At 38.3% G+C, this 110709-nt stretch overlaps 4 protein-coding genes across 14 annotated transcripts; 2 read left to right on the top strand and 2 right to left on the bottom strand.

Annotated features, from left to right (window-relative positions):
• Positions 1 to 512: 512 nt before the first annotated feature.
• On the bottom strand, positions 513 to 43016 carry LOC117135339 (protein madd-4). 7 transcript variants are annotated; one of them, XM_033295543.1, is made up of 19 exons: positions 42615 to 43015; positions 39415 to 39502; positions 33134 to 33244; positions 32737 to 33062; positions 32062 to 32236; positions 31215 to 31359; positions 18039 to 18168; positions 17560 to 17662; positions 17329 to 17424; positions 16176 to 16373; positions 15833 to 16113; positions 11178 to 12346; positions 10999 to 11110; positions 9199 to 9328; positions 8274 to 8396; positions 3583 to 3954; positions 2648 to 3004; positions 2437 to 2587; positions 1535 to 1782 (listed from the first exon to the last, which is right to left on the bottom strand). In XM_033295543.1, exons 2-19 carry the CDS (start codon positions 39478 to 39480, stop codon positions 1637 to 1639), a joined length of 4191 nt encoding a protein of 1396 aa, XP_033151434.1. In that variant the 5' UTR covers positions 39481 to 39502; positions 42615 to 43015; the 3' UTR covers positions 1535 to 1636. The 7 variants fall into 7 exon arrangements, with proteins under 7 accessions (XP_033151442.1, XP_033151434.1, XP_033151437.1 ...); XM_033295546.1 differs by having other exon boundaries at positions 3583 to 3936; XM_033295549.1 differs by lacking the exon at positions 8274 to 8396 and having other exon boundaries at positions 42615 to 43014.
• A 2374-nt stretch (positions 43017 to 45390) lies between these two features.
• Positions 45391 to 49379, top strand: LOC117144752 (elongation factor 2). Its single transcript, XM_033310112.1, has 5 exons — positions 45391 to 45494; positions 46007 to 46221; positions 46276 to 46803; positions 47296 to 47992; positions 48071 to 49379. The coding sequence occupies exons 1-5, from the start codon at positions 45492 to 45494 to the stop codon at positions 49160 to 49162; spliced, it is 2535 nt and encodes an 844-aa protein (XP_033166003.1). The 5' UTR covers positions 45391 to 45491; the 3' UTR covers positions 49163 to 49379.
• A 465-nt stretch (positions 49380 to 49844) lies between these two features.
• LOC117144723 lies at positions 49845 to 66440 on the top strand. Of its 5 annotated transcripts, none has more exons than XM_033310076.1 (11): positions 49845 to 49935; positions 51325 to 51732; positions 52129 to 52308; positions 53047 to 53209; positions 53298 to 53903; positions 54517 to 55057; positions 55159 to 56104; positions 56161 to 56291; positions 64243 to 64557; positions 64616 to 64702; positions 65230 to 66440. In XM_033310076.1, exons 2-11 carry the CDS (start codon positions 51533 to 51535, stop codon positions 65373 to 65375), a joined length of 3315 nt encoding a protein of 1104 aa, XP_033165967.1. In that variant the 5' UTR covers positions 49845 to 49935; positions 51325 to 51532; the 3' UTR covers positions 65376 to 66440. The 5 variants fall into 5 exon arrangements, with proteins under 5 accessions (XP_033165967.1, XP_033165959.1, XP_033165975.1 ...); XM_033310068.1 differs by lacking the exon at positions 49845 to 49935 and adding an exon at positions 49997 to 50299; XM_033310084.1 differs by lacking the exon at positions 49845 to 49935 and adding an exon at positions 49997 to 50330.
• Positions 66441 to 67362: 922 nt separating this feature from the next.
• LOC117144761 (cullin-2) lies at positions 67363 to 71838 on the bottom strand. Its single transcript, XM_033310123.1, has 9 exons — positions 71729 to 71838; positions 71320 to 71497; positions 70497 to 70721; positions 69361 to 70438; positions 69088 to 69205; positions 68917 to 69023; positions 68115 to 68483; positions 67945 to 68058; positions 67363 to 67886 (listed from the first exon to the last, which is right to left on the bottom strand). Exons 2-9 carry the CDS (start codon positions 71436 to 71438, stop codon positions 67755 to 67757), a joined length of 2262 nt encoding a protein of 753 aa, XP_033166014.1. The 5' UTR covers positions 71439 to 71497; positions 71729 to 71838; the 3' UTR covers positions 67363 to 67754.
• Positions 71839 to 110709: the final 38871 nt, after the last annotated feature.

The following is a 110709-nucleotide window of genomic DNA, read 5'->3' as shown; positions in this document are numbered from 1 at the left end:
GATCAGAATCAATATCCGAGTCGATCTAGCCATGTCCGTCTGTCCGTATGAATGTCGATATCTCAGGAACTTTTAAAGCTAGAAGGTTGAGATTCTAGAGACAAAGATTCAGCGCAAGTTTGTTGACCCATGTTGCCACGCCCACTCCTACGCCGCAAAACCGCCCCAAGCTGCCACGCCAACATTTTTAAAAAATTGATGGATATTTTTTCATAATTTTATTAATCTTGTAAATTTGTATCGATTTGACAAAAAAAATCCCCTGCCCCACTCTAACGGCCTATAACCTCGCAAAACTGCCACGCCCAAAATTTTTAAAATTCTTAAAATTTTTTCTCATTTTATTAAACAATATCTTATCGATATCTCAGAAAAATTATGAAACGGGTGTCTGATATTCGGGGAACCTGAATATAGCATTCTCTCTTATTTTTGTTATAAAACGCCACAAAAATATAATATTTAGGGAATTGTTTATCTGGCAAGTCAACCAAGTACAAAAATACATTTAATTTATTGGTATTTATTAAATATTTATTCCAACTTTTTCCAATTTTTGTACAATCCATCGCAAATTTGTTAAATCCTTGCTGAGCTATGCGATTTTTTGAGCTGCGATAGCGTTTAGTTTTGCTTGGGTCTCTAGGCGTATGATATTTGTTACTGTACTGTTTCATTTACTCGTGGGCTTATTAATAATAACTTTCCCTTAACAGCTTATATATTTAGTTACGCTTTAACAATTGCGATATATTCGGCTATAGTTAGCTATAGTATGTTGCAGTATTATTTAGAGTTTATCTAGTGTTTATAAGTTGTAAATATAAAAACAATATTTCCATATAAAACTAATTACAATTAGGCGTATATATAAGTAATCCAAATAGTATCCAAATAGTTCGACGTTCATTTAATTACCTGACTTGCCTTTAAATAAAGTGTTGATTTAGAAAGAAATCCGATTTATTTACAAAATTCTTAGTGGTTATCGAAACTAATTTCAGTGCTATGAACCGACAATGGATGCCATTTGTCCTTCTCTATATTTACACATTTATATTCGGTTTCAATTGCACCAGGTAATAGTGCGGACTTCTCTTTTATTACGTGTCTCTAGTGATTTCTGCTGTTTACTTTAAATTTGCTGCTAGTCGAACATTTTGTGTACTTATTAATCTTTTTCCCAAACTCTTGGATTCATTTTTAGCTAGCTAATAATAGCTCAGTTACTTATTTTTGTTCCGCATATTTTTCGCGATTCAATTGCTTATGATTGCTTGACATACATACACTTACGAATTGGGAGGTTTAAATTGAACTTGTCACATGCTGCTAAAACTTGCAGTGCATAATGTGTAATCAATGACCCTTTAAAAACAGGTCACAGCAGATCTTATTCAAGCTTAAGCTTATTTCAGATTCATGTGTTAAGTCGGGTTTTTTGCATTGAATGTTTTATAAACAATACGTTCGTGCATAAGAACATTCACACTATATTAAGCTATATTCATGTAAGTGCGGACGTGGCATACACATGGATAAGTTATATACGCTATAGACGCTAATTACGGTGCCTAGGGTAATTGCTTGCTGAGTTCTTAAAATACCCTTGCTATATTGGTAAGTAGCAGCAGAGTTAGAGAATAAGAGGTTGATTATGGTGCTGCTGGCAGGACCCGCAGCATTTCTGCTTGTAGCGATGAAGTCGACACAAGCCCATGGCGCTGGCATTACGGCAATAGCGTGAGGAATCCCGACATAACTGAGAGGACGAGGACGACACTGCGGATGAGAAAAGGAAGCGTCAGCTGATTTTCAAAACATTGTGAAAAGTATGAACAGAAAAGCGGCGTATCAGGTCACATCATAGTGGTGTAAAGTAGCCATTGTACATTGTCAGTACATTCGTTTTTCATTCACACGGATTTACATGTGATGCCATTATTATTGTATTATTATTGTATTGTATTGTTTATTAGATTGGTTCTTTAGATGCACAACAATTTGTAAGTTTAGTACGTCGGGCAAGTATAACAAAAACCAGAGAGAAAGCTATAGTCGAGTTCCCCAACTATCAGATACCCGTTTCTCAGCTCTGGGGAGAGCATATCGATAGATATTCGCAAGACAAATTATAAAATTGAAACCAAAAATACACTACATTTATACAATGGGTCAGACAAATAGTAAGACGAAAAGAAAAAAACATTTTTCCAAAGTGTGGATGTGGCGGTTTGTGGGTATTAGCAAAGACAATAGAATAATTATTCTAGTGTTCAAAAATATATATATGTTTATACTTTATAGGGTCGGAAACGCTTTCTTTTACCTGTTACATATGTACATTCCAACGAATCTAGTATGCTCTTTTACTTTAAAACCTTAATTCTACTAGTAATTCTACCATTTTTACCGTTATGGTATTTCGATACTCACACTGCGCCTGGCATGCCGGACTTTTGCACACCTTCATAACCGGCGGGCGTGCCTGGTGCTTGCACACATTTCCTGCTGGGCGGCGACTTCCGTACCAGACGCACTGCAGGATGCGGTACTTGATGCCCTGACGGCCGCACGGAGCATTGCACTGGTGGGAGTAAAGGGGGCATTAATATTTAACACGGCTAATAGGTGATCCAGGACCCACCTCGGACCAAGGCTCCACGCGCCACACTCCCTTGCACCGCTCATTGTAGCATTCCTGCCGCATCGCAGGTTTCTCGTACTCGTCGCAGACGCTTCCCTCCGTACCGTTGGGGTAGCGGCACGTCACTTCGCGGCGCTGCATGGCAGTATTCGTTCCGTGGCAGTGGGATCGCTGGCAGGGAGTCCAGTCGCCCTTGCTCCACTGCGGGCATGCCTCGTTGCCGCAGCTCTGAAAAAAATCGGGCAGCTCCAGGCCGTGCGCGGAGCATTCTGAATTACCCACGACAATGTTCTCCGTGTCGCTAGTACTGTCGTAGCTCGTGGCTTTTGCAGCTCTCTGGCAGCTCACCGTGCGCCGCTTGGGGAGTAAAGGAAGAATGACTTTTATATCTTTATTGTTTCCTCCCGACAATGAAATAAAAAGCATGGGGTCTTGTGACTTATGCTGTAAATAATTTTGTCCTTCTCTACCCTGGCGACGCCCCTGACGCCCACACTTTTGAAAAATGTTTTGATATTTTTATAATTTTATTAGTCTTGTAAATTTATATCGATTGTCACGCATCTTTTCACCTACAAAACGCGCAAAACGGTCTCGCCCACACTTCTAAGAAATTTTATTTATTTTTTTTTTTTTATTTCCCATTTTCTATTGATACCCCAGAAAAATGAAATTTCGCGCTCGCATACAAATATATATACTTAACGGATATCTGATAGTCGGGGAACTCGACTATAGCATTCTCTCTAATTATTTTTCGATTATTCTTTTAAGAGCTATATTATTTATTGGTCTGATTCGGCCATCTCCGACCTATATTCCCACCTGTAAAAGCGAGAAACTTTAGGGAAAGTTTCATGCATAGCTATGTTGCTGGCTGAGTAGTAGCAAGGGTACTAAACAGTCCTGACAACCACTGGGTCCAATTCACTTACCTGCAAACCACTGCCGGCCGCACCACACACTTGCGAACACTGGGACCATTCGCCCAACATCCATCTGTAGACGAAACCGCCGCTCGGAAGGCTTGGCACCGCCGTAGTCGAAGCTGAAACTCCCGTTTCCCATCGAGCGTGTGGCATGTGTGGCGGAAAGTCCTCCGCTTCCGCACCGAACTTAGACTGCGCATTGTACTCTGGGTCCGAGGGCGAATGCGATACTTCTGGTGGAAGCTGATTTGCCGGAACACGCTCCGACTCGTCCTGATCAAAGTCTTTGCCGTTTAAATCAATGCCGAACTTTAGCGCCTCTCCTTGAAGCAAGTGCTGACCACGAGAGTCTTTGAAGCGCTGCAGCGGCCATAGCAACTGTGGGCGAAATATCATTAGTTTTGCCATTGGAAAACGTATTGTGGTCCTCTGGCCCAAGCGAATCGTGTTTCATTTGGTCCATATGCCAGGCTAAACTTCAGTGCTCGACAGCCACCGCGTTTCCGTTTCCGGTTTACTGAATCTACTGCAGCGCTATGCATACACGAGCTACGTAAATGCTTTAATGGTTTTGGGGTTCGGGGCGGATGGGTATGGTGTTTCATCCATGCTCACTTGAATTACCATCATCAATTGCTTCACGTTCACTGATTTGCAAAGTCCGATTAGTCACTGAGCTTGCGAACAAAGTCGGCCTATCTTATACTCCCTCTCCGATTACCCCCTTCTGTAATTACTTTGCCGCCATGCCAACTCAGCTAGACCTGATGTCTGTGACTCCTCTAAAATTTTCTCGATAAGAGTTTGCCCACTTGACAAATTTTGTTAATTATCGAACTGAAAAACCATTGAACTATTGAACGGTATCGTAAATTCCATTTAATACCTCATCATTTTGTGGCTCTCCACATTTTACACCCAAAAATTCTCCTTTGCAGTTCCCCGTGAAACATTTGTCAAACAACATGTCATGTCTCTGGCCGTTTGCACTTTCAGCTGCCCGGACTCGGTGTCGCAGCAGAGGTGGGTGGGAATTAAAGAGTTTTGCCGGACTGCAACCGAAAAAAGCACCTTACATTACTTCTGTCGCTGCTGCATTGATGTCTGCATATACAGCGCTTAAACTTGCTGCACCACTTCACCATTTGCTGCCCCAAAGAAGTAGGCCCTCACCGAAGTCCCAGTTGCCGTTTATTGTTGTTACAGCAATCGGAATTGTTGGTGTTATTCCTGCTGCTGGTGTTTGGATCTTGCCAATACTACAGCCTGTGGGATTACCATACAAATTTTTGGCATTACAAGGGGCTTGCTAAGCAATACAAGTCCCCCCGCTGCCATTCGTTTCGCCTGATCACTGTAATTAGCACACAGTTCCTGCCTTGGTATTCCACAATGAAGTAGTCAGAATGTATTGCCAAATTTGTTGCCTGAATAAATGAAAGTTCTCTCGGACCGGAATGTCGCATCAGGATCGCGAGTTGGGTATGTAATCGGTGCAACAAGTATGAGCTCTGAATTTGGATATTTATATATATATTAATAATATATAGTAATATACTAAAAATGTACTGCATTGCCTATTCGGTCACAGGAATAGGCAATAGGACTTATTAGTCCACTGTGAAAAGCTAGCATTGGACTGCGCACATTGTCAAATTTAAATTCTTACGCCTGGTATGCGAGGGATGTCACCATACACGAAATAAGTCATCTAACGGGGTCTGGTAATAGAAAGGGCCAGCATGCAGTTACTTAGTTAATTAGGAAGTCGTTGAGCATTCCTAGCCGCACCAACAGTCCCGGCTTAATAATGAATAGAACGAAAATCCAATATCTTGCTCAGGCAATAAATTGTAAAAGCTAATCAGAGAAATGAGCAAGTGCCACGTTTCACGTTTCCATGGAAACCAATGCAGGCTTTATTGGTCACAGAATGAGCTCTGCATAGAATTTGCATTCATAGTTGTTGTAACAGGGGGACGACGGATGCCATGGATAACAATTCGAATAACAGAATCGAAAATATCTTATCTGTCCGATTTTTTCATATTATTTTGTTTTTTTTATACTAATTTCTTTGCGCTCTATTCGATAAAAGACCTCAACAAACCACAATCAAGTTTACTTAATAGGCACGCTATATAAGTGCACCAACCAGGTGCGCTTCGTCACTACGTGGACTGTCGTTCACAATTATTTTTTTCGCTAGACCATGTAAAAGTGCAAATAACCAAGAATTACACTTTTCATATTTAAGAGGTCGGAGCAAAATTTTACATGCCTAGACCACTGAAGATATAAGCTCATAAATATTACAATTAACTAGTCCGCAAAACACCCGCAAATTGATTTATTGTCACCCATTAGCTGGCATATGTGAAGCAATGAGTGCAAATTTTTTGTGGTGTACGGTTGGTGGTTCGCCGCGAAAACTCTCATAAATATACTGGCAAATTGGTTTTAATGGCGCCATCAGTTTGTAAATAATAGACTTAGTGTATTCCGTTTGTCACACCTAGAACAATGGCACACTAATTACAAGGTAATGTGACTCTTTTAGGTGATCCCTTGATTTTTTCCGGCTTATTATTTATTATGCCAATTTCTATCGGTTTACCAATGCTGTCATTGCACATATATTTTTTGTTTTATTTTTGTTCATTTGCACTTGCAGTCTCTGAGTACTGGGTGTCTGAGAGTCGGGGAACTCGAATATAGCTTTCTCTCTTGATTTTCATTAGGGTTGTCACCATTTTGACTTTTTAAGCGATCATAATTCGGTATGTGGCAATATTTTGTCGTGATTTTTAAGTCACCTATTACAATTGCACAATTACCAAGGCGCTACTAAACATAATGTGAGAATATATGAAAAATAATATTGTAATTGGCATTCAGACCCATAAAGCGTTGTTGGTTGTGATGCTGTGTTGAAAAAGGTTACGAAAAATGTTGCAGAATGATGGGGCTTTACCAACATAAGAGCGTTTGGGCCAACTTCCCCTCCACCAAGCTCAGAAACATTTACGGGCAGTTGCCGATTACACTAACGTACGTTGCCAGCATATGAAACTATAGCAAGCCAACGATCAGCTCGGGTATAAATATAAGTTTTTTTTTTAAATTGTTTTTGTAAATTATATATATATATCTATATCAATATATTTATGTTGAATTATGCATTTATATCGTGCACGGATGAAAAACAGAAACAGACTATCCGATAAAAAATATTAATTATTCTTAAGACTAAAGCTGGGTATGATGTTTTTCATGATTTGGCTTAATATTTGATAAATAATATATATTCTGATCGAACTTTAAACAGAATTACAATTTTTAAAGGTTGTGTGTTGCTTGTTTATAAATTACAAATACAAAGAATTAAAAATTGCATTTCCTATAAAACATATGTTTTGACATAAATCGATAAGGATCTTCTTTATACACAAATTCTACAATCATTAATTACTGAAATTGAGTAGTGGAATTAATTATATATAATAACGAAAGGGGGATATAAACAAGAGTTTATGACAGAGAACACTATATATGCAAAATGCAATAAACAATAAACATGACAAGCGCGCAAAAAGTTCTCTCTTTTCAGATAAAAGGAGAAAATTATTATAAAAAATGAGTAATTAAAATTATTTGGTACCAATTAAATTCCTCAAGGCTGAGAAAATTTTAAGTTTCAGATAAACTGTTTACGCGCGGGGAGTTTAGTAAAAAGCTGTTTTTCGAGTGGAATCGGGCATTGTAGTGGTAATTGTATAAAGTTTACCTACGTTTTTTGTCATGTTTACGGTATATTCGAAAATGGTTCCCGTAGTGTTATTTTTAGATGTTGGATGTGTTGTAAAATATTTTCACAGGGCCCCGAATAAACCGAAATATATTTATGTTACGATTTGTAAAATACAAAGACAAAGTTGGTAAGTTATTTTTGAGAGTAGAAAACATAATAACACCATTAAAAATCATAGAACAAATCGTAAAAATTATTTGAAAGCATGCCAAGCATCTTTTATATAATATATATCACTTGTGGGTTAATAATTTTATTTGGTCGAATTGGGGATTTACTCTCTTGTAACCCCGTAAAATTTGAATTTGTTTTGTTTCGTTAGAAGCATTCACTGTTTTTTCATTGCTGAACGTTAGATTTTATACAAATAAATTCATTTTTATTAAACAGTCGTAGCGACTGTCGAATCAAAAATTCAAAAAAATTCGATAGCGGTTTTGTTTTTATTTAACTATATTTACGTATATACTATATAAAAGAATTAAAAAATTATATTTCGTACGTAAGACTATTTTAATTATTTAGCACCTAACATCCGATAATTTCTTTAAAGACAATGAATATATACCTATTTGTTCAATAAAGCTTTATTTAAATAATGTACAACTTAGTGCATTGAAGGGTGTATTTAAAATTTGATGTGCTATAATTTTTTTGCAGTGAGCTTACACAGGATGTATTCCATTTTATTTACAGATACCAAAATGTGTGTGCACTGTTTGCAGAATTAATTCAATTAAAGCAAACAAACCAAATGTACCGAAAGCATCGAAAGATCGAAATGACCCTAAATATAAACAGTTGCCATCGAAATGTGAGATTGAGGTCAAACAAAAACGAAATAGGGCTCACAGAGTGCTGCCGGATGCAAAGGGATGCGTCTCACCTGGAGATTGCTAAGCAGAGCCTGGAAATATGGCATAGCCAGCAGAGTCCTGGTGCGACTACCGCCGCTACTGGCGCTCGCCGGCTGTGGTATTCTGTCTTCGGATTGCACTAATTGTGAAAGCTGCAGAGGCACGGCCTCACAGGTAGATATATATGTATTGGACGGGGATTGGGTTGGGTTAAGAAAGAAATATGGCGAGAATAGTTATTAAGTGCGGCGTTATTTATTAGCAATATGGTTTTAATATGCGGATATGGATATGAGCGTAATATATTATGGGAGATTGTGCTGGGCGAGATGAAGTCAGGTTTTTTAAAGGGAACGGGAGAATACTGTGGAGCTGTTAAGACGGTTCAACCTGAAAGCGAATGCAGTAATTTCGAAAACAAATGTATTACAGATATATTTACATAAACGTCTGCATAAATAACTTTAATATTTGTACAACAATATACGAGTATGAAGGAAGTAGTACAGCAGACAAACAGAGATTTGACGAGGTGGAGTTGACAAAAGCCGAATAATAAAGCCCTCCTAATCAAGGACACAGCAAGAAAGTTTTGCCAATCAATACCTTAGATTTTGTTGTAGTCTAGCCATACATAGGTTTAGTTTACGCTTTCTCTGTCTCGGCTTAGCTGTGCATTGTGCATACGTTAACTCTATATAGTCGCATAAGATACAGAGGCAGCCACATAAAAGTCTGACAGTTGGCAAAGATAATTCTTTCGTTAATATGAGGAAAACTATCAAATTACAAGATGTGGACACGAGACAAAAGAAGCCGTCTTAAGTCCATACACAACGAAATTGTGCAAACATTAAGGGGCAGCGTTCCAACGTGTTTCCGAAACATATTTAAAAAGTATGCGCCGCAATGACTTTGATCGAGTGGGATAATCATAACGTTTCCAATACTCACATCGTCCTCCATAATGCTGCTATCCGCATGTTGAACTCCATTCGACTTGGGTCTGCGGCTCCGTTCCCTCCCGTTCTGCAATCGCTCCGACTGCTGCTGCCTGCGACGCGAACCATGCTGTTGCGTCGAGCTGGAAAAATGTGGAGGAAAGCGACTTTAGATTTACGCTATTAGCTACAGCTCGGTCTTTGACGTAAAAGATGTCAAATGTGGATTTCCGTGCCCAACCCACAAAGCCAAGTTGGTATGTGCGAGATCGCAATATTTAAAATAGTTCTGAACTACAGCTCTCGAGGATAGAAGGTTTATTAAAAGCAATACAGCTTGACAGGTAAAACAAGGAATAATTTGAACTGCATAAGCCAACATATTAAATAGATTGATATTAATTTAAAAGGGTAGTAGTTTCTTTATAGAAAACAAACAAAACCGGATTAAAAAGTAAATGACTGCCTCGACAATAAGATTGATTGCCTTACTACTTACATTCATTAATGGTATGTAAAATAACTATAACCAATATGTTTAAACTCTCCAAGGCGTAAGGCTTTTAAATGCATTTAGGCTTGAACTTAGACCCGCAAGCAAATTGGCAAATGGAGGAAAGATTTACTTTTACCTGTTTCAAATGTTTTGCCAAATTTACACACATTTGACGCATATAAAACAGTGAGAAATACGTCAAGGCCAATTATCCACACTTATTTAAATTTACAAACAACATTTTTAAAAGGTTATTAAAATGTCTTTGTATAAAGTCCAGTCAACGACACTTGGATGATGCATTCATTTAGCAACGTGAACCTAGACGACAAGCCAACTTTTCTTGTGGCCCTGACCTAACCATTTAAGTAACCATATTTTCTCAAAAATCTGTTTGTATGTAACCACTTTTTTACAGATTTTGTATAACATACTACATAAAGTTTTTTGGAAAAGTATGTATAATAAGTAGAATCAAGCGTTTCCGCCGACCCTAAATAGTGATACTTTTGACTAAGTAAAAAACAAAATGATATAAATGATAAAATATCAAAAAAGCCTTGATGTAACGAAAAATGAATTTTTACTGTCTACAAATAAATACTTGATACGGGAAATCCACCCAAAAGTCTTTTTTCCCTAGCTATATCCTTTACTCGTAGAATTATTTACTATATTTATAAGTATGTTACGTTCCCGACCATATTAAGTATATTTATTCTTAATCAGGAATACTGCCACTCCCAATGTTTTGAAAATGTTTTTCATATTTTTATTATTCTTGTAAATTTCACGTCCACAAACAGACCAAAACTGCCACGCCCACACTTTTGAAAAGTGTTTGGATTTTTCTCCGTTATATTGTTTGAATTTCTATCGGTATAACAAAAACAATTTGGCCAGGCCCCTCCTTAAACATACAAAACGCCAAAAAATTTCGCGTTCACATTTCCACTAGCTGAACCCTTTATAAAAATGTGTTCTTTTTAACGAGGCCACTTTGAATGACAAATTTTTTAATGTGCATAATGTGTGACATATCAATGATCAGGAAATATGCCCGTATGCAATCCTTTCATTTATTACGCTATCTACCAATCACAGCATGTTCTCGTTGAGTTTCCCGACCATTAGATATCCATTACTTAGCTAGTGGAAGTACGAACGAGAAATATTCTGACATATCGATAAATTTGGTAAAACCAACCAACCAATCTGGAATCTGCATGCCCAGTCTAGCTTTCATAGCTCCTGTGATAGATAGGCTGAGGGACATGACATAATTATCAATAAAGCTTTGACAGATCGCTTGCTTACCCGTTAACGTGGCTATTAGTTCCGACCGAAGCGGAAGTCCCAGTTCCATCAGCGGACTTCATATCTGCAGAGGTGAGAGCCTCTGTTCCACTTTTCTCACGCACCAATCGTTCTGAATAAGCGATATAAACGCGTTACTAAAGACTGAGGAGTATATTCAAACAGATAAGATAACTAACCAGTTTCCTGTTGTTCCAGCTCCTCAATCTGTTGTCCTGGCTTGGCCTTAACTTCGATGCTTATTTCTGCGGAGCTGAGACCGGCGTGGCAGGAGTACACCCCTGCATCGCGGAACGTAATATCAAGTATACGCAGGGCACCCTTCTTCGAGACTTTGTACTTTCGCGAACGCTGCAGCGGCTTGTGATCCTTGCTCCACTTGATCTTGGTGCGGTTGTACCGCTTCACGGGACACTTGATCTTTACCTGGGTGCCGAAGAAAACAACTCCAGCACCACCCACTTTAAGAGTGATCTTCGTCTTCTTGGGGTCGTGCTGGATGTGTGTTGAGTTGTTGATCTGGATGACTGGTTTGGGATCTTCCGGCGGGCAGGGCTTAACATTGCAGGGCTTTTTGTCTGCCGGCTTAGCACTCGGGCACATTGATTCGGGTCGTTCGATCTTGTGCTCTTGTGCCATTATCTGCTTGCACTCCACCTTGCGATCCTTAAACCCATAGCCACAAGTATGAGAGCACTTGCTCCACTCACCGACTTCCCAACGTACGGGGCAATCGAGAACGTTGCAGTACTGCCGATCTGCTGGTGGTGGCTGTGGGCACATACTGTTCGGCACTACCATTGTGTTGTCCCCTCCGCGCGTAACCTCGTGTATGCACTGCACCTCGCGGGTCTTGATGCCAATTCCACAGCTCTTGGAGCAGGGTGTGTAGTCTGAGTAATTCCATCTGGGTGGACAGGGACGGTCGTTGCAGGTACGAACTCTGGCCTCCGGCTTGGTTTCCGGGGAACAAAGGAAGGGCGACACCACCCTACCATTATCTTCTCTAACGCAGTTGATGATCAGTTCCTCGACACCGCCGAGACAGGAGGCACTGCATGAGGTGTATCCCTGTTCCCGCCAGACGTACGTCTTACCCGGTTCCGACACACCCACTTTAATGGAATCACGGGGGAACTGGTCGTCGAAGCCGTGGGAGGGTAGCATGCACGGATCCTCCACACACCGCTCTACTTCGTCATGTGGCCTTTTTCCCTCGCACAACGAATCATTAACAGTGGCCACCGTTCTAGAGTATTCAAGGAAAATCTTGCAGTTGTAGGTGCGCCGGCGGATTCCTTCCCCACATGTAACGCTACATGGGGACCACTCATTGTCCTTGATGTAGCTGTGTTATAAAAACCAAAAAATATTTAATTAATTTCACATTATACCATCGAAAAAGAATGCCGCTGAGAAGAATGATAAACCCGTTAATTATCAAATAAATAAAATATATACAGTCCTCAAGTATAGATGCACATTCACAAACATTTAAATCGTATACAGATTGGAATCTTAAATGGACCTTCCAATGGTACATTTTTAAACAAGGGAGTGCGCTATTGTCGACTATTAAAAAAACTGTCTAGTGGACGTTAGAGTGGGCTTGGCAAAATGTTTTTTTGGCAAGTCGATATAAATTTACAAGTCCAATAAAAACAAGAGAGAAGGCTACGTCAAGTTCCCCAAATATCAGATACCCGTTACTCAGGTTGTTGGAATGCGAACGAGAAATTTGTATCATTTTTGTGACACATCGATAGATATTGAATAATAAAATGAGAAATAATTTACAAGTTGTTCAAAGGTTTGGGTATGCCAGTTTTGGGCGGCTTGAAGGCGTTAGGCGTGGCTTTAGTGTTTTTGGTATACCGATAGAAATTGGCAAGACAAGCAATATATCGGTTTGTTGGCGTTAGAGTAGGCGTGACAACATTTAGAAACAAGAGAGAAGTCGAGTTCCCCAACTATCAGATAAAAGTTACTCAGCTGGTGTCAATGCGAACGCGAAATTTCATAATTTTTCTGGGATATCGATAGATACTGGGGAATAAAATTAGAAAAAAAGAGAGAATGCTATATTCGAGTTCCCCGACTATCAGATACCCGTTACTCAGCTAGTCTGAATGCTAAAGCGAAATTTCTTAATTTTTATGAGATATCGAAAATGGGAAATTGGATATCATCGGGAAAATGAGAAAAAAAATTAAAAATTGTTCACAAATGTGGCCGTGGCAGTTTTGGTTTGGCAAATCGATAAAAATTTACACGACTAATAAAATTATGAAAAAATATCGAAAACTTTTCAATAGTGTGGGCGTGGCAGTTTTGGCCGACCTTAGACCGTTAGAGTGGGCGTGGCAAAAAGTTTTTTGGCAAATCGATAAAAATTTACAATACTCACAAAAATGTGAAAAAGTTTTAATTTTGTGGCCGTTTTTTGTGCGCGTTAGAGATTGGCGTGGCAAAGTTTTTTTTTGCAAAACCGATAGAAATTTACAAGAGTAATAAAAGTGTGAAAAAACATCAACACATTTTTTAAAAGTGTGAGCGTGGCAGTTTTATGCGGTTTGTGGGCGTTAAAGTGGGTATGGCAACATGGGTCAACAAACTTGCGCTGCGTCTTTGTCTCTAGTATCTCAACCTTCTGGATTTTATAGTTCCTGAAATCTCGACGTTCATACGGACAGACGAACAATGCTAGAATGCTAGATCGACTCGGCTATTGATCCTGATCAAGAAGATATATACGGTCGGAAGCGCTTCCTTCAGCCTGTTACATACTATTCAACGAATCTAGTATATCCTTTTACTCTACGAGTAACGGGTAAAACAAGCTTGCGCTGCGTCTATGCCTCTGGAATCTCCATATCTAATCTCAAATCTCTAGCTTTAATAGTTCCCGTGATCGAGTTTGACTCAGCGGTTGATCTTGATTAGAAATATTTATTTATGGTCGGAAAAGCTTCCCTAACCGTTACACAATACGGTCATTAATCGCCTTGCCATCCTTTTTTTCGGAACTAATACAATACTCTTATTGTGTGACAATGAATGCCATGTTGATCACTGCAATTCATTTGAGTCAGACACACACAAATGTATATATTGTTTAAAAGGACTACGCGTGCTTTTAAAAAATAAGCTACGCACTTCAATTGCTTGCACTGCTAGTGTATAGTAGCATTCATTGTAGTTAGCGGACATTGTCCAAGGAAATGGGACCAAGGGCTAACAAATCCGATGGACAGAATCCATTCTACACATTATTGATCTGTAGAAACAGATTGTAGATGGCGATGCGTCGCCAACAAAAAATAATACTAAGAATGGCCATCGTCGGTACAGGGCATACTAGATTCGGTGAAACAAGTTTTTTACGCGTCCAATCTATCGGCCAAATAAAATGTTGAAACTTCTTGTACACAATCCCGCTAGTTAGGCAAAGACACTAGAATATAATTCTAGTGTCTTTGGTATAGGGTATCTGATAGCCGAGAAACGCGACTGTAGCGTTCTCGCTTGTTCTACAAAAGAGTGTGTACAAAAAACGTTACTCAATTCCTAGCGCCTGTTACATTTATGACATTTTTGTTATTATAGACCGTGCTACTTAAAATCAAAATTGATTTTTTTATTAGATTTACTTAGATATCTTTATTCCTTACTTTTTCTTAGTGCTGATTTAATAATCGTCGTGGCGCGTAGGGTAGGATATTGTTTGGTTGTATTTTTACTTTTTCTTTGTTTGGCAACTGGCGCGCTGCCATCTCTAAGCTGTTTACGGCCTTTTTTTGCAAAACCGGCATTGGAGGCCAAGGTTTTGGTGGCGGCACAATGTCGCGCCTTTTTGGCGGCGCTAGACTCGAACAGTTTAAGCTAAGCGGTTACAGCAGCACGAAATTATGGAAAAGAAATTTTGTAAAACTATACATGTACAAGGAATTTTCGATGTTCTTTGGTAAACCATTCTTTTTCTTTTTTAAGATATTAAAATCTACATAAATACGAGCAATAGTAATAATAATCAAGGCAAGATTCAACACTTGAAATCGCCCACGCAATTTTCATGGACCTAGTTTTTTTTACTTTGGCACGTCATCATGTGGTATAACAGGGATCTATAATATGAGTTGTAATTTATTACTTCGCCTAAGTAATCTGCACTCAGCAAATATCGAATAAAAGCACTTGACTTTGGCCATTTAATACAAATGATTTCCTTTGTTTTGCCATATAATTATATTTATACTATGTATACAATATGTACTTTCCTTATGTACAATCTACTCCAGTTCTAAGTCAGAACTCTTTAAACTTAATTTAAGGTGTCGATAATGCTCAGGAACTTATGACACATATCCTGATGTTTGGGCCAAATGCTCTATGACGAGTAGTAGCGAAGTGGGCGGTGGTGGTTGAATAATACGCGTGGACACACATTACAGTTGGAATATGTCAAGTACTGCCTTCAGGATAATGTCCAATTCAAAACCCCAAGTAGGTAAAGTATCTCATATCCCAAAGGACACATGTAGGCACACCAAGGCGTGCCATCAGTTAAGGATGTACAATAATTATAATTATTGTAATAATTATATTGTACGACAAGCTCTACTGATTTGAAGAGATGGTACTAAAGATCACAGTTTTTTTAGTTGTGTATTAGAAAAATTTAACTTCGGCAAGTTTATTTCCAATTTCTATCGCTATGCCAACAAAAATGGGAAAAATCTTACTAGCACTCTTGGCACTCAAAAAAATCGGCTAAAATTACAAAAATTTGTAAAGAAACTTCCAACCATAAAATAATAAATTACCCCACACTCACGTGGGATCTAGTGATGGTCCCTCTGACTCGTCCCCTCCCCGATTGAAATTATTGTTTGAATTTCCGTTCGTTAGATGCATGGTGCGCGGCTCATCTGGGGCTTCCTGATTCAGTCGACTCTGTGTGCGATGAGCGTAACGCAAAGGTTGATCAGCAAAGGACAAGCCTTCGCCATCATCCGTATCCTGTCCCGATTCCAGGTCGTCCACATCATCGCCCTCATCATCCTCGTCCTCGTTGTCTTCATCTGCATCCGAGCTGTCCAACTGTCGCTCTGATCGCTAGGATGGAGTTTGAGCATCCGATTGAAAAGAAGACGCGCTAAGCTTTCTGACGGACTTACTTCGTTAAGCGACCGGCTGCTGCCCAAGATGATGGTGCCACCAACTTTGTTCACCGATCCGTCGCAATGAATTCCGGTGGAGCACTGCTGCATGCTACCCGGCTTTGTAAGTGGATCACACTTGGCGCTCAGGCTGCCGTCTGTCGATTTGCACTCGACGCCTCGCATTTGTATACCCTGTCCGCAGGAAACCGAGCACTGTAATTTAAAAGAGGGGGTGTAGCTTCCGTGAGCATTATAAATTATTTCAAAACGCATAATTTCGCCATCACAATGGATGAGCCGCAACATGACAAAATTCGATTTCTCTTAGCAAATGTTTCCAGTGACGTGACTAACAAACCAAATGGCAATTCCAACTAAAGTCCTCGAAACCCTCTCCATTCCCCTTCTTCACACACAGTCATTTAACCACATCGCAGTGCCACGTGCCTATTACAAGCGTACAAATGCGAATTCCCATATTGTCTGCGTTGCGTCGTGCCACGGGGCGTATGCATCCGCAGCGATGCATCCGAAGCTTCATTGAAAAGAGAAATCTAATAGTATCATGCCCTTGAACAAAGCGTTAAATAACATTCCGACAAAATCTTGAAACAAATCAATTAAGCAACGTAAAAACTTAACATAAAATGCATGGTGATAGGAAAGGGAAGCACGTGAGGTGAGAATGGGAACTAAGGAACAAACTAAAGCAGACACCCGGTGGCAACGAAACTGCAGCAGTTTCATACTCAGATCTCACAGATCTGAGATCTCACGTTTATATGGACATACGGACAGACGGACATGGCCAGCTCGACGGCTATTGATCCTTATCAAGAATATATATACTTTATATTGTTGGAAACGCTTCCTTCCTGTTACATACTTTTCAACGAATCTAGTATACCCTTTTACTCTACGAGTAAAGGGTGTAATTGGACTATCTGCTAGCTCAGCTTGCAAAAAACGCCTTGCAATCATAGACATACATATTTCCGGTGCATAAAATGAGAGATCTCTGTACGCCAATTCTGACATAGTCAAAGTTCAAAGTATAAACCTCCGGCCCTGCGCCTAGGTTTGGCTCCTACAGTTTCTTGTGCAGCGCTCAAGGTGTTTGGTTATTAGACAACTTTGTGGGAAGTAGACTGAGCTCCAAATTACTTACACCGGTCCAGTCTTCGACCTCCCAGTGCGGGCACTCTTCGATAATGCAGGTCTCTTGTGTTAGTGGCTTTGGTGTGCGGCACATGATATCGGCCACCTGTTGGAGAAGACAGAGTCTCGAGTAAAATAACACGGCAATAAGGTGTTGACGCTCCCTCATTGCCGTATGCAAAATCATCGGTGACTTTGTCAACATCACATGACCTTTATGGAAGCTATTCCTGAGACTCACCCTCGTCTTGATGGCGTTCGACTCCTCGGCACAGACAACCATCCGCTCACGGTAGCCGTGACCACAAAGGCGGCTGCAAGTGCTCCAATCGTCTGCTATCCACCTGAGAATTTAAAGAGGTTAAGTACAATTGGCGAAATAGCTGCACAGAAAATAAATGAATAGTGGCCAAAAACAGTCAACACGATAGGGTGGGGTAAATAAATGGTTTGGACAGACGGACATGGCTTGATCGACTCGGATATTGATCCTAATCAAGAATAAATAATCTTTATTCGGTCGGAAACGCTTCCACCTGGCTGTTACATACTTTTCAACGAACTTACTCTATGAGTAACGGGTATAAAAGGTATCGTATGACATATATAAATTCAAATCTGATATTAAAATCAGACAATTCTGCCCAAGGAACTCAGTGTTGTTTTAAACATTTTTAATATGGTCCTTGTGCATAGATTTATAACTACTATACTACTTACCGGGGAGGACAACTGTGTTTATTACATTGTTCCACAGACGCCTCCGGACGATTAGTAAGGCTGCAGAGCGTATCATCGACATCGGCGTTGGTTAGACGATTCCTGCATATTGGACGGGACATTTTGTAGCCTGTGGCATAGAATGAAAAAAAAAAACCGTGGAGACCGAAAAGACGAGAAGAGAAAAGAGAAAATTTGTTAGTAAATGGCAAAATTGAAACTCACATTATTTCTTTCGAAAAATGTGTTTGTCGCATTACGAATATATTTTGACCACTGTACGTGTCCGTCACATTATTAACATGGTTAGACCACTGCGCATGCAAGACGCAGCTGCGCAATGAGTTTGGTATATTGTGAGGACATTCTTAGAATTTGACTACAACGTAGAATATGACTGGCGCCAAAGTACCGTTACGAGTGAGGCGACAGCGTTGTCGCGCTGTCGCCAAGTGTAGTCCAGCTAGCGTGTGTAAAGGATAGATCGATGCGTAGAAAATACGATCAGTTGCATACAGACGATCGCGCACGCCGGTTGGAATTCGCTTCACTCGAAAAGTTTATTTGCCAATATGGAAGATCAGGCGCAAGAAAATGCCAACGCTGCGACATGTTCATATTTTTTCATATTTTTATTAGTCTTGCAAATTTCTATCGATTTGCCAAAATACTTTTTGTCACGCCTACTCTATATATGTGTGTATATATCTAAAAGACTGGCGTAATTTATCACTCCTAAATGATGAAAACTCACAGTTGGCAATAAGATTAAAGATATTCAAGCTTACAAACTCTCTAGTTAGAAGCGGGAACAGTGAAATACTTCGGAAAGAATGAAATAAAGTAGTATAGACATTTGAAAACCTGTCACGTATAAAATAAAAAAAAAAGAATAAAAAAATTATTGCAGTTGTCCAGCAGCAAAACTACCAAACGAAAATGGATAATTGAGGACAATTAAATTCATTAAATGTGCAGGAGGGGGTACACGGCGCCAAACATGAGTAAAAGCATTTCGATGTTCTTAGGAACTCCTCCCTTTTAGCCTGAGTTGGACGACCTGTGACCCTTTATTAAAGGGTGGACCAAGCGCTGGAAATCCCCTAAGGACTCCATATGCTCAACACTGCACTGCAGTTAACATTTAAGTGATATCTACAAACCAAAATAAAGTAACTACACATCGTAATTACAGCAGGTCGGAGTCATCATTGACTAGGTCTCTGGAGTTAACCACCCGGAGCGACACTAGAAATAAAACAATAGAGAAAGCTAGGACTATTTCCCAGACTTTCAGAACCCGTTACTCAGCTTGTCGGAATGCGAACGAGAAATTTTATCATTTTAGTGGCACATCGATAGATATTGAATAATAAAATGAGAAATTACAAATTACATTTACAAATTTACAAATTACAATTACAATTTACAAATTGTTTAAAGGTGCCGGTATGCCAGTTTTGGGGGGTTTGAAGGCGTTAGGCGTGGATTTTGTGTTTTTAGTATACCGATAAATTAAATAATTTGGCAAGACAAACACTATAAGATAAATCTAAACATTTTTCAAAAGTGTGGTCGTGGGAATTTTGGACAGATTGAGGGCGTTAGAGTGGCAAAAAGTTTTTTGGCAAATCGATAGAAATTTACAAGACTAATAAAATTATAAAAAATATAAAAAAAAATGTTGAAAATGTGGCAGTTTTGGGACAAAAACATTTTTGCCAATCGATAGAAATTTACAAGATTAATAAAAATATGAAAAAATATCAAAACATTTTTCCAAAGTGTGGACGTGGCAGTTTTGGGCGGTTTGTGACCGTTAGACTTGGCGTGGCAACACGGGTCAACAAGTTGGCGCTGTCTCTATGTCGAATATGTGTGCTTAATCTTAACCTTCTAGCTTTTATAGTTCCTGAGATCTCGACGTTCGTTCATACGGACGGATAGACAAACGGACGGAGCCGGGTCTTGCCATATAAACAATTTCCTAGTAATTTCTAGTGCCAACTCGAGAGCCACGTATAATTTTCCGTGTGAAAAACATGGTGATCTCAAATATAATCCACAAACAGACATTGTTTGACCTTGGTATTTGTTGATAGTCATTGCAAATGCCAATCTAACTGTTGCACAGCCGGAGTGGTTTCAAATTATGAAGCAAGATAATTGAAGATCCAACCTTTAATTGTAAATTATGCGGTGGCATGCCTGGCAAATCCAGTGAGTTCAAAAACTCTGTGGGAAAATTGAGTGCTTCGCTGTAGTGTTGTGTCGTTCGTGAACGAACGAACTAAATTGAACTATTCACCAAACTGAACGAACGAACTAGGTCTGCCTTTATAGTTCAATATAGTTCGATAGTTCAATTTAGTTCACTTAGTTCAATATAGTTCACTTAGTTCACGTCGTTCATTTTGATCTCTTACCCTGATCGTTCGTTCGTTGTTCACTTAGTTCGATAGGTCGGTCTGAGTTCACTTAGTTCGATAGGTCGGTCTGAGTTCACTTAGTTCGATAGGTTGGTCTTAGTTCATTTAGTTCGAAAGTTCGCTTATCGAATAAGCTGATTAATTTTCGCATACATTTAAAACTACGGTTTACAAGTTTGTGCGTATCTATGGCTTCAAAACGAAAGCATAGCAAAGTTTGGAATTTCTTTGATTCAGTGGATGAGAAGAGTGCTAAATGCAAATACTGCAAAACTGTGCTTAGTGTGGCTGGTGGATCGCAAGGAAACTTATCGCGTCACCTTAAAAATAAGCACCCAGCAGCTTTGGAGGAAACAAAGCGCCAAACCAATGAAAGCCGACAGGAAGCAAATGTAAACATAATATTTTGATTTATTCATTTAAGTAGGCTTACTAAATTCTTGATTTCTTTTAACATAGACTCCTCAGATAATTGGACCCCAACAGCAAGTAATAACTTCGTTCATTCAACGACCACCGGCTGCCGGGAAAGCTGAGAAAATTGATAGGCAACTAGTTCGTATGATTGCAAAAGGTCATCATGCATTGCGAATTGTAGAAGAGCCTGATTTCAAGCAGCTCATAGATGATGTGTCTAATTGCCCCGGATACAAGATGCCCACTCGAAAAACGCTGTCCAACGTGCTTCTTCCAAAGCTTAGGGACGAAATTGTTGGTAGCGTCAAAGAAAAAATGGAGCTGGCATCTGCAGTTTGTTTGACAACGGATTGTTGGACCTCTCTTGCAAATGAAAGTTATATTGCTGTTACAGCTCATTTTATTGAGAGTGAGGCAACTGTTATGAGCTCACATATGATTGCATGCGAGGCATTCGTTGAGCAGCACAGTGGTCAAAATCTGTGCGCATTTTTACAAAAAATAGCAGAAAGATGGAGTATAGAGAACAAAATATCTGCTGTGGTTTCCGATAATGCTGCAAATATTGTCAATGCCATTAAAACAGGAAATTGGCCACATATACCATGTTTTGCACATAGCTTGAACCTAATTGTGCAAAAAGGACTCCGCGAAATCAGCGTTGTACAAAACAAAGTCAAATTCATTGTGGAGTTTTTCAATCGTAGCACTTTCGGCCTTAAGAAGCTGAAGTCAACTCAAACCCAATTGAACTTGCCCGATCTCAAATTGATTCAAGATGTGTCAACTCGTTGGAATTCAACTTTTAAAATGCTAGAAAGGCTTGTTGTGTTGAAAGATGCTCTTATATTAACACTTTCTACTCTGCGTTCTGAATTAAACTTATCTCAGAATGAGTGGGCGATAGTAGAAGAGTTACTGCCTATATTAAAACCATTCATGGAGGTAACAGAAGAAATATCAGCAGAAAAGAATGTAACCCTTTCAAAGGTTATAGTTCTTGCGATTTTGCTACAGAACTGTTTGAATAACAAAACGCCTAAGGATAAATGTGTTGCTGCACTTGTTGCAGTTCTAAAAGCTGAGATGAATCGACGATTTTGCAAGCTGGAAAGTAACGAACTCTACGCAAAGAGTAACATTTTAGATCCTCGATTTAAAGGTCGTTGGTTCAAGTCAAAAGAAGAATACGAAAAAGCTGTTTGTAATCTTAAAAGGAAAGTAACTCCAATTCGTCTCAACAGCGAAAATTATGAATTCGAATCACCTGCGTTTGAAACTAATTCAGCCAATCAGAGTTCGGTTTGGTGTGATTTTGACAGTGAGTTCAAGAACACGACAAAGGCTGCAAACACTACCGGTTCTGCCGAGAAAGAGATGGAAAAATACCTCGAAGAGGAATTTATACCGAGGACTGCTGACCCTTTGGTTTGGTGGGAACAAAGAAAGAAATTGTATCCGCATCTATATTCTTACAGCCTTAAGCGACTATGCCTTATGGCTACATCAGTTCCTTGCGAACGCCTATTTTCAAGTGCTGGGGAAATCATCCGAAAAAGACGGATGCTACTAAAACCTAATAAAGTGGAAAATCTAATGTTCCTTCATAGCAACATGTAGATGGATCACAGGTATAAACATAATTTTATCATATGTTATTGAAAATGTTCCCTAATAAACTTCTCTATTCTCTTTTCAGAAATCAAATAAATGCATTAAAATTACTATATTATCTGTTTGTAAACTCTTTATTATTTCTTATTATTATTATGTATAAGTGTTTTTGACATAAATTGAATAAATAATATTAATTTTCAATGACAGCATTGTATGAAATAAATTCATAACATTTTTTTTTTTTGAAGCACCTTTAAGCAAGTTTAAAAAATGAACGATTGAACTAAATGAACGACCTAGTTCATTGATTTTAAACGAACGAACGAACTTATTCCTCAAATTGAACTAGGATTACCCAACACTACTTCGCTGTCGTCGCAAACTGTATCAACAGATTTATATGATACCAAGTTCCCTTTCAACAACATTTGTATTTTCAGATTTAAATTGTCAACGTCTACATTTTTTGCCGCTAAAATCGCCCTTTCTGCAAGTAACTCATGATTTATGTACTGTGTATGTACATCGGGAAATATTTGTTAAATGAGAGTATCTTGCGAATCAGCGATTGTCTAGAAATTAGTCGGTAACTTTTCGTACCCAGTTTCATCTATAGGAACTTTTACATCACCGATATCAAAGAGTTCTTTTGAAAATGTGTCAGCGGATGAACCTTGAAGCATTTGAACGCGCATATTTATTCTTAGCTGTAATTTTTCAACATTACGCCACAATGGAGATGATTTTAAGCAAGCGTTGATCTCATCATTGTACGTTGAACGTGGAATGACTGAAAGTTTGTCTGAAGCTTGTCTGAAATCACCTAAAAGGACCAACAAAGTTCCGCAAAATAGTTTATCACCGTTTTAAATATCTTTCAATGTCCTGTTCAACGCCTCAAGTGAACACCATTAGCTTAAATACTGAATTAGCTGTTCTACCTCCATCCAATAAAGTTGCTGCAATGCCCGATGTGATAAGTGATAAGTTGCCAATGACAATACAAAGATCCTCAATTGCAATCAATGCTTCATTGTACATTTAGTCGCTGAATCTTATGGTTACATCGTGGCACCGTATACGATGTTTATGCAATGTATCATCAGTCATTGAATCTTTGTGATTTTTCCATAATATCTGTACTCGGCGTGGGCAACATGTAGTCAACACTATAGCGATTAGTAGACGAATTTGTATTGCTGTACAGTTCAAAGCAGTTTCAGCAAGCATGCATTCCCACTGGTTGTCGTATTTTAGCAAGCCCTGCATGGCAAGACATGCATCTTTATACGTTGGATATTGTTGCTCATTCACTTTACGTATATATGTGGGAAATGAACCAGATCAGGGAACTAAAATGAACGATGAAACAGAGAGCAAGAGAGTAACGCGCATTGGCAACGAAAAAACCAAAAGAGGGACTTCGAGTAGAATGGTGAACGAGAGCAGTCGCAAGTTTTTCAATCGCGCTATATACTTATGCAACTAGAGCTAAACAATTGTCATCAAACAATTAAATAATAATAAGCAAGAACTATTGTCATTAAACAATATAAAGTGTACTATAAACAATTGTCATTAAACAATAAAGTAACACAGTATAAAGTAAACTTACTACAATTTTGGGGGCTCAACCGGGCCCAAGTTGTGTATGCATAAGTGCGAATTTAATGAGTGCGAGCGAGACAGAACGTGACGCCGCATCGATTAAAAGAAAAACGACAACGACGCAAAAAAGAGTCGCGGTGAGGCTGAAGCAATTAGAAGTCAATCGACGACGACGAGCAAAAGGTGTTTGTGACGCAGTGTTCATTGGAAGACTTTAGAAGACGGAGGCCGAAAGGTGTTGGAGATTCCGTATCTAGTGCTCGAAGAAAAACGGCGGCAGCCAAAAGGTGTTGGAGACGCTGTGTTTATTCAAAAGCACAACGGCGGTGACCAAAAGTTGAAGGTCACGCCGTAGAAATTGCAAGCAGATAATTTAAGAAGAACGGCAAAACGACGGTTACGGTGTAGCAGAAGAAGAAGAACGGTGAAGCAATCAGAAAAACGACAGTCGCTTCAGTGGCAGAAGAATAACGGCGCAACGAAATACGCCGTTGCGTATTTCTTGCGCTGCGCGTTGATGGCCTACGAAATAAGCTGTCTGAGTTAAATTTGCAGACAAGTGGTACTAAAACCATGCTGCTGCAGCAGGTCCTTGCTCACTACAGATTAAACAATGAAGAACAAAACATTTCGGACGATGAGTCAGTAGCAACTGCACCAATGATTACAAATGAAAATAATAGGTCATGGTTTACTCTAAAAGACGTCGAAGGTAGTATTTCTGAATTCTCAGGTACTATAGGTAGTGTTGATGTAGATCAGTGGATAAATGAGGTAGAAGAATGTGGAAGTACAGTTCAGTGGAACCAATTACCAATGTTTGTCTAAGCGAAGCAGCTTTTACGAGGTGCTGCTAGATCGTTTGTCAAAAAGAAAAAGCTTTAAGTCTTCGACTGCTCTTGTTCACCATTAATTTTCTGCTCCTCACAATACAACTTAAATGTCTGTGCAGTGAACGCAGTTCCCCTATCAGAGATAATCCGTAAAGGATTTCCAAAATTAGTAGCCTGACTCTCTAGACAACTTACAACTTCCTCTGCTGCTGTGCTACGGGTGGGATACAGCCATACAAATTTAGAAAAACCGTCAACTACAGCTAAAATGTGGTTGTAGCGCTTGCTCGTCATCTCCATTGGGCCAACATGGTCAATGTGATACGTCATCAACGGTCTATCTCCCTTTTCAATCGGGGTCAAGAAACCTTCTTTCTTCCCAGCTTTCGAATTAAATACAATACACTCCACACAACTGTCCACAAAACGAACAACCTTTTCTTTAAGTTTTGGTATGAAGTAAGATTTCTCAACTAAATCTTACGTTTTCTTCGCAGGAAAATGTCTTTGCTTATGAGCAATTGTGATTATTTAATTTTCCATCTGCGACGGTACAACAATAAGCCCGCGGTTGGGATCTTTAAAAAGTATTTGGTATTCTATATAAAAATCTTCATACCCTTTATTTTCTACAAGGCTTCTCACTACTTTCGTCCATTCATCGAGTAATTGTGCTTGTTTCAAGCGATGTACAACAGTATCGCTCAGCATAATACATGATACTCTACTCAACGCATCAACATGTCTCATTCTCGTCCCTGAGCGATGTTCTATTTGATAATCAAAGTCTTGAAGGTATAATGCCCACCTAGCTACCCTCAAAGGAACGTCCTTCTTCTTTATCGTCATAGTGAACGCGTTGCAGTCAGTCACAATCTTAAATTTCAAACCTAACACATACACACGCCACTTCAATAATGCACCGATAACTGCAAGAACCTCAAGCTCATAAGAATGATACTTTTCTTCGCATTGGTTAGTCTTACGACTCATGCATTGAACCGAATGAAACAAACAATCTCCTGGGTCTTTTTGTAATAATACACCACCGAAACCATATTTTGAAGAGTCTGTATGGATTTCCGTTCCTAATTTAGGATTGTACAATTTCAATACGGGATTCGAAGTTAGTGCTACTTTCAACTGTTCAAACGTTACCTTCTGCAGCACATCAAATGTAAACTTAGTATTTTGCCTTAACAGGTCCGACAAAGGCTTAGCAGTCACTGCAAAGTCTTTGACAAATCTACGAAAATACGACGTCAATCCTAAGAATCTTTGAACACCTTTTTTATCATTTGGCAACGGAAACTGCAGGTGAGTTTGTAATACCAAAGGGCACATACAGAAATTCGTACTGTCCCTTTTGTGTTACAAAGGAGGTATATTTTTGGGATTCCAACTCAACGGGCACATGAAAGAACCCGTTAGTTAAATCCAAAGTCGTATACACCAAAGCACTCTGAGCTTTTCGATAACAATGTCAACCTGCGGCATTAGAAAGTGATCACGAATTATCTTTTCATTTAATTTCCGATAGTCACAACACAATCGTTTTTTCCCATTCTTTTTCGAAACAAGCACCACTGGTGATGCGTGTTCCGACACACTCGGCTTTATAATCTTGTCTCGCAACCATTCCTGAACTTGATCATCCACAATCTTTTGTTCACACTCTGCCAAACGTCTTGGTTGTTGGAATACTGGAAAATCATCGGTTAACAGTATTTTAATCTTCACTGGTGTCGAACAATAATCTTATAATCTCCAATTAGACTTAAAGCTTTTTCTTTTTGACAAACGATCTAGCAGCACCTCGTAAAAGCTGCTTCGCATAGACAAACATTTGTAATTGGTTCCACTGAACTGTACTTCCACATTCTTCTACCTCATTTATCCACTGATCTACATCAACACTACCTATAGTACCTGAGAATTCAGAAATACTACCTTCGACGTCTTTTAGAGTAAACCATGACCTATTATTTTCATTTGTAATCATTGGTGCAGTTGCTACTGACTCATCGTCCGAAATGTTTTGTTCTTCATTGTTTAATCTGTAGTGAGCAAGGACCTGCTGCAGCAGCATGGTTTTAGTACCACTTGTCTGCAAATTTAACTCAGACAGCTTATTTCGTAGGTCATCAACGCGCAGCGCAAGAATTTCAATCCGATCCATTCTAAATAATATAAAATTTATCAGTACAAAATCCTCAATACGAAATAAAATCAACTGTATATTCTTTGCGTAAAGCTGCAAAACAACTACAAAACATACCCTCTCTTTAAAGTTTTCAACACTACTTAGCCAACTCTGTTTAATCTATGTTAACAGCAAAAGATACACAACTCGTTCCTACTGCCTCGCCTCTCTCTTCGCTGTTGCCGCTCGATCGCCTTCGTATATGTGGCGGCGTATTTCGTTCCGCCATTATTCTTCTTCTGCCACTGAAGCGACTTTCGTTTTTCTGATTGTTTCACCGTTCTTCTTCTTCTGCTACACCGTAACCAAAGACACTAGAATAACAAGATGCGTAACGGCCATACATTCGTTTGGCACTATGCAGCCACTTTTTTGGTGAAGGCCAAATTTGCTCTCTTTCCGCTCGCTTATGCTGAGAGCTTAAGAAATCTAAAAATAAAATTTGCTTGCTTGTGTGAGTAAAAACAAGAGACGAGAACGCGTATATGTGTGCGTGTTGGGCTAGAAGACGATTTTCGGGCCGAAATCAATTCTGATCGAAGAAACGAATTTACATATTTGAAGTTTTGGCCAATTTCGTAGCAATATGATGAAATAAAATAAAAATTCACGCCCTGACTATTATAATTTCAAAGTTTTTTAAATTCGTTTCGTAAGATCGCCGCTCGAATTAGCTACCCTTTACATATTTATATTTATGTTGATAATTAATTATGTGTAATATATATACACTTACACACTACTTAATGCTCCACAATAAATTTTTTTATACACATTTGTTTTTTATTACAATTTTACAAATATTAAAAAAAAGATCAGTGGGTGCCTTTAGTTTTCCGAAATATTAAAAATTTAAGTAATAAAAATTAATAAAATAAATGTAAAGTGTAAAGTTATGACCTTTTGTCGTGCCAACCCAATACGCACGACTTACACTCTAAGTGGGTGCTCTCTGGACAGAATAACACGAGTTGATGATCTTGGTGTTCTTCTGGACCCAAAACTAAAATTATCTGACCATATTTCGTCTATTGTCAATAAGGCCAGGGGTGTGCTTGGTTTTATAAAAAGGTGGTCTAAGGAATTTGATGACCCTTACTTGACTAAAACCTTATCTATTTCGTTAGTCCGTCAGATTCTCGAGTACGGATCACCTGTTTGGAGTCCACAATACGCAGTCCACTCGGACCGCATTGAATCGGTCCAAAAAAACTTCTTACTTTTTGCCTTGCGGCGCCTAAATTGGGATGCAAACCATATATTACCTCCTTATTCCAGTAGACTACTTTTAATTAATTTACCATCCCTAGCTAACCGTAGAACTATGCTTGGAACAGTTTTTATTTGTAAGCTTATTGTTGAGAGTCCCGACTTGATTAGTCGGCTTAACTTCTCGGTTCCAAGTAGATTCACTAGAAACTATATACCCCTTATCTTAAATCATTGTAGATCTAATTATGAGTTGCATGACCCTTACAGAGTTTTATGTTCTGACTATAATAGACTTTATCCTATTATCTGTAATCTTGACTCTCTGCCGCTATTAAAGCAATCAATTTTATCTTTTCTATTACATAATAATTATGTATGATCCTACTAACACTAATATTTAACATAGTTATTCCACATTATATTCATTTCCTCGTTCCTATTCTATTTTTTATATCGCGTCTATATCTTCTCGCGAATCGGTCGGTTGGACGGGAGGTGTGGCCGTGGGACCCGTGCAAAAAAAAAAAAAAAAAAAAAAAAAAAAAAAAAAAAAAATTAAAACTGTTTATTGCAAAAGTCATATCTGGAGGCACGAAGTGCGGACACAAGCACTCAACAATCACTGCCTTATTAATTTTTCTCACGTCGCAAGCTGAATACCCTAATGACAAGTATTCTAATATAAAGTCATTTTCGATTTTGTGATGTACATAGATTCGTCTATTACTATTTCTAAGCTTTATTTAAATAATAATAACGTTAAGGCAATGCAAAACAAGAATTTTTCGCATGTTGCCAATTGATAAAAAATAATATAGATTTAAAGTCAACGAACTTCTAAGGTGAAGGACATATTTTGTCAAATTTACAATGCATGAGCAGACGTGTGCACACATACAGTTGTCTGCTATCACTGTATGCGTAGAAAAGAGCTGTTTGCTGTAGCGCTCTCCGCTCTTTCTCTGTCGAACAAAAACTCGAGAGAGCCTGGAGCCACCTCTAGAGCCACGGTCAAAAAATCGCGTGCCAAAAATTTGTATGGCGTTATGCATCTTGTTATTCTAGTGTCTTTGCCGTAACCGTCGTTTTGCCGTTCTTCTTCAATTGTCTGCTTGAGATTTCTACGGCGTGGCCTTCAACTTTTGGTCACCGCCGTTGTGCTTTTGAATAAACACAGCGTCTCCAACACCTTTTGGCTGCCGCCGTTTTTCTTCGAGCACTAGATACGGAATCTCCAACACCTTTCGGCCTCCGTCTTCTAAAGTCTTCCAATGAACACTGCGTCACAAACACCTTTTGCTCGTCGTCGTCGATTGACTTCTAATTGCTTCAGCCTCACCGCGACTCTTTTTTGCGTCGTTGTCGTTTTTCTTTTAATCGATGCGGCGTCACGTTCTGTCTCGCTCGCACTCATTAAATTCGCACTTATGCATACACAACTTGGGCCCGGTTGAGCCCCCAAAATTGTAGTAAGTTTACTTTATACTGTGTTACTTTATTGTTTAATGACAATTGTTTATAGTACACTTTATATTGTTTAATGACAATAGTTCTTGCTTATTATTATTTAATTGTTTGATGACAATTGTTTAGCTCTAGTTGCATAAGTATATAGCGCGATTGAAAAACTTGCGACTGCTCTCGTTCACCATTCTACTCGAAGTCCCTCTTTTGGTTTTTTCGTTGCCAATGCGCGTTACTCTCTTGCTCTCTGTTTCATCGTTCATTTTAGTTCCCTGATCTGGTTCATTTTCCACATATATAATATTATATATTTATTTAAATATTATATAAATATCTTGTCCAACCTTCAACATGCTAACAGAGTGGGGAATTTCGGATAAAATCGTTGCTGCATGTTTTGATACAACTGCATCCAATTCCGTAAGATTTAACGGTTCGGCAGTTTTGTTAGATCAGTTATTGGAACGCAGTTTGCTTTATCTTCCATGCAGGCATCATATATGTGAATTATATTTACGAGCTGCTTTTGAATCAAGTTCTGGATCTTTAAGCGTTATTGTCCCTCTGTTTGGACGATTTCAAATAGCATGGTCCAAAATTGACCAAAAACTCTTTAAATTTTGTATACTAAATGATTATGTGGCCACACGTATAAACAAAGAGAAGAATCAGATCATTGATTTCTGTCGATGAAGGTGTGTCTGTTTTTATCGTGAAATTTTATGTACAATTGTGGTTTGAATCCCCGTTGGCCTTTGAAACTCCTAATAGAGACTTTCTATTTATTCGGGCTATGTACAACTACAGAGAAGTGGACGAGAGGATTTCAATGGCAGTGCTCAAAAAGACATGTAATCATTTATGGGATCTGACAGACGAAAATATCACATAGGCCCTATTCGATCATAACGTTACTGTCGCAGAAAAACGAGAAATGGCACAAATGATACAGATAAGGATGAACATTTCGTTAAGAGCATTAACTTAAAAGTACGCGATTTGTCAACATTTGTTTAAAAAAAATTATCTGATTTCATTACATCAAATAGTATTAAGTTTTTCGACCGGTTAAATGTATCGAAATCTTTTTTAGACTTAAATCCATAAAAGACACTAGAATAACAATAATATATAAATTATAATAATAACACTAGAATAAAATTAACCTAAAGCTTTAAACAAGTCTATTCACATAGACAAAAATTAAACTTAATTTAGCAAAGTTTAAAATTTAATGTTTAAGTTTTTTTTTTTGTTTTAAGTTTGTCGCAAAAGATAAATGAAATGGTATTTTAAAATTATAAATTTGTTTTCCAGAGCAACTTTTAAGATACATTTTTAAGATTAATTTCATCAGCGAGGAGGGTGGCCGAAACCTGAGCACTGAACTTACCGCTTCCACAGGTGACAGAGCACTGCGACATCGGTGCCATCTCCCAATTAAAAAGCGGTTGAGAGCAGGAATTTCCATCTCCGCCGCACACTCCACAACCGTCAATTTTTTTTGTAGATCCGATTTTTAAATCGCAGCCAACACGCTAAAAAGAGATGTCAAACAGCTGACGTTAGAGCGGGATAGGCAGAAACGGAAACGTTAGACCGACATGTCAAAAACGTGTAAGCCGCTAAGCGGCGTCAATGGCTTAACTCACCAACTCTGCGGCAGTCGTTACTAAAAATGGAAATCAATGCATAGCTTGGAATGAATATAGCCTTTTTCTGATCGCTTTCTCTTGATTTGGCATTTAAGTAAATATCTCTTTATGAACGTGCAAGTCTGAGCTCATTAAATTATAAATCAAAACAATATCGACTTCACCAACAGCTAGTCAACATTTTTCAACGTTCCACAGGGTGCAGTTTTGGCTGACACTCTACTCAGCGTCCTGGTCACGCTTTATTGGCATTTAAATAGTTGAAACAAGCAGTACCCTACCCACTCTTCTTTTTTTCTCTCCATATGATTTACATATGTATACGCCGGAGCATAATGATACAAAGGTGCTTGTGCTACCTGCATGCACGTACACAAATACGCAAAGGCCTTCCCAACGGTTAGGCCTTGCAAGAGTCAGTAGCATCTTCGATATTACGCCAATACACCATCTTTTAGGACCACCTACAACACCGTATACCTAATTTATCACATAGCGCTACGGCGATGGGCAGAATTTGAAGGGGAAGGAGGGTTTGGCAGCCCGACTTTTGTTTTCAATAAACTGTACCCAAATAGGTCTCACCTGACATTTTCCTTGGATACACATATCCAGGCTGCCGGAACGACAACGGGTCCCATCTTGCACCCTCGACGACAATTGCACAATGACGCTCTGCTCATCGTAGTGCTCCGCCGCCTCTGCATTGCCGTCTCCAGTCTCCCGCGAAATGTCTTCGACAAGATGTGCAGGATGTCCTCTACGAATGGAAAATATTTGCATTATGATTATTCACATATTGGATGGAATAATAATCCCTTGGAATATTCAATAAAGTTTATTTGCATTTTTGAAGTTTTGTACTCTCTATACTAGTTTCTGGCATGCCCCCCACCAATAGCAAAACAGTTGTGCTAAAATCATTCGTAATTATTTAAATACTTTTAAAATGCGATATATATTATTTGAAAAAAGGTTTGCTCAGTCAATAAAATAGTCAGTTAATATAGCAATGTAAAAAGGCGGTAGAACCGAATCAACTTTGTCGATTGGAAGAGACAATACCCTAGTTTTGTTAATTCTCCCATTCATTTTAATTGCAAACTTTAGGTTTATTCATTTGAATGCAAGCAAATAGTTTAAAGTTCGTTTATCCATAACTAACATGCCTGTTTGAATCATTGGAGACTTCAGCTTAATGGGCAAAGCGTTTGAACTGACTAAAGATTTTAGAACTCCATATAAGCAACGCACACCCACCTGCATGTAAGCGCGCAGGGCTCGACGTAATCATAATGCGGAGTCCACTTGTACAGGGTGCCATCGTATGGAACATCGTTGTAGGCGGAGCATTGGCTGGAGCGGAAGTCCTGCTGCTCCGGACACGGCTGCATGTTGCAAATGCGGTAGCGGGTGCTCTCCCCGCGACAAATGCCAGGACTGCCGCACCTACGCATTTGATGCATGATGCCTCCGTCGCAGGTGCGCGAACAGGTTGACCAATCTGACCAGGACGACCACTGGGCAGGTCCACCGCCCGCGCCACCTCCTCCTCCTGCACTTTGACCCTTCGATCGCTTTTGTTGCTGAAAATGAGCAGTTGCATTTGTGGTCTTACTATCCTGGTAGTGTTATCAGAAAAGGCAAAACTACTTACTTCCAGTTCATTTTCTAAATCGGCTGCTGTGTTCCATGTGTCGTCAAAAGCTTGACTTGCATTAAGCTTTTTTGCCCAGGCGGCCTGTATATCCAATAGGCATATGGTGGTCTGAAATTGAGAAAATGGGGGAAGTAGGAGATTAGTAATTAGCACACAGTAAAGGGTTTAATGCAACTTGAATTACTCTAGGTCTCGAACGGATGATGAACCACACCATCATTAAATATTAATTTTAGAAAATTGAACTATCCATATATTATCAAAGAAATGGTGAGTATCAGATAGTCGAGACGCTTATATTACACACCATGCCAGGTAGTTTCAAAACAAGATTAGACTGCCTTTTCTATTTCCAACAGCAGTCAGAGGTACTATATTACGGAGAGGAACGTGGGAGTAAAGCAAATTTTGCATAATACTTGGTCATGGTTAGCAAGGTCGGGGTTGAACAGGGACAATCCAACAGACGGTTATAATGTCAAAGATGACGGGGGCCTTGTTCGGGCGTAAGCCATTCCGTTGGTTTATTATATTGTATTTAAGTAAGAAAGTCGTTAGTACGTGTGTACATAGCGTCACGCCAGTTATTTATTCAAAGCGACAGAGACCGGCGGCGCAAAACGTCAATGATCTAAACCTTTCGTGTTCGAAGTTGCAAAGGCTGGCGCCACAAACATAAGGATGATTCAAGGTACGTCCGTACAGGGTTGTTTGGCTTATACAATGGCTAGGGGGGCGATGTCGAGCCGGTGTCGCTATAGCCACAGCAGTCACAGTGCCTCCAAAACGATGACTTGACAAGGGATAGATGGATGAACTGAGTTCTGGGATTTTGGGTTTCAAAATTGATGGTTCTGCTATGGCATTGTGCCCCTGCGATCTGTTTTTTGACTTTGAGCCCTGTCCAACCTGTCCGATTGTCTCGGCTTGTCTATCCATTTGACTGACGTTACTCTGCCATTCATTTGAGACTGCAACACTTAACGCATATGGCAAAGGTCAATTGTCATAGCCCACATCCCTTAAAAAATAAAAAACATTAAGCTTAGGTAAAAAGCGAAACTTACGCATTGCGTCTGTCTGTCTTTTTGAATGTATTTTTTTCTAATACCGTTTAACGACTTTAAGTGGGCAAGGACTAAGCCTTTGTTAACTGTTTCCGGCCTTATATGGAGACTGTCTCGACGAAAGAATTCATAAGGCTTCGATTTGACCTCGAACTTTAAGCTGGCCGTTGCAGACGTTTGGGTTGACTTGAAATGGAGTATAAGCGTTATGCTAAAAATCTACCCTTGCGGTAATGCGATTACCGGATTCTATAGTAAACTGACGCCCACACATGCCACACTATCACACTATCCGCTATTCAGCTAGTGGATAGTGCGAACGAGAAAATTCAACATTGTTCTGGAATATTGATTGAAATTGAGAAAAAATAAAAACAACAAGAATATTAAAAAGTATTCACAAATGTGGGCGTGACAGGTTTGGTCGGCTTGTGGACGTTAGAAAGTGCGTTGCACAAGGTTCTTGATATGCCTATAGAAATTTACAAGAAAAATAATAAAATGAACAAAAGAAAATTCTATAGTCGAGTTCCCCGACTATGGCTAATGGAAATGCGAACATGAAATTTTATAATTTTTCTAGGATATCAATATATATGGGGAATAAAAAAAGAAGAAGAAATTTAAAGATTGCTTAAAAGTGTGGGAGTGACCGTTTTGTTGGGAAAAGTTAAAAATGTGGGGGTTTGTGGGCGTTGGAGTGGACGTGGCAAAAAGTTTTTGACAAATCGATACAAATTTACAAGACTAGTAACTTTAGTCGAGTTCCCCGACTATCAGATACCCGTTACCAAGATGAAAGTGTGAACGAGAAATTTTATTTTTTACTTATTGGATTATCGGTAGAAATTGGGAACAAAATAAAAGTTTAAAAGTTTAATAGTGATAGGCTTGGGCAGTTTGTGGGCGTTAGAGTGGGCGGGGCAAAAAGTTTGTTGGCATACCGATACAAGACAAGACTAATACAAAAATCAAAAAATATCCAAAGATTTCCAAAAGTGAGGGCGTGGCAGTTCTGGGCGGCTTGTGGGCGTAAGAGTGACAACATGGGTCAACAAACTTGCCCTGCGTTTATTTCTTTGGAATCTGTATGCTTATTCTCAACTTTCTTGCTTTTATAGTTCCGTTTACCGGTTACATACTTTTTAATGAATCTGCTATACCCTTTTATTTTACGAATAACCGTTATAAAAACTAAATCATGTTAAAAACAGATGCAAAGTCAAAATAAAAATGGGGATAATTATCAATGAAGATAAACAAAAATGTGAATTTTGATATGTGCAAAAAACTTTGACAATAAATATCTTCGATGAATTTCTGGACAGTAAAACTGTTTTAAGGCTTTGTTTTGTAGGACAAACTATTATTTGGGTCCTTTGCATGTCAAAAAGTCATTTACAAGAAAACAGTATTAAATTGCAATTGAACTACACGCAGGTCAAACCGACTCATAAATCATTAAGTATGGGCATGTTAAAGAGCTTACTAAAAATCACCCTATATAGGGTGAAGGTAAATTTAAAAAAAAAAAATCAGTGCGAAAATGAAACTTCGGAGCAGAACTTAAATACATATGTACACATACCGGGGCTTGTACGCTTCACGAATGGAAAGGTCATTCCTCATATAATGGGCTCATTCTTCATCTAACCAACTTTATGAAGTATTTTAATTTATTTTTTCCTTAGAGCGTGTATATTCTATTTATATTCCATATTATAAAATATATATATATATATCATTAAAACTCCTACATATGTATATGTATATAAATATGTATGTATGTATCCATGTTTGAGCCCGCCCAACCTAAAAGCTCTTACCACGCGACCACTCGCCAATACCATTAATCATCTGTGCAAATGGTACAGCTCAGACTTCAACTCTCCAACTTCTTCAAGTACTCTTAGGAAACACTTACCACAAAAACTTGTCAGCTACGCCTAGACCATTAACACAACGAGAAAAAACACGCAAACAACTGGCAAACAAATATCTCCCGGGAAAACATTCAGACAAATAGTGGAAAAGCAGAACGGACTAACGGCGCACGCAAAGGCTAAAGACCTGAAACCGAAGTCAAATTTTAATCATATAAACCACAAGAAAAAATAAGCCACAATGAAAATATTTATAAAGCATTTAGAAGAGCAAAAATAAAATTCCACTTCAAAAGACGGGATAACAACTGAAAAAGCCTGCACAAAGACCATAAAATAATAGGCGGCAGAAATGGGAGTTAAATTTGCACCCATTCCTCATTACAACAATAAGGCTTTTGAAGTCACATCCAACGAAGAAACTTATTCGCAGTTTCCCTTTCATACACAAACTTCGACAAACTGATTCAAAGATTCGGTCTCGACGGAATAAATCAGAACAATACCATCTGATTTGCCCTACGAGAAATGGGGAAACCAAATTACATGATCACTTTCTTTTAGATGAAATTTCGCGTTCACATTTCCATCAGCTGTGTAACGGGTATCTGATAGTCGGGGAACTTGACTATAGCATTTCATATAGCATATTTTGTTTTTTAAGTGGATTTTACTTTACGTTTCAATACACAGGAAATAAGAGACATGACGTAAATATCACAATAGGATGTGTAAAAATAATTGGGGGGGCTTCTGGCTCTACAATTGTACTTAATATTTATATCCGTTACTCGTAGATTAAAATCAAAGACACTAAAATAACAAGATGCGTAACGGCCATACATTGGTTTGACACTATGCAGCCACTTTTTTGGTGAAGGCCAAATTTGCTCTTTTTCCGCTCGCTTACGCTGAGAGAAGAAATCTAAAAATAGAATTTGCTTGCTTGTGTGAGTAAAAACAAGAGACGAGAACGCGTATATTTGTGCGTGTTGTGCTAGAAGACGATTTTCGGGCCGAAATCAATTCTGATCGAAGAAACGAATTTACATATTTGGAATTTTGGCAATATGATGAAAAAAATAAAATTAATAAATCACGCCCTGACTATTATAATTTTAAAGTTTTTTTTTTTGCCACGCCGACTGGCACACTCACACTTTTAAAAAATAATTTAATTTTTTGGTTGAATCTTTCCAATTTTTATCGATATGCTGAAATCATTCTGTCCACGCCCACTCTATCCCAAATCTAGGCCCAAATCTATCCCGCCCACACCTTACAGCATTAAATTAATTCTTACCCCAATTTCAACCGATATTCCTTAAAAAATGTTTTAAATTGTCGGTCCATTTTGGAATAGCTGAGTAAGGAGTCGACTATTTCGTTCACTCTTGTTACCTTAATTCCAATTACAATTCCAAAAAAATTCCAAAATCAGTGTAAATAATATTTCAGAGTAGGATTAATTAAACCTTAACTTGTTCGTAACCATGGCGATACTGTGCACTATTTATGTATGTATATTGGAAAATGTGTTTGTCGATGGCAACGAACACCACTGAACTTATTCGGAACTTGACTTATTCCGTGTCATAAAGAAATATAAGATTTAACGAAAACTATGAAAAAAAAAAAAACTCTGAAAATCATGAAACATTTCATACATGAATAATTGTTAGACAATGTGGAGTCCGATTTTTTCTTTCCAGCAGCGTGCACATGAAAGTGGTATTTGACTTTGTTGCCATCTAAAGGGCGCATAATGAAAGGTCTTAAAATGCAACCGCAAAACAAGCCTTAACGATTCAAATTTATTAAGAAGGCAATGCTGGTTCTAACTTTGTTATTCGACTCCATTAAAAAAAAAATCCAGGTGCCATCGATGAATATGTACCGTTTACAATATAAATGTTGCATTGTATGTAATGTCCCAATCAAGGGCGTCGCCAGGCCATCAGCCAGGGGGGGCATTTAGTAGAATTCATCTTCCAACACTGGAAAGCACCTATCAAGCTTACATATGTATTGGAAGCAGATCGCTAGAATTGGCAGATTGACTAACAGAATAAAAACAGTACATAGTGTAAATAAACAACGGGAAGTTACGTGATAGGCAGCAAATTATGAATTTAATTAAATATTCCAGGGGGGTGGAGGGGAGGGGGTGTGGTTAAGCTGACCTTTTCCACCCCCCCCCCCCCCCCCCCCCCCCCCCCTGCCCTACCTTGGCGACGCCCTTGGTCCCAATTCAATTGATTGCCTTTCCCTTGCCAAGACATTACCCATATTGATTAGTAATTCACATCTATATTTGGACGAAGGGAATGGCTTTGGCTTTTTGGTAAAAGCTTACTTAGCCTTCTTATGTATCACAACTCTAATGGAACTTCCAGAGCAGTAAGTTATAGCCCTTATAGCAGAAAAGTCATATATTCGCTACCCCTAGGTAAGCAGACCTATGCATTACAAGAGCGAATGCTATAGTCAAGTTTCCCGACCATCAAATACCCGTTACTCAGCTAGTGTGAATGCGAACGCAAAATTTCATAATTTTTCTGGGATATCGATAGATATTGGGGAATAAAATGCTAAAAAATTTAACAATTGTTCCAACCGGAACAATCCGGCGTGACCTGTTCGGCGGCTTTAGGGCGTTAGAGTGGGCGTGGTAAAAATTTTTTTTGCAAATCGAAAGAAATTTACAAGACTAATGAAAATGTGAAAAAATATCAACACATTTTTCAAAAGTGTGGGCGGGCAACATGGGACAACAAACTGGCGGTGCGTCTTTAGAATCTGTACGCTGAATCTCAACCTTCTAGCTTTTTATAAGTTCCTGAGATCTCTACGTTCATACGGACAGACGGACATGGCTAGATCGACTCGGCTTTTGATCCTGATCAAAAATATGGTCGGAAACGCTTCCTTCTGCCTGTTACATACTTTTCAACGATTCTAGTGTTACTTTTACACGAAGGAGAGAGAATAAAGCTTAACATGAAATATTTATAAATGATACATATACGTCACCGAATTGGTTGATGCTTTGACTTCACGAAATCGATTACAAAATGTGTCAGGACTAGCAAAAATCGAAGAAAAACGAAAGACTGCCGAGTTTAAGACATTTTGTGGCCGGTGCCAAAATTTTTATTTTGGAAATCTAATTGAAAATGGCAAGACAACATATTGATCCCGACCGAGAATGTATATATTCTTTATGGGGTCGAAAAGGCTCTTTTTCTGAGAAACAGATTTAAAAGTACATATTCTACTAAGTCTTCAGTCCTTACATTTTTAAATTAATTTTACAAATTGTTCTTACCAAAAACAAAGGTGCCCATATTTTTGAAGACGTCCAGTTCATGTTCATCGACATTTTTGTCTGCATGTTCTTAGAATCATGTTTTCTTCTGCAACAAAGTAAATAAGTACAATGATTTCAAAATATAGACATGTACAACACTAAATACAATATACCAATTTATTGGTGGTAAAATTTTTTAAATTTATTTTCGAAATTTAAAATTACGAAAAAGTTCGACAATTTTCAAAAATCAAAATTGCATCGTTTGCTCTCGCACCCTTTAAAATTTCGAAATAAGCTACAATTTAGAAATATAAGAAATTAAAGACAATCTCGGTCAACTCAGAGGTTTATTCTCTGCCTATCTCTTAAAAGTAAATATTATTATTTAAAAACGTTTGCCATTATTATTTGTTTTTATCGTTTGCCCGCCCTAAAAAAAATAATTTCGTATGCCCGTCACATATAAATATTTAATCCTGTTAAAAAAATTTTATCGCTTGCATACTCTTAAAATTAAATTAAAATTGACGCTTTGGTTACAAAGATATTAAAACTTTTGTAAGGAGGAAAAACTTTGCGTAGCAGACATATGCTTTTCTGCGCGCAACAGCTGATTTCTTTGTTGTGGCCCCATCTATATTTATTTCTGGTATGCAGAACTAAACATTTTTTAATTATGAATGCATTTAATATTATATTAATTGACCGACTTTCAGAAAATGGGGCCTGGTCAAAAAAAGTGGGTAAAGGCAGTTTTCGGTGGTTGGTGGGCAGAAGAATGGGAATGGCGGTGGCAACGACCTGAAACAAACTTGCGCTAACTCTAATCTCTACTTTTTAGCCTTTATAATTTCCGAAACTTTGACATTCATACGGATTTTCAAATATGACTAGATCGTCTCGACATTTGATAATGATTAGGAAGATCATGAAGCGGAAAAGATCATTAGCTGCCCCCCCTGGAGCTAAAAGGAATGTTCAAGAAATTTCATAATTTGCTGCTTATCACGTAACTTACACTATGTTCTGTTCTTATTCTCATTAGTCAATTCTAATTCTATTATTCTCATAGTCAATCTGCCTCCACTTTTATCGATCTGCTTCCCAAACATAAGTTGTTTGCTAGGTGCTTTCACTAAGAGTTTCCAGTGTTGGAAGATGAATTCTACTATCTGAAAAAAATTGAAAAGTTCCTTTTTCGATTTAAAACACATACATACAGAGGTGGTCAAAAGTATTTACACAACGAGCTTTTTTTTCAATTGTCAACTAATTGAAAAAAAAGCTCGTTGTGTAAATACTTTTGACCACCTCTGTAAATATGTCTAGCCTATTCTATAAGGAAGGAGGTAATAATGTTTTGCCTATCGACAGAAATCCGAGACAAGTCGCGCTTTTACACATTTACCGAGGGAAAAGCTAGCAGTAACTTTTCACTCACAGGCAAAACTTTTTGGTTTCGGCTAGCAGCTGAATAATAATTGCATGGGTTTCGCTATAAATTATTAGTTGCTATTACATGTTTTGTGATCTTTAAAGTTATTTCTTATTTAAAACAAAGGCACTCGAACATAATTTCAAAGGTCAATTTGTAAACAGTTGTTAAGTCCAAAAAAATTAGCCTGATAATCTTTGAATCGCCTTTAAAGTTTCATTAAGCCAGACTTCTATAATTCTAAAATCAAGCGATACAATTTTATTTGTATTTAAAACAAATCTAGATCGACTACCAAAGAATGAATCAATTCACAGTCGTCGATATCTGGAACATAACCGTATCCAGTCTTTTTAATCTCCTCGCTCCTTAAGTGACATATAGGTATACGTCACTGCACAGGCACTTTCCCATCGCGATGGACCAACACCCAAGACAGCAGATGTTGCAAGACCAGCATATTATGTCAAGCAACAAAAAATTAAGAATCATGATCGAAAAAAGCTTCAACAATTATATCTTAAGCAGCAAGATTGTTTTGCGATGGTAGAGCCGAAGATGGACCAGCGTACAAAATGTCTTCATTTGGGTTATAATACCTCCTGCCTTCTAAATGGAGCTGACATGCAGGTAATTGTCATCGTAAATGGTAAATTATATGTGTGGAAGCAAGAATTTACCAAAAAAATATAAACAAGGGAGAATGTCTGTCCGTATGAATGTCGAAATCTCAGGAACTATAAAAGCTAGAAGGTTTAAATTAATCATACAGACAAAGACGCAGCGCAAGTTTGTTTACCCATGTTGCCCACTCTACACCCACAAGCCGAACAAAACTGCCATGCCACACTTTTAAAAAATGTGTTGATATGTTTCACATTTCTATTACTTTTGTACATTTTTATCGATTTGCAAAACAACTTTTTGCCACGCCCACTCTAACGCATTCTAACGGGCAGGACTTGACGGCAGAATCATATGTCTGTACATACCCTGTCCAGACGTTCCCCACATTGCCTGAATTTTCATTCATAACTTGACTCTTCATGCCTCCCCGCCATACAACCGACAGTTTGTCTGGTCGGTTCTTGACACTGTCGTTGACTTTTTTCCAACTTTTGCCGCATTACCTTATTCACACTTGTTTTAACACCCCACGCTCAACAAAAATTATTTTTGAATGTTTCACAATTTACTTAAAAAGCACAACGACAATGTGTGAGTCGTCGGAACCTTTTTATGCATTTGCCGTTTATTAAAAAGCTGCCGACATATGTGCACACTTATGTACATTGCTTGGTCCCCGTGTGCCGAGTTCGGATTGGGCCTATTAAGCTTTTGTGCCTCATTGTGTGCTTTACAAAAATTCATTGGAATCGGTCATTTCGTATTCTTATTAAATCTTTATTGGGGTCATCAAATTAGATTTCAACCTAAACCTAAAATATGCACTCTGCGACGGTACACATGTAAAGTTTAATATACAATCAAATCCAACTTCCGACTTCTCACATGGGTCGAGTTCAATTACTGATGGTTGTTGGGATAATCACGTAAAATCTAGCAAAACGATTCTTGCTTCTGATAACACTTAATTTCAGTCTTTAGGTCCCAAAAGAAATATTGAATTTTTAAAAGCACTTCATTCGGCTGTTTGAAGAAGAGGAATTAACTGGGTCTACCGACCTATGCTTCACAAACCATGCAATTTATAAGAAAACTGAATTAAAACGGAAGTTTAGCAGGATTTTTGTAAGTAAAGTAAAGTTGTAAGACTTACGGCAATCAGAAATTAAATGGCTTGACTCGCTCATCTAATAAAAATCCAAGATCCATTTTTAAGTTTATCGGAAATATCCACTCTATACTCCACAATTATCACCTCTTCCAGCTGATTGTTATACACTCAAACTAAATTAAAATTTAGATTGCCGCACTTGCCACTCGTTGCACAAAAACTATCGTTTTAACTTTTCGACACTGAAGAGCACCAAAACGATAGAACATGCTTTTCCAAAATTATGAATTTGACGGCTTAAGAGTATTTTAGGCTTATTGCTCCTGTTTCTGCGTCGTAGTTTCTTATTATGATTTATATAATAGAGTCTTTGCCTGTCGTTTTCTATAGAGCTTTGTTTATATTAGTTTTGGTCTTATATTAAATGTTACATTTAATTGAGTACTGTATGTTCTAAGTAAAGAAAAAAAATAAATCATAATTTTTATCATCAAATTAATTCTTTGTTAATGAAATTATATTATTGAGCGTATATATCTATATTTTCTAAGTTTCTATTATTATGATTTTTCACTTTGTCAATAACACAACATAAAGTATAATTTAAATATTCCGGTTTAAATTGGTCGGTAAACGTTTAACTTTACATTTTTGAGACAAATGAAAGGTAAAGGTAAGGTCACGTAATGTAACTGAAACCTTTTGAATATTTGTTGCTTTCGCACTACAACACCGTCGCGCACAAAGCAATACATTAATTGTGCAACGTGAAAGTCCCAAATCACAAAATTGTCCTTTACCGTTAGCACAGCCCGCGAGCTCCGAAAATCACTTGAAAACTGTTCGCCCGTCATCATTTTCATTTGCCGGCCGTCTTCGCGCAGCAACAATGCTGCCGCAACATTAGAACGTGTTTGAGTCAAAACGTCAGCAACAATGCTGCAGTAACATTAGAACGAGCAAGCTTTTGAATTCGAGTGAGGTGAGTTCTAGGTAGTGAGGGGTAAGTGAGTTGAGTTCTAGGTGCTGAGGGGTATTGGTTGAGTGATTTTTTGAATGCGGAATGCAGAATTCCACGAAAAAAAAGAGAACAAGATAAAGCTCTTTTCTTCCGACAATGTTTCAGCTGTTCAATGCAGCATAAAAGCTATTTGACAGTTTTAAGCAGCTTCACGAACCATTTTGATATTTGATGAGTGGTACCGGTGGGCAATTGTGAACGTGATTTAATTTTTAAAAATTTATGGAAATTTACAAATCTAACACAAAAATCAATAAATATAAAATAAATAAAACATTTGTCAAAAGTGTGGCAACATGGTACATTTATGTGAACAAATATTAACTTATGTTAGGCGGAATGGTGTTTGGCTATGGTTTAATTAAAAAGTTTTATTTAAAATATACGAATTAGGCGTTCTGGTCCAGCATTGTCCCCGGGTTGAAAAGTTTCAACTGTTGTCCTCCTTGACCAAGTGCCTGGTTCGTCTTTCCACGCTCTTTAGGTGATTCCAGAGCAAAAAAATAAATATCTGATATAAGAGGGACCACAAATGGAGAATAAGGTAGAGTCAAAGACACTAGAATTCTAGTGTCTTTGGTAGAGTAGAGTAGAGTTTCCAAGGCTGCTTTTCTGTGATACGACCCTCAAACTCAGAGATGTCGTGGGGCCGTCTAATTCGCAAGTTTCAAGTGACGTCAGAGCAACAAGACGCTTTGAGATGAAAGCAGAGAGAAAGCTATAGTCGAGTTCCCCGACTATCAGATACTCGTTACTCATCTAGTGTGAATGCGAACGCGAAATTTCATCATTTTTCTGGGATATCGATAGATATTGGGGAATAAAATGAGAACAAATTTAAAAAATTTTCTAAAGTGTGGGCGTGACAGGTTCGTTGGCTTTAGGGCGTTAGAGCGGGCGTTGTAAAATTTCTTTTTGCTAATCGATATAAATTTACAATAGTTTATGAAAATTTAAATTTACAAAATATATGAAAAAATTTCTAAAAATGTTTCAAAAGTGTGGGCGTGTCAGTTTTGTGCGGTTTGTGGACGTTAGAGTGGGCGTGGCAACATGTGTCTTTGTCTCTAGAATCTGTATACATAATCTCAACTTTCTAGCTTTTATAGTTTCTGAGATCTCGACGTTCATACGGACATGGCTAGCTACTCGGTATTGATCCTGATCAAGAATATATATATTTTATATGATTGGAAACGCTTTCTTCTGCCTGTTAAATATTTTTCAACGAACAAACTATACTATAAAAGTACTCTATGAGTAATGAATACCAGAAACACTTAAATTACCCTTCTACCGCCTTCAAGCCGCCAATAACTGCCATGCTCACACTTTAGAACAATTTTTTAGACTTTCGGATCTCTTGTTTTCTTCGTTTTATTATTGTCTGCCCAATTTCTGTCGATATGTCTCACGCCCACTCTTACACCTACAAACCTTAATAAGTTTTCAAGCCCACGACTTAAACCCTGTTTTTAATTTCTACCGCAACGCCAACAAAATATTTAAATATTTTCCTAGAGAATCCCACTAGCTATGCCCTTATATATGTATATCTAGTTTATCTTTCAAGATTATGAAGGATAGTGGAAAACTGAATTTTATGTATATTAGAAACTCGTACTTTTTCTCAAAAATGTGCTTTGTCGAATCGAGGAAATTACGAAAAAGTCAATTTGTAAAATACAAGTTTAAAAACTATAAAGTAAACATGGAAAATTACTTTCTGATGAATCGTCACGTGAACTACTATCGATCAACTACTGGTTCCGACTATCAAAAATATCGAGAATTGTCCCAGCTCTAGGGTCGCTGCAGCACCTCGCTCTTTCCTGTCGAAACGCCGTTGAAAGGCGTAGTGTTTTTTTGGTCCGCGAGAAAATCTCCAAACATCCAAAATGGTAGGTGCCCAATGTCCGTAATAATAACCCCATATCTACAGTAAAGGCCTAGAGGCGACCTGCATTAATATCTTTAATGCCCAGTGCAAAAAGTGCAGACGTGTCGACCATTACTTGGTGAAATTATGTGTCCACATATTTTCACGTTTGCTTATTGTGTGTGTGTGTGTGCTTGGTGGTGAAATGCAAGACAAAGACTAGGAATGACGTATGCAATTTTCTTTTGAAATTTGGCTAGGATGTGATCCAGCTTGGTGCATGTTATGAAATACCTAAGAAAGCCGTACATTGCTATTATCTATCTATTATTGCTACTATTATAAATATTATCGATGCTGTAGCTCGCGAGGGAGTGATTTGTGGGTATTTGTTCTTATCTAACCTCAAAGACCTTTCCACGTCTGTAAAGCCTTAGTCTCGGTATGGACGCCATTTTCAAATCAGCACATGTGTATAGATCAAGTGGAAACTTGTTATAATATGTACATAACGATGCCTTATTTATTTTATAGGTCAACTTCACCGTCGACGAAATCCGTGGCCTTATGGACAAGAAGCGGAACATCCGCAATATGTCTGTGATTGCCCACGTAGACCACGGCAAGTCCACCCTGACCGATTCCCTTGTGTCAAAGGCTGGTATCATTGCCGGAGCCAAGGCTGGTGAGACTCGTTTCACCGACACCCGCAAGGATGAGCAGGAGCGCTGCATTACCATCAAGTCGACGTAAGACCAGTGACGTTCCAGCACCCTTGCCTTTTTTAATCCGCTTTATTGCAGTGCCATTTCCATGTACTTTGAGGTGGAGGAAAAGGATCTGGTGTTCATTACTCACCCCGATCAGCGCGAGAAGGAGTGCAAGGGTTTCCTGATCAACTTGATCGACTCGCCCGGTCACGTTGACTTCTCCTCGGAGGTGACTGCCGCCCTTCGTGTAACCGACGGTGCACTCGTTGTGGTAGACTGCGTTTCCGGAGTGTGTGTCCAGACCGAAACCGTGCTGCGTCAGGCCATCGCTGAGCGTATTAAGCCCATCCTATTCATGAACAAAATGGACCGCGCTCTGCTTGAGCTGCAACTAGATGCTGAGGAGCTGTACCAGACCTTCCAGCGCATCGTCGAGAACGTGAACGTTATTATTGCCACCTATAACGATGATGGAGGCCCGATGGGTGAGGTTCGCGTGGATCCCTCTAAGGGGTCAGTGGGCTTCGGTTCTGGGCTTCACGGATGGGCGTTCACCCTCAAGCAGTTCTCTGAGATGTACTCCGAGAAGTTTAAGATTGATGTTGTCAAGCTAATGAACCGGTGAGTTATATTTCAAAGTTTTTTTTTAAATGTATTCAAACTTCTACCACAAAACGTGTGGCGCTGAGCGGTCGGCTTCTTGAAAGACATCTCCGCAAGGAAAGTTCTTTAAGAGTCTCTCGTGCTGAGGGCGCCACAAGTGGACCATAAATAGAAGAAGATTAAACTTTTGGATGCTGTTTAAACGCTGACTTGGGACCGCTTTCCTAATGTTCTAACGAGTCATGTTAAGGCAGTTACCTTACACTAATTGTTTTTAATTTGTAAACAGAATCTTTTATTGTTCTCATCATTTCCTTATATATTTTAAATCAATTGTTGTTTGGCCTCATATTATACAACATCGATATATTTGGACGTCATTTTTGCTTAACTTCAAAATTTATAAATTAATTATGCAACAAAGCATAAGCATTTCTTTAAGTAGTTAATAATAGTACTTAATATGAAACATCCGAAGGTACAATTAATCGTTAAACTTCTTTTTCACAGATTGTGGGGTGAAAACTTCTTTAACGCCAAGACCAAGAAATGGCAGAAACAGAAGGAGGCTGACAACAAACGCTCGTTCTGCATGTACATCCTGGACCCCATCTACAAGGTGTTCGATGCGATCATGAATTACAAAAAGGAGGAAATAGGTACCTTGCTCGAGAAAATCGGTGTGACCCTGAAGCATGAAGACAAGGACAAAGATGGCAAAGCTCTGCTGAAGACTGTGATGCGCACCTGGCTGCCAGCCGGCGAGGCTTTACTTCAGATGATTGCTATTCATTTGCCGTCGCCAGTGGTTGCCCAGAAGTACCGCATGGAGATGCTGTACGAAGGTCCCCATGACGATGAGGCCGCTCTCGCCGTTAAGTCTTGCGATCCTGATGGTCCTCTAATGATGTACATTTCTAAAATGGTACCCACCTCTGACAAGGGTCGCTTCTATGCTTTCGGTCGTGTGTTCGCCGGTAAGGTGGCCACTGGGCAAAAGTGCCGCATCATGGGCCCCAACTATACCCCTGGCAAGAAGGAGGACTTATATGAGAAGGCAATTCAGCGCACAATTCTCATGATGGGTCGTTACGTCGAGGCCATCGAGGATGTTCCCTCTGGCAACATTTGTGGTCTGGTCGGTGTTGATCAGTTCTTGGTTAAGACCGGTACCATTACCACCTTCAAGGACGCCCACAACATGAAGGTTTGCAGCGTTTTTTCTTCTTCTTTTTTAGGTAGCATACAACTTTATTATTGATTTTTAAATTTTTTTCGTTTCTAGGTCATGAAGTTCTCCGTGTCCCCTGTGGTGCGAGTGGCTGTGGAGCCAAAGAACCCCGCCGACTTGCCTAAGCTAGTGGAGGGCTTGAAGCGTTTGGCTAAGTCCGATCCTATGGTGCAGTGTATCATCGAGGAGTCCGGCGAGCATATCATTGCCGGTGCCGGCGAGCTGCATTTGGAGATCTGCCTTAAGGATCTAGAGGAAGACCACGCTTGTATCCCATTGAAGAAGTCTGATCCAGTCGTCTCCTACCGTGAGACTGTGTCGGAGGAGTCCGACCAGATGTGTCTGTCCAAGTCGCCCAACAAGCACAACCGTCTGCTGATGAAAGCCCTACCTATGCCCGACGGTCTTCCCGAGGACATTGATAACGGCGATGTGAGTTCCAAGGATGAGTTCAAGGCTCGTGCCCGTTATCTGTCTGAGAAGTACGACTACGATGTGACTGAGGCCCGTAAGATCTGGTGCTTCGGCCCCGACGGAACCGGCCCGAACTTCATCCTCGACTGTACCAAGTCCGTGCAGTACCTTAACGAAATCAAGGACTCTGTTGTCGCTGGATTCCAATGGGCCTCAAAGGAGGGTATTTTAGCCGACGAAAACTTGCGCGGAGTACGTTTCAACATCTACGATGTGACGCTTCACGCTGATGCCATCCATCGTGGTGGTGGCCAGATCATTCCAACCACTCGTCGTTGTCTGTACGCCGCCGCAATAACCGCCAAGCCGCGCCTGATGGAGCCTGTCTACCTGTGCGAGATCCAGTGCCCCGAGGTTGCTGTAGGAGGAATATACGGTGTGCTCAACAGGCGACGTGGCCATGTTTTCGAGGAAAACCAGGTTGTGGGTACTCCCATGTTCGTTGTCAAGGCATACCTGCCCGTCAACGAATCATTCGGTTTCACCGCCGATCTGCGCTCTAATACCGGAGGACAGGCCTTCCCTCAGTGTGTTTTCGATCATTGGCAGGTGTTGCCTGGCGATCCGAGCGAGCCCTCAAGCAAGCCCTATGCCATCGTCCAGGATACTCGTAAGCGCAAGGGTCTTAAGGAAGGACTGCCCGATCTATCCCAGTACTTGGACAAGTTGTAAAGCACCACCACTCGATCCCCTACAACATACATGTGCTGGCTGGCTGAGCGGAAAAATATAGAAAAATATGGAGTGACCGAACATCTTTATGCGGCAAGGCACTTGAAACATCGCCTTCGGCCAGTGTTTTAAAAAAATAAAAACAACAACAATACAAATTTCGATGATTATTAATTGTATAACATTAAATCAAAAATAAATCAAGTAAATGATTAAATCTGGTTTACATAAACCAGAGGGCCGCTGTGTGACTGAAATGAGAATAGAATAGAGAATTCTGCTCGCTTGTGTCCTTTCCATACATTAAAGTGATTTGTCAGTGACCATACCATATACACTGGAATATGTGAATAAAAGACTCATATTTTAATTTTTATTAGTTAATAGGCCTCCATTTGTGAAAATAACGCCGTCAGCCGTTCCTACCGCACCGGTTTGGGTTGGAGTCCTTGCTAAGCAATATCCCCGTCGAAGTAAAATGATTATGAAATCGATATCCGATAGCCCAACACATTTGCAGAAAGTCAAGTTCTAGAAATTTAGTTTTTAAGTTTTTTTCTGCGCTGATCTATCTATTTATTTGCTATATTTTTGCTGATAGAAACACTTCTGTTGAAAGAAACACTTCTTAAAAAAAAGTCAACGATTTATGCTGCGCGTGTCGAAAGATATCGATACAACATTTTGGTACATTTCTGATATCCCTAGATTTGCGAACGTTTCTCTGTTATAAACAAAAGTTTGCTTTCGTGTTGTCGGAAAGTCAGAGATAAGTAGGTTCCCTGGTCTCTAGCATAGGCATTTTCATATGTGTTTGAGAAAAATCCCATTGCAAAATACGAATACTCTCAGACATAACCGTCCAAAGCCGATGGTATCGTTGCGTTGAGGGTCGCCGCGGCATCTACCATCTGTGGCCTCCCTGCCCCCCCTACGCTTTAAGTAATCTATTCTAGCAGCTTTTCGCTTCGAAAGACTCCTTGTGAGCCGACAGCAGAAGCTTACGAACAACCCCGGGCAGTCGAAAAAGTCGGTTCGGCTGTTAGTGCATGTGCCTCTGCATTCGAAAAAATCGATGCCAGACTGCAGAAACTTAATTGAAAACGAAAAGGAGTGAGAAGATGAAAGCCGACAGCAGTAAGTATTACTGCTAGACGGTGCGGCTTGTGTGCGTATATGAATGTATAGTTACTGTAAGCGTTAGACATTAACTGATAACACAGGAAATGAAATTTTCACATTATACACTATTGACGCAAATTTGTATACAAGCGCATACTGTGTACGTCGAGTATGACTTTTGAGTTGATGTTGCAAATGGTTTTCAATTGACCAAGGCGAACAAACGTGTTTTTACATGTACAGATGTATGTATGTATACATGTAGCCAAGCGTACAAGGTGTGTGTGTGTGGGTGGAGGTTGACGAGAATGCGTTGTGAGTGCGCCTGACTGGACCCACACTCAAACTTTTCGCCTAGACCCCAAAGTGTATAGAAAATATGAATGAAGATAAGGCAGAGTGCTAATAGTGAGCTTCTACACTCTTCTCTCCCGAGTTGATGTTATCCCGTTCTCCTCGCAGCACTTCATTCTCAAAATCATTCTTCGTGAAAAATCAATGCATAAAAACGTCTCGGTGAACAGTTTTTATTTGCCCGGAGTTGCGCGTGTGTTTACCTTTTTGTTGTAAATTCCATATACATTTGTAAATAAGATAAGAATTTTTGTGAAAGGACGAAAAATGTTTAAATGTGCGGCATACAATGACAATGTACTTACTTTTATATTTACACATTCATATGTACGTCCGGTGCTAAAATTGCAAAAAAATATATTGGAACAATTTTGATATAAAACTAGATTGGGCACAGGAAAATTCTATTTTTATGCATACATGCATTTTCAAGCAACCCACTGAGATATTTACATATGTAGAATGATTTATGGTATGGTACTTATGTTCTCAAAAACCTTCCTGTTAAAATTATACATTTTATGCTCATCGTGACTATACAAATTAACCTTGGCAGATTATGTGCAAAAATATATCTATAACCTTCTAACCCTTACATGGACATACATATTTAAATAACTAAACAAGTAATAGCGGCATTCGTAAAAAAAATCATTGTTTAATCAGACATTGTTTAATCCTTGCAGGCAAACCTAAAAATGAAGAATTTAAGGACATAGAATTAAAACAGCGAGAAGGTAGAGCAAAACCTCCAATCACTTTCACTCATTGCATAGATGAACATTAAAATTGCTTCGCTAACTGGGAAATTGTAGTCATCAAAATATCCGACATTAACAAAGAAGCCACTGCCGAGAGTAGGTCTACCGTCGATGGTTCAATGAGCATCTCATAATGGCAGCGGCACATGAATCGACTAAAGCACGCGATTCGACCAACGTCGAGACTGAGCGGACGTTTCATCTGGAGGCAGAGCAATCCTATGATACAATGGCAGAATCTCATCGCGCATTCCATTCCCTGGAATTGGAGACGGCAGCGGAGGTAGCCCTAGATTTAGATGCTGCTGTTGAAGCTAACCAAAAAGGACAAAAGTATGTGAAACAAATTTTATACGATCTTGCTGAGCAATTATGATTTTAAAACTTGATCAATGAAGAGAGCTAGTTTATGAAGAAATCCGAGTGGTATGCTGTAAACCAATGAAATGCAATTGATAAGGCTTAATGTTCTTGCTTTTAACCTGAGTAACCTAAAAGCTTACCGCCAGAGGCGCCACAACCCACTGAATTTACCCAAGTCCGTATGTCCGTGTCAGATTTTGTGAACTATTAGAGCTACACAGCTAGTACTAGCATGCATTTTCTTGTAATGGCTGAACAGCATTAGTTTTGAAACATTGTCTATACTCACCCAAAGGCCCACAAGTCAGTGTCAATTAAACAATAAAGCCGTTATAAGCGTAAAATTAAATAACTATTTCTATGCAGCGATAATCAACTGCAGTCGTTGGAACCCATTTCCTTGGATGACATACCTGAGCCAATAAAAGTCCTCGATGAGATTATTTCAGAATTTGAGGAGGCAGCAACGAAACCAGTGGCCTTGAACTGCAATAGTGGCGAGAATCAGTCTGAGGACGATGGCTACATGAGCCTAAGTCGCAAAAAGTAAGTAACAGAGTAGATCATTAGTGACAACATAAAAACACATTTAATTTTGTAGTGTCAAATTAGAAATGTCGGTTTTCTGGAATAGGTTTATATTTTAGTAAATATTATAACAACAATAAATACCATTCAATGCCACTTACCATATTTAAAATTTTCAAGTGGGTTCCGGAAAAATGTACCTTTTAAATCTTAGATCTGTGCTGAAGTAAAATAAAACGGACACGACTTCGCACAGCTCATAATCATCATAGTGATGATTATTAATTAAGTAATTTTATTATCGATAAAAGGGTATAATAGATTCGTTAAAAAGTACATATGCAAAAGGTAGAAAAAAATCGTTTCCAATATATGTATATATATAATATATGTATATATATAATATATGTATATATATAATATATGTATATATATAATTATACATATATACATATATATACATATATTCTTGATCAGGATCAATAGCCGATCGACTATAGCGTTATCTTTTGTTTTTTTTTTGTTTTATAACCTTGTCCGTCAGTCTGTCCGTCGCTGAGATCTCGGCATGTAGAAGAGAGCGAATTTTGAAATGCTTTGATCGTGTTAATAAAATCTGTTGTGTCTATTTTAATGATAAAAATCACTAGTTTGTGGCACCGTATATTTTTTTCCCAAAAATATTATTTTTTTGGTTATTTAAGTAATTTACCACTTATTGCTTTTTCTAAGAAATTCTTAACTTTGACATAACAGCATGTCCAAAAAGGATTCCGAAGATGTACCCCAAACACCCAGCACAGACACTGTGCCCGAGGGAAGTTTCAACGAAGTGGATGGGACGGCTGAGAATCTAACTAAATTATCTGAGGTTGTACACGAACAGGAAACTACATCGCCTCTCATTCAGACAACGCTGGTGAGTCTAAGAAAGCTCCCCTGCTTGCAACGCAGCGAATTGGATACCAATTAACTCACCGCTAAACCTTTTGCTACCATTACTCCAGCCAAAGGCTCGGGGATCTTGCTCGACTCCTGCCGTAAACTCAAACTACTCCAGTTTACCGTGCTGTGGTGCCAGAACTTCAAATTTGGGTGGAGCTTCTGCTGCCAATTCCTCAAGTCGATTGTCAGCCATTAGGCACCCAGGCAGCTGCAACGAGGGTCGCAACGCACTGGGCATCGACATTAGCGCTGTGCATAACGCTGTTCTCCGTGGTAATTTGGCGAAGCTGCCGGAACCATTCGTCAACGAACATCCAGTGACGATTTACCCAGGTCCCTCTTCCAAGGCAGCCATGGGGGAGGGAGCTCGCTGCAAGCGGCTACTCAGCTCTGTCGAAAAGCACAAAGAGGTGTGCCACATGTTGAATCCACTATCCAGCGGGTCAAACTCTTCGTCCGGGGAGGCTTCGCCTGCTGCGTCTCACTTCAATGTCGCGACATCAAAAGCTGCTGCCAGGGATGAGGAATATTCCGAAGATTCGCTGGAGGAGTCAACCATCTCTACTGAACTTACACCCGTTAAACAGAACGGAGTTGCCTGGGAGATTCACTTTAAAAGCAACAAGAAGAAATCCAGTGGCTTTAAAAATACGTCTGCTTCTAAAACGGTATAACAAATAATTTTTACCAAAGTTCATATCAGGACTTTTGTATGTTGCAAGTGCGATCGTTAATAGTATAAATAGCGTATCCCCTGTTAAAGCTATTCCGAACGTAAAAGTTTATGCTTTCAAAAGCGCGGTATAAAATGTTTGCAAAATGGACGTCTTCAGGAATTGCAGACTGCATTGCAGTCGATCTATCCACGCAAATCTGTCTGTTAGTCTGCCCATTGAACGGCGAATGTTTATAAAAAGCGTGCATATTTTATTGCGTCTAATTGGTAAATGCTTGCTTCAAGATAGTCTTTTGGTCACAAACCGTCCGAAACTGTCATGACTACACTTTTAAAAATTTATTTTATTGTACTTCATTAGTTCTCAATTAGATTTCCGTCGGCTTGCTAAAATCATTTACTTTGGCAAATAATGTAAGCCCTTCATGGTGGCGTTCGAGGCCAATCTAAGAAAAACATTCGCTTTTCTACTTGCAAATCTCCGCCGCTTTACCGGTGCAGCGGGTATCTGATATTCGAAGATCTCGACTATAACGTTCTGTCTTGATTTAAATACGAGTTCCTATCAGTTAACTAATTTACCATTTTAACATTTATATAAACAGAAAACCCACAATTTAGACGGCAGTTCCATTTACAACGAAAGAAGCATGCTGGGCAAAGGGACTTTTATTATCCGTCGCTCCACATCCAAAAATCCGCCTCGTGTCACAGATGTATTTTGTATGCCAAAGCCACCACGTTCCTCGTTGGCCGAGGGAGTCGAGACCAAAGTGGGAGCCGGGGCGATCAGTAATGAGTTCTACACAAGCGATAGCGAGCAAAGCGATGCCACTCCCATACCACTACCGCTGCCACCAGCTTCATCTGAGATAAACTTCGTGTACAAGGAGTCTGAGGCTAATGCGGAGCATACACGCCGGGGATTGGAGATGGTCGCCGCACACCGAGCGATCTTATCTCTTGATATCGAGTCACCAGAACAACTTCGCTATTGCAAGCCTGCGAAGAGCAAGACGGCGATGCTAACGGAAAAGCGCCTGAGTGCCGAGTCCATGCCGGACAACACATCCAGCAGCGAAGAGTTTGACGAGGCGCGTCTGAACGGAAGCGGCAGCTACGAGTTGTATGGGTACAACGGTAACGGTGAGTAAAAGAAAAATCATTATTTTGTTCTCTTCATTAATAATATCAAAATTAAATTCTATCGAAATTGCTCACTTTTACACACACTTTTTTCAATGTAGATCAGCGAGCTTCCAACGCAACCACTCCGCATACAGATTTGGCCCCAACTCTGGAGGAGGACGAAGAACTTTCAGATTTAAGCTATGGGTGTGCTCCACTGATGCAAATAGAGCATAACATCAGTGCTTTGTTGCGTGGAGACATTCCAATTATCGGGCAACCGGCTGAGAGCAAAGGAGGAGGACTTACTGGTGCCGCAACGACAGCTGCCGAGCTGCATGCAAAGCGGGTGCTGGAATTTCGACACGGCGTTCACAAGTCTGAAAGCGCCAAGGAGATGCTGCTGTCACAGATGCCCAGTTTGGGCCCACTGCCACCATCGCCGCCGAGTTCCAACCCGGATTTATTTGACTACGATGCCCCTCTTCCACCGTCACCAGTGGAGCCGCGAAAGCAGCTAGAGCTCCCGGTAGTGCCGAATACCCCTTCCGCGAATCGGGGCACTACCGTAGTGGAGGTGCATGCCACCGCCTCTGGTACGGCGGTGAACAGTAGCAACAGCAACACTCGCCGAAGTGGGGACAATATCGCCTCTGCGCGTCACTTTACCGACGAGCTGCCACCGCCCCCAGCGCTATCCCACCAATCGGCCAGCTTCTTAGAGGGCAACGGCGGACCTCCTATGGTCCCCCCACATCGAGTGACTGGAGGTCATTCGGCGAATACAATGAAATCCTGGAGTATCGACTCGCAATACCGTAAGAAATCGCCAAAACTATTTGGCCACTATAGCAGCGGTGGCAGTGGGATAACCACACCCACTGGTCTGGGACCGATTCCTCCACTGCCAGCTCCGCATTTCGACGGAATGGCAGGTGGATCTGGGTCCTACCATCGTCGTTATATTAACTACGGCACCAAGCGCAACCTAAAGCAGTCGCCGCGCGAAGAGCATCGCCTGCAAACCTCATGCAGTCTTCCTGAAACGCCCATTTTTGCCAGAGGGTGAGTAGTTACATACAAGTTAAATAAGACATAAAATAATAACAATGTACCGGCAGCTGTGACATACCTCGTACCCCATATCGACGCCAAAATGAGCCCCTGCCTGTGGTCAGCGGCTCCCGCACAGCGCCCAGATCGAGCACATCGAACAGCATCAGCATGGGCGCTTCAATTTTGGGTATTGGAGGCAAGTAATATGGTAGATTTTAGAAGTATGCTCATAAATGATCGATTAACTAACGCCCAAATTAAAGAATTCTTAAAAAGAGTAACAATTAGCGACATTATATAACTCACACATATTTTAAAAGGTTCATAAATAAATCGACCATTTATGAGCATACTCCTTATGTTATTTAAGGTTAAAAAATGTTTTGAAGTGTCAAGGAAAATCAATATATTTTTTTAATACAAAATTAAATTACATAAAAGGGCCAAAATATTGGTTTAGAAAAAAGGAAAAACAATTCTTCTTTTTCTGCGCCACCTTCAAGCTTTCTAGTGTATACATCCAATTAATATTACGATTTCCTTAACAATTATGCCAAATTACAAAAGTAGAACATCAGGCCACACAAAATTGTACTTTAGACACCAAATTTCCTGCCAATACCTATAAGCTTTTTCCTACAAATGTAAAACTACTCTTACCACTTTATGTAAAACGAAAAGCATACATTTAATCAGGAGTAAAACGTACCCTTATCTTGATCTATAATTCCCTCCCAATACCAATTTAAACCTAAACACCCAAAACGTCTTTTCTTCAACTACCCCTTTCCCACACTCAATAGTTGGTCCCTGTATTGGAGATTAACAAAAGCTGCCCTAGCTACACCTTAGTGTGGCAATGGTACTTAACCCCAAAGGCACATTTTCTCGGAATATTCTAGGAGTGGTAGTGGAAATACTTGGACCATTTAAAGCCAGTGAGAAAGGTAGGGTCTCGCACTTTAATACATCAAATCCGGAATTTCATCCCAAGATATTTTAAGCTGTGATGCAGCGCAAGAATCAGGTCATTGCGGGTTCATTAAATTGAATTTTCTATAATTGCTTTCTGGGTGAACACTTTACATATATGTAAATTTGGTCAAATGAAAGCAAAAGGTCTACTGAGCCAGTCGCAAGAAAAGCAGAACCAACAAAAACACTATTTTACTCTACTCAGGCACATCACGTCACTAGTTCACAACGTGAGCTGCTTTTAAAAAATCATATGAATGGCTGGGTTATTGCTGATTGGACAACACATAGAACCATATAGTTTCTTAAAGATGCAAATTCGTACTCCTACCAGGAAAAGACTTTTGGTAAAGTTTTAAGCACATAGCTTTAAAACTGGTAGACTGGTTATACTCGATACACGTGGAGTAAAGGCTAGTTGACTACAATCGTTGAAAAGTATGTAACAAGAAGAAGGAAGCGTTTCGGAACATATAAAGTATATGTATTCTTAATCGGAATTGATAGCCAAGTCGAACTGGGCATGTCCGTCTGTCTGTCCATATGAACGTCGAGATCTCAGGAACTAAAAAAGCTAAAAGACATAGAAGCAGCGCAAGTTTGTTGACCCATTTAGACACACCCAAAACTGCAACGACACTCTTTTGAAAGTTATTTATTTTTTTGGATTAATTGGATTGGGTTGGTTGTCTAGCCAAGATCTATCGATATGCCGAAAACATTTTTTCCACTCCCACTCTGACCCCTAAAAACCGCCCAAATCTATCCCGCACACACCTTTGAGCATTACTCTAAATTCTATTGCCCTCAATGGGCATGTCCATTTCAAAAATTGATGAATAGGATCCTCCTTTACATACGCCATTCTCAAACATAAATTCTGTAGAATAGAAAAGAGATTTCCTAACAGGAAAACTGTCAAAAAATACATCCCAGCCCCTACAACGCCACCGTAAGCTGATAAGAGCACAACATCCTACATCTGCTAACAACATTTTATTCGCAAATAAAAATATGTTCATTCAAAAAATGCAACTGGGCTTTAATCTAAAAATATTTTGTATCAGAAAGTTTTGCATGTTGATGCTGCTTTTGTCAATTGTTATAACCGTTGCTCGTAGACTAAATAGGGTATACTAGATTCGTTGAAAAGTATGTAATATGTAAATTAAAGCGATTCCGACCATATAAAGTATATGTCGCAGCGTTGGCATTTTCTTGCTCCTGATCTTCCATATTAGCAAATAAACCTTTCGAGTGAAGCGAATTCCAACCGGCGTGCGCGACTGTCTGTATGCAACTGATCGTATTTTCTACGCATCGATCTATCCTTTACACACGCTAGCTGGACTACACTTGGCGACAGCGCGACAACGCTGTCGCCTCACTCGTAACGGTACTTTGGCGCCAGTCATATTCTACGTTGTAGTCAAATTCTAAGAATGTCCTCACAATATACCAAACTCATTGCGCAGCTGCGTCTTGCAAGCACAGTGGTCAAACCATGCTAATAATATGACAGACACGTACAGTGGTCAAAATACATTCGTAATGCGACACGGCCTTCCTGACATAATACACGTCCTCGTGTGTTGTCTTAAATCTACCACATAAGTGATAACACTTCAGGATTTAAAGACTCCTTGGATATTTCAAAGAATTATTTCCATTCAATCCTTTTCTGATTCAAATTAGTTTCAACTTTAGTCTTATCATAACATGACTAAATTACTTAAATTTTCGTAACACAACTCAAATTTAACAAATCATACCACTCGTGTAATTCCTTTAACACATTTTTCTCTTAATCTTTCAAATCAAACATATTTTGTAGTTCCTTTTACAAATAATTAACTTATCTTTTGTGTAGTTCCCTTTACACATAATAAACCTATCTTTAGTGTAGTTCCTTTTACACATAATTAACTTATATTTTGTATAGTTCCTTTTACACAAACTGAACTTATATTTTGTGTAGTTCCTTTTACAGACACAACTCCTATTGTGCTGCCCCTGTCTTTACATAACTCATCTTTATCGTATTCTGCTTGAGCTTTCATGTTCTTTTTAGCCTCCTTTCTCAAATTTTCTATGTCTACCTCATCATCGTTATTTTCGTTTAGCGGCAACAAGCCAAAAGGTCGAGCTTCCTTACCAATCAATAATTCCAAAGGGCTAAACTTAGTCACACGATTAATCGTGCCATTCATTGCTAGCTGCACTTCAGCCAACGCATCCTGCCATGATCTCTGACTAGACTCGGCTTCTATTTTAGAAATAAGATGCAGCTCAGCCTGCACTCTTCCCGCTAGTGGCTTAGAAACTTCACATGTAATGCAATCTTCTACGAATCCACGCACTCATTTAGACATATTTTCGAATCGATAATAACAATAGACTTTGTCCAGCGTCTTTTTCCATCCAAGTTGCATAATAACGTAACTCATTATTCTTTAACTTTACAATTATATCTTGTAACTCAGTATCTCGCTGTTCTTCTGAAACCAACCAGTTATCAGATACCTCGGTCAAATTGATTCGTAACTCTGAAATCTTATTCATACCTTTCTGTTGTTCAAGCACTGGATTTCGAGAGAGAAAATCCACATGCGCCATTCGCTCGCGAAATCAAATACCTGTAAAAACGCCCACCATGCACCCTCGGTGTTAAATCTAATCAATTTTATGTAACAGGATCGCTCCATAACCAATAAAACTTGCGTCAGTATCGCCCTCTCGTTGCTTTCCTTATATTCCTCAACTTCACTTCATCAATATCCGAAACATTTTTATCAAATAACATATCGGCATCCCTTGCCTTGCTCAAGCTTTTTTTTTTTTTTTTTTTTTTTTTTTGCAATTTACATTTTATGACTTCATTTCTTTTGATCAAACAGTAATCGTATCTCTTGCCACACTTCTTTCTTTTTTTTCATTCTTTACCTTACCATTCTCTCTCTTTTGTCTCTATTATGTCACACTGTCAGGCTCTTGCTGCACTCCTTGCAACGATCTCACGCATCCTCATGCGTCATGGTCCCTCCGGACCCTCATAGCTGTAGCCTTGTGAATACTTAACTCAGAGTCTATGGTCTCTACGAGTGCCTCAGTCGGCGATCTCTCGCAGTGGTCTCTACGAGTGCCTCAGTCGGCGATCTCTCACATTGGTCTCTACGAGTGCCTCAGTCGGCGATCTCTCGCATTGGTCTGCGTCTACCTCAACAGGCATCGACCATAACTATTCGTGGGCCTACTATACGTTCTCTTGCTTGTCAAAGATCTCAACACATATCGGTCACCATCAAGCTTTTCCGCCATTACATATGGCCCCAAACCTTGGGTTTAGCTTTGTTTGATGCCACTCTTCACTCTTGAGCAAGACATGGTCGCCTACATTGAATCTTATTTCTTATATTAAATCTTTTTTATTTATGAAATTAAAATTACAAATCTTTACGTAGCTAGAACTTGCCACTCATAAGCACAGCACCACTAATTCATCCTTTCATAATGGAATCAAAAAAAGTATGGAACGGACTCACCGGTTGAACTTCTTACTATTCCTGATGGTGGAGCTACAGTACAGATGCCAACACGTTTCTCGGTTACTTGGTCGTTTCCTCGTGATCGTCCTTTTGGACAGGCGGATGCGAAGTGCCCAAGCTCGTTGCATTTGAAACATTTGACTGTTAATCGGTCTTTTGATCCTTGCGTTGAACTTCCGTTGTGACTTTGATTTTGTGACCTCTGCCGAGCACGACATTCAGCATATTTATGTCCAGTCTTTCCACAATAATTGCATTCCACTTGAGAGAGATACTTAGACTTTTTACGCTCCTGGTCTGTTGTAGATGCGTCGTCATCAAGGTTCCGTTTTTTAAAAGTGTGCGCTTGTAGTTGTTGTTGCATGTCATTTCGAGTTTTAATATTGTTTGTAAAAACCCAGCGCGACAATTTGTTATCAATTTGTGCCATGTGAGCCAGAGTAAGTGAAACCGCAATTTCCTCCAGATCAATAGATTTAAATTTGGACATAAGTAAGGTGACGATTCGGTTCCATGTTCGGTGTAACTTTCTCCAGATTTTGGTCGCCCGTTCAAAATTTTCATCATTGTGGCAGCAGACGTTTCGATGCCAATGAAGCGTTGAACGAAGAGTTCTTTAAATTGTGGCCATGTGATGCCAGCAAAGCATATTTGGGACAGCCATTGTGATGCACTTCCCTCTAGCGCCTTACTTAAAGTTATCATCAGGCTGCTACCTTCGGGCATTTTATCAGCAAAAATAAGATCCACTGTTGTACACCAAGCGGAGGCATCTGCACCAGGTCCCTCAGGATGAAACTTTGGGAGAGTTATATGTTTTCCCTTTTCATCAGTTGCCGATGCCTTTGGTGTCTGCATATTTTTGATGATCTCCAATAGGTTGTTGTTTTGCACTTGTAAAGCTGCCAGGTATGCATCGGTGATATTTGTAGGCAAAGCAGATCCCACTTCTGATGTCGCAGCGTTGGCATTTTCTTGCTCCTGATCTTCCATATTAGCAAATAAACCTTTCGAGTGAAGCGAATTCCAACCGGCGTGCGCGACTGTCTGTATGCAACTGATCGTATTTTCTACGCATCGATCTATCCTTTACACACGCTAGCTGGACTACACTTGGCGACAGCGCGACAACGCTGTCGCCTCACTCGTAACGGTACTTTGGCGCCAGTCATATTCTACGTTGTAGTCAAATTCTAAGAATGTCCTCACAATATACCAAACTCATTGCGCAGCTGCGTCTTGCAAGCACAGTGGTCAAACCATGCTAATAATATGACAGACACGTACAGTGGTCAAAATACATTCGTAATGCGACATATATATATTCTTGATCAGGATCAATAGCCTGAGATCTCAGGAATTATAACAGCTAGAAAGTTGATTTTAATCACGCAGATTCCAGAGACGTTAACACAGCGCAAGTTTTCTTGTTCATTATGCTACGCCCACTCTACAATCCATAACACTTCCAAAACTGCCAGAACCACACTTTTTGAAAGTGTTCCGATATATTTTAATGTTATTGATTGTCTTGCTAATTTCTATCGGTATTACAAAATTTTATTTTGTTTGCCACACTCCGTCTAACGCCAACAAACCGCCCAAAAAGTCAGGTCACCGCATGATATTTCCTCTACTCTACAAAACGCCTAAAGGTACCGCTCTCACCAAAAAAAAAACAACGGTTTCCGTTTTTTTTTTTTAATTTTAATAGTTATTGTTTAAATTGATATGCCAAACAATGCAACTTTACAAAATATTTAGATTTTTTGGATTTTACTATTTTCCTGCCGATATTTATATTTCTATGCTATTAAAATTTTAAATTTCTTCTTAGTCATTCTACAGTAAGATGCTTATAAGTTTTATAAGTTGGAGGCCTTGGATGGATGATTGTAACTCACATTACTAAAACTTTATATATATATTTATTCATTTGCTTTATATAAATTGTGGTAGATTTTAAAAGCATCAATTTTAAATGTAACACATATTATAGGTTTTCATTTACCGCATTGGCGTTAAAATGTGAAAAATTGATTTAACCAACTTTGACCTCAGTCAGCTTCAGACCCATTTCGCTTAAATTTAAATTTAATTTTATCATTTTACACAGTGCACTACGGGTAAAAAGCCGGAAATTTTGGTATTAATTACAATTTTAAAGATAGCGTCTTGATTTTTTTATATTTATAATTAGGATTTAAATAGAATTTTGGTTTTTGTTTATTTTTTGATCTGATCTTCATCTCCGCCCACAAAAATAATCCTTGAAAATAAAGTGAAAAATGTATTTATATACAAATGAAAGCGGTTTTAAAGGCAGATGGATGGGAGCGAAGGAGGTGTGGATATTAATATGTCTGTGGTTCAACCGGTGGATCCGGAGGTGTCTTCCTTGGGGGATTGGCGTGGGAGCGAAGTAAGGACACAAGATGCCAAAACCATTATTATGAGATGAAAGTCAATAATTTTTTATATTTTATTAAGTTTATTGCTTTTCTTCAACTTCCTCCTCTAAAAATATATTAAGGCAATTGAATTCGTCTTCCACTTCCACTTCTTCTTTTTCATTATTAGAATGATAACTTGATTTATAAAGTTCTGCATCCGGATTTTGAAGATTGTCGATTACTTCACAATTAACGAACAATTCGTTGTGTCTGAGCAAACGTCTAAAACTTCCTCTTGCATAACAAGTATGCGGCCAGCTGTTTAATTTAGCAAGTCTTGTTTCAGAAATTTTAAGTTTGGATGGCCTGTATTTCAATTTTGCTTCTGCTTCTTTTGAATAAGGAGGGAAAATATCGCACCCTTGCTGCTTATTGAGCGCTTTTTTATTATTATATTGCTGCTTTGTAAATCCATTTTCAATTAAGAAAGCTATAGCATTATCAGCTCTTATTTTAATAGGGTGACTTGTCTCAATTTTCTTTTTTATATCATGTATGTTTTCACTGCTTATGCTTTTTTTTTAATACAAAGGCCGTTTCTGCCTGCTTCGTTTTTTTTGCGGAAATTAAAGCAGCATGTACGAAAATGAATTCCCTTGTTCTGCAGCCAGCTTATTTGCTAATTTTCTTTTAGTCACAAAGTTATCTTCTATATTTTCCAAAATATAAGTGTTAACAGCGTCTGCATCGTGTTTGGGGCAAAAAACATTAATACTATTTGATTTCACATATATATATGTGAAATATATATATATATATTAAAAACATACAACTTTAACTTTGGTGCTTCGTTGTAAAGTAATATTCCACAGAACACTAGAACGTTTGTTAGTAAACAATGGAAAATACTTACAAGCAATACATTGGACAATTCAGCAAAAACTCACAATTATCGGAAAACGTATTTACGATTAATTTACATACTCTTACTTGTTTTTTCCATAATTAAAAATATGAAGACAATTTTTGCGCTGCAATATGTTAAACTTTTTCCGCCAATTTTCACAATTCAAAGCACCTCTGAATCAGCTGACTTTGAAAGCGCTCCAAAAATAAACGATAACTCGTAAAAATGTTCTAAAATTATTTTTATGCTATCTTATTACTTAGGAATCAAAAAATTAAAGCAATATCTATAACAACAGTGTTATTATATTTCATACCCTATCCATAGGTGGTAACTATGGTACAGCCCAAATTTGCCGTCAGCGCTCAATAAATCATGCCTTGGCCTCTAATGAAATGCTTCGCATGACCGGGGCCCCGGCTCGAGGATGGTATCCCAAGCAACGGGGAATGCGACCAGTCTCCACCGAGAACATAGATCGACTGGCTTCCATGCGGGTGTGGGACAATTCGACGGGCATGTCGGGCACCGGACAATCTCGTAAGCCATTAACACTGCCACCAAATCTTACACCTTCCTTCTTGAATAAATCACCCCGCGAGGCTCTACGGCGTGTTACTAGTTTGCTGATAACCAAAAAAAGTGAGTACGTCTGAAGTGAGCGGATTAAATAATAAAGTGATATTCTTGTATCTTTTAGAAAGCAGCAAAGATCGAAAACATAAGACATACTGCGATCAGCTTATGGATGATAGCAACAGCAAGCATGTCTATGAATTTGAATCGGGTAAGAGTTCAAAACACATTTCTGAAAAGTACACATGTCATTGAAGTGACGAAACGAAAGTGTTTTCAAATTAGAAGCAAATTGCATAAAATAATTTATAGATTTTTTTTGAAAACGTTACTTAAAAAGTAGATTATTCTAGATTATTAAAGGTTTTGTACAAGGTCCAAGGTCCAACCAATCCACATACGTTTTTTGTGTTTGTAGGAACGTCGAGATCCCATGGACTCAAGAGCTTGTTTATAACGTATATGCATTAAATTGTTTGCTTCAAAATATTGTCACGCTTACTTGGCGTCCCTAACACTAGATTATAATTAAATATTGTGTTTAAATTTAAATGAAATTTTTGCCTATAAGTGCTACAATAATTAGCGGATACTCGTAGGTAAGGTTCGTGTGCAATTTAAAAACTCCCTCTCCCTAGCAGGTTCTTGATAGTTAGACCACTGAGTTAAGTTTGAATTAAGCGGTAGCATTTACATATATTTGAAAAACTTCAAAAGACCTTAATGTTGATACCAAAGTCTTTTTTCTAGGATCCACCACGCGGAAGGATACCAATCGCAATGACAATGGAGCCTCGGGGGCGACCACGAATAACAAACCTAAAAAAAAGGGGCTTTTTAAATCTCTTTGGAAACGCTCCAAAACTGTCTCCTTAGATCAGTAAAATATCCCCTCTTGGAAGCTTAAACACTGCCCCTTGTTTTTTATACACATACATTTGTGTATAGTAGCATCGAAAATTATAATAACCCTGCACTTACATTAACTTTTATCGGGTCGAAAGCTGCCAGTTTATCTTTGCACTCACCCACTCACTCATCTGCTCATTCGATTAGAAAAACGCTTGTGTTCGTTCGCCTTGAAAACATACACAAAATATCGTAATTGCTCATACAGTATTAAGACAATTGAAAAATTCAAATGCACAAAAACCGTGAATCGTAAAGACTGACAATGAAAAAAGCGCTAAGAAAGATTAAATTAAATTTAAAATATGTGAAAGTAAATAAATGAACCTAACAAATACAAACAAGATTTCACTTCAAGAAGTTAAAGAAAATACAGTGTAAAGTGAATGTGCGGTCAACACTCAACTTTTAAAATACTATTAAAGCAATTACTGTAGTTATATGGCCAATGATCGAACAACCAAAATCTAACCGAATACACGCAGCATTGTGACGCAACAAGAAATTTAAAAGCACTGCATTAATTTAAACATATATACATACTCGTATATGTAAGAGCGATATATATATATATATATAGTTTGGACTACAACTAAACCGTTTAGGGTTTTTGGCAACAACACTATATTGCTTACATCAATTTAAAGTCGTGCAACGTATTTAAATGAGCTAGAGACGGGCAATGTGGACAATGAAATGAGATATGGTTTTTTATCTCATGTATACTAATCGAACATCTGATGCTCTGCCAGGCCCCAGAAAAATCAAGTTGAAATGATAAAAAAAATCTTGAAACTGATGATACGTATAGAATTTCAAAAAACTGAAACAGAATGAAGTTAAGCCCTCCACATTTTAACGAATGTTTGATAATAAAAACGATCGAAAGTAATCCGGAAAAACTTTAAACGTATAAAATGCTCAAGACGATTTTACCAGAGAAAGCTTTTCTCAAATTTTGAACATAAATGAAGTTGAGTAGTTGGAAAGGAAAATTGCAATATGTAAACGTTTACTAGTCATTAAATATAAAAAATGAACCACAAAACATGTATATGAAAGATTACATATTTTTTAATAACACAGTGGATGCCAAAAACATAAATATTGAAATTATTTTATCAGCGGGAGCTGTGTGGCACCCAAACAAGATAAAAGTATTATTAACGAATTGTTTTACAGTTACAGCCATTACATCCAAAATGCTTTTAAGCCGTTGAAGGCAGTTGTTTTCAGGGTATGGCCATGGGATTAAGAAGCGTCAAAAATATTTTAATGGGACATCTTTTTTTATCGCGAAACAAATTTACAATGATGTTCTACTGACTTTATCAAATGAAATGAATGTTATCAACGGCTTAGAAGCATTTTTTTTATTTATTTCGTTCAATGAACTAGTGTTATTTGATATAGGAAGTTAATTACATATACATATTTGTATAATTAATTCATTTAACATTATGATATATATTTTTTAGAAAAGTAGCACAGAGAAATAAAAATGACTAAAAACCAACATAATCCACGGCCCTTGTTTATTTAATATATACAAATATTGGATTTTTTGGCAAAAGCGAAATTTAAATGGTTACTGAACATACAAGTATGGTATATTAATAACTAAATTGATAAAATCAATATTCTAAGATTAGTAAAAGAATTGAAGGGAATCTAATATTTTAAACAAAGGCCCAATACAATTTGACAGCAAAAACAAAAAGATGGGAAGTCTTTAAAAACTCTCTTAAAACAAAAGAATGTAGGAATCCTAGCAATCTGGAAAGTTTTGCGAAATTTTTGCTTGTACACTTCCTTTGACATTTTGACTTGTAACTCAAAGCTTAAAATACGGATTCGTCAATAGAATGCACTCGAAAATCAAAATAGAATTGTGCAGTGGTATTATATGTTTACGGATCCGGAAGCGTTAACGCACAGGACACGAAATACTTTGAAAGACACTTTTTTTAGAAATTTTTTTTGGGATTTATTATACATTTTCCAGCACATTATTCTGGTTTGTGCGTGTGTTAATAAAACCAGATAAATATACAATACATAAAAGCAATATAATATATCTACAATTGAATAGGACACACGCATTAAATCAAAATGACGCAACTAACTATACTAAATTAAAAGTATCAATAACATCGTTCGATCTCCACACACCTTTCATACCAATATGCTAAGATCATAAAAATAACAAAACTCAAATTGTTTGACCTTTTGATTTCTTTTTCTAACATTGTTTTTAGACAAAATAAGCCGCTTGGTTAGCGTCTCTCTTGTGTGTATGGGAGGTTGTAGTCTGGGAAGGTTCTTGCTTAAGAATAAAAAATCTGTACCGCAGTTTATGCCATGTAGCTATATTCATCGCCCGAGTTCGCCGTTCGCTCAATATATTGTTTGTCAATTAATGACTCCACGCATTTCTTGATCATTGCTATGTTGGGTGTAAAGCTAACCTTCGATAAAGAGAGAACCTAGAGAAAACAATACATCATTTAATTTTAATTCACAGTCATATGTTTTAGGTATTACCTCTTGTATTAACGCATTGTGCTTTAAGACTTTACGCGCTTTCATAATTCTAACAATGGCGGCTTGTAGAAAGAGTTTTCGGTCCTCATCTACCGAGTTAATTGTGTGCTCAACCTACATAAATAACGTCGTTAGGTAACCAGGTACCAGATGAAATCTAAAAGACTTACCTCCTGTGGCGTTTCTTTTTGCAAAGCCGAACTTATTTTAAACTTTGTACGTTTATTTGTGTAATCCAAATTTAATTCTATTCGAGTCTCACCGGCGAGATTCTCTGAGCTGGCATTTAAAAGCTTTGACTCGATAATAGGCTGCATGTGCTTTTGAAACGTTTCGTCGTTTAGCTGTAAGGTGTTCTGGATCTCCCGACAACTCAGACTATCACAAGTCTCGAACAGCAGAATTATCGCCATCTGGTATGTTTGCATAGTCACGATGTAGGATTTTTTCAAATGGCTCAATTTTAATTCTCCATGACACATGTGATGTAGCCAAGTCAACTTCCGGCCACTAAATAATTTATGATAATAATCCTCGAACTGAAAAATCATAGCAAAGGTTCGGTACAGGATTAAGACGTATACATTTAATATTTCTGAAGTACCTTTAACAAAGTCACACGATTTGAGATGTATTTGGACAAATTCACTGGATTTAATATGTATTTAAATAAAGATACTTGAACTTGTTATATGTCACATATTTCAAGAGATACATTACGACGTAGTCGATTTTAAGGAGTTTTTTACATGAAGTTCTTTCTGTATTTATCTTGAAATATTGCTGCTTAAAATATTTTTGTTTTTTTTTCCTCTTTAAAAGTTTAACAAAATAAAGCAGTGAAGTTAGTAAAAACATCTTTTGCGACTTTTATATAAAAAAGTATGCAAAAATTTTTTTCAAACTTTGGTTTGTCAAAGGCAGCTTCTCTCTCGTTTTAAAATAAAATATATATATTTACGAAAAACGTACCATTTTAATAGATTTTTCAAATTCCTGTGGAACTGCAAATGGTATAACTTGAGTAGATCCCAAGGGCCAAGCGCCCGCCTGCAGTACCTTAATGGCAAGGTTGATGCCTGAATAGAAATACACATACATAAAAATAAAATACCTTTAATGAATATACATTTTTCATCTCACCTAAGTCCACATTGCTATCCTTAAGGTGAGTATTAAACTTGTTGTTCAGATCAGTAGATACCGAAATATCCGTAAACATGCGGTGAAGTTTATTGGTAAATTCATAACCGCACGCTTGCTGTAAGTATTAATTAAGGATTAAAGGCACAAACAAGATTTATTTAAGCTAAAGTAGTTTTGTAAAAGGGTCATAAAAAATTACAACAGCCTTAAAAATATATAATTCACATTTTTGCAGTTATGTACTACATTTTAGACTAGTAGACCACGCACCTTCAAACGATTGATCATTCCCTCCTCCGCATCCATGCTCTGACTTTGCTCGTGGATTAGGCGCTTGGCTAACAGTCGGCTATAAAACTTTTGATACACATCTTTGTCCTCGATATATTTAAAGATGGTTATGTTGTTAGTAAGCTTTTGATCGATCTCTGCTTCGCAGGTTTTAGACTTTTTCAGTAGCGTATCACAGTATTTCGCCACATACTCGGCACTACGGCAAGGCTGCCGCTCGGTGGGCCGGCGATTGATAACGCTGGCGCACGCCTTGTCTAATGCGCTCAGGAATAGAGAATCATTTTCGAAAACATCTGCGATCAGCTCTTGGTACTTGTGATGTACCTTTAACATATTCTCTACGAAAGCAATATGGATGTTTTCGCCCTTGAGCGCAGATACGGTCTGCAGACCTTCACTTTTGATGTGATCGAGGAAGGTGGTAATGAGCTCAGACTTGAGATTATCGGGTATGGGCTTTAGTACGACGTACATGTTGCGTAAGTCTTGGCGTCGCTCCTCTGAAACCATTTCGCGGCACTCCGAGTAGATGAACCCCAAACGATCGTTAATAAACTTCTCCTCGCACTCTTTACGGAGTTTTGGCAGGGAACTGACGTGTAAAAACTTTTGGGCTCTCCGGCTTTCATATTCCAGTATCCGGATAACATCCTGCATGTACTCAGACACTGAGCACCGATGAAGCAGTTTGTTAGCCTCGTCTGTGTAGTAGGCGCCACTGGCCTCCAGCATGGGGCCTTCGAAGAGTTCCTGGTAGAGCTTAAGCGAGCCTGTTTTCTTATAGTCCTGTACCTCCACGAAGCTGTGTATCACTCCGTTGATAATTTGCACGCGATGGTGATCCAAGGTGCCATTGCTGGCTCTGTCTGCGGCAATGCCCTCGAGTATGTGACGTACCAGTTCGCTGGACAAGTACTCAATCATATACAGCCGCCAAATGTCCAGACCTAGCTCGCCAATCTCCATCTGCTCCGCAGCATCGCTTGACAGATTACCGTAGAACGATTCCGTATCGGTAATCTTTTGTTTCTTTATGTGTTGCTGATTCAGGTAGCTAATAGAAATAAATTCCAACGATTATTGAGTTATTATAGATTTAGATGCATTCTTACATGTATAATTGGTGCAGATACTTGATACCCTGACTATATTCCATCCAGGTGGTGTAGTAACGCTGGAGAAGGTCTGGGCCACCATTGGAATGGCAGCATTCTCCCTCGATCAGCACCTTTTTGGCCAGCATCTCCTGGACGTGCTGCTCGAGAAAGTGCTTCGTTTCGCCATAGAGACGATCAGCCATCGGTTCCGGCTGCGCTACGCACAGTGTGTAAACGTCGCTATATGTTAAAGGAAGGTGATTGGACAGACAGATGTGTTAGTGCCCGTTATTTTAGAAATTCTATTTTGGCAACTCACGCTTCACACACATATACGAACAGTTGCGGTCAGAATAAAAGCAGCCTGCGTTACACCGTTTCGATTCTTAATTTTAAAAAGGTACGTCATCGATCTATTTAATATTTATGTGAACTTAGTTTAACCTTTAAGCGGTCAAAATATTTTAATTCAAGCTAGAAAACCGGCATTTATTATCAAAACTATGAGTGCATTAATCGAGGTTCTCTACACTACGACATTTACCAAATCAGTCGCCTCGCTAGCAGCTATATTTGTGAATATTGCTGTTGAATAAAATATATAGTTAAGCCGCTAGTACATTCAAATTTTACCAACTCAAATGCAAAATAATGTGATTGAAACAATTACATAGACTGCATTAATTTTAAAGTTTCTTTTCTTTCAAATAACCAAATACAATAGGTTTTTAGTGTTTCTTCTGAGTTGGGTAACTTTGTAGTCTTTAGTAACCTATCACAATATCTCTCTACAGGCTGTTAAATACTCCGACCGTTGCCGTGGTAGTCCAAGACTTACCTGAAGCTTGTGTTCCACACCGAGCGCTCCACTTTGGTGAGCGTTATCACCGACTCTGCGATGCAGCGCAGGCGCGGCCAAACATCGACAAACTCCACTATTTTGGGCTTGAGCGACATGTCAAATGGGTCTTAGTCCTAATCCTTGGTCCGTCTGGATATGGATTTGGAAATGTTTTCTGATGGGACAGAGTGCAGGCTAATTAGAACGCCGACTGATTCTGCCTTTGCGATTATAACAATGGACGACCGAGCGACCCTCATGCGTTGGCAGAGACCACTTCTGCTTTGCTTTTTGGCATAATTGCTTACTTTTGCGTGGGGGCCAATGGCCTTGTCCTCGAGCAATTGCACAGCAGGCCAGTTACCGCATGATGGATCGTGGAAGGGCCAGCTTGCTACCTACTCACCTTCTGCTTAACTACGCTATTTACTAAATAATTACGCCGAGAATTTAGTTATTTTTGCACTTTTTTTTGGTATCGTGAAATGGTTTGTCAGACGAAGACGATATCGATATAATGTATCGATATTTGAACTCGACAAAAAATTCGATGTCGACGAATGTCGTGTCTCCACTACCAAAACGTTTGCTTTTGTTTTGATCTTGAGTTACCGTCAACGCCGATCCACTGCACAAATTTTTGACCTTCTTGTCTAAAAACTAGCCAAATCCATTTTCTTAAAAAAATGTGAGTGCACAAACGTAAATTGATTTCATTTGTGGGCTGTAATAGTGTTAGCTCATTGGCAGGGATTTTTAATGGGCATATTTATTCTTCTTGATTGTCGTTTTTTCTCGATTGCTTATAAGTATTGCGTTCTTCGGCTCAAAACCGATTACAGATTCGATTGCCTCCCTTTCGACTATTAATAGTCCAGAAAAACGTGCAACGGTGCTTAAGCTACTGCACTCAAGTGCAATCCTTTTTGTTCAAAAGAATATACATTTCCAAAAGATTCCATAAGAGAACAGCATTTGGGTTAGTTATGCTTTAAAGGCAAGTGTTGATCAAGAAAAATTATCCATTTTGTACCTTTTTAGTGCCTATATGCAGCTTTCGAAAAGGCAAACAGAATTATGGATACAAAATAACTACACGTTTAATTACAAAGAAAATATATAATAGCTAAGAAAAACAAACAAAAAAACCATAAAGTAACAGAAATTTACAAAATTTATAGCTCAAAATGGCTATGATCGTGGAGCGCTGCATTCTTAGTTGTCTGTTGGCTGACAGTTGATTGGAACTTTTTTATCCAATTCAGTAGGAATTGATCCAAACCGCATATTCTTTTGACGAAGGCAAGATCAAATTGGAGCCACATCGTCATTGTGTTCGCTTTAACCAAAGACTTTAGAATATTATTCTAGTTATTCTAGTGTCTTTGCTTTAACATTGCTTACATTTTCAGTGTTGTGAGACGTCGGGGGTCGTCGACTTAAGTGTTTAGAGCTGTGGCAATTTCCTGGGGAAAATCTGAGCCATCAGCTCAGTAAGGTTAGGGTCGATGAGTTAACGGCGATTAAGGAACGGCGGAGGTTTTTTTTTTTGTCTTTATCGTTATATGGAGGTGAATTCCAAAAATTAAAAATGGTAAGAAAAGTAAGATCTAACTATGTTTGTACGACTTAATGTTATAGGGCCAAGAAAGTAATTCAACTATACAATTGAAAAATTGCATGATATTTGAAATATCACTACTCGCAGAGCGTGTTCCCGTGTTCACATTAAGTGACATTTCCTAAAGATCAGGAAAGTTAAAAAAAGTATCTACAGTTTTCGAGATAATAGCATAACAGTAGGTCAAGCTATTAACCAGCTCCATTCATAAATGAGACTTTGAAATTAATTGTATATTGTGGTCGCTCACAGAGCGTGTTCCGGAATAATGAATAAGCAATGATCTTGGAAAAACTAATCAAAAAATTATTCACAGTTTTTCCGAAAATCGCCTAACAGTGGAAGGAGTTTAATGGTATTTGAAAATTCATCTATAGTAAAAGTACCGCAGCAGATCTATTTCATGAACCTTATTAAAAATAAGATTTCTGCGATAACTTTACATATTAATTACTCCGCTGACAGATCGTGAGTGTTGTAATTTTATAAATTATTTACGCAAAAATTTGACTACAATTTAATCCACAGTTTTCGAGGAGATGTCACTTTTCTGTGACTACACGCGGTTTTCATCCATCGTTTTCGAAACTGTGCTAGACAACACCCAACCGAAGACACTAGAGTAACAAGATGCGTAACGCCATACGAATTTTTGGCACACGATTTTTTCGCCGTGGCTCTAGAGGTGGCTCCATGCTCTCTCGAACTTTTGTTCGAGAGCAAGAGAGCGCTACAGCGAACAGCTCTTTTCTACGCAAACAGTGATAGTAGACAACTGAATGCGTACACACGTAAGCTCATGCATTGTAAATTTGACAAGTTCACTATAGAAGTTCTTAGACTTTAAATCTATATTATATTATTATTATTATTATTGTTATTGTTGAGTCATGCAGCCGCCAAAACTGTGTAGTAGATTAAGCTCATATTCTTTAATATTATAAGCCAAATTAGGCAGTGGTAGCAGTTGCGATGCCCATAGTGCAAACCGCTGCTCTCGCACGCATTTATCTGTACGGCGCTCATTCCTTGTTTGTTGTTGTTAGCTACCTACGTTTAGCTTGGGCGCTGCATTTCGGCTGCCTGCCCCGCCAGTTGCCAATTCTCCGTGTTTCGGAAAAGACCAAACTTACGCCTTCAATTATCGCTATCGTAAAGGAATAACTATTCGCAAAATAAAAACTGTCGTTATAAAAGCAAACTTTCTTCGGTTTTTTATTATTCGCAACAGCTATTGAAAAAGCTCAATAGCTAAACATTTGGTGACCCCGACGTGATCGTGTTAATTTGCATGCATTAATTAATGCACTTATCCCGTTTATAAATAAATATAAATACCTTAAATCGCAATCGGTTGGACAAGTGAGTGGAGATTTCGGTGATAGTGGCTGTGTTTAAGCGAGCTAGCATTGCATATCATATATACATACATTTCTACATATATCGTTGCGTGCATTGACCCCGCTTGCATTTTCGGCATCTATTTTGTGCTCATCTTCCCGCTGAACCGAATCAAAGGCGATTTGTTGCTATGCCCGCTGAAGGTGAAAAAAACAGGGTGACCTTTTTAAAGCGCAAAGCCAATGCGCTGTTCAGCAGGTTGCAGAGGCTACAAACGTCGCTGTCTAATGAGACGCTAAGCGGATACGACGAACCCACTCTTACGGTGAGGCTGGAGCAGATTGATGAGCTGCCAAGTGCCCTCAATGTTCTGCATACAGAACTGGAGGAATTGGACTTCGACGAAATTGGCAGTGAAATGAGCGAGTCTTTCGATGAATTCATCGTTGAATTCAAGGCAAGTGTGCGCGCGGAAATAGCCAAACGCAATGTGCATTTCGCGCCGCACTCAACGCTTGCGGAAGGTGTTGTGCCCCACCAGTGTAGTGGTCCTCAAACGCAGCCGCGGCCGAGGCCGATGCCGTTGCCGCCTGTGCAGCTGCCAACGTTTGGCGGAGGCTACGCAAACTGGGCTGATTTTTACTCCGTGTTCACGAGTATAATCGACAGCCATCCGGACCTCTCCAACATTGAGAAATTTCAACATCTGCGGTCATGTTTGAGGGATTCAGCGCTGGAAACTATCCGATCATTGGAGATTTCAAACAGCAATTACGAAGCGGCTTTAGAGTTGCTTCAAAAAAGGTTTGATAATCGGCGTCTCGTTTTTCAGGCGCACATCACCGAGATTCTGGGTTTAAGGGTAGTACGGAATGGTTCAGTGGCATCGCTTCGGGAATTGTCGGACAAATTTAACGCTCACATTCGTGCGTTGAAGGGTTTGGGCACCACTGAGCAAATCGCTGGCTGCATCATAGTGCAAGTGCTGCTGCAAAAGCTGGATGCGGCGAGTCAAGCTAAGTGGGAGGAGCGCTTGGAGGATCCGGTCGTTGCCAACCTTATTCCGTCGTGGGAATCGATGGCTGCATTCCTGGAACAGCGATGTAGGACTTTGGAGGCCGTGGATTGCGCCATGGCAACCTATGCGCCAAGCGTTCAGGTGGGCAGAAATCGCTCGACGCTAGTTGCTACCACCCAAAATTCTCTTGGTTGCATGCTTTGCCATAGTGCAGAGCATGCCATATATTATTGCCCGCAATTTAGAGACTTAGCGCCAGTAGATCGTCTGCGCGAGGCAATGAGACTAGCACTATGCCTAAATTGCCTAAAGGCAGGTCATCAGCTACGGCAATGCAGCTCGAGCCGCTGCCGCACCTGTGGAATCAGGCATCATACGCTGCTCCATCTAGATGGTCGGCCTTCCTCGCAGCCACGGGTTCCGGTGTCTTCAAGCTCCCACACTGAGCCTTCTGCCCCGCTTTCGAATTCTTCTACTCTAATTGCCCAGGATCTCGGTAGTGACCTTGTGCTGCTAGCCACTGCAACCGTTCTAGTGCAGAATCGATCGGGACTGTTCGTTCCCTGCAGGGCCTTGTTAGATTCTGGCTCTCAACTGCACTTGGTCACCTCTCGGTTTGCAAATCAACTGCAACTTAAGAGGTCGAGGTCGTCCGGCTCCGTCGCTTGAATCGGGGATTCCAATTTCGCGACTGATGGATTCTCGGTAGGAATTGCGATTCGGTCTGTCACTTCGGACTTCTCAACGAGCATAACAGCAGTTATCGCTCCCAATATCACGGATCGCCAGCCAAGTTCTAATGTGGACATTGAGGACTGGAAGATTCCAGAAAACCTGCAGCTCGCCGACCCGGAATTTCATAAAGCTCAGCGTGTTGACATGTTAGCTAGCCTGTTTTATGAGCTGCTGTGCGTAGGTCAGATAAAGTTGTTGCCAGGCCTGCCCCTGCTTCAAAAAACTCGCCTGGGCTGGGTTGTGTCTGGAGGCTGCGCGCGCCCTTGCGGTAGCGCCTTAAAAGCTTCACGGGTTCCTTCTTCAGCCAGCAAGGAAAACATAGTTGTGGCAAATAGGGTTGCTGCCATTCAGGAGCTGACAGATGTCACGGCTTGGCGTTATGTTCCAACAGCGTTAAATCCGGCTGACATCTTATCCAGAGGATCCCTGCCGTCTGAGATTAGCGAATCGTCACTCTGGTCACATGGACCCGCCTATCTTACGGAGCCTGAAAGAGATTGGCCAACAGCTGTTTGTCCTTACAAACCGGTGCTTGAGCTTCGTCGAAGTGTGTTCATCGTAAAGTCGCCGTACGTGGATGTAATTGCTAGCTCCAAATTTGCAAATTCTTACCCCTCACTGCAACGAGTATTTGCATACATTTACAAATTTTGTAATGGAATTCGTCATCCTGGGCTCACCGTCGCACACATTCAAGAGGGTACTCATATGATGCTGCGGTTGGTGCAGCGCGCGCATTTATGGGAGGACCTGCAGTCCCTAAAAACGCTGGGAAGAGTTTCCTCGTCTAGTCCCATATCATCGCTCTCGCCGTTCCTGGATCAATTTGGACTTCTTAGAGTAGGCGGTCGCCTCCGGAATTCGTCATTGGACTTTGATGGCCGCCACCCGAAAATCCTTCCAAGGTCCCATCCGGTGACTCTAGCAATTATCTCGCATTACCATGAAAGCAATCTTCATGCCGGACCTCGAGCTCTCTGGGTGCATTTCGATCCCAATATTGGCCTATTGGGGGGAGGAAGACGGTTACCAAGGCCGCGAACAGGTGCATCAGATGTTTTCGGAGTAAGCCGCGGCTGATAGAGCACATAATGGCAGACCTTCCCAAGGAGCGCTTGGAAGGATCTCACGCTTTTGAGATGGCCTTTGGCGAGAGTCATGCAGTTGATTCCTGGCAGAGACGGCGTCGCTCGAGTTGCAGAATTGAGGACCGCGTCTGGAGTAATAGGGCGGGCAGTGGACAAGCTGTGTCTGCTTCCCCTTGAGGACTCTGTTGGAAGCCAAGCTTCCAATGGGGGGAGGATGTTGGGTCATGCAGCCGCCAAAACTGTGCAGTAGATTAAGCTCATATTCTTTAATATTATAAGCCAAATTAGGCAGTGGTAGCAGTTGCGATGCCCATAGTGCAAACCGCTGCTCTCGCACGCATTTATCTGTACGGCGCTCATTCCTTGTTTGTTGTTGTTAGCTACCTACGTTTAGCTTGGGCACTGCATTTCGGCTGCCTGCCCCGCCAGTTGCCAATTCTTCGTGTTTCGGAAAAGACCAAACTTACGCCTTCAATTATCGCTATCGTAAAGGAATAACTATTCGCAAAATAAAAACTGTCGTTATAAAAGCAAACTTTCTTCGGTTTTTTATTATTCGCAACAGCTATTGAAAAAGCTCAATAGCTAAACAGTTATTATTATTATTATTATTATTATTATTATTATTATTATTATTATTATTATTATTATTATTATTATTATTATTATTATTATTATTATTATTATTATTATTATTATTATTATTATTATATTATTATTATTATTATTATTATTATTATTATTATTATTATTATTATTATTATTTATTATTATTATTATTATTATTATTATTATTATTATTATTATTATTATTATTATTATTATTATTATTATTATTATTATTATTATTATTATTATTATTATTATTATTATTATTATTATTATTATTATTATTATTATTATTATTATTATTATTATTATTATTATTATTATTATTATTATTATTATTATTATTATTATTATTATTATTATTATTATTATTATTATTATTATTATTTATTATTATTATTATTATTATTATTATTATTATTATTATATTATTATTATTATTATTATTATTTTTATTATTATTATTATTATTATTATTATTATTATTATTATTATTATTAGTATTATTATTATTATTATTATATTATTATAGTGTCTTTGAGCCAACATAGATACATGTATACAAGATTCTGACGTTATCTACAAATATTAATTACTTCCCTCCAAAACCTGTTCCATTTTGCACGGAACCTTAAAACTTTTGTAATTCTATTATTTATTTATGCAAAAACTTGGGTTACAATTTTTTCCACAGTTTGTATCTTGGCTGTTGTCTAGCACAGTTTAGAACACGATGGTTGTAGAATAAATAACAAATTAATCTATTCCATTTGTCTAAATATGACATGATAAGTAGGCAAACTATAAATATGTTCTATTTATGGGCTGCAATAAACATATCACGGGACAGCATAAGTGGCAACTATTGCCGAAGTGTCAAGAGATATGACCACGCGGGAGATGATTAGCGCGGTCATAGGCTCAAACATAGATTTAAGAATAAAACTCTGCTGCATTTACCAACGCAGACTGCGGCGTCTTACAAGCGCTGCATTATATAATTAGATGATAAGAACCTATGTAAGAATGAATAAAAGGCGAAGCCCTCGCAGCAGCGAGTCAGTTAGATTCAAACACCCGAATTGAACTCATTAAGTGTACGCGCAAGTTTATAGTGTGAACATTTTGGTCCTTCGAGCCGGATTCTGTTGTTTTCCCCCACCAGTGTTAAGAAACACAGAAGAAAAAACCAGCGCTTCAAAGTAAAAAGAGCAAGGTTATTCAAGTGATTCTGTTGTTTCCCCCACCAATGGTAAGAAACACAGAATAAAAGACCAGGCCTTAAAGTACTAGGACTATCAGGTGAAACATTGTGTTCTTGCTTTTCCTTGTCTGATCAATCAGCTGTGAGTCGAGGCACAGCTAGGTCAACTGGGCGACCAATCAAAAAATCCTCCAACGGATCACGTCAAAATATACAAGCAGAAAGCACAAAAACAGTGATTGTTTTCCCAAGATGTTACCGGAAAAATCTGTGAAATTGATGCAAGAACAAGGAGAGCTGCAGAACAAAATACTGCAAGCCATCAAGGAAAAGGCATCTATATCAGCAATAGATGTATTGGTAGTCCGATTTACTACTAACAACAATGCGCTGGTAATATTGGGAGTTGGCGATCATCAATATTTTAATGATAAAATATTTATGAAAACTATGTATGCTATCAAGGCCTACAAGGAGTCACTATAAAGGTAGAGACACTTGAAAAAATAAAAATACCAAGCGGATCAAAATTATCTGATACCGCATCAGCTTGGAGCTCCAGTCCAGTTGATAATCTGGTTCAACTGGTGGGTAGAAGAGCGGACAGGGTGAGGCAACAGATGAGCCTAATCTACGAAACCCTAGATAGTTCAAGTGAGATTGAACTAGTCAAGCAGCTGGCAATGATGAAAACTCATTGGTCCAACGTGACGGACACACTGAAACTGCTTGAAAACAAGTATGACAGAACTGCCTTTGATCAAGATGAGGCAGACATTCTGCAATCTGAAGTTGCCGCACTAGAGATGGTACTTCAAATTAAGTTTGAACAGTTCAAAAGTTCCAACTACGACGTTCCAGAACTCCCAAAAGTGGACCTTCCAACGTTCAATGGAAATGCGAAGGAATGGCCAACATTTTACGAGCTGTTCTCTGAGCTAATAGACAGCAGGAAGGATCTCAGCAACACAAGGAAGCTGGGATATTTAAGAGCCTGCTTAAAAGGAGAAGCTCAAATGGTGGTTAGCCATTTGATAACGGGATCAGCGGCTAGCTATACAGCAGCGTGGGAGCTTATCTGCAAACGCTATGAGAATAGCAGAAAAATATTCTCCCAACACTTCAACAAATTAATGGAACTGGAGTGCTTGCTGCCATGATGACAAAAATTTAAGGAAGTTTTTGGATAATGCGACTGAGAGCATATTCGTCATAAAGGAAAAAGGAAAAATAGAAAGCTCTGCTGACGTAATTTTAGCAGAAATTCTACTGCGGCCAGTAGAAGGCTTCGCCAGAAGCCTTACAGCTGTATGAACAGCATGTAAAAAAGGCTAGAGCTATACAGTCCTTGCATGACGTACTGGAGTTTATTGAGCAACATACAACTCAATGAATAAATGTCATTACCAAAAATACCGCTCAGCTTGCTACAAGAAAAGTGCAAGTACGATCGTGTGTGTTGCTCTAAGGATGGCCACGATATGATAAAGTGTCTCAAATTCAGAGCACAATTAAGTGAAAAAAGAAAAGAATTCGTTCAAAAGAACAGCATGTGCTTTAAAAGCTTTGGAAAGCATAATGCTATCGACTGCAGAAAGGAAATTACATGCAATCGATGCTCCAAAGGACACAACAGCCTTCTTCATGAAGACACAAAACGCAGTATCAACAGCAATAGCCTCAAGCAAGGCCAAGACACACTATTGGCTACAGCTGTTGTTTTAGTGAAAAACAAAGCTGAAGGTTACAACGAGTTGAGGGCGCTTATTGACGGTGGATCCCAGAAGACGCTGACTTCAGAGGAAGCAGCACAAATATTAAGGATTCCTAGAATAAGGAGTACTATAGAGGTCGAAGGTATCTCCCAGATTACTCAATTATCCAAAAATAGCGTCCACCTGACGATCAAACCCAAAATTCCAAGCAGCTTCAAAACATCAACGGAAGCATTGGTTTTACCAAAGATACTAGAATAACAAGATGCGTAACGCCATACAAATTTTTGGCACGCGATTTTTTGGCCGTGGCTCTAAAGGTGGCTCCAGGCTCTCTCGAGTTTTTGTTCGAGAGAGAAAGAGCAGCAAACAGCTCTTTTCTACGCATACAGTAATAGCAGACAACTGTATGTGTGCACACGTATGCTCATGCATTGTAAATTTGACAAAATATGCCCTTCACCTTAGAAGTTCATTGACTTTAAATCTATATTATTTTTTATCAATTGGCACCATGCGAAAAATTCTTGTTTTGCATTGCCTTAACGTTATTATTATTTAAATAAAGCTTAGAAATAGTAATAGACGAATCTATGTACATCACAAAATAAATTTCGAAAATGACTTTATATTAGAATACTTGTCATTAGGGTATTCAGCTTGCGACGTGAGAAAAATAAATAAGGCAGTGATTGTTGAGTGCTTGTGTCCGCACTTCGTGCCTCCAGATATGACTTTTGCAATAAACAGTTTTCATATTTTTATTTATTTTATTAATTTTTATTACTTAAATTTTTAATATTTCGGAAAACTAATCTGATCTTTTTATTAATATTTGTAAAATACACATTAAAGTTTTTGAAATATTTTTAAAAATAATAAAAAACAAATGTGTATAAAAAAATTTTTTGTTGAGCATTAGTGCACAAATAAAAGTAGTGTATATATATTACACATAATTAATTATCAACATAAATATAAATATGTAAAAGGTAGCTAATTCAAGCGGCGATCTTAACAAACGAATTTAAAAAATTTCTAAATTATAATAGTCAGGGCGTGAATTTTTTATTTTATTTCATCATATTGCTACGAAATTGGCAAAAACTTCAAATATGAAAATTCGTTTCTTCGATCAGAATTGTTCAGATTGTGTTGTTTAATCGAGTGGACGTGTTCACAGAAGTCGCGGATAAAACAAAAACGTAATTGTGATCCATCACAAACATTTGCGCAGATCGTGTGCTTATCTCACAAACAAAATCTATTTTTAGTCACTGCATAACGGTGACGGCTTCGGTTCGCGAAACTTATCAGCAACTAGCAAGTTCTAAGCTGTGTTGTTTTTGCCCCTCGCCCTGCGCGCTGCGCAAGCGGGAGGTTGTTACAATTTACCTTACAAGTAAACCGGTAAATCTTATCGTGTTTATCAATTGCATTATACGGCATAAGTATAAAGACAATTGATATAATGGAGAATTCATTTGCTCAATCGCGACCTAGCAATGGGTGCGATAAATTTGAGAAAATGAGGAAAGTAGCAGGTGTTGAGCCAGGAGAAATACGCTCCCAACTCCGCGCCAGCTGTGCAGGTGTTTCCCCTAACCTGGAAGGTATGCCAACTCAATCTACGGTCTCCAGCTTAATGGTGACAATCAGCAGCAACACCAATGTAAGTGTTACCTGCACTATTTCTAACGTACAGGCCAACATGATCTGTACTCCTACATACACCGATTGCACATCCGTGACCACTAGCATTTGCCCAACTACGCCTTATGACAATGGACTGCCGACACCTCTGTCATCACTGCCCAATAAGCCATCTAAAGCGAAATGCCCCTTTCAAGCACATGATCGTACTGTCAACAGGAAACGAAAAGGCGTGTCTCAGCCCCCATTACCTATCCTCACCCCTTCTCCAAGCCGTAAAACTAAAAGGCAGGCCACTATGCCACTCAATGAGGAGGCCTCTACCTCCACTGCAGCAGCATTAAATAACAATCGCTTCGCGCTTTTGTCTGCTGAAGCGGAGAATATGGAGCAAGACGTGTCGGATGCTGATTCTGACATTGAAGACTCTGCTGCCCGAGATGGTGGTGGACAATCCGCTAAATATAGCAAACCCCCAGCCATATGCGTACCAAGTGTAAGTGATCCGGTCACCTTGGAACGGGCTCTTAATCTGAGTATTGGCTCCTCAAACTACTACATCCGCACCTCTAGATTTGGTGTATCCAGAATCTATACAGCCAACTCTGATGCTTTCCGCACCGCTGTAAAAGAACTAAATAAGTTAAATTGTCAATTCTGGCATCACCAACTTAAAGAAGAAAAACCCTACAGAGTAGTGCTTAAAGGAATCCATGCTAATGTTCCTAGTTCGCAGATAGAACAAGCATTTAGTGATCACGGCTATGAGGTCCTTAATATCTATTGCCCCAGAAAGTCTGACTGGAAGAACATTCAGGTAAACGAAGATGATAATGAAGCTACAAAAAACTTCAAAACTAGACAAAATTTGTTTTATATTAATCTTAAACAAGGCCCGAATGTTAAAGAGTCTCTTAAGATAACTCGACTTGGCAGATACAGAGTCACTGTTGAGCGCGCTACACGTAGAAAAGAACTGCTACAATGTCAAAGATGCCAAATTTTTGGACACTCTAAGAACTATTGCGCCCAGGATCCTATTTGTGGTAAATGTAGTGGTCCCCATATGACCGGGTCCGCTTTGTGCATAAGTGACGTATGTCTGTGTGTAAATTGTGGTGGTGATCATGTCTCGACAGACAAAAGCTGCCCTGTCAGAGCAGAGAAAGCCAAGAAGCTAAAACCAAGGTCCAGGCTACCGATGGCTAATAATATTGCCACACTCAAACCTCCACAACGTTCTTCAAGCGGTTACATACCAGCTGAGGCATTAAGAACCAACATCTCTTATGCTGATATTGCTCGACGCAACACGACTCAATCTAGGGCTCGTGCTACTGTGCAGGCTGAAGTTATACCAACGTCGGACAATAGCCTTAACAATAAATTTATGGCGTTAGACAACTCCATTCGGGCCATCAATACGAGAATGGACCAACTATTTAAGCTTATACAAGAAACTGTAGAGGCTAATAAAGCTTTCAGAGAACTGGTTCAGGTTCTAATTACACGTATTCCTAAATGACCCAACCAACCTTAAAAATCGGATTGTGGAACGCTCGCGGATTAACAAGGGGCTCTGAGGAGCTTCGGATATTCCTCAGCGATCACGATATAGACGTAATGCTTACCACGGAAACACACATGCGAGTTGGTCAGCGCATCTATCTCCCAGGGTATCTTATGTATCACGCCCACCACCCCAGTGGTAACAGTAGAGGTGGCTCTGCAGTCATCATAAAATCTAGACTTTGTCACAGCCCTCTGACACCTATCTCTACTAATGACAGGCAGATAGCGAGCGTGCACCTGCAAACATCGGTTGGGACCGTCACTGTAGCTGCTGTATATCTACCTCCAGCAGAAAGATGGATAGTAGATGACTTCAAATCCATGTTTGCTGCGTTAGGCAACAAATTTATTGCTGGTGGTGATTACAATGCCAAACATGCATGGTGGGGGAACCCAAGATCCTGTCCTAGAGGTAAAATGTTGCAAGAAGTCATTGCACATGGGCAATAACAAGTTCTGGCTACGGGCGAACCCACTTTCTACTCTTACAACCCTTTGTTAACACCATCAGCCCTTGATTTTTTTATAACCTGTGGGTATGGTATGGGCAGGCTAGATGTACAAACTCTCCAGGAACTCTCGTCGGACCATCTTCCTATTCTGGCTGTATTGCACGCTACGCCGTTAAAGAAACCACAACGCGTACGACTACTTGCCCATAATGCTGACATAAACATATTCAAAACCCATCTTGAACAGCTATGTGAGGTAAATATGCAAATTCTGGAGGCGGTGGACATTGATAATGCCACAAGCCTTTTCATGAGCAAACTAAGTGAGGCTGCTCAGCTTGCTGCACCGAGAAATCGGCATGAAGTAGAGGCCTCCAGACCACTTCCTCCCAGAATATTGGCACTGCTCAGGCTAAAACGAAGAGTTCGAAAAGAATATGCTAGAACAGGTGATCCCCGCATGCAACAGATCCACAGTAGACTGGCCAACTGCCTGCATAAGGCCCTTGCTCGAAGAAAGCAGGCCCAAATAGATACCTTCTTGGATAACTTGGGTACTGACGCGAGCACAAATTACTCACTGTGGCGTATCACGAAACGGTTCAAAGCTCAGCCCACCCCAAAATCAGCAATCAAAAATCCGTCTGGAGGCTGGTGTCGCACTAGCTTGGAAAAAACTGAAGTGTTCGCTAACAACCTTGAGCAACGTTTTACACCCTATAACTATGCACCGGAAAGTCTCTGTCGTCAGGTTGAAGAATATTTGGAATCGCCCTTTCAAATGAGCCTGCCTCCAAGTGCTGTCACACTGGAAGAAGTGAAGAATTTAATAGCCAAGCTGCCACTTAAGAAAGCTCCTGGAGAAGATCTTCTTGATAATAGAACCATTAGACTTCTCCCAGATCAAGCATTGCAGTTCCTTGCCTTAATATTCAACAGCGTTCTTGATGTTGGCTACTTTCCGAAAGCTTGGAAATCGGCGAGCATAATTATGATCCATAAGACTGGAAAAACACCGACAGACGTTGACTCGTACAGGCCCATCAGCTTACTCCCATCTCTGGGTAAAATTATGGAGAGGCTGATCCTAAACAGGCTGCTCACTTGCAAGGATGTTACCAAAGCGATTCCCAAATTTCAGTTTGGCTTCCGGTTGCAGCACGGTACTCCTGAGCAACTACATAGAGTAGTGAACTTTGCTCTGGAAGCTATGGAAAACAAGGAGTATGCAGTAGGTGCCTTTCTTGATATTCAACAGGCATTTGACAGAGTCTGGCACCCTGGGCTCCTGTACAAAGCGAAGAGGCTGTTCCCGCTGCAGCTATATTTGGTTGTTAAAAGTTTCCTGGAAGAACGCACATTCCACGTCTCTGTTGATGGGTACAAATCGTCAATCAAGCCAATTGCAGCTGGAGTTCCTCAAGGAAGCGTTCTTGGCCCAACCCTATACTCAGTTTTTGCTTCGGACATGCCTACTCACACACCAGTCACAGAGGTAGACGAAGAAGATGTGCTCATAGCCACCTACGCTGACGATACTGCTGTGCTCACGAAAAGTAAAAGTATCCTGGCTGCCACTTCTGGTCTACAGGAATACCTGGATGCATTCCAGCAATGGGCTGAGAACTGGAATGTGCGCATCAACGCTGAGAAGTGTGCCAATGTGACGTTCTCCAACCGAACAGGTAGCTGTCCGGGTGTCAGTCTGAATGGGAGACTGATCAGACACCATCAGGCTTATAAATACCTTGGTATTATCCTCGATAGGAAGCTCACCTTCAGCAGGCACATCACAAATATTCAGCAAGCGTTCAGGACCAAGGTTGCTCGGATGTCTTGGCTCATTGCACCACGCAACAAACTGTCGCTTGGCTGCAAGGTCAATACAAGTCCATATTGGCCCCCTGCCTGTTCTACGGCCTGCAGGTATACGGCATTGCTGCGAAGAGTCACCTTAATAAGATCCGGATCTTACAGGCGAAGACCTTAAGAAGAATTTCGGGGGCTCCTTGGTATATGAGAACAAGAGACATCGAACGCGACCTCAAGGTGCCCAAATTAGGAGACAAGCTCCAGAACATCGCCCAAAAATATATGGAAAGGCTTAATGTACACCCCAACAGCCTAGCAAGGAAGCTAGGAACTGCAGCTGTGGTCAATGCTGACCCTCGGACTAGAGTCAAAAGAAGACTCAAGCGACACCACCCTCATGACTTCCCTGACCTGGTTTTGACCTAGAAAGTCTTAGTTTTAAAATTCATTAGAATAATCAAATAAATAATAATTATTATGTTATATCAACTATTATAATTCTCCCTATCATTTTTAGGATTAAAAATCTGTTAGTCTTAAGTAACCAAGACATATTGTAAAATAAAATAATTTAAGCAGATCAAATTAAGTTGCCGCATGGGTAACAGTGCGTTGATCAAATAATAAAAACATCATCGTTCAATAAAGGAAAAAAAAAAAAATTCGATCAGAATTGATTTCGGCCCGAAAATCGTCTTCTAGCACAACACGCACACATATACGCGTTCTCGTCTCTTGTTTTTACTCACACAAGCAAGCAAATTCTATTTTTAGATTTCTTACGCTCTCAGCGTCAGCGAGCGGAAAGAGAGCAAATTTGGCCTTCACCAAAAAAGTGGCTGCTTAGTGCCAAACGAATGTATGGCCGTTACGCATCTTGTTATTCTAGAGTCTTTGGTTTTACCAACACTCCGTAGAGCCCTTCCCAGCAAAAAGTTTGATATTGATATCAACAAAGAGTGGAAGGGCTACAGGCTAGCAGATCCACGATTCAACGAGCCAAGCAGAATTGACATGGTGATAGGTGTGGGTCTATTTCCCCTGATTATGATGGAGAAAATAAAAACCGTGAATGGAATCTTGGGACAAAAAAACAGATTTGGATGGATTGTGTCCGGAAATATAACTTGAGCAGCAAAGCAAAAAATTATAAGTGCCACTACAACAATAAATCTAAAGGACCTGGATTTGGGAATTGGAAGATGAAGCCGATGAGCCGATTACAGACAATGCAGAATGCGAAAGAAAATTCCAAGAAACAACTGTCATCAACGAGGAAGGCAAATTTGTGGTTTCAATGCCATTCCACAAAGATGCAAAGCTGGGAGACTCTCGCAAACAGGCAATGGCAAGGCTTATGCAAATGGAAAAGAAGTTTTAAAAAAAAACCCAAAGAAATGGGCTGCATACAACGAATTCATGAAAGAATACCTTAAGATGGGACATATGGAATCTGTAAAGACAACGGGCCAAGGTAAATACTATTTACCCCGTCAAGCAATCCCCCGTAAGCAAGAAATCAATAAACTAATTTTCAATGTCAAATAGAATTACGTTAAATCGGAAGGAAATCCAGCAGACGTGGCTTCAAGAGGGATATCACCGCAAGCTCTTAAAATCTGTGAAATTTGGTGGAGAGGGCCGAATTGGCTAGCTATAGATGCACAACACTGGCCTACTCAAAAGGAATCGGAAATTTTTGTGGTATCCACATCGATAGAATCCGAATGTCTGCAAAATCGTCTTTTATCGAAGTATTCATCGATCGACAAACTTCTTAGAGTAATGGCGTATGTATTACGCTTCATAACAAAGCGGAGAGGAAAATTACAACAGCCGTCACATCTTACGGTGGAGGAATTAAAGCTAGCGAAGATCGCCGTGGTAAAGATACAACAACAGCTGGATTTTTGACACGAAGTCAGACTACTCAAAAACAAAAGACCATTAGACCCAAAGAGTAAGTTACAGGCGCTAAATCCGCTTTTGGATAGTGGTGGCGTACTTCGAGTTGGTGGACGACTACAAAACGCAATGATACCCTTTAATGTAATACATTCAATTATACTTTATAAGTCGCATTTGACTTGGTTAATTGCAAAGGATGCTCATAAAGAAACTCTGCATGGCGGAATTAACATAATTAACTTGTATTCAGAGGGAGTTCTGGATATTTGGCATACAAAATTCCTTAAAGAAATATTTAAGGGAATGTATTGTATGCATACGATACAAGCAAGAGATGTCCAGTCAACTGATGGGAAATTTAGCAGTTTATCGAGTAACGGCTGATTACTCGTTTCAAAATACTGGAATCGACTACGCCGGACCGTTCCAGATTCGCTGCTCAAAGGGAAGAGGTCAAAAAACGTATAAAGGATACATTTGCGTATTTGTTTGTATGGCAACAAAACCAATACATCTCGAAGCTGTTAGCGACCTTTCGTCAGACATATTCCTGGAGGCTTTTCGACGGTTCTTTGCAAGACGAGGCAAGAGTGAGAACCTATACTCAGATAATGGAACAAACTTCGTTGGAGCTTCAAGAGTATTGGACAAAGAATTTGTAGCTGCCATTAAAAACAATAATGAGCTAGCACCTACGCTAGAAAAAGAAGGCATCAAGTGGCACTTTATTTCCCCGGGAAGCCCCCACATGGGAGGTTTATGGGAAGCCGGTGTAAAATCAGTGAAGCATCACCTTAAACGAGTTATTGGTGAAAACAGATTTACATATGAAGAATTTACATCGCTGCTATGTCAAATCGAAGCAGTGCTAAACTCGCGTCAGTTAGTCACTTTAAGGTGAGATATGACCACGCGGGAGATGATTAGCCTATGACCACGCTAATCATCTCCCGCGTGGTCATATCTCTTGACACTTCGGCAATAGGCCGCTGCAATCGTACTTAACATAGATTTAAGAATAAAACTCAGCTACATTTACCAACGCAGACTGCGGCGTCTTACAAGCGCTGCATTATATAATTAGATGATAAGAACCTATGTAAGAATGAATAAAAGGCGAAGCCCTCGCAGCAGTGAGTCAGTTAGATTCAAACACCCGAATTGAACTCATTAAGTGTACGCACAAGTTTATAGTATGAACACCATTCATAGTTTAAATAAAAAAATATACATATTCCCAATCTGATCTGAAATTTGTTTTCTTAGGTTTTAAGAAATGTATCTCATTTGAGGTAAACCGGAATTCGTTTCATTTTTGTGTATTTCGTGAGAAAATTGTGAGGCAATTATACTTCTGTCATATGGCAGCTTGTTAGCATTTTATCAGCTAACACAAAAGGGTTTCTCCAACGGCTTTGACACATCCGTATCCTTTCCTATCGGTCATTGCACTATGGGGCATTTGGCCTGTTTTTTTTTACAATAATGTGTTTTTCACAAGTATGCAAATTTGAAGTATTTTAGTATTAATACATTGGAAATATGTTAAAATATTATGTTATAGCCGGCAAAAGTTAATTTAACAGTGCACTGTTATAATAACAGCTGTTAAAGTCGGCTGTTGCGAACATGTACCACGTGGCTACATTGCGCGCAGAATTTAGCTTAACTTTCAAAGTGTTAAAATTTAAAAAGAAGACGAAGAAGAGTATAATTTGAAATGGATAATCAATGCTTAGGCTTTTATTATGTTTTGCTATTAATATATTGTTCATTGTGTGCGCTTATTTCCAACAATTTGTACATTTAGCAAGTGGTGTCAACACCACCACCAACTTTGAATAGAGCTACAACAATTTGTTCAAATTTGTTCAATAAGTGTTCATATCCATTTTATAGTGTGTTTAATTCCTAACTCATATCAGGTAGTCTCTATGTGCATTTTTTGTGGGTTTTCGAGAAATTTGATTTTTTAAGGAACAACATCTCGATTGCCAATGCTGCCCTGCTGGAAGTGTGGAAAGCAAAAGGGTGTTCGTCAAAAGGAAAATTCTTTTTGCACTTTTATTAGTGGGCATTTTTCTGATAGCAAGCTGGACTTTAATGAACGATTAACGAATAGTAATAATAACGAATGTTCTCAGTCGATCTTTGGAGAAAATTGGAGAAAATGCAATCGAAAAATATATAAATTTTCGAAAGTTTTTTCAAAGTGGTTAGAAGAACACCTAGTCCTGAAGGTAAAAGAGGAAAATAAAAAGGAAAGGAAATTAGCTGGATGCCCGAAAACGTAATATTATTTCAAAAGCTTGAGTGGCCGAAGACAGCAAGCAGATGAACTCGTATGGGCGCAGAATCACAACGAACGCCTTTTGGGTCAAGCTGCAATGCTAGCCCACTGGAGGGATGTGTAACACATAAAAAAAAATTCATCCAAATATCTCCCGTAGTTTAGGAGTTATTAATTTTTGTAAATAAAACAGGCCCATAGTGCTCTGGATCGCAGACTCACATTTGCCAAACATATTACGGACTTCGAAACACGAATACGTGCTAAGTTGGCGAAGCACTATTGGCTACTCCGGTCGCGCAGTAAATTGTCACTATTAAATAAGGTGACTACATTGGTGACTATTATAGCTTCTATTTGGTGGGAGTGCGGGGAGTGCCAAATCTGGGGCTTGGCTTGTGACAGCCAAATCAATAGGATCCAGGTTATCCAGAAAGGACTACGAAATTGGTCACTGGTTGCAAGTGTTATGTGAGAAACACCACCCTGCACAAGCATTTTTAACTTCCCACGCTACCATGAGAGGCTTAGGCGCCAAAGGAATCGGCTGGCAAACGACCTGAGCAATACTCGCCCACCAATGAGGCTTAACAGAAGACAACAGAGGGACCTCATTCTTCGACCCCTTTGAGGAGAGCCAGAAGACACTGATGCCATTATATGTCATTTATTATATGCAGATATGTGACATTTATTATACATGTATGTCATAATGTCATATGTATGTCGCAGTAGAGCCCGTCGGCGAGTGCAAACGCGTTTCTTTTTTAGCTACGAATAGCAATTTCTAAAACTACTGATGTAGTGAAAGTTGAACACAAAGTGCAAAGTGCAGTTCGCACAACTAACAATTATTGGCTATAGTAATTATTTACTAAAATAAATAATTATTCCATATTTTTCTGGCACTTGTTATCTTTGGACTTAAAGCAATGAATCGCAGTGCAACGGCACACGCACTCAGCGGCAATGTGAACAAGACCAGCACCGGCTCTCTTTACAACGCAACAATGCATACTTTGCTTTGGTCTCTCCGCAAATTGATGATCAAGCACCCTCACCATCAAGTAACTCGAAAAATAAACTTTTGCTCTTTGCGAACAACAGACCGCGTTCTTGCTCTCTCTCTCTCTCTCTCTCTGCCTGCTTCTGCACACCAGTCGTGGAGCGAAAAGAAAACTCAGCCCGCAAAACAATAGGGCGAGCCAACAACGCTAATTAAAACTCTGCAGTAAACAATTCAAACCGATATGCTTGCGGATCTAGGCGGATCTAGGCGGATTCTGGGACCGAACCATCCAACGAAACAACGGTTGGGGAACCAAAAAGGACCAGACCTCTATACCTACATTAATACGAGAACAGAGTACAAAAGCACTCATAAATAAACTCGTTGCATTGGTTAGTCACAGCAAATTCCACATTATCTTGCTTAAAAAAGAAAATATTCATGAAACAAAACTACAGATTTAAACAGTAGCAGACCACCACCACCAATTAAAAAGTTGCAAAGTTCTACAGGTAGTACTTAAGGGCATTGAAGCAACAGTGCCGAAATAATTGATGCTCTTAAGGTCAAAAACTGTTCTGCAAAAACAGTTATTAGTATTTTAAACAAGGACAAAGTTCCGCAGCCATTATTCAAAATATAACTCGAACCAGAGGTTCAGGCACTAAAGAAAAACGAAGTGCATTCAATATACAATCTATAGTACTTGCTTCATCGGAGGATCACCGTAGAGAAGTCGCACAAACGTATCAATCCAGTTCAATGTACTAATTGTGAAGAATACGGACACACCACGTCATACTGCACCCTTAAGTTCGTATGTGTTGTGTGTAGAGAACCTCATACTACCACTAACTGCCCCAAAAATAAGAAAGTTAAGTTTGTGAAGAAATGCAGTAACTGCGGGAAAAAACATACTACAAACTACAGAGGCTGAATGGTTTACAAAGAATTAAAGAGCCGCCTAAACAAACGTAGAGGCACAGCACATACATACAAAAAACTCAATTTCTTCCCTCCGCAACCGATGTTTCAACCACCATTATCTGTCCCAAGCACACTCCTGGAATTTCCTTCGCCTTAAAATCCGGACTAGAAGTCCCCGCCCCACCGACAAGAATGATACATCTTCTTGTATCTTCAAAATCCCTTACGGATATCTCTTTGGAACGCAAAGAACTCACACAGTTCAACGAAAAAAAAAACGTCGACGTAATGCTACTATTAGAAACGCACCTCACAAATAAATACAATTTTCACATACCAGGATACTTGTTCTATGCTACAAGTCATCCAGATGGTAAAGCTCATGGAGGCACTGGAATACTCATCAGAAATCGCATAAAACACCACCACTTAAACAATTTTGACAAAAAGCACTTACAATCTACGTCTATAGTCTTAAAACTCAACAATGCACACTGGGCCAGATTACCTTTTTTTTCCCATAAAGTCAAATAATAAAGCTAGAGAGCATTTTTGTGGAATTGGTAAATTTGACATTTAAAATACGTACGTGAAATTTCAAGTAAATCGGACCACGCCCACCCATACCGCCCATATTTGGATATAAAGTTAAGCGGTAGATTTGGCATGATTATTTCTTTTTATTAATTAATATAATAAATATTGAATTTAATATAATATAATACGTTTAAGTATGTATATTATAAGCCAGCATCAACCAAATAGTGAAACACTTTCATTGTTCTAACTATTCAATAATAATTTTATTTAAGCAACCGATAGAACTTCACTCTCTCGTTGTCTGCAAGCGAATAGCACGATTACCCTCTAACATGCATGTGAGAGGCTACAATGACAGAGTACAAAGAGAACAATAATAGAGCGCGTTCTCTCTTACATGATCCTCTTAATTTCATCACTCTCCACATACACGCAACTTTGCATAAGTGTGACTTTTGTATTTTCAACACGCCACCTCAAAATCACACTTTTACAAATTGATTAAAAATCCAATTAAATTAAAAATTACTTTCAGACGAGTGCGCGAGTTTTCTAAATGTATTCTTATTCTTTTCTTTTTTTTCTCTCTCTGGGGCTACTTTTTGAACTAGCACTTGCTGCAAAGAATTGGCGAAACCCAGTAAAACCCAATTAGTGCAATCAAATACAAATTTAACAAGATTCACTTAAATAAACATAGTAATAGTTAGACTAGTAATTGTTTTGGTTTGATTATGGTTATGTAATGACGTATTCACGCTAACTCATCACGATAAACACGCAGGCTGGCCAGCTCAGTTAATTGAATATTCGCGCCACCCAAACTGGGCCGCTCTTGTAAACAGATTCCCAAGCCTGACCTAGCAGTTTCGTCTGCTCTCTCTGAGGCTCTCCTCAACGTAAACATCCAAGAACATCTCCCAAGATTAAACTAACATAACATGATTTTATCAGTTGCTGATCTACCGTTTAAAGCTATTTTCTGCGTTATCTACGTGTCGATCGTCTATTACTTCACTTCACAACCTTGGGAGATATTCCGTTTTTCCTATTCTTTATTTCGGTAACCCATAGAGGCCCCTCCTCAATCTCACTCACATTCGAAATCAGTCTTAAGTTGAAAGTTATACACTAAAGTTCAATAAGTCTTAAACCGATATTCAATAAACCCAAAAACGAATTTATTCAGTGTTTCATTTATTTCGGAGTTGATCCTAGTTTAAATACGGATCATTTGTTCGACTTGGAAAATAAAAACTATTTAACTTTCAGCGTTGATCTTAGTTTAAATACGGATCATTTGTTCGACTTGGAAAATATAAACTATTTAACTTTCAGCGTTGATCTTAGTTTAAATACGAATCATTTGTTCGGCTCAATTAAAAAACTATTTAACTAGCGCAGACGGTAGGATAACTCAAAGATTGCTTGATGCGAAAATCTAAAATTTTTAATTCCTGTAATCTGTGTTATCCGCCAAAGAACTTACGTAGTGTTACTGTGAAAGTGAAGTGTTGGCCATTAATACGCCTACACTTAAAAGATCAGTGAGACACATCTGTTTAAACAACAGTGAACTTCCAACATTTACCGAAGCTATAAATCCAGAAATTTTTTTTGGTTACTCCGAACAAGTGAATTGCTGGAAAATAAAAAAATAAAAAAAAAAAACCTAAAACTAAATATATTAAGAAATTACCAAATAAGTGAAAAATTAAAATCTATGTGAAACAAAACATAAGGAAGTAAACCCAAATCAATCAGTTAAAAAAAAATCTTTAATACGAACTATATGAAATAAGTGCATATAAAACAAAACTATATACACTCAAAGAAAATATATATCTAAATAAACTCTATCTAAGCTCAACGGAAAATAACAAAAGAAATAAATCTTAACGTGTTTTCAAGAGAGGAGAGTTATAGACTTCAAACGTAACATAAGTGAAAAATCAATAAGAGTGAATAAAATTTAAATGAACAAAAAAAAAAAACTGAAGATATAAAGTTTGAATAAATTAAAAATAAACTACTATACAATACAAAAATAAAAATAACAATAATAAAATTATGAAATAACCGCTACTCACGAAACATCAGCAACTATAAACATTTAAAAACAAAAAAAAAAAAAACCAACAATTTTGTACTCTAATAAAAAAAATGGCAGTACCAAGCCCAATAATGCTGTCCGACTCGAACATGATTCAAGTTGAACGACAAATAAATGGAGTCGAACACTTCAACGGGGACCCACAGACCCTGTATACGTTCATCAGCCGCATCTATTTCATCCTGGCACTATATCAAACGACCGACGAACAGCAGAAGCTCACCATCTTCGGACACATTGAGCGCAACATCGCGGGAAATGTCATCCGCACACTAGGAGTTACGAACCTCACCATTTGGACGGAACTCAGGACTCATCTGATCCTAAACTACAAACCCCAGAGACCAAATCATCTACTATTGGAGGACTTCCGGAATACCCAATTCCGAGGTAACGTTCGTGAATTTTTAGAAGAAGCCGAACGTAGACGGCAGATATTAAGAAATAAGTTAGACTTAGAAAGCGACACTGCAGAAACTACCCTGTATTAAACATTAATTAATAATAATTAAATTAATAATAATAGAAACATTAATTCTAAGATTACCAACTCACATGCAGTTAAGAGTAATTAAATGCGAAATTCCGAATTTAAGATCATTAATAAATATATTGCAAGAAAAGGGATATTATGAAATAGCAACTACATACAAGAACAATACAAAGCCAGTCTCAAATCCCATTAAATCACCTAACAATGATTCACAGACAAACAACTAACTACTATAATCATGCAACACCATTCCAACCATCATACAGTGCCATGTATCAACCAATTCGCCAACCAATTTCATATATACCACCTCAATTACCCAGAACTAACCCTAATCCGTTTTCCCAATACCAATACCGTCAACTTCACCCTCAACCTAACGTATCTGTTATAGCTCAACCTAGACCATTGAATCGTCAACATACATTTCACCAGAACCGAACAGGACTTAGTTATTCAAACGCACTAAATACAAGAGAAAATATAACGACCGGCGGATCAGCACTAAAGAGACAACGACCGTCTGACCAAAGACACTAGAATAACAAGATGCGTAACGGCCATACATTCGTTTGGCACTATGCAGCCACTTTTTTGGTGAAGGCCAAATTTGCTCTCTTTCCGCTCGCTCACGTTGAGAGCGTAAGAAATATAAAAATAGAATTTGCTTGCTTGCGTGAGTAAAAACAAGAGACGAGAACGCGTATATGTGTGCGTGCTGTGCTAGAAGACGATTTTCGGGCCGAAATCAATTCTGATCGAAGAAACGAATTTACATATTTGGAGTTGTGGCCAATTTCGTAGCAATATGATGAAATAAAATAAAAATTCCCTGACTATTATAATAATTATTATAATAATAATTAAAGCAAATACAAAGGAAATTATTATAACTACTGTAATTTGAAACATAAATTTTCCAAAAAGAAGACATAACATTGAGAAATAAATATTTCATAAAAATAATAATTATTTTTTAATTTCATAAAAAAATAATAATTTAATTAATAAATAATAAAAATAATAATTTTATTAATAAATAATAAAAATAATAATATTTCATAATAATATTTCATAAAAAATAATAATACGTAGTAGAAAATAAAAATTAATAAAATAAATAAAAATATGAAAACAGTTCGTTGCAAAAGTCATATCGTCAGGCACGAAGTGCGGACACAAGCACTCAACAATCATTGCCTTATTAATTTTTCTCACGCCGCAAGCTGAATACCCTAATGACAAGAATTCTAATATAAAGTCATTTTCGAAATTTATTTTGTGATGTACATAGATTCGTCTATTACTATTTCTAAGCTTTATTTAAATAATAATAACGTTGAGGCAATGCAAAACAAGAATTTTTCGCATGGTGCCAATTGATAAAAAATAATATAGATTTAAAGTCAACGAACTTCTAAGGTAAAGGGCATATTTTGTCAAATTTACAATACATGAGCATACGTGTGCACACATACAGTTGTATCCTATCACTGTATGCGTAGAAAAGAGCTGTTTGCTGTAGCGCTCTCCGCTCTTTCTCTCTCGAACAAAAACTCAAGAGAGCCTGGAGCCACCTCTAGAGCCACGGCCAAAAAATCGCGTGCCAAAAATTTGTATGGCCGTTACGCATCTTGTTATTCTAGTGTCTTTGGTTTGGCAACTCAGACACTTAGCCACACTGTTGCAGCGGCAATTAAGACTTATAACGAAAACAAGCAATTACATCGAAATAGTTCCGAAGTTGCAGCTTCTACGGCTGCATTTGTCCAAAAGGTTAATGATTACTTTGATTGCCTGAATAGCAGAGTATTAACTGACAAAAACCCCATGAAATGCGCGCTTCAAGTTAACAATGCAGTTTGGAATAAACTAAAGGAAATGCAGGAATACCTAAAAAGCGTTAAATATCACGGGATTAAAATATATTGTGTTGATGGCTTGATCCAAACTACTGAAGCTATATTTGGACTCGTCGAAGATCTCTTTAAGGATCACGCAGACCACTTTTTCTTTTTAACTAGTAGAGTTAACCAGGATCCCCTTGAAAATATATTTGCGTGCGTTCGAGCAAAAGGTGGTAACTGCAGAAATCCTTCAGTTAACGAATTTAATATAATAATTGCCAAGTTCATATCTCTACACATTTTTAAATTTTCACAAAAGTCGAATTGCGAATCAGATGATGATGTTATGTTGCCAATAGAGTTCGATTCGATAATACATATATCAGCCTTTCAATGAAAAAAAAGAAATACAGCAACAAGAATACTCTGTATCATTTTCCAAAATTCTGCAAGACAATGAGAGGTACTTTGACCAAAATATAGATAACTTTTTGTGCAATGATGTACCCATTGAACTAACTTCCAGTAGATATTTTGTTGGATATATTGCTAAAGGATCCAGTTGCGATAAATGCAGATCGGTAATTTTAAAAGAAACCGAGCATTTAACAGCTCCATCAGAGCTTTTCAAACATGAGAAAAACTACTCAATAGACTCGGACTTCGGGAAATTAAAGGCACCATCTGATTTATTTTTTAAATTTGCAAAATACACATTAAAGTTTTCGAAAATATTTTTAAAAATAATAAAAAACAAATGTGTATAAAAAATTTATTGTTGAGCAATGCATTAAGTGTACAAATGAAAGTAGTGCCTTCTCATTATGGTTTTATGAAAATAATGAATGTTATGCACATAGAACAGATTTTTTAAACAAACTTATAAAAGTTTTGCTTTTTAAGCATTGCAAGTGGACTGTGATGATAGCTGATAAACAAAAAAAGAAAGCTAAGCTCAGCATTCTAACTCATAAATAAAAAAATTAGCTATATTTAAATAATTGGCGACTGACTGTTTTTACTTTTAATGTTTTAATGTTATACATTAAAATATTTCAAGTCGACTCGAAGGCCTAATTAATATAGGACCCCATTACAATTCTAATGGCCTCCCCGTGGTGTTCCCTGGGTACCGAATATTACATATATTACAAATAATTAATTAACATAACATAATATAAATAAAATAAGAATAAAATATAAATATGTAAACGGTAGCTAATTCGAGCGGCGATTTTAACAAACGAATATAAAAAACTTTAAAATTATAATAGTCAGGGAATTTTTATTTTATTTCATCATATTGCTACGAAATTGGCAAAAACTCCAAATATGTAAATTCGTTTCTTCGATCAGAATTGATTTCGGCCCGAAAATCGTCTTCTAGCACAACACGCACACATATACGCGTTCTCGTCTCTTGTTTTTACTCATACAAGCAAGCAAATTCTATTTTTACATTTCTTACGCTCTCAGCGTGAGCGAGCGGAAAGAGAGCAAATTTGACCTTCACCAAAAAAGTGGCTGCATAGTGCCAAACGAATGTATTGCCGTTACGCATCTTGTTATTCTAGTGTCTTTGGTATAATTAGGTATGTATGACTAGGAATGTATGACTAAGAGTAAAGGAAGAGGGTAGAAGGAGCAGCCTACTACAAAGGGTTTCACCAAATAGAAATGGACCCCGAGTCTATCCCCAAAACAGCATTCACAACTAAGACAGGGCATTACGAGTATACCCGTATGCCATTTGGACTGAAAAACGCCCCAGCTACCTTCCAACGATGTATGAACGATGTACTTCGTCCACTATTAAATAAAATCTGTATGGTATACTTAGACGACATTATTGTATTTTCAGCTTCTTTAGAGGAACATCTTCAATCCTTTAGAGCAGTCTTTCAAGCATTATCTAATGCTAATCTAAAACTCCAATTAGATAAATGCGAGTTTTTAAAACAAGACACATATTTCTTAGGACATATAGGTTAGGTTAGGTGACAATAGGTTAAAACTCCTTATTTCTAACGATCCCATACTTCGATCACCAGACTTTAAGAAAAAATTTGTACTCACAACAGACGCTAGTAATGTAGCTCTAGGAGCAGTAATTTCTCAAGATGGTCACCCCATAAGTTATATTAGCAGAACACTTAACGACCATGAAACAAACTACAGTACGATTGAAAAAGAACTACTAGCTATTGTTTGGGCAACGAAAACGTTTAGACACTATTTGCTAGGTGGACATTTTAAAATAGCAAGTGATCACCAACCGTTGTGCTGATTGCACAAGATGAAGGAGCCCAACGCAACGCAATTAACAAGGTGGAAATTCAGACTAGCAGAATACGACTTCGATATTAAATACGTCAAAGGCAAAGAAAATCATGTAGCAGATGCCCTATCCAGGATTACTATAGAGGAAGCGTTCTTTACTGAAGCTACACAGTACAGCGCCCAAGAAGACAACCAGAATTTAATTTCCCTAACAGAAAAAGCGGTAAATAATTACAATAGACAAGTCATTTTCACTAAGGGACCAGAAAAAGTAAAACAGGAGAATTATTATAAGAAAAAGATCATTCATATTTCGTACGAAACACTCACTCATAAAAAAGCCAAACAGTATTTGATAGATTACTTCGTAAACAACCACAGCGCTTTATACATAGACAGCGATGCTGATTTTGAAACAAAACAGGCAGCCCATAAAGAAATTATCAACCCAAGCACCACAAAGGTAATTAGAAGCCTAACTTTACTAAAAAACATTAAATCATATGCAGAATTTAAGGAATTGATCCTTCAATCCCATGACAAGTTATTGCACCCAGGAATCCAGAAAACTAAGAAATTATTTAGTGAAAACTACTTTTTTCCAAATAGCCAACTACAAATCCAAAACATTATAAACGAATGTCAAGTTTGTAATCTAGCAGGGTCAGAGCATAGAAATACCAAAGTCCCATTTAAACTCACGCCAAGTATAGAATTCTGTAGAGACAAATTCGTTATAGATATTATTTATTCAGCCGAAGGCAAACACTATTTGAGCTGCATAGACACTTATTCAAAAGTCGCTACACTAGAGCAGATAAAAACCAAGGACTGGATAGAATGCAAGAACGCCCTGATGCGCATATTTAATCAATTAGGAAAACCGAAGCTATTAAAAGCAGAAAGAGATGGCATTAAAAGAATGGTTAGAAACAGAAGGAGTAGAACTGCAGCTAAATACCACAAAATCAGGAGTAGCAGATATAGAACGTTTTCATAAGACCATTAACGAAAAAATAAGAATAATCAATACTATGAAAAATACTGAAACAGACCTGAGTAAAATAGAAACTATACTTTATACTTACAATCACAAAACAAAACATGATACCCCGACTCAAATGGCTACCAGTTAGACTACACAGAATCACAATTATATTTTGAAAAAGAAAACAAAGTGTATAGTAATGAAAATAAAGAAATAAACAATGAATGTGTCACCAATATAATTAAGCACCTAAATCCAATCTGTATTTTTAAGCCAATACCCACAAATGAATTAAAGAAATATATAGAACCAAACACTATTGTAACTTGGAATTTAACTCAAAACACTCTCAAACAAAATTGTCAAAACCCAATCAATAACATAAAAATAGAAGGGAACAAAATGATAAGAATAAAACAATGTAAAGTAGAAATAAATTATATCATTTTAAGTGAAAACCTTTTGAACCCAGAGATAGATTTGACACCACTGTACACACCACTTAACATAACTAAAATAAAAATTGTAAAACACAATGATATTGTGGAAATGATTTCACAAAACAACATTACACTTTACATACTAATAATTATTGTTACTATTACACTTATTCTATTATACTTATATTCAAAACATGTTACTCTTAATCCATTTATAATGATGTATACAAAACTAAAATTAAGAAAAAACCAAAATCAGGACACACCACCACAAACTGGAATGGAAGAAGTTCCACTACCCTTACTATATCCATCAGTCCCAGCCCAAGTATAGGCTTCTCTTTAAGGAAAGGGAAGTGACGTATTCACGCTAACTCATCACGATAAACATATATGCCACGCAGGCTGGCCAGCTCAGTTAATTGAATATTCGCGCCACCCAAACTGGGCCGCTCTTGTAAACAGATTCCCAAGCCTGACCTAGCAGTTTCGTCTGCTCTCTCTGAGGCTCTCCTCAACGTAAACATCCAAGAACATCTCCCAAGATTAAACTAACATAACATGATTTTATCAGTTGCTGATCTACCGTTTAAAGCTATTTTCTGCGTTATCTACGTGTCGATCGTCTATTACTTCACTTCACAACCTTGGGAGATATTCCGTTTTTCCTATTCTTTATTTCGGTAACCCATAGAGGCCTCTCCTCAATCTCACTCACATTCGAAATCAGTCTTAAGTTGAAAGTTATACACTAAAGTTCAATAAGTCTTAAACCGATATTCAATAAACCCAAAAACGAATTTATTCAGTGTTTCATTTATTTCGGAGTTGATCCTAGTTTAAATACGGATCATTTGTTCGACTTGGAAAATAAAAACTATTTAACTTTCAGCGTTGATCTTAGTTTAAATACGGATCATTTGTTCGACTTGGAAAATATAAACTATTTAACTTTCAGCGTTGATCTTAGTTTAAATACGAATCATTTGTTCGGCTCAATTAAAAAACTATTTAACTATATATATATATAAAAGATTCAAACTTCATATAAAAATTCATTTTACTCATTCAGATTCGGTTAGCCCCAGTTGGTCTCGCAGTGCTGTACCTGGCAGTTGGTAGTGGCTTTGTCAAAATATCAGCCAATTGTAAATCTGTGGAAAGATACTTAACACAAATTAGTTTGTTTTCAATTTGTTCCCTGGTAAAATGATATTTGATATCTATGTGCTTAGTTCTCTTGTGGCAAGTGGGATTATTGGCTATACTTATACAACCTTGGTTATCCTCGAAAATAACTATTTGACCATTTAATTCTAATTTCATTTCATTTGTTAATGATTCTAGCCATAATGCTTCCCTTACTCCTTCGAATAAGGCCATATATTCAGCTTTGGTGATTAAGCAGCAACAGATTTTTGTTTCATTGTACTCCAGCAAATTGAACAATTTTCAAACATTTTAAATATATACCCTGTAGTACTTCTTCTGTCAGTCTCATTTCCGACCCAATCAGAATAAACATACCCCATAAGAATTTTATTTACTTTCAAATTCCTTTTAAATGATAACTTTAAATTGACAGTTCCCTTTAGATATCTTAAAATTCTTTTAAGACATTGCCATAATTCTCTATTATTGTAGTTAGTATATCGACATAAGATACTTATCGATGTATTTAAATCCGGTCGTGTACATAACATAACGTACATTAAACAACCAATCAAATTCCTACATGGTGCTTCATATGACTCTTCTACTTGCAAAGCCTCATAATTTATTTTGCTTGGAAGAGGAGTCCCAACTGGATTACAATCTTCCATATTGAATTTTTTTAAAACATTTTTAATATATGCAGATTGGCTGAGACAAATTTGATCATTTTTCTTTAAATTTTTATGCCATTAAAATATCGTTTTTCATTTAGATCGGTCATTTGAAACTTATTCAAGAGATATGTTTTAAATTTAGACATTCTTTCGGAATCAGAAATTATTATATCGTCAACATATAAGAGTACATATATTTTTATGTATATCTCCTTCATCTAGAATATTTATACATCTGTCTACTTCTGGACTCCGAAATCCAAAATTTTGTAGTGCACTTTCAAACATCTCAAACCAGCATCTTGCAGCTTGTTTTAGTCCATAAATGGCTTTATTAAGTTTACATACTTTATTTTCATCATGATGGAATAAACCTTTTGGAATCTTCATATAAATTTCATCTTTTAGTGCTCCATTCAAGCTGTTTTGACATCCATCTGATGGATCAATAAATTATAATGATTCGAAAAAGCTAAAAGATATCTAAAACTAGAAATTCGTGCAACTGGTGCAAAAGTCTCATCATAATCCATCATATATTCTTGGGTGAATCCCATGGCTACCAATCTTGCCTTATATTTAAGTAAATTACCATTTTCGTCTTGTTTTATACTAAAAACCCACTTGCAATCTACTATGTTTTTATCCTTAGGCATTTGCACTAAGCACCATGTATTATTTACAAAATGAGAATTTAGTTCGTCTTTAATGGCATCCTCCCACAAGGTTCTGTCTTCACGAGTTTTAATCTCTTCATATGTATTGGGTATATCATTTAAACACATTTGGGTATTCATCAGACACTTTTCTAAAAATCTATATGATAACTTTGGTTTATCTTTAATTCTCTTACTGCGTCTAATTTGTTCTTGATATTTATTTTCTTTTATTTTATCACCAGTTTCAGCCACTGGATCGGTATTCTCGAGACAAGTGGAATTTTCATTTGGATTTTCATCAGACTTCGAATTCGTAGATTCACAATTTTCCTGCAATGGAAAATTCGACTCTTCATTCTCTTCAATTAGAGAATCACTGTATTGATCAAAAACATAATTTTTTCCATAGAGTCATTTTCATTTGAAGTCACCGATTTCATGTTTATTTCATCCATTTTCATCCATCTCTGGCTGTCATAAATTTTCTCGAGTTCTCATTCCACAACTTATAGCCATTTGGTTCATATCCGACAAGTATAGTTTTGATCGATTTCTCGTCAAATTTTCGCTTTCGCACTTTATTTAGTGCTTATACTGTCGAGCCAAATATCTTTAGATATTACTGGCTTCTTTTTATGCCACATATCAAATGGTGTTTTTCTTATATTTTTTAAAGCTCTACTTGGGGACCTGTTAATTAAATATGTTGCTGTCAAAACAGCTTCATTTAGTTTAGTACAGTTAATCATAGAGCGAGCTTTTTCAGTGATTGTTCTAATCATCCGCTCTGCAACACCATTTAGTTGTGGGGTATGAGGAACCGTTAAATGATAGCTGATACCTTTTTCGACACAAAATTCAAGCATTTCATTAGAGAGATATTCTCTTCCATTATCGATATATAGATTAACCATTTTTAAATAGAAATGAGCCTCACTCTTTGCTACAAAATCTTTAAATATCCATGTTTAAATTTAAATTTTCATACTCAGAAAATAAATTAATATTATTCACTAGGTGATCTGATGCCCCCGAATCTAATATAAAATTTACTTCGTCTGGCTTTTCAGTGTAATTTACTAATTTCACCATAAATGCAAATGCGCATTTTTGCTGCGTTTCTACCTTCTGAGTCTGTCTTTCTCTAACTTCTGCATTCATCAGAAATGCAAACGAACGTTCTGGCTGTGTTTCTGTCGCCATTTGAGCCTGTCTCTCTCTAACATTATTTCCATCGTGAACATTCTGGTTTCCTGCCTGCCTTTTTAATAGAAAGCAATCTTTCTTTATAATACCCAATTTCTTGCAATGAAAACATTTTAGTTTGGACTTATTCTTAAAAGGTTTCTTTACAAATTTTATAGCTTTGTTTTTGTATGTAAATTCCCTAGACTCTCGATTGCCTATAGCTTGCAGCACTTTAGCACTTGTGTCTTTGTTAATTCCTTTTAACTTTATTTCATGATCGAGTAGCCGTGTCTTAACAAAGTCTTATGTCAAATTGCTCTCAGTAAGATTTTCTATAGCTGTTATTACTCCTTCATAGTTAGTCGAAAGTGTATTAAGTAGGTGAACAAATTTGTCCATTTCGTCCAACTTGGCTCCAGCCGCAACTAACTCAGTTATCAAATCATCAAATAAATGAAAATGGTTTACTAGCAGAATATCACCTTTTAGTTTTAAAGAGAATAATTGCTTGCGTAGTGACAGTTGAGATGCCAAGCGTTTACGCTCATAAATAGTATCAAATTTTTCAAAAACCTACTTTGCCGAATTTCCACTGTTGGCAAAACTTAAAAAAGAATCACTCAAATATTCTATTATGATCCCCTTTGCATTTCTTTCTGCCCGTTTTACTTCCTCGCTTACTTCTGTTTGTTCTTTCTCAATTACATTTAACAAATCGTTTTCATCTAACAGTGCCCTTACTCGGAACTTCCAAATTGAATATTTTTCACCGTTGAACGGCTTTATATTCCTCTTTCCTTTATCCATGTCTTTTTTTCTTTTGACTTTTGACCACGCGTGGTTCGATTATAAAACTAACTGTTCTTCTTTTTTCTTTTTTGTTTCTCCGTTTGCCTTGCGCTTTCGTTGCTGTACTGCTTTTACACTTATGTATATACAACCAAACGTTTTTGTGTATCGTTATATGTACATACATATGTATGTATTTCGCAAATGTATTGCGATATGTATTTGTATTAAATAAATACATATATTTAAATAAGAAAATTCTCTTTTATTTATTTTAATTATTCTTATTTGCACAATTAAAATATTTCACCACTTGGCCGAAAATGTGACTGGGCCCATAACCTATTGAATTTAATAAAATATAATACGTTTAAGTATGTATATTATAAGCCAGCCCATCAACCAAATAGTGAAACACTTTCATTGTTCTAACTATTCAATAATAATTTTATTTAAGCAACCGATAGAACTTCACTCTCTCGTTGTCTGCAAGCGAATAGCACGATTACCCTCTAACATGCATGCGAGAGGCAACAATGACAGAGTACAGAGAACAATAATAGAGCGCGTTCTCTCTTACATGATCCTCTTAATTTCATCTCTCTCCCACATACACGCAACTTTGCATAAGTGTGACTTTTGTATTTTCAACAATAAATTTAAGCAGAATATTTTTTATGTATCTATTTATTTACACATATTTATAGTATTAATATACTATAATCATTCATATATTAACAAAAATTTTCTAAGTACAAAAGCATAGAAAATTGATCATCGTGATACGAATCCGAGTCGTTATCATCGCTTCTCGAAAAATGTTCATTATTAATATGTTCTACCAAAGACACTAGAATAACAAGATGCGTAACGGCCATACATTCGTTTGGCACTATGCAGCCACTTTTTTGGTGAAGGCCAAATTTGCTCTCTTTCCGCTCGCTCACGTTGAGAGCGTAAGAAATATAAAAATAGAATTTGCTTGCTTGCGTGAGTAAAAACAAGAGACGAAAACGCGTATATGTGTGCGTGCTGTGCTAGAAGACGATTTTCGGGCCGAAATCAATTCTGATCGAAGAAACGAATTTACATATTTGGAGTTGTGGCCAATTTCGTAGCAATATGATGAAATAAAATAAAAATTCCCTGACTATTATAATAATTATTATAATAATAATTAAAGCAAATACAAAGGAAATTATTATAACTACTGTAATTTGAAACATAAATTTTCCAAAAAGAAGACATAACATTGAGAAATAAATATTTCATAAAAATAATAATTATTTTTTAATTTCATAAAAAAATAATAATTTAATTAATAAATAATAAAAATAATAATTTTATTAATAAATAATAAAAATAATAATATTTCATAATAATATTTCATAAAAAATAATAATACGTAGTAGAAAATAAAAATTAATAAAATAAATAAAAATATGAAAACAGTTCGTTGCAAAAGTCATATCGTCAGGCACGAAGTGCGGACACAAGCACTCAACAATCATTGCCTTATTAATTTTTCTCACGCCGCAAGCTGAATACCCTAATGACAAGAATTCTAATATAAAGTCATTTTCGAAATTTATTTTGTGATGTACATAGATTCGTCTATTACTATTTCTAAGCTTTATTTAAATAATAATAACGTTGAGGCAATGCAAAACAAGAATTTTTCGCATGGTGCCAATTGATAAAAAATAATATAGATTTAAAGTCAACGAACTTCTAAGGTAAAGGGCATATTTTGTCAAATTTACAATACATGAGCATACGTGTGCACACATACAGTTGTATCCTATCACTGTATGCGTAGAAAAGAGCTGTTTGCTGTAGCGCTCTCCGCTCTTTCTCTCTCGAACAAAAACTCAAGAGAGCCTGGAGCCACCTCTAGAGCCACGGCCAAAAAATCGCGTGCCAAAAATTTGTATGGCCGTTACGCATCTTGTTATTCTAGTGTCTTTGGTTCTACATTTGGTGCATCTAAAAGATTGATGACTTCTTTGGGCAAAGCGATTTTTTTATTTTGAGACGATCTTTTGTCTCGAATATGACCGTCTATCACGCTTGTAAAATTTATTACGTGCTTCAGATGCGTTCTCTCCAAAGCAGCCGATAGGTAAAACCGAGGATGCTATTATCTGCGGACTGTGAATCAAAACTTTGTGGACAGCTGCTGAAATCGGATACCATTTATAGTGATCCATATACATTGATACAGTTCGTTGGCAGAATTGTTTGAATCTAGAAATATTTATACGAAATTCACAAAATATAGCAACTAATATTATATAAAACCTGTGCAAAATATCATAATTTAATCTTATTGATGAAAGTTGCCTTGTGCTTTTGAATGCTCTTCTTGTGATGTTTCCGTCATTCGTATTTCCACTTCTGTTTTGTTTTGGGTTATTGACATGTAATCCAATCTGAGTTAAAAATATTTGTTGTAACTCTTGTTAACGGCATGTTATCATATCTCTTTCTTCTTTATCCCTTGTTGCCACTTTTCCAATTTAAGTTTGTATAAAATTTTAAGTACAAACTGGACTGGCTCCACAGATAGGACACACCTGGCGATATTTCGTTCCAGTTATTATATTCAACACCTTTCCGTCATTTAATGTGAAATGGAGGGAAAAAGTGACAACTATTTTTCTGTCAAAATATAAAGAGCATAGGCAAATTTAGGCAAAAGGCGTTACTAACATCAATTTAATTACAGTTTTGTGTAAACACATCAGTTATTAGTTTTTGGTACAAGTTGTCACAAATAATTTCTGGTTAGATTTTGCCTAAACTAAGACGTAAACAAAGACAACAACAATTACAACATGGAACACATAATTCTAAATCAGTAAGTTATATCTATATTAATCATACCATGAACTTTATGTTCCATGTAATGTATGCTCTTTCATAATATATAGTTAAATTCAAAATACAATTTACAAATTTTTTTGACTTTACACCAAAAAATAGGGAATCTTGACCAGTGGTTCAATGACTCTAGCCGCAGTCTACTGCCCAAAAAAAAAAAAAACAAGTTAGACTATGTATCCACGGGTAGGCCTACATACTGGCCAGCAGACCCAGAAAAAATCCAAGACCTGATCGACGGCTGGTATTAGAAAAACGACGCCTACGAAGGGAGTGGCAGTCCAATAGATCACCATCTACAAGGCACAAGGCACCAGCACTAAGCACCCGTTGTGGAAAACTCACAGAAACCTCTCCAATAGCTTCAGTCATCTGGTTTCGCAGTGATGAGGAAAGAGCCAGTCCTTTCGCTGACCATTTACAAAATGTATTTCGACCAAATCCCGATACAAACTCATTTATTCTCCATCCTTTAATAGAAGCAAATTTAGAACCTCAGAAACCCATTGAATTCCGACCATGTGAATTAAAAAAGGTTATCAAAGACCAACTGAAGTCAAGAAAATCGACTGGCTTCGACTTATTAACTCCAAAAATGCTAACTTGAAAAAATGATACTGCTGCGAATTAGCCCTCATCTTAAAATAAACAACACACATGCAACACATAATTTTGGCTTCAGGAAAAACATGGAACCCTCACAGGCCAATCGAATCCCGTCAGAAATACGTACTGCTTTTGAGCTTCGAGAATATTGCACAGCCATTTTTCTATTCGTCGCGCAGGCATTTGACAGAGTGTGGCTGGATGGACTTTTGTTTAAAATAAGCTAGCTGTTGCCCCAAAACACACATAAGCTACTGAAGTCGTATCTATACAACAGTGTGTTTGCAATAAGATGCAATACAAGCACCTCACGCGATTGCGCAATCGAAGCTAAAGTGCCACAAGGCAATGTTCTGGGTCCACTCACAAACACCCTGTATACGGCGGATTTCCCCACATACTACAATCTAACAACCTCTACGTTCGCTGATGATACCGCGATACTCAGTCGCTCCAAATGCCCAACAAAAGCCAAGGCACTCCTATCCCGACACTTAACATCTGTAGAACGATGGCTTGCCGGCTGGAGAATCTCAATAAATTTAAAAAAATGCAAACAGGTTACCTTCACCTTAAACAAACAAACATGCCCACCACTGGTCCTGAATCACATATGCATCCCACAAGCCGACGAGGCAATGTTCATCTGGACAGGCGACTCACTTGGCGCAAACATATAGAAGCCAAGACGTTACATCTTAAACTAATAGCAAGGAACCTCCACTGGCTCAGAAATACTCGCTCTCCACTTATTCTGGAGTTCAAAGATCTCCTATACAACTCCACCTTAAAACCTATCTGGACTTATGGCTCCGAGCTGTGGGGCAACGCATCCAGAAGTAACATAGACTTTATTCAGCGAACACAGTCTACAATTCGGAGAGCTCTCACTGGAGCGCTCTGGTACCTTCGGAATGTATACATACACAGAGACCTAAAAATCAAATTAGCAATAGAAGTAGTAACTGAGAAGAAAATGAAAAACCTAAAAAAGCTGACCACCCATTCAAATCCCCTCGCAAGAAAACTAATCCTAGTATGCAGTCAAAACGAGTTGCACCACAACGACCTCCCAGTCCAGCAATAAACTTATTAGGGCATTACTTAAGTTAACTAAGCTAGCTTCAGATTTGAATATTTATTGGTACACTAACAAAGGGAAGATTCAATAAATAATAGAGAAAAAAATTTATTATATGTTATTGTCCCCATTTATGCCATAATTATTTATAAATTTAGATACAGCTAACTTTAGTTAGCCGGCACGCCCAAATGTGCTGAATTAATAGCTGCCAAGGTCACAAAGGGGGAGTTGGAATTCCCCGTATACCTTTCGAAAATAAAACTAAAAATAAAAAAATAATATAATTAATTATTACAGCTTGCTAAAAATCCATACAGAGACACCGCCAAAAATCCTTTAGGTGGTTCCACTAGAGAAACAACGTTTTACGGCTTCTACTAGTCTAATGTAAAGTGGAAAAGCTTAACTTTTTTTACGCTTGGGAACTTTTCCTTGCAATGTCAAGGTCCCGAACACCCTTTTCAAGCATATATTCTGGAGATTTCTGGAAGAATAGTATGGTGGTGAAAGAGTTTAAAGCTAAGATTTAATAATAGAAATAATTTTTCAAAAAGATACCGTGGAAATAAAACCTCGTTCTCGAAATAATTAACATCTTGCTACTTTTCTACAAAATGCAAAAGTTTTGACCTTCTATTTCATTACTTATTTGCTTATTTTAATTTCCAAATTATTTTAATTCTTTGTCCGCCAT

The sequence above is a fragment of the Drosophila mauritiana genome, chromosome 2L (assembly GCF_004382145.1).
Source record: "Drosophila mauritiana strain mau12 chromosome 2L, ASM438214v1, whole genome shotgun sequence".
NCBI classification, from domain to species: Eukaryota; Metazoa; Arthropoda; class Insecta; order Diptera; family Drosophilidae; genus Drosophila; species Drosophila mauritiana.
Note: the sequence above shows the minus strand (reverse complement) of the source record. Positions and strands in the feature narration are given on the sequence as shown.

Coding starts and splice junctions, on each gene's coding strand:
- LOC117144752 (XM_033310112.1), top strand. Junction 46,222..46,275: donor TGCATTACCATCAAGTCGAC/GTAAGACCAGTG, acceptor GCTTTATTGCAG/TGCCATTTCCATGTACTTTG. Junction 46,804..47,295: donor GTTGTCAAGCTAATGAACCG/GTGAGTTATATT, acceptor TCTTTTTCACAG/ATTGTGGGGTGAAAACTTCT.
- LOC117144761 (XM_033310123.1), bottom strand. CDS start 71,438: ATGTCGCTCAAGCCCAAAATAGTGGAGTTTGTCGATGTTTGGCCGCGC. Junction 70,439..70,496: donor TATCTGCACCAATTATACAT/GTAAGAATGCAT, acceptor TATTTCTATTAG/CTACCTGAATCAGCAACACA. Junction 69,024..69,087: donor GGATAGCAATGTGGACTTAG/GTGAGATGAAAA, acceptor ATTTCTATTCAG/GCATCAACCTTGCCATTAAG.
- LOC117135339 (XM_033295543.1), bottom strand. CDS start 39,480: ATGCAGACAAAAATGTCGATGAACATGAACTGGACGTCTTCAAAAATA. Junction 8,397..9,198: donor GCAGCATTATGGAGGACGAT/GTGAGTATTGGA, acceptor GTGCCTCTGCAG/CTTTCACAATTAGTGCAATC. Junction 2,588..2,647: donor GCGTGGAGCCTTGGTCCGAG/GTGGGTCCTGGA, acceptor TACTCCCACCAG/TGCAATGCTCCGTGCGGCCG.
- LOC117144723 (XM_033310076.1), top strand. CDS start 51,533: ATGGCAGCGGCACATGAATCGACTAAAGCACGCGATTCGACCAACGTC. Junction 53,904..54,516: donor ATACGTCTGCTTCTAAAACG/GTATAACAAATA, acceptor TTATATAAACAG/AAAACCCACAATTTAGACGG. Junction 64,558..64,615: donor TTTGCTGATAACCAAAAAAA/GTGAGTACGTCT, acceptor TGTATCTTTTAG/AAAGCAGCAAAGATCGAAAA.